This window comes from Pseudorca crassidens, chromosome 15 (genome assembly GCF_039906515.1).
Source record: "Pseudorca crassidens isolate mPseCra1 chromosome 15, mPseCra1.hap1, whole genome shotgun sequence".
Taxonomy (NCBI): domain Eukaryota; kingdom Metazoa; phylum Chordata; class Mammalia; order Artiodactyla; family Delphinidae; genus Pseudorca; species Pseudorca crassidens.
The window spans coordinates 79,494,145-79,638,323 of NC_090310.1; the positions used below are offsets into that span (position 1 = coordinate 79,494,145).

General features: G+C 42.7%; 1 protein-coding gene across 8 annotated transcripts; it reads right to left on the bottom strand.

Annotated features, from left to right (window-relative positions):
* Window positions 1–4,118: 4,118 nt before the first annotated feature.
* ZFP64 (ZFP64 zinc finger protein) lies at window positions 4,119–92,143 on the bottom strand. Of its 8 annotated transcripts, none has more exons than XM_067708522.1 (9): window positions 91,055–91,299; window positions 88,399–88,632; window positions 74,400–74,561; window positions 73,052–73,114; window positions 69,580–69,831; window positions 27,011–27,160; window positions 26,779–26,841; window positions 18,087–18,338; window positions 4,122–15,003 (listed from the first exon to the last, which is right to left on the bottom strand). In XM_067708522.1, exons 1-9 carry the CDS (start codon window positions 91,155–91,157, stop codon window positions 14,294–14,296), a joined length of 1,989 nt encoding a protein of 662 aa, XP_067564623.1. In that variant the 5' UTR covers window positions 91,158–91,299; the 3' UTR covers window positions 4,122–14,293. The 8 variants fall into 8 exon arrangements, with proteins under 8 accessions (XP_067564625.1, XP_067564623.1, XP_067564624.1 ...); XM_067708523.1 differs by lacking the exon at window positions 91,055–91,299 and adding an exon at window positions 91,513–92,143 and having other exon boundaries at window positions 4,123–15,003; window positions 88,399–88,638; XM_067708521.1 differs by lacking the exons at window positions 4,122–15,003; window positions 18,087–18,338; window positions 26,779–26,841; window positions 27,011–27,160; window positions 91,055–91,299 and adding exons at window positions 62,246–63,672; window positions 89,887–90,161; window positions 91,513–92,133.
* Between the last annotated feature and the right edge of the window lie 52,036 nt (window positions 92,144–144,179).

Here is a 144,179-nt window from a genome sequence, read left to right on the forward strand (position 1 = left end):
AAAATGAACCTGAGTGGGACAACTGGCAGATTTTGAATAAGGTCAGAGATCAGGCGGCAGTGTCGTAGCAAGGTTATTCTCCTCATTTCCACAGTTGTACTGTGCTCATGTAAGATGTTAACATTTGGGGAAGTTCAGTGAAGGGTATTTTTGGGAACCACTATTTCTGCAACTCTTGTCTAAATCTAAAATTATTTCAAAATAAAAACGTTTAAAGCTCCAGGGAAAAAAAAAGATCTGGTTTGGAGAAATGATGAACAGGATTGCTGATCAACAGGTGTGTTGGGAGGAAGAAAAGGGGAAAAAAAGTTACATTCTGCTTTGCATTGTTATCAAGATATAGATACAAGTAAAAATGCCCTAATACATAAGATGAACTGTATAATCATCCCTGAGCAATCTGTCTGTCTATACACCCATTTATTTGTACACAGTAAAATCTACTTTATATGTCCAGTAGGAGTTGTATTATTGGGCATCACTTCACTCCTGAATTTCCAGAAGGGAGCAGGGGAAATTCCAACAGGGGAGGCCACATTTATGAATGTATACCAATGTATACATCTTGAATGGCATACAAGATATGTAAATGTATATCTTGATTTCATTATTATCTAAAATGAGAATCTCTTGTGAATATTTGAGGCAAAACACTGGAATTAGCTAGTATTTATTTTGTGCCTGTCCCAGAGTCTATTGTCACAGGTATTACACAATTTATGGGGGATCCAATACAAAGTTCCAATTATAGCCGTCATTAAGTGAGTACCTACCATGTGTCAGGATCTGGGCCAGGGGCCAAATGCCTTATCTCACTTCATCCTCCCACTAACCCTGTGCCCATCATTTAGATGAGGATGTTGAGTTTCTGGGAAATTAACGAACCTGCTCAAGATCTTACAGTGTGAGGATGAATTGAAGGTATGTGGGGGTCACTGCCCCCAGGCTCTCAGCCAGTAAGTGGCAGAGCTGGCCTGAGATGTGGGTCTAGGCTTCTAACCACAGCTGCAGGGTTTCTGCTTTGTACTCTACTCTTTCCACAATTAGCAGACGGCAGGACCAGGCATGGAGGGCTTACAATTTTGTCCAAGTCAGTGTGCTTGCTCAAGGCAGCAACATACAAGTCGTTTATTACAAGGACTGGACCCTCAAGTCACATATTTTATATCTTAGCCACTCTTGCCAACACTTGGCATCACCAACTGTAAAGGTCTGCAGATCTTACAGTTGGAGACTAGCTCACCTGTCCTTTTCAAGTCCATTTTCTTGAGTCAGCCCCTTGCAAATGGTCTGACCACATGTTTGTCTTTGTCCTCTCTCACCATCTTTCTGTCCTTAGCCCTTTCCATATTCTCCTCTGTTGGATTGTCTTTTTCTTAGTGATTTGAAAGAGATCTTTGTGCATGCTGGATGTTAATAATTTATCTAAACTAGGTGGCAAGTATCCTGCTTGCCTTTAAATTTGCTATTTTGTGCCTTATTGCTATTACTATTATCGGTGTTTTAAATTTGGAGCTGTCGAATCTCTTTTCTTTGATGGTATTTGTGTCTTTTGAATAAACTAAAAATGTATTCCTCCGTATTTTCTTCCACAACTGTCAGTTTTGTTCAGGTTTTGTTAATCAAGGGGGATTTATTTTTGTAACTACAGCAGGGAATCTAACTTTATTTTTTCCAGCCACGTTTATTGGATTGTCCTCCGTCTTTCTTTTTAAATTACATGTAAGATTTAAATCTATTTCAGATGATCATGTGTTACTTTTATAATAGCAATAGCTGAAATACAATTACTTGAAAGGAATAAAATCATATACTGATGTCCTTCTCTTGTGTCTCCCCATGGCTCACACAATGCCAGGAACATAGTACGTGTTCAGTAAATATTTCTGAACCGAAGGTGTCAACTTTTCTGTTTTCTCCTGACAGTATTATGTATATAATCTGTGATATAATCTTCACGTTAGCTATGGCATCATTACAGGCATTTAGGGGTAAGATCATATTATTAAAGATTTTGTTCTTTTAGTGCCAGTTTTTCAGTTAGATTTTACAGAATCCCATTCTACAGATATAAAAACAGGAATGTGAGGTACCAGGATTTTCTGCTTTAAAAATGAAATCAACATAGCGAGTGGGAAGCAGCCACATAGCACAGGGAGATCAGCTCCGTGCTTTGTGACCACCTAGAGGGGTGGGAGGCAGACGCAAGAGGGAGGAGATATGGGGACATACGTATATGTATAGCTGATTCACTTTGTTATACAGCAGGAACTAACACACCATTGTAAAGCAATTATACTCCAATAAAGATGTTAAAAAAATGAAATCAACAAATGGTATATAATCTTCATGCCCTCTTAAGCCCTTAATCACTGAAGGATTATTCATATCACCCATTTTTGGCTATTCCTAAACTAAGCTACTTTGCAGCAATCCTGAATCTTTTCCCAAATAACTAAATGATATAGCAATGAGGGCACGAGGAGTAGCCCTTAGGAGACACTAGATAAGCATTTCTTTTTCCTTCCTTTTAAATATGTCCAATTTTAAGGAACTGCTTCCCTCCATCTCCCCACCCCATCCCAAGGCTCCCATTCATTTTCTGACATGGGCTTTTCAACTGCAGCATTTCCAATTTTTAGGTTGCCCTCAGTTACTGAAAATCCGGCAAAGCTCTGCATTTATTTTTTTGTGGTGCCCGCCCCATCCCCTTCCTTGATCACGGCTGTGTTCAGCTTTCAAGAGTTACATTTAAATACAGGAACAGAAACAGTCTGTGAGGCTATTAGCAGTGAAAGATAATTCATTGGAAATGGTTCCCTGCCTGGCAGTTTTCAAGCAGACTCATCACCCAAAACTAATTATGCTGGGAGCTTTGGTCATCATGAACGTCATCGTCCAATGAGAAGTTACAGCATTTGCTGAGTCCTACGATTTATATACAACTGGTATTTCATATTGATTACACTAATCAAGGCACATGGTATAAATTCCTAACATCCCTGGGCAAACAGTCCAGATTTTTAATAATTCTCCTTTTTGCTGGTTACTGCACTAATTATGTGCTAAATAATGACATTATTATATTATCATATATATTATATATATTATTATTAGTGGTGAAATTTCAAGCGATTTTATGCCTATACAATGCCTACTCTGATGTTGGATTAAGGGGTCGGTGGATTTTATACTTGCAAATTGATACCTGGTCATCAGGACACTTGTGATATTTTTTGCCATTTTAAAATTTAATACACATCACTTAACTAATGCAAAAATATGATCATGGATGGAGTTTTTAAAAGTCCTCCACTAATGCGATAATGATAATCAGCTTATCTAAATTAGCATTGTACTTAACAAAATAACACACAGTTTTGGAGAAGGAGAAAGTCAACTTGGCCTTTCAGCATTGCTGATGAGGGTAAACTGGTACAACCTTTGTGGAAAGCAATTTGGTAACATTTAGCAAGAGCCTTTAAACTGTTCATGACTTTTGACCTAGTAATTCAATTTCTGGGAATCTAGCTGAATAATGCTATATATGGAAAGAGCTTTATGCATTATGATAAAAGCAGCATTGTTTTTAAGAATAAAAAAATGAAAAGAAACCCAAATGTCCACCAAGGGAGTAATGGTAAGTAACATTTATACGTAGTTTTGACAACATGGAGAAATACCATATTAGGTTACAAAGAGGGGAAAATAAAAATTTCGAATTGTGCAGACATTAGCATGTATTACACAATGATGTAAAAACATACTAAGCAGAACAAAAGACTAAGAAAATAGAGTACAATGTTAGCAACTGTTGCCTATGGATTTGGGACTAGATTACAGGTAGTTTTCGGTATTATTTTGTATTTTCCAAATTTTCTATAAGCATGAATTTTTTTTTTTTTTTTTTTGGTACGCAGGCCTCTCACCATTGTGGCCTCTCCCGCTGCGGAGCAGAGGCTCCGGACACGCAGGCTCAGCAGCCATGGCTCACGGGCCCAGCCGCTCTGCGGCATGTGGGATCCTCCCAGACCGGGGCACGAACCCGTGTCCCCTGCATCGGCAGGCGGACCCTCAACCACTGTGCCACCAGGGAAGCCCCAAGCATGAATTTAATATGATAAAAATGATTGACTGTATTGCAATAGTTTTAAATTAAAACATTAAGATCAATATATTCTTTTGGAGTGAAATATCAGTAGTGCATTGTATTGCCCCCAGCACAATATTCCCTGTTCTCCAGAGGTGTGGTCACATTCTCTGAGAATATTTTGTTAAAGGAAAGCACAGGAGTGCAAGGTGAGTTACAGATGAAATCAGGGAATAGATCTACTCTGTGACTGAATTTTTTTGGCAGAAACAAGGTCAGCTGCTGAAATGACTACTGCTCTAATTGGGTAAATTCCTATTTTATCCTGAAGTTAGAATGCCAGAAAATAACAAAGAAACCCATGAAGGTGATCAATCCTTCCATGCTCACATTTTGAAAGACGTTCTGTGCAATTCATAAACTGCATTTAAAGAACTCTTTTCAGTATTTTCCAGAAAATGAGGTTAAAAAGTGTCCAAAGGTGGGTAGGAGGCTATAGGTGCGGAGGAAGAGTGTAGAAGAAGCAAAATACAAGAGATGAGATGTTCATAGAATGTTTAAATTCCAAAGGACTTTACACATTTAATGTATCATTTATATTTAGAACTGGGCATCAAAGTGAATAAACTGGTAAAGTGGATGAGAACCTCTAAGATAAATTTAAAAGTTATTTTTATTTGTAATACTTGCTTGTTGTAAAAAGCCTAACAGAATAGATTTTAGTAAAGCAATAAAAGCTCTCCACTCTTTCCCACGCCTGCTTCACTTACCAGAGACGGCCACCATTAAAGTTATTTCGTATCCTTTAAGACAATATTCATGTACATAACTTTTTTAAAAAAACACCAATGGAGATTAAACTGTACAGAGTACTCTGCAACTTAATTTTACTTAATAATTGACCTTCAACCACTTGTATCTCAACACACATGGGTCAACCACATTTTTTTTTTTTTTTTTTTTTAGTGATGCATGGTCTGGACTGCATGGCTGTTATCATTATTTGACCAGCCCTGTTCTCATGGACATCTGGTTGTATCCTGCTAACTGTTCTTGTGGACAACGCTGCTCTGAACATCCTTGAACATACTCAATTGCATACCTGAGTTAATTCCACAGGAGAAATTCCTATAAGAATAATTGCTGGGTCAAAGGGAACTCACATTTTAATATTTTGGTAGATATCACCAAATTGGTCCCCCTCAAAATCTCCCTCTAGCAAGGCATAAGAATACTCTTTCCCACTATCTGGCTGTAGAATTAAATTCTGTTTACAACGAATAGGCGATTTCTATTCCATTGTGTTCACTTAATATGTCCATTTATTTTCAAAGTACAGGCATTTTTTACTTGACCAAAGAGAAGAGGATAAACGGCAAGGTCTGTGTAGGTTTGTCCTGATTCAAGTAGGTGCATCAGAAATTACTAAGAAAGTAAATCCAATTCATAAAATATGTAATTAATTCCAAAGTCACACATACCAATTTGAGGATTAAGGAAACTCCTGGGTAACTGAGAATTGTTGGCAGTATTAACTACTCATGAAAAAATATAAATTATGATTAGCTAGTCCAATCTGGTGCTTAGCCTGTGCCAGGCACTGTTCTAGCTCTTTACATAGATTAACTTATTTAACCTTCATGACAACGCTATGAGGTAGGTACTACGATTATTTTATAGATTAAAAAAAATGAGGCACAGAGGGTCTTAATATGACCAAGGTCATGCAACTAACGAAATGACAGGCCAGAATTCCAGCCAGGTACTCCGAATGCAGCCTCTGGGCTCTTAACTACCATGCTACATTCAAAGCTCATCTTCAGGAAATAAGGATGCATTCAACAGTTCTCCACAAAGCTTTTCATCATAGCACTGACGATGGAAAACTTCCTTACCTGCCTTGGGTTGGAGGTGTCCCCAACGGCAAGATGCTGTGATGGCTAAAGTACAGGTTAATTTTTTTTTTAAATAAATTATTTATTTATTTATTTATGGCTGTGTTGGGTCTTCGTTGCTGTGTGCAGGCTTCCTCTAGTTGCAGAGAGCAGGGGCTACTCTTCATTTTCAGTGCGCCGGCTTCTCACTGCAGTGGCTTCTCTTGTTGCAGAGCATGGGCTCTAGGTGCATGGGCTTCAGTAGTTGTGGCACGCGGGCTCTAGAGCACAGGCTCAGTAGTTGTGGAGCACAAGCTTAGTTGCTCCATGGCATGTGGGATCTTTCCGGACCAAGGCTTGAACCCGTGTTCCCTGCATTGGCAGGTGGATTCTTAACCACTGCGCCACCAGGAAAGCCCCTACAGGTTAATTTTTATTTTGCTTTTCTACATTTCCTCCAGTGACCACATGTTGCTTTTGTAATAAGACAAAGTCACTTTACAATAGTGACAGTTCTTAAGAACTGAACGCTTTCAATACCGGAAGGTAGCTTATCTTTCCAATGCCTCATCCAACCTCCATACCAACAGCCACTCAGCATCAGGAGGGTTTTGTTTCATCAAACCACAAAACCATGCAAACACCATGACCCACTTGTGTCCGACGACTCTGCCCTTCAAGAGCTCAATCTGTAAAATGGGGCCAGCGTCACCTACGCTGGAGTTGCTGTGTGGAGTCAAGACGTTTGTGAGGTTCACGCACCCTTTGGCACTGGCAGCTACTATCATTATGATTTTGGGGAGCCAACCCCAAAAGACAGCCATGATGACCAATTTTAAACCAAAACGTTTATAGATATAGACACCGACCGCTAATGGTGACTGCCTGTGGAAAGGGAAAATGAGGGGCTGTGAAAGGAGAGAGACTTTTCACTGCACACCCCCTGGTATTGCTTGATTTTTTTAAAAAAATGTCAAGATTATTATTTTAAAAGAAAACATTTTAGGATTGAGGACTTCTTATAAATGACTTTCATATTTCAGAGAGAGGATATGCTGAGCTTTTTAGTTAAGTGAACATTTGACAAATGTAAATTTGCTTAGTATCACTTAGATACTTAAGCCACACTAGAATCTTTAATTACAACAGCTACATGGCTAAGGCTTTTGTATTTGAACTGTAATATAAAACCAATATTTGGAGACAGCACACGTCAGAAAAAAATCCTATTCAAACATTCCATTCACGTCAAAAACAATCAAGAAATAGGAGAGCAGTTTAAAATTATGTATCATATTTTAATAAGCTGTTCTGACTGGCAGGGGTAGTAAACTACAGCCTGGGGGCTAAATCTAGCCAACTACCTGTTAGTTTATTTTTCTAAGTGAAATTTTTACTGAGATAATTGCAGATCCACATGTAGTTATAAAAGTAACAGAGATTCCTCGTATACTTTGCCTTGTGTTTCTCATTTAACCTATCACCTGTTTTTGTATAATCCACGAGCTAAGGATTTTTAAATGGTTGAGAAAATTAAGAATATTTTGTGATGTGAAATTACATGAGATTCCAATTTCGGTGTCCGTAAAGATTTGCGGGAACACACGCACATTCCTTTACGTACCACTTCCAGCTGCTTTTGTGCTGTGAGGCCAGAGCTGAGCAGTTGCAAGTGACCGTACGACCTGCAAAGCCTAAAATATTTCCTACCAGCTTTACAGAAAAGTTTGCTGGCCTTTGGGCTGGAGACTGGGCTAGGGTCAGGAGAGAAATGAGTATCTGGAATGAAGATTTTTCTTCTAAAGACAATTTCTAAACGATGTCTGTACCATTGATTCCCTCAGATATCGATGTTAGAAATTTGTTGCAATGAGGGACAAATGGACAATTAAATAAGAGGCAAATATGTCCAGTTTTTTTCTCAAAATCTAGAGATGTCTATGTGTTTTGAAAGAATTACACACAGGACGTGAATTTCTCTTAAATATAAAGGGATCATTTATCAAAACTAAAAGTAATGAAGGTAGATTGTTTCAAGTCCACAAGTAACCACCAATACAATTGAAATAACCATTTCCCTCCCAGGATGCTTAAAATGAACAAGTGCAGATAACCCTGCACTGAATACTAGAATTATCTGCTGTTATTCATGTGTTACTACTCTCTCAGCCTTGGGTAAAAACCCTACCCTTAGCTTTAGGCTGAAGCCAGTCCGTTGTGACCTTTCCAGAAATAGGTGGTGCAGTGTGAGAGCACGTGAGTATGTGTAATGCCTCGAGAATTTCAGAATTGTTTGACAAACATACACTGTCTATTTTCTATAGGCCAAAGTCCCTCAAACTAACAGGTGAGAATTGAGCCATCTTAAGACAGTTTATCAGAAAAGGGCTGTACGTAGGCATTACAAAGAGCCTTGTTCGGTGAATTCCTCCTAATGCAAGGTCTTTTGGGGGGTGGGTGAGGGGAGGCAGGGGTAAATATTTAAGTCCTGGTGCTACTAGATCTAGTTATGATGGAAAGAACTGCAAGTTCAAATTTTACCAAGAAAACCAGACCCCAGAAATTCCATTAGCATCAGAGGTCTTAACCTAGCAGCAAAGGGACCATGGATAGAATTTAGAGGGTCCAGGGATTTGGATGGGAAAGAAGATGAATCTTACTTCCCTCGCCTCTAACTGAAATTGAGCATTTGTCAGTTTGGGATGCAGGTACCAAACCACAGAAGCATTAACAGGACCAGTGATTCAGTCAGCAAAAGAAATCAGTTATTTTCATATAACATTCTGGTTGCTGTAGCTATCTTGAAATAACATTTATGCGCATCTCTCCTTCAAAATTAAGAGTATGGCTGACCCTTGAACAACACAGGTTTGAACTGCACTGGTCCACTTACACGCAGGTATTTTTTTTTTTTCAGAAGTAAATACTACAGTACTATATGTCGTGGCTGGTTGAATCCACAAACATGGAGGAACTGCGGACATGGAAGGCCAAAGGCCGACTATAAATTAGGTAAGATTAAGCCCTGCATTGTTCAAGGGTCAACTATGGTTACTAACTAGGTCTGCTGCTACAGCCTTCATTTAATATAATGCTAATAAAAATGCCCATAATCCAGGAAATATTCTGATAACTATTTCAATATAACAGTTTTCCTTGGCAAACCTATACATTTTGTTTTATTCTTTTAAACATCACTCAGAGAAGGGATTCAGAGATTCCACTGGACTGACAAAGGGGTCCATGACTCAAAAAGCAATGAAGAAAACTGGCCTTAAGGCAGGTCTCCCAAGCAGGTGGTGCTGGGTATTAGAAGGAGCTCCACTTGGAGGACGCAGACACTGGTTCTAATCCTGACCAACTGCTGGACTTGGGTTCTTTACCTTCATTTCCTTCTCTATTAAAACAGAAACGTCTCAAGGTGGGGCATGAACGAGATCCTATCCACGCGGCCCCTGAGCACAGGCTCAGCTGGCCACTCATACTCTTGGGAGTTCAAGTGCGGTTATCACCAACGATCAGTATCGAAGCAAAATTTGCTCAACCATTTTGTAACCTGCCTGTTGGGGGAATGTAACATGGGTCATTCCAGCAATACTTGCCCCCAGCATGTGGGCAGACAGCCTAGGGACACTTTCCGATCATCCAACAACACCCATATTCAAAATTTTTTCCAATCCAACATCGACCTCACCATTCGTGCAAAAGATCTTGTCATTTTCCTGCCTCGACACTTAGAACTCAAATCGCTCCGTCCCCAATTCCCCTACTTCTGCCAGTGGAAGTCACCCTAGTCTAAGTGGAGAGTCAGGCTGCAAATTACACACAGGCACGGGAGTCCAGCACACGTGGGTCTGACTTTCCTGTGTTAGCTGCACCGAGCAGGTTAACTTTTCTGAAGATTAGCTTTCTCTTGTAACAGCAAATACCAATGTCATTCATTGTAAGGTCTGAGTGGAATCCGGCAGGGAAATGCTTGAACGTCATGGTTCAGGGCGCTTCCTCCTCCCACCCAGAGCCCTGGCTGGCCAGCCCCAGCCAGGAGTCTTGTTTTCAAAAGTTGAGACCTTTTCTGTACCAGTGATGCACACAGGCTCCCTCCTTAGGCATGTTTTTCTTTCCTCACAGGACTGGCTGCGTAATTTGCAGGGCTTGATGCAAAATGCAAATGCAGGACCCCTTGTTCAAAAATTAAGAATTCCAAGACAGCAAAAGCAGAGCACGCACCCGAGTGTGAGGCCCTTCGTGACTGCACAGACGGCAAGCACCCATGAAGACAGCCCTCCTTCACTGGAGCAGCTCTTCCCACCTGGCTGCACATTAGAATCACCTGCAGAATTTTAGAAAGTACTGATGCCCAGGCCCTTCCCCACAGAGACGGATTCCAAATACCTCAGAGCTTTCCAGGTACTGCAGCCCAGAGCCACAGTTGAGACCCACCGGACTAGAGGAACAGAAAGCCTTGGAAGAATGCCATGGGCCAGTATGCACAAAGAACAGACAGAGGGTGCCCCAACAAGCCCTGATAAAACAGAAACGCTCATGTACAGAATACCCTGGGTGTTCAGGACCCGTGCCAGGTGTTTCATAGCAAAGTCATCTCCAGCCTTCAAGAGCCTGCATTATTGCTCAGGGGCAGAGAATACTCATGACTCAGCATCTCCTTGTGGGGTTTTAACTCGGCAAGGCTACTCCAGAGCCACGATTTCCCAGCACCCTTTGCCACAGCCACGGCGTATGACCAGCCATGTAGCCAGGAGAGGTGAGCATAAGTTTATGTGCAACCTTCTAGCAGTGCCAAGAAGAGGGAGGATGGCCTCCCCCTCCCATCCTGGCTCGAGCTTAAGTTGCCACCACCTTGGACCATGTGTTGAAGATGCGGGGCGGGGCTGAGAAGTAAGATAGAAACCACGATGCCCAGTGTCATAAGGTCACAGTACTAGTCCTTGGTTGTCCCCATCCCCTGGCCCCAAACAAAATAAACGAGAAAAAGACACACACGTGAGCCAATTTCTGTTTTGGTGTTTTAAACCAGTCGACTTTATCATTAAGCCAAATGCCTGAAATGGCCCATTTTACAGACGAGCAAACTGAGAATCTGAGGGAAAATCTCTAGCCGGACGTCAGCCAGACAGTAGTGCCAGAGGCAGGGTTGTTCTTACTTCCTTCCTCCTCAACCCTGTTACCTTTTAACAAAAGAAGGCTCCTTTTGGATGGTTGTGTCATCATCTTACTCAGATCAACTTATTACTCTAACAAAATAACAGAAGTTTCTTCACCTTCGTATCTGAACAAGAGGCAGAGACCAGGGTGAGGTGGTTGAGGCGATCCCCTCTGGTGCAGATAGAAAGTGGCACCCAACATCTCACTGATCAAGGTGACTATTTTAACGCAATTTTCCTAAAAACCAAACGGAACGCAGAAGAATCCACAACGAACAAAAACACCACACTCTTAAAGCCAGGTCCAAGTCTGCCCCTGCATGGTCCTGCCTTCATTCCCAGGCCAACTTCTAATAAAACTTCATTTACAAAAACAAAGCAGCTGACCTGTGGGCCACAGTTTGCCAATTAAAAAAATATTGCTTTAAAACGAGTGATTACTGAGTTCTGAGTGCCCCAGGCACACGCCTCCCTTGTCTCACCCTAGTTCCAGCTCTGGATGGTACCCGGGAGAAGGAGATGAGTTAACACGGGTCACGTTCTCAGCACAGTGTCTGGCTCAGAGTAAGGACTCACAACAACACAGCAAGAGGAATTGAGGCGCATACTTTTTAAGAAATTAAACCCAGGGACAAACAAAAAAATTCATGTTCTACAATGTTTAGAAGGCAGCAAGAAACCTTAGTCAGAGGAGAGCATGAGGGTAACATCTTGATTTCTGTACTCTTCACTGGAGATAGCTACACTGACTAACGATCAAAAAGACGCAGCTCTTCCCAGTGCCTAAGCGGGAACTTGCCGATCTCTTGCATGAAGCTGTAGCTCGCTTAAAGGGATCCCAGGAAACTTGGCATTCTCAGTATTTCTCCTGTGTTTTCACCCATCATCAATTACCCCGTTGCTTGCACTCAATAGCCCAGCTCGGGGGTCAGCCAAAGATGGCCCTCCAAATCATGGCCTGCTTTTCGTAAATAAAGTTTTATTGGCACACAGCCATACCCATTCACTTACCTGTTATCTACGGCTGCTTCGGTGACAACGGCAGAGTTGAGTGATTGTGCCACAGAGGTGAACAGAGCTGAGGAGTTTCAACAGAGACTAAGGCCAGCAAAGCCCCCCAAATTTACTATCTGGCCTTTTACTGAAAAAGTTCGCCAACCCCTGGTCCAGGTGATGTCAAACTGCAAACATATTCATTAATCAATTTCCCCTTTCAGATCCATATGGACCTTGCGAAACAGAGCTGGGTGCAGAAACCATGTCAGCGGCCTCTTACCTACTACGGCTGCTTCCCAGCTTTATTTGGTGATTAGCTGTATATTTTAAGTCTCATCCTCATTTTATAAAGTTTTGTTGGAACACAGACATGTTCTTTTTCTTATCGTCTGGCTGCTTTTGTGCAGAGAGTTTAGTCACAAAGGAGACCTAATGGCTCCATAATGCCTCACATATTTACTATTTATATTAAATATTATCTGATCCCAAACTTTTTGCTGACCTCCGCTCTACTGGGCAAGCAAATTTGCCAGGTGATACCAGCGTGGATCCAAGACCCTTGATGCCCATACAGCGGTGAAAAAATGTCTTCTAAAGAGGCTGATATTTTTCCTGTTTATCTGAAGAGCTATAACACCAGAAGTACAAGCAACGTCTATACGATTTCGATCTATCGGTTCCCACTTGAAAGGTCAACAGCCCTTCTGATACTGGAACAGAAACACAGATAAGACTCTTTGACAAACGGCAGAAAGGTGACTAAAGAATCTGTACAATGCACCAGCATTCAGTAACAAAACACTTCTGAACAACCAAAAATAGCTCTAGAGCAAAGAAATGATTAATTCTCTCTGCTATCATTTCCATCTTTTCTTCTCACAAAAAGATCCAACAGTGCGTTCTAACTCGCCCGAAGTCAGACTTAAACGGAATCAGATTTGTTCAAACAAAATTTCTAAAATAAGTTCTGTACCTCTATTTCATAAGTGACATAGTCCCCTGCATACAATCTATAAAAAAATGTTTTCACATCCTTGTTTCTAGTGTATCAAAAACAATGGATCTATTCAATGTTTTAAAAGCACAGATGTTTAGCTTGATGAGAGCACACAAGAATTTGTATTAAACAAAGACTGTATTTGAAGAAAAGAACAAAGCAACTTTGGATAAATTATATATCCACTGGCATTCCATGGCCTCCTAAGTTTCCGTCAAGTGAAATGTCCATTTACAAGAGGTTTGGGGTTTCTTGTTTGTTGGTTCAGCAAACACCAAGGGCTTACCGTGATGAAGACACTAGTCTCAGGCTTTCCCACGCATCGTATGTCCCAGAACCAAGCCCAGGACCCACTGGGCCCCTCATCTCTTTTTATGAACCCAAGTAGGCCAAGGTTGAATTTCACAACACACACAATTACAGGCTGAGCTAGCGTCAGCTTGATCTTTGGCGCCACCTACAGATCAAACTGCATTTCGCTTCACTAGAGCACTAACACAGATCTCCTACGTGCATTTACAGAGAAATTACTATGGGGCCGGGGCAGCACCGCAGAACCCCACACCATAACCTGTCTGTGGAAGACCATAAAAATGGAGTGCCCCTCTTACACCATTCTACAGATGAGCTTGCCTTTTTATTATAAGACAACAGATAAAAGGAACCACACAAAAAACGCAGAAGGCGAATACTCATAAACCACCACCCAGGTTAAGAAATAGAACTTTTCCGGCCGCCCCAGACCCTCCAGGTACCCCGCCATCACCTTCACCTTTCCCGCTCTACAGATGAGCGTAGTATTAGTTTTTCCATGCGGTCTAATTAGTTTCATAATGCCATCGGAGATGGACTGGTTTTAGAACTGGAATCCATCGCGAAGCAACCATCCCTATTGGAGGGAGCAGTGCTCGATGGTCGCCCCCCACCTTGGAACCGAGACAACCTGCTTAGACGATTCTTGGAGGGAAGACAGGGACACGGATGGGGGAGGGTCTCCACAGCGTTGCCTTGGCGCCTGCCTGCCCTCAGGCCACGGTGACTGGGGCCATGGCCTCGCTGGAGCAGGTGTCCCCTCAGCTGGTGACTCAAGTCTGGCTCGAAGGCCTGAGTGCAGAGGGCCGGGCAGGGGCGCGTGTCTGGCGTTCCGGACGGCTGCCCACCCTCTCCGGCGGAACTAGAGGCACTGGCTGGGCTCCAGGGACGTCTCGAGCTGCCCCACGGAGACCAGGGTGCCCAGCTGCCCCGAGGCACCGCTCTCGGGCGGGAAGGTGACCAAGCCCGAGCTCTTGTTCTCACTGTGGTCACTGTGCTGCTTCTTGTGGCACCGCAGAGAGTCGCCCCTGACAAAGGAGGCGCCGCAGGTCTCGCAGCGGAAGGCCCGCTGGGTCACTATCTGGGCCACGTGCTGCCCACCGCTCTCTCGGGGCCCCTCCCTGCCCGGCGGGGCCCGGTTCTCTGTTTTGGCCTCGTCCCTGTGCACCTTGTCGATGTGCTTGGCCAGGCTGCTGGGCCGCTTGGTGTCGAAGCTGCAGAAGTCGCACTTGAAGGGGCGGTCCTTGCAGTGGACCCGGCTGTGCACGCGCAGGGCGGCGGCGCTGGAACAGGAGTAGCTGCACTCGGGGCACTTCTCGGGGTGGTCGGCCTGGTGGAGCCGGCTATGCTCCAGGAGGTCGGCCCGGTCCCGGCCCTGGAAGGCGCAGTGCAGGCACTTGAAGGTGTGCTTGATGCGGATGTGCGACTTGAGGTTCGCCTTCATGGTGCAGCGGACGTCACAGAACTCGCACTTGAAAGGCTTCTCCCCCGAGTGCACGATCATGTGCCTTTTCAAGTCCGAGCTGATTTTGAACTTGGCGCTACAGAGCCAGCACTGGAAGGGGGTGTCCCCTAGCAACGGAAGGTGTGTTTCCATTAGAGCAGGCAGGCAACACAGAACTCCCCCCAAACACACCTCAGAACACCTGGCCGCAGAGAGGTAGCTGGGTCTTTGAACTCCAATGACTTGTCACCTCGTAACACCACCACTTACCACGTATATTAACTCGCTTAATCCTCACGACAATCCTACGTGTGGGTACTACTACCCCCATTTTAATAGATGGGGTAACGGAGGCTCAGAGAGGTCAAGTTATTCAACCATGGCCAAACAGCAGGGATCTGAATCCAGGCATCATGGCATCCAAGTCCACACTCTTCAGGACACTTCCGTTTCAGATCTAAACTCACTTAACTTGACATCCCAAATTTGGACATGGAAGGAAGAGGTGTGGTTTACGTTACACACAACTGTTCCAAATCAAGTTAAGACTTACAAATGTGCTCACTTCAGTGTTTAACCTGTATTTTTACACCAGTTAACTGGCTTGTGTTATTAAAGTTTCGTAGTTTCACGATGGCAGAATGAATTTTATTTATAAAATTAACTCATGAATATGGCAGCAGGAGAAGACAAATCATGAAACGCCATAGCCTCCTCGGTACTCCCTGGAGGCACTGCTAAGGGTTTAGTTCTTTTGGAGGTTGTTACTTTAAATATCATTGGCAGTTGACTGTATGAAAAGATGAGATTCTTACTTATCCTACATAACCATCCTTTCCCCAAACTTCTCCTGCATTGTTGGTTGTGATTTTGACTCTTCTAGCCTTACTTTCTAAAATGAGTAATAGCTTCAACTTTTAGTCCATCAGCTTGAGAGGTTTAAGGATTCCTTTCTCTTTGTCACACTACGTTCTCCCTGCTTGAGAAATAACTTTATTTTTACATTTAAGTTTGGTTTGCATTCTGACTTAATTCCCATGCTTTAACTAGTTGCTTTAAACTTTAGACACAAACCACAGGTAATGTATATTATGACTGGGTATGTGACGTTCATCTGAGCCAAATTCTGCACTGGGATTACGTCCACTTCCTTATAGTGGATAAACGTCCACTTCCACCTGGGCCAGTTGATCGTGTGGCCAGTATCAAGTTCACCTCGATTCCCTTTTTACATTGAAGTATTTTGATTTATAATATTATCTTAGGTTCAAGTATACAGCATAGTGATTCAATATTTTTATAGATTATACTCCATTTAAAGTTATTACAAAATAATGGCTATATTTCCTCATGCTGGACAGTACATCCTGTTGCTTATTTTATACATAGTAGTCTGTATCTCTTAATCCCATACCCCTATCTTGCCCTTCCCTTGATTCTCTTTTCTTACATGTTCACTTGGGGGTCACATTTTATCCTGCTTCTTGGCTTGTGCATTGAGGGAAAAAAGAATCTCACCATCATCTCAAAAGCCATCCAGTCTCTTAATTATGTAACATTTTACATGGAATTTCTTATGGATTTTGAGTTTCTGATTTGCTGAATTTCCTCTTAACTTTCCATATAAGTATCATCCTGATATTTCCCTTTATTACAACCCCAGTCAGCTTCATTCAGATCTTCACATATCAAATATCTCATGCCAAATTTTGTTTCCTCCCTTGTTTTGCTAGAGTTTATCTTCCAGTAACTTCCACTAGCCTGGTGGCTGTGAGTGAAGTCTCAAGTCCTTGTGCATTGTTGTCTAGTCTACGTTCACACTTGAGATAGTTTGGCTGGGTATAGAAGTCTACATACCAAATCATTTCTTAATTTTGTGGGCACTGTTCCACTATCTCCGAGAAGCCAATATTACTGAAAAGTCTTTCTAGGTATGGATCTCTCCAGCCATTCCCTTTGTCCTGTGTGGCTTCTTGTAAGCCCTTTCATCTCTCATGGCCCCCGAGAATTGAAAAATTTTTCTCATTTGATTTTCTCACTTCTCTTTTCTTCCTAGACCTAGTCAGAAACCAGACTTCTATCTTCTTATCATTAGTTCTCCAACTTTTTTCCTGGTCTCTGGGAAGTTTAACTTTATAGCCAGCAACCCTAATTTCAATTCATACCTCTTTTTTCTGACTACCTTTGCTCATAAAACTCTTCTTGGATGCAACATTTCTGCCGGTGGGTAGATACCAAAGAAAACCGAAAAATTCTTGTAAGTTACCCAAGTGCTCTGTTATCTCCAGAATTTGTTATTTGTTAGATTTGACGCATTTCATACCACTCATTTTCTGCAGATGATGAGATAATCCACAGTTGACATTTTACAGTTAGGAAGAGTAGGCTGGTCTAAGGATTAGACATAGGTGTCATGGTTTTTACCTGTTACTGGATAGTTTAGACCATTTTGCTAATAGGCTTCAGCTTCTCCTCTGAACTCTGACCTTTGCAGCCTACACACCAGTTCCAAGTCCAGAACGCTCAACGCAGACAGAAATTGGCTGGAAAGACTGGCTCCCAACACTATAGCTACCTCCCACTTGTCTGCTGGGACACAGTGTTCTTTACTCAATTTTAGATGTCAGTATATGCCTGTCTGCTTGCCATTTTCCATGAATTCACTGGAAATTCTCATTTTACGACTCTCCTTATGAGCCTCCCCATGCCCATTTTTCTGGGCCATGTGGGGTTGGTTGGTTCTATCTTGTTATTTCAACAGGGTCTCACGAAGAAGGGAAGGAAAAGCTTTTCTGCAAAGTCTAACTTCTAGATCTAGAAGTCTGTGACTTGCAGTTACATTCAGGTGATTTTGCTGCACGTTTCTGAATTAAGCCACGCAATCAGAGTTTCAGTTAAATGACAGAAACACCTAGTTTATACATCAGACTTTTATTGAGATACATCCTTTGCTTCCTGACTGCTGAACTGGATTATCATCCCCAGTGGTATTCTATGTAGTCAAGTTAGAGAACCCAGCTGTCAGACTTTCATGTTTTACTGAAAGCTGCTGCCCCGGTAGAAGAAACCACAAACTTCACCATCAACAGAGAAGCTCCAAACTTCTTTACTTACACCCTGAAGTCATTTAAGTTGCTTGTGCTTTAACTAAATGAACGCTAAGGAATTAGAGAACAAGGGAGGCACCGAGGTTTCGAGGTGTGGGACGTACCTGTGTGGGACCGGAGGTGTACGGTGAGCTGGCTGGAGTTGCGGCTGGCGTAGGGGCAGAGCTGGCACTTGTACGGCCGCTCGTCGGAATGTATCCGCAGGTGCTTCTTGAGGCTGCTGCTGTCCACGGCAGCGTAGTCACACAGGTGACACTTGTGGGGCTTCACGCTGGTGTGGCACCGCATGTGCATAGTCAGGTTGTCCTTCCGGCTGAAGCACTTGTCACAGAACTCACACTTGTGGGGTTTGTCTCCTTCAAACACATAAGAAGAGTCAGGGTTTTAAGGGTTTTCTCTACCAAGATGACTGCAAAGAGATGTGACCAAGGTGGTAGCCTGAGCATAGGGGTCTGCTTCTTCCTTCTCACCAAATGCCCAGAGATAGGAAGACGCTGAGGTCTAGATTAGCACATTGGAACGGAGATAATATCAGACTGAGAGAAAATCATAGGCCAAACCTTGTTTGGGAAAACGAGAGTGGTCATAGAAGTACTCAAGATCAGAGGGGGCAGGTGGAAGGGCATTAGAACAGCTTTCTGGCTCACTAGTTGATAAAACACACGGAGAATGGTCAGGTTGACCCTTCCCTTACTTGTACTAAACCACAAGCAGCAATGGTCTCTACCTCCTCCCAGGCTGTTAGGAAGTGAGCGTGCTTAGGCTGGAGAAACAATGTTAAAGGCCCCAAGTACCTAGAGGTACCCTGGAGAGCAGAGAACCCCAAGCCCAGAACACTGCCACCACATAACCACTCCAGACTGATCATATCCAAATAAAAGTCTACCCAATAACCAAATGCTTGGGGAAAGCCAGAACAGAAAGACATGCCTAATTCAAGAACCTGAAGTTAGAGAAAATAATTATTTCAACACTAAAAACAGACATGGATTTTTTTTTTTAATTAAAAAAATTTTTTTGGCCACACCACCCAGCTTGCGGGATCTTAGCTCCCCAACCAGGGATCGAACCCGGGCCCTCAGCAGTAAAAGTGTCACATCCTAACCACTGTACCTCCAGGGAATTCCCCAGACATGTGTCTTAAGACGGCTTACCTAGAGCCATGGTGGTACAGTGTCAGAAGCCTAGGAATGACGAGATCTTAAAGCTTTCAGAAAAAAAAAAAAAAAAAAAAATGCCCAGATGAGCACACAACTCCTCAGACAACACTGGATGGTAGCAAGATGGGAACAGTATCTGCAAAGTTCCACAGAAATGATATCCTGTACTTGAACTAGCATTCCATGGGAAGAAAAAATAAAGCCAGTTGACAGATGACGCAGGCTATCACACTTGAACCGTGTACGTCAGAACAACAAAAAGGTAAGTGGATAAGATGTGGGCTTTAAGTAATGAAATGGAAAGTACTGCTTCCAAACCACGGAAGACAGCCAATCATAAAAAAAAAAGGGATACAGGGCTTCCCTGGTGGCACAGTGGTTGAGAGTCTGCCTGCCGATGCAGGGGACATGGGTTCGTGCCCCGGTCCGGGAAGATCCCACATGCCGCGGAGCGGCTGGGCCCGTGAGCCATGGCCGCTGAGCCTGCGCGTCTGGAGCCCGTGCTCCGCAATGGGAGAGGCCACAACAGTGAGAGGCCCGCGTACTGAGAAAAAAAAAAAAAAAAGGGATACAACAGAACACAAAATGAGGTAAAAATCAAACTAAACATCACTTAGTACAAGAAACAAATGGATTAAATTTCCTATTAAAAATGTCAATTACATTAAAAAAAATCAGCTTAATGCTCTTAAGATACCCAAATAAAAATGGCAGAGAAGTAGAAAATGATAGAAAAATACTCTAGGAAAATGCTAAAAGACATCAGAAATATCAATATTAGGCAAAACAAATCATGGTGAAAGCCACTAAACATTTTATACTGAGGAGACAGAACTCACTAAGTAGATGTGAATCAGACTTATGAATCTAACACGGTTTCACAAAAGGTTTTTCAAAGAAAAGCTGGCAAATTGTAGGATATGTTTTAAAACAACTTTTGCTCAAGAATCAAAATCCAATTACAAACTCCCAAGAGATGAACAGGGGGAGCTCCATGTATCAAAGCCCATAGCCTAGTCACTTTCCAGAAGAATGTCTGTGAACTTCAGGTCATTTTAAATAAAAGGCTGAAAGCAAGCGAACCATTTGCAACTCAAGAAACTATAAGAAATGAACAGCACCTGATCAATAAAAACAAAAAATGGCTGTTAAAAGGGGAAGGTTTGCTCAAAGAAAAGGTACCAATAGGCCAGGGTTTTCAATCCCGCCACTACAACCATTTGGGGCCAGGTGATTCTTTGCTGTGCCCTGTCCCGTGCACTTAAGATGTTTAGCAGCATTCTCTGACCCTTTCCACTAGATGCCAGTAGCACCTTCCTCCCCAGTTCTGAGAGTCAAAAATGTCTTCAGATATTACCAACTGTCCTGGGGGGAGGGGGACAAAATTGTACCTGGCTGAGAACCATTTTAATAGACATTGGAAAGGAGAAGTGGACAAGAAATAGACAAACTCAATCATGATTATTAAGCAGGCCTTTACCCCAATCAGTTCAGAAGACTCAATAAAATGGTGATCGTCCAGGAAGATATAAAATTACAGTCTGAATCAAGAAAGAAAATGGAGCAATAACATTTAGAAAAACTGCTATGTCAGAGATGTACCCCAAGGTAAATTGTTTATTGTTCAAATAGTCACTGTCGTTCCCAGGAGAATTATGCTGCATGGTCCCACCACTGCAGGCTTGGACATGTGACTGGCTCTGCCCAATGGAAGAGGAGCAAAACTGATGAGTCACTGTTAGGCAAATGCTTTTAAGAGCCAGTGCCTTGGGAATTCCCTGGTGGTCTAATGGTTAGGACTCCCGCTCGATCCCTGGTACAGGAACTAAGATCCTGCAAGCCACTCGGTGTGGCCAAAACAAAACAAAACAAAAACAAACAACAAAAAACAGCCAGTGTCTGGTTGGCTACACTCGCTTCTCTTGCCCAAGATGACCTGTAACATTCCAGATCAGGTTTTTTTTTTTTTTTTAAGTATAGTTGATGTACAATATTATATATTTCAGGTGTACAACAGTGATTCACAATTTTAAAGGTTATATTCCACTTATAGTTATTATAAAATATTGGCTTGCTTTATTCCCTGTGAAGAGCAGGGTTTCTTTTTTTTTTTTTTTAAATGAATTTACTTTATTTATTTATTTTTGGCTCTGTTGGGTCTTCGTTGCTGCGTGCGGGCTTTCTCTAGTTGCGGCGAGCGAGGGCTACTCTTCATTGCAGTGTGCGGGCTTCTCAGTGCAGTGGCTTCTCTCGTTGTGGAGCATGGGCTCTAGGTGTGTGGGCTTCAGTAGCTGCAGCAATGTGGGCTCAGGAGTTGTGGCTCACAGGCTCTAGAGCACAGGCTCAGTAGTTGTGGCATATGGGCTTAGTTGCTCCACGGCATGTGGGATCTTCCTGGAGCAGGGATCGAACCTGTGTTCCCTCCATTGGCAGGCGGATTCTCAACCAGAGCAGGGGTTCTTATTTTGGGTCTCATGGATACAATTTAGGGGATCCAAGACCTTGCATGAGAAAGGATTAAATTTTTATCTCCATTACCTCTAACTGGAATTTAGCATTTCCTCCAATTATGGATGTAGTCAATAAACCATAACAATGGTACCCGAGACCTCCACTAATAGACACGAGCCATGTTCAGACCACATTCTACTTGCTGTAGTTCTCAGTATCCTTTATGCTCATCACTACTTCACAATTAAGATAGTACACCAGCCACTGGATCTGAAAGTTAACTGCAGAGCTTCAGTGCTCCTGTGCCAACGAATCATCTGGGGGGTGAGGAGGTCTCATTAAAATGCAGATTTTTTCACAGCTTTGAGATATAATTGATATATGAAATTGTGTAGGTTTAAGGTATATGATGTGATGGTTTCATACATGTATATCATGAGAAATGATTACCACAATAAGGTTACTAACACCTCCATCACCTCAGTTACCATTTTGTGGTAAGAACATTTCAGATCTATTCGTAGCAACTTGCAAGTATATCATACAGAATTGTTGACTACAGTCACTACGCTGTACATCTGATCCCTAGGACTCATTCCTCTAATAACTACAAGTCTGTACCCTTTGACCAACATCTCCCCATTTCTCAAGCTGAGCTCATAGAAACAAAGTAAAAGGCAGTTTCAGATTCAGTGGGCCTGGGTGGGGACTAAGATTCTGTGTTTCTAACGAGCTCCCAGGTGGTGGTGGCCTTTCTGGTCTGTACCACACTTCAGAAAAGCGAGGATTTAGTGTATTAAAATACCACACGATGAACAGTTGGACAGCAACTGTACTGAAATACAGTTTAACGTGCTTTTATTATGTTTAAATACATATACACATGTTCCCATATCTCTTCCCTCTCACGGTCTTAATTTAGAACTTTCCAGCTAGCCGACTGAGGAAAATACAGCACCCGTTTCTTTTGGACTTTACTCCTTGTGGGCTTTTCATGTGAATATTGGCACTTCTACGTCTTAAGTGACTGCTTGTTCAAATCCTTTTCCGTTGGAGTGATCTTTGATTTGTAGGCATCCTGTGTGTTCTGAAGATGAACTCTGCCCCACGTTGCACATTTCTTGTAGGACACTTAACTCCTTAATCGTATCTTATTGTAAGCTTTAACTTTAGTCATATTTAATCTGCCTTCTTTGTGGTCTTTGCTAATTGTTTTTGCCCGTCTATCTCCCCCCATAAATTTGTCCTCCTATATTTGCCAGTAAGTCATATACTTTAATATTTAACTTATTTAGTACATTTGAAATCTGAATGGTAAATTTCCCTATTAAAAATGTCAATTATATTTTTAAAAAAGTCTGCTGTAAACCAAACTATGCTAGTTGGCTTCAGAACAAGCGCTTATGGGACGACTGCACTGAAAACTGGGTGCTTTTCTTATGCTGCACCATTTTGACTTGAAAGAACTGAAAAACCATGATTATTTTCAGATTTGGTATTTGGCAGATGTTTTCTAAAATATGAACTAACTGAGACTGTCGTGTCAAGGAACGTTACTGATGATACTGTGAGGTTAACTTTTGGATTCTAAAAGAAAAGTTCGGATTTCAGAACATATATCCCCATTACCCTGGGCCCGCAGCATCCTAGTTCTTAGATACTTCTGATGAGATTGGTAATATTAAATGTGATTTTCTCCTATGTTACAATGAAATGGGTCAACATTTGGAACAATTATAAAAGTTAGTAAAACCTACATTTTCCCAGACGTCCAGTGTATGACTGTCAAATCAAGCCTGGGTAGGAGCCATTCAAAGTGGAAAACAAACTAATGAATGGATTTTAACTTAACAGTTTGAAAAATTTATGGATATGACTGCAAATTCTATACAGCAACTAGTCTTTAACGAACTATCATTTGTTGTATTTTGGTGTAGTATTATCTGAAAAGGTTATCAAAATACTCCTCCAGGGCTTCCCTGGTGGCGCAGTGGTTGAGAGTCCGCCTGCCGATGCAGGGGACATGGGTTTGATGCAGGGGACACGGGTTCGTGCCCCGGTCCGGGAAGATCCCACATGCCGCGGAGCGGCTGGGCCTGTGAGCCACGGCCGCTGAGCCTGCGCGTCCAGAGCCTGTGCTCCGCAACGGGAGAGGCCACAACAGTGAGAGGCCCGCGTACCGCAAAACAAAACAAAACAAAACAAAAAAAACCTCCTCCATTTCCAATTACATTATATGAGAGGCCAGATTTTCTTCATATCCTCCAAAGGAACACATGGCAATAGACTGTATACTCAAATAGAGGGATGAGAATCCAGCTATTAAGACAGGTGTGCAAATGTGTATACAGTGTTACTTATCACAGTTTTGGAAAATAGTTACTTTTCATAGAAGTGTTTATATATAATGAGCTTACTGTTTTTTTAAAAAAATTTACTTTTTTTTTGGCCACGTGGTACAGCATGTGGGATCTTAGTTCCCTGACCAGGGATTGAACCCGCACTCCCTGCACTGGAAGCGTGGAGTCTTAACCACTGGACCATCAGGGAAGTCGTCTACTGTTATTTTTAAATGAATAATGTTTTAAAGTTTTCGTTCTAACTTTTAATGCAGTAACTGTCGATAAAAAAAAACTCTTTGGGGATCTTCAGTTTTGAAGCGTAAAAGATCTCAAGCAGTGGCTGGGAAATCAATGTTCTACCCATTTGGCCAAGGTCCCTAAGTGATCAGCCACACATACACTGCCATCCTTGCCTCCCACTAACAGCTGGGTCAGAGATGGCATTGGGTCTATATAAGTTCTTTTTCTTGGTAATAGAACCTTCTCTTTGTAGCTGGGCACTTGCCACACAGATTGAAGATTTCAAGCTCCCGGCCCTCAGTTCCACAGCTAAGAGTGGCCATGTGACTAAGTTCTGGCCAAATGGGCGTCAATTCAAATGATGTGTGTAACTTGTAGGATGTGCCTTTAAGGTGCAGTAAGCCATCTCAGACCACACCAATGAGAGCTACATCACTGGGATATCAAAGCAACAAAAGAAGAGACCGAGTCCCTGAAGCCATGGGGCCCGGCCACCATGCCTGGACTGTCACAGGACTGAAATACTTTGCTTTTATGCAACCTTTAGTTGCTTACTCACTATTCCATGAGTCACAAGGGATACTACTTCTGGGTCATGCCCAGAGGGAAAGATGCTGTGAGCCCCCCAGGCCCCACTCCTATCTTCCACTGGGTAAGAGATTCAGAGAAGTAGAGCAATTGCCTTGGATCCAGAGAAGCAGCTCAAGTGTATACCTACCAGAGAAGCACGGGTCTGCCCTACATATGCATCCCTGACTCAGTGAACCCCACCAAGGACAGGGCCTTGCCTTATACTTTCTGTATCCCCATCATGCTCTGTATCACCTCGATAAAACATCAATCCAGCCCCTGCCTAGCTCTCTAGGTCCACCTGGTGCTGTTGACATTGGGGCCTGACAGTTCTTTGTAGGGCCTGTCCTGTGCATTGCAGGATTTCGGCAGCACCTCTGGCCCCCACCCACTAGATGGCAGTAGCACCGCCCCAATGGAGGATTGCTCAGTTATCCTCAGGGCAGAGTCACCCACTTTGAAGTTGCCTAGCCAGGCCACCCTGCTGGGGAGGAAGGGGGGGTCATCTTTGTTCAAATGGCTCCCACAGTCTGCATGCTCTCACCGGCATCATCCTGGCAGCCTTGCCTTTCAAGGCTTCACTAGGAGGCCTTTCACGATCCACCCTTCCCAGGCAAAGCTGACCCTTTGTTCTCTAGTTTCCATAGCACGATGCCCATTTCCAGTATAGACTGGTTGTCCAGAAAGCTGTCTTCTTAATGATGGAGCTTCAGGGTTTTAGCTGGGCGTATGGCTGCCCTTCTTGAAGCCCTTTTCCAGCCCCCCTTCGTGCCTGATGTGGCCACGACTGAGTCTGCTCATTATACCGCTAAGTCACAGGGGATGCTGCTTCTGGGGCGTGACCTGAGGGGAGGCATGCTGTGAGCCCTTCCTCCTGCTTCTTTTTTCCACTGGTTGAGAGACTGAGTTCTAGAGCAGCTGCCTTGGACCAGGAGACGAAGCTGTATGTTTAGGCTGCCAGCTATTCCACCAGCTGTGGACTATTTACTTCTTAAATTGTACTTGAGAGAAATAAATCTGATTGTGTTTCAGTCACTTAGTTTGGTTTCTCTGAGAGCAAAGACATCAGTATCCCAACTCATACAGGCTACTGTAGAGTCTACACTAGAGACCAGAGGTTGGCAAAGTTTATGGGAAGAACCAGAGAGTCTAATACATCTTAGGCTTTGTGCAACATGCAATCCCCAGCAACTACTCAATAACCCCACTGTAGGGCCAGAAAAGTTATTTTTCATAAAATTGTTAATATGTAATGGGCTTACTGTTACATTATCGGTAACAAAGCAGCCACAGATAACAGTTAGACAAATGGACACGATAACAGGCCGTACGCAGTGTGCAGAACCTGGTTCGTGATCACGCGTTCCTTTGCTCCAGCACGTATGGTTTCTCTGTATTCTTAGCAGCTGGTTGCTCTGAAGGCACCTTCGAGAAGCAACTTCACTGCTCTTATCTAAGGTTCCTATGGCCACAGGGCCTCTGTGTCCCCCTCCCCTGCCTCTACCCGCCTCCCCAACTTCACCTCACACCCATCCTGCTTCTGTTCCCTCCAAGCCTTTGCACCGCGGTTCCCTCTGCCTGGAACCCTTCCTTCTCCTCATCTGGTTACTCAGCCATCTTTGTTTTTCTCTTTTTTCTTTTCACCATGCAGCACGCAGGATCTAATTCCTGGACCAGGGATCGAACCTGCACCCCCTGCAGTGGAAGCACAGAGTCTTAACCACTGGACCGCCTGGCAAGTCCCTTAGCCATCTCTCATAGTTTAACTTGAGAGTCTCTTCCTCCAAAAAGCCTGTCATGACCAGCCTGGATCAAATCCCCTACTACAGTCCTGGTACTTTTCCCCTTGCCTGTTAGTTACCATTATTGCCTTCGTGACTTTTTAGGTTCCAGACCCTCCCACTAGACTAAGTTTCATGAGGCAGAGAGACTGTTTCTGTCCTGCTTGCCACTATACGCCCAGCACTTCATTCATATCCACATCCTTGGGTTTTTTTAACACTCAAGTTTTGAACAAATGAATGGATACCTACCAGTGTGGATTCTTAGATGGCGGTCCAAATCTTTCATGCCATGAACAGTTTTGAAGTGGCAACCTAGAAAAGAAAAACAGGTTCCCTTAATATAAATAACCTCAAAGAGGAAAGCTACCAGGAATCTGAAATTCTGGCAAGTCACGTGCTGAGTCAGTGAGCGAACGGATGCTAAGCTCCTGTGACCGAGCCCCGTACAGAGAAGGGTTCAGCGCCTCGAGTTTACTCTTACCTGGATAGCAGCAGTTGAAGGTCCTCTCCCCAAGGGTTGCTGTTTGTTCCTTTGACTCAGAGGGAAGAGCTGTGACAGGGGCTTTCTGGGTATCACTGCTATCAGCGGAGGGACAAGTTGGTTTTGGAACATCATTATCTAGTTCTGAAGCTGAAATTGAGACAATAAGAAGTGTTACTTAATTTCTCAAATATGAGCACCACGGTAAGTGTTATAGCAGGTTTGGGCTTATTTCACCTACCACCCCCCGCACCCCACAAAAAAAACAGAAACAAAACCCCAAACATCACAAGTTAGAAGCCATGCACACTCTGGTCTTAACAATCCTCTTCCTCTTTACCAATTTCCAGGAAGTACCGGGGACAAAGGAACACGGTATCGTGACAGGGACCCAACTGCCAAGATCCAGACTGCAAAACTTTGCAGCAGTGCTTCTCGAACAACGTGGAGAAGACCTGGTACATAGAATAATTTCCAATCCGTCAGACCAGTATTTTTTGTTGTTGTTGCTGTACACGGGCCCCTCACTGCTGTGGCCTCTCCCGTTGCGGAGCACAGGCTCCGGACGCGCAGGCTCAGCGGCCATGGCTCACGGGCCCAGCCGCCCCGCGGCACGTGGGATCTTCCCGGACCGGGGCATGAACCCGTGTCCCCTGCATCGGCAGGCGGACTCTCAACCACTGCGCCACCAGGGAAGCCCAGACCAGTATTTTTTATAAAATAAAGACAAATTATGAGAAAAGTGGAATAAGACAAAAGCCCAAACATTATTAGATATGACAGAAAGGTGGATGTCGAGCTGTCTTTAAGTGCTTACTCTCCACTTCCGAATTTATTTTGACCTAACTCAGTAACAGGTCACAGACCACACTTCAAGTGCCACTGCTTTCCAGGACAAAATGCCACTGTTTCAACTTGAAAGATGGAGGAGGAGAAAGAAAAATCAGAGACTAAAAGATTTGAGATGGTCTGTAGTATCAGGACCTTTTTGGATCCCGATTTAAACATATTGTAAAAGCCATTTAAGACCATGGGAAGTGCAAACACTAACTGAAAGTTTGATAAGGGAATTTTTTTTTAATAAAGGTGGGAAGATGAAATTAAAGTTTTAAAAAGCATTCTAATAGTTTACAAATGGCTGTTTATAAATTGTATATGTCTGATGTGCTTCAAAATAATCCAGGGAGGGGAATGGCTGCACAGAAGAAACAAGATTGGCCACTGTAACTAGTTGTTGAAACTGAGCATCTAGTCCACGAAGTTCACTGTATCATTCTCTCTGTTAGTAAGGCTAAGCTAGGTGAAACTGCTGTTTCTGTGGGCCAAAATGATCGGATAATTTCATAGGGTTCAATCTAATATGCAGGTTTAAAAATTTCTATAACAAAGCCTAAGTACTCCTAGAAGATTGTAAAGTGATTTCTCTCCAAGTAGATTTAAGACCAAAGTAAAAAGAGGTGCTGTCAATATCTTAAGGTTTTTTTTTTTGTTTTTTTTTTTGCGGTACACAGGCCTCTCACTGTTGTGGCCTCTCCCGTTGCGGAGCACAATCTTAAGTCTTAAAGAATATATTAACTAGTTTATGAATTACAGGCCAAGGTCAGGGACTTTTGGCCCCAGTTATAGAAGGTGGATTCCATCTTTCTTGCTAGGTTTGTTAAGGTAAACCTTCTTACCATGAGAAGCTGTAGAACACACTGATAAGGGCTTCAGTTCCAAGCATAGGGTTTGCTTAGCCACGTGCTAGCTGTGTGACTATGGGCAACTTAAGTAAACTGAGGCTCAGAAAGGTTATCTGTAAAAAGGTATCACTGACCTGCCTCAGAGTTAAGAGATGAACAATGTAAATTCTTGGTACAGCGCCCGGCCTCCACTGAGTCAATGCTATTACAGGGCTTCAGGTAAAGGACTGCAGCTATCACATCCAAGTAGCTGTGGTGCTTGAAGCCCCTTAACAGGGTCTGAACAACTGACCTAGTCCCATAGCTTTCAACTGGGGGCCATTTTGCAATACCTGGGGACGTTTTTGATTGTCATGATCATGTGCACACGTTTGCGATAGTGGCATCTAGTGGGCAGAGGCCAGGGACGTTGCTAAACATCCTATGATGCACAGGACGGCCTCCACACCCACATCAGAATCACCTGAATTGCGGCTTAAATGTAGTTTCCAAAGCCTCATCCAGACTTAACTGGGGGTGGGCCCAGGAACCTGCATTTTTAAAGCACTCCAAGTGATATCCTCATACTGCTCTTTAAGCCTTTGCTACTCAAACGGTGGTCCTCAGAGCACTAACATCAGCGTGACCTGAGAGCTTGTTAGAAATGCAGAACCTCAGGTCCCAGGCCTACAGAATCTGCACTTTAACGAGATCCCCAGGTGACGCCTATGCTCATTAAAGTGGCAGAAGTGTAACTCCAAGCCAGCACTACTCAAAAAACCTGTGCATCACAATCACCTGGAGGGCTTGTTAAGGTACAGGTGGCTTGGGCTCCGCCTCTGCAGTTCCTGACTCAGTAGGTCTGGAGTGGGGCTGGCAATGCTTCATTTCTAACAAGCTCCCAGCTGATGCTGTTGGTCTGGGGACCACATTTTGAGAATTTCTGCTCTTCCAGAAGAGATACCGGCTCGGAAGAGATGCTGCTCAAGGCCGCAGGGCTAGATGGTTTCAGCCAATTAGAACCCACACTCGCCAGATGTGAAGTCCATCGCTCTGCCCCTCAGAGGAAGACACAAAACCTAGCATTGTTCAGCAATTCACATGTTAAAGAAAGCCATTAAACTATTGAGGGTTTTTAATCCCACAGAAACCAAGGAAGACTGAAAAGCTGAAATCCAAGTGAGAGGCTGTAAAGCACAATGATTTAGCAAACTGACTGGGAAGCCAGGTGATAAGTTCCAAATTTCAATTCTATCCTTTACTGGCTGTGTGACCGAGTAAGTTACTCAACTTCCCTGTTCCTCAGTTTCCACATCTGTAAAGTGAGGATTATGGCCCCCATCTCACAGGTTTAGATGAAGGTTAAGTTCTTTAATGTATATACGTAAAAGAACCTTATACATAAGTCAGCACTATATAAACGTAACTGGTTTTATTCACTGATGTGTACACACACGAGCCACCGGATTCTCAGGGAGTGGAAAACACACTGAGCAATGCAAGTTTGAGGGCTTGAAGGTAGAAGGGAGATGGATGGGTTAAAGCTATCAGAAAACTGTGCCCAAGGCTATAAAGGGTCACTATGGCAGAGGCATGCAGAGCTTCTAAAGGTGCCTTCCTCCTTCAATTTTAAGCATCCAGGAAAGCAAGGAAGGTCAGAAGCCTACTCTCCTGAGAAAGGGCAGAGGCCCTTCTAGTCTGAAAGATGGGGTTGGGGCCACATCTGACAGAACTCAGTTTAGCACAGCGGCCATTTTAACCCTTTGTTGATGTTCCTTTGGTAAGGCTGTTATCCTGCCCCTCTTATGATTGAAGTCTACCAACTGACCTGCTCTGTTCTGTCTCCTCCAAAAGCTAGGTGAGTTGCAAAGCCATCTGCAAATTAAGAGTGGCCCAACCCTAAAAAAAAAAAAAAAGGCGGGCTTCTAACTCAGCATCATAACAGACCTAAAACGCATGGAGGGGGAACATCAGTTGCAAGGCTGCTTTTCCCCCCAGCGGCAGCTGGTGTTGGGGTGCCCTGACACCCACAGTGCTGCACAACACACAGCACCCTCCCCAACCCCTCCAAACACAGGGCAAGGCTCCAGGAGGTGCCCTCCAAGCGCTGTCTGCAGGAAGAAAAAGCAGCCCATGGCACTCACTTTGAACAGCCCGGGTTTACTCAGGAATTGTCTTTTATAATCGCTTCCCCCAAAGACTCAACATCCCCAATACCTCCCCAATTCTTTTACAGAGGATCAGGAGAAGCCTTGCTCCCACCGCAGGAACCCCACCCTAGGGTTAGGGTGGAACCCCACTCCGGTTCCACCCACCTATCGCCACTCTAGACCTTGCGCACAAAGACAGGATATTTTGGTTATAGGAGTTCCATCCAGCCAAGCTTTAGGTTTTTTTTTTTCTTTAAAGAAACTTTGTTTATTGGAATAGGTAATAGAGCCTTAATAGGTATAATCCAAAAGTTACTGTGAAAGTCTCCAACCCCACTCCCCAGCTACCCAGTTCCCTCCAAAGGCAATGTTAAGAGTTTCTTGAAACATTTTGTTTAATTAGCTATTTATCTAAAGGGTTGGTCTTCTTTGGTTTTATTTTTAGGACTGTATTTAAAACTAAAGCGTGATGCCGAACTATTAGCTTAGGAGTGACTTTAAGCTTCTGCTTTCCTCCACCACCTCCTCGGGAGCGTAGCAAAGCCCACCAGACAGACCTGCTGCTGGAAGTCTGATCCTTCTGGCAGAAGAGACTAGATCCCCCTCTCCCTTTCCGAGCCAGGAAAATGCTCGGAAGGGAGAGAAGAGAAGAAAGTTCTGCTAAAACTCCTCTCACTACCCCCTTGCTAAGCAAAAGGCAGCAGCGACCCCCGGGCGGGAGGGAAGGTGGCGGGTAGAGGGACCGTCAAGTAAGAACCTACATTGTCTTACCTGAGTGCAAGATAATCAGAAGGGGAAGCGCCTTAAAAATGCAGAGTCCCCGACTCCACCCCACCCCTGAGATTACAGCAGCGCAGGGGGTGGTGGGAGCCTGAGAATTCGGCGAGTTCTCGAAGCTCCCTACTTGCAGGCTCTTCAGAAGCAGAGTCTCCAAGGCCCACCGGGTGAGAAATACTGACCCGGGGGCCTAGGGTAGGCCGGGGTCCCTAGGCTTCTCCCGGACCCCCTCTAGCCCGGTGGCAGCCGGGGTGAGCCTGTTAGATCCCACCGCGGCACCCTGCTCGCTCCCCGCCCCCAACGTGGCTCCACTTCGCTCACAGTAGAAGTCAAAGTCCTTATCGGAGCCCGGGGCTCCCGTCACTTCTCAAAACCTCAATCGGACGCGCCTCCAAGCTCCAGCCTCGCTGACGCCCGAGGCCTCTGCACGTGCTGTTCCCTCTGCCTGAGTGCTCTTCCCTCGGCCATCTCCACCGCTCGCTCCCTCACAACCTCCAGAGTGTTACTCGAGGCTGCCCTCCACAGAGAGGCCTTCCCGGGACAACCCCCTCCCAGCTTGAGGTTTTCCCCGGCGCTCCGCGCTCACACACCTCACGCTCCGCCGCTTTATCTCACGTGCCATCTTTCTCGCCTCCACTGGGCCATAAGCTCCAGGAGGGTCGGAATTCTATCCTCCTTGTTCGTTGCTGTGTCTCTCCAGCACCTAGCCCCAGGTCCCGGCAGAAGCTCAGACATTTTACAGACATCTCCCCCCATCCCTCAAGAAAACGCCTGGGGCGCGGGTCTCGGAGCGCCCAGCTTCCAGGCGCTCAGCTCCAGCCCAGCGCCAAGGAGGTCGGGCACCCGGGTGCCGGCGCACCCCGAAGACAGCCTCCAAAGGGGTCTCAGAGCATCCTTCCAACGTGTTCGGGAGATGAACCGTCATTTCACAGCGCTTGGGGGGAGGGGGAGTGGATGCAGAAATCCCCTCGGGGAGCGACGTAATTTACCCGAGGAGAGTGAATTTACGAGGTGTGTGTGTGTGTGTGTGGGGGGGGGGGGTGTAACTTACCAAGGTGGGGTCAGCAAGGCCCGAGACCCAGAACTCGGGTTGGAAGCTTCACCCACCCTTCCACGCCCGGTAGCCGGGACCTCGCACCCGCGCGGCTCTGGGGAACGTCCGAGAAACTGCCTCCAGCCCCCCGGGCCGGACGTCCGCAGCACTACTCACCCGGCTCCCCCAGCACCTCCGGGGCCGCCTCGGCGAACTCCTGGCGCTCAGGCTGCGGCTCCTCGGAGCCGAGATGCTGGGGCCTGGCCTGCTTGCGCCGCGACATGGCGTGAGGACCAGGGCTCTGGCGAGTCCCTACGAGCGGCCAGCCTCACACAACCAATTCCCGGAGTTCGGAAATTACCCCCTCCCTCGGCCGGAGCGCGCATGTCCCGGCAATTCTGCTCCTCAGCCGAACAGGGCGATTTATCAAGAGCCCTGACGGCTGATTGGCCCGGAGCCAAGACCTCGGGACTCCAGGGGAAGCGCGGTCCACACCCGGGAAGCCCGCACCACCTGGGAAGCTCGTTAGAAATGCAGACTCTCGGGCTCCACCCCAGATTCGCTGAATCAGAATCTGCATTTTAACAAGCTCCCCAGGTGATTCGCATGCACATTTAAGTTTGAGAAACCGTATCTGCATTTTAACGAGATCCCCAGGTGATTCGTTTGCCCATTAAAATTTTATAAGCACGGCTCCCCTCCAATTTAATGTGCGCGCGAATCACTGGGGATCTCGTTAAAATGCAGATTCTGACTCAGTGGGTCTGGGGTGGGGCCTGAGCGTCTGTATTTCTAACGAGCTCCCAGGTGATGCCTTTGCGGCTGCTGCCGCAGAGGCCGCGCTTTTCGATTCTGGCTTAATTGGTCTGGACTGAAACCTGGGCATTGGTGTATATATATTTTAAAAAGCTTCCCCAGGTTATTCTGAAGGGCAGCCAAGGTTGAGAAGCACGACCTCCACTCGTGGCTGCATATTCGAATTTAAAATTTAAATGAGGCTAGTGCGTCTCCAACGGCAGGGTGAACTTACTGGTCCTGGAAGAGTTGGTTAAAAATGCAGATTCCGGAAGTTTTGGCTTCAGGCGGCGGAGCCCAGGCATCTCTGTTTCCATGCAGCATCTCTCCCCCGGCCCCCGGACTCTGGCGCCCGGAGTCTGAGACCACACGGAGGAAAGAGGCCTGGGGCCGACAGGGGCGCGGGCCCCGCCCAGCAGGCGACTGAGGCGTGGTCCTCGGGGGGTTGAGCTAATTGGCGTTCGTGCTCAGACTGGCTGGGCCCTTGATGAGACCCAAGGGGACCCCTCCTTGCACCAGGTAAACGACATCCAACAGGGAGCAAGAAAGCCACCTACAAGCCCCAGATGTTTACTTTCTTCCATTGGGGAGTTACTTAAGGCGGGGCTGTGCCCCAAGCTTGCCCGAACCTGAGAGTCACGTGGGGGCCTTGGTTAAAAAAGACCCGTGTTCAGCTCTGAATCCGTGGGGCGGGGACTGGGAGTCCGTATTTCTAACATCGCCGCGGTGAGCTTTTCTGCCGTGGCTTGCTCCGGCCCTGTGGGGTTTCGCAGCGTCCTGTAATTCACCTTCTGTGAGGTTACCCTTGACAAACCCGAGGGGACTGTCTGCAAGAAGAGCATTTTTATATTTCTTTAAAAAGGAGCTGTTTTCCTCAAACTTCCCGTTGATTTTCAAGTTGTGAATTGATTGCAGGGGGTGTTTGTGTAAAGCCAGGTGAAGTTACTCAAGGTTAAATTTTCGAGATAAATTTTTAAAAAGCAACTTTTGAAGTTTTCTTTGGTCTGTGTGTATATGTGTCTAGGTACACGTATATGTAAAGCCATTTCAAAACATACGTGTGTGCTTCTGTTTATCGTGTGACCTTTTGGAATGTCTCAGAAGGATCTCTAGGAGCCAATGGTTGCCTCTGGGGAAGTTGATGAAGGAAAAGCACCCAGCCGGGAGGTTGGGAGGCATCTGATACCCGCTTTTTACTACTTGAGGTGTGTACCTGTGTTTGTATTTGCTATGGATAGAAATAATTTCTTCAGCTCAGGTGCACACAACTGGATTAACCAATCTTTGGTACAAGACCCGTTGTCATCCCTGATCTGTTTCTGACCTGTATTTGTCTGGTTGGTTGGTTGTTGCTTGGCTTATTAAGATATAATTAATACCAGGGAACTCACTGACCCAAGCTAGGACCTTAACCATAACCTGCATTTCTCATCTATCCCCCTTCATCCCCTCCTCGAATTTAATAGCCATCCACCTAAACCCTTCATTCTTCATTCCTTTGTTTTTTTTTTCTTAGCAAGTCTTTTTTGCACCTACATGTATTCCTTAAATTTTAATTTTTAAAGAACTTCATGAAAAGGGTATGTAATCTTCCAGTAATTACTCCTCCCCCGCATTTATTATATTGCTAAGATCATCCAAATTATCACTGTTGTTCAACCAGTTTGACTGATGTGTAATATTCCATGGTGTGAAAATATCACAGTTGGTTCATCTGCCATCCTGTTGATGGGCACTTGGGTTGTTTCCCTGTCTTTGCCACGTGAATAGTGCAGCTATGATCTTTCTAAAAAGTGTCAGTTTCTTAAATGAATGTATACATTGGTTGGATTGTAAGTGACTATGTAAGACATGATGCCACAGTGGAGGCACCAGTCTACACTTCCCCCAGCAAGGTAAGAGGTACCGTGGAGTCAGATCCTTTACCACACTCCGTATTGTCAGATGTCTTAATTTTTGCCAATCAAATTGACATACAATGATATTTCACTACGGTTTTGATTGCATTTTCCTTGAATATATTTCAACAAAAGGCAAAGTAAATTATCAATATTTTCTACAAATATAATGACAGCAACAGATTAAAACTTGCTTCCTTTTTTGAAGGCACTGTTTTAGTATTTTACAATACATCCATTCAATGTTATGGTCCTAAATTAAGTTTATTACCATGTTTGGTTTTAATGACTTGATTTCAAGGGTTATCACTGAAAAACTGAAGAGAAAAAAAAAACCTCACAGGATATATAGAAAAAAACAAAGTATCATTGGCTATGCTTAAATCATGATTCTCCCTTTTTAATCCCATTCGCCAGTTACACAAATTGACTATTTTCTTTGAAAATTGACTATTTTCTTTGAAAATCCAGCTGGTAGATTTTCATTTCCCCTGATAATCAACCTGGGGCTTCTACAAATTAACCTGAAGAGGTTAAACTATATCTTTTTTTTTTTTTTTTCTTCGTGGTACGCGGGCCTCTCACTGTTGTGGTCTCTCCTGTTGCAGAGCACAGGCTCTGGACGCGCAGGCTCAGCGGCCATGGCTCACGGGCCCAGCCGCTCCGCGGCATACGGGATCTTCCCGGACCGGGGCACGAACCCGTGTCCCCTGCATTGGCAGGCGGACTCTCAACCACTGTGCCACCAGGGAAGCCCTAGGGAAACCCTAAACTATATCTTTAACAACTGGATTTCAAACCCACTGAAGCTCTTTATTTGGAAGATGTTTAAACAGATTAGGAAATTCTGTTGCCAAATTTAAACACGCAGATAGAGGTCTTTACAGGTGACAACTTTTCATTATTTTCAGCAACAAAATCACCTAACAAGGGAATCATGGCCAAACATGCATTTCAAATACTCACTCCATGGCATGTTTCTCTTGGAAAGCATTTTCTCATTCTTTATATGTATATCACCTGTATCCTGATTTTTTTTTTAATGGTTGTTAGGTAGTTCCCTTTCTTCAAAAAGAAAGTCAATAAGTTTTCAACGCTTGTCCCTTTGTAAAAGAAAAACGGAGTATATTTGTAACTTTCATAACTTAAGTATTTTGCCAAGAGGTGAAGTGTACCTCTGAATTATACAGAAGATTCTCCCAGTCATTCGACATCTTACAAAGCATTACAAAGATTCCAGAGGCAGTATCATGTCATTACGAAGCACATGGACTGGGGCCAGCCTGGGTGAGAATCCTGGCTCTTTTACCATGTGACCTTGAGAAAGCTGCCTTGTGCCCCAGTTTTCTCTTCAATAAAATGGCGATGCTAATACAGCCAGGGTGGTTGTGAGGATGAATGAATACATATATAGAAAGTACATGGAACAATGTCTACTACAGAGGCAGCACTCTGTAAATGTTATGTATAAGAGTAGGGTAAGAGTTACAGTTATCTGTAAAAATAGCTGATGCTCATCTAGAATTGGTGGTTCCGGGAATTCCCTGGTGGTCCAGTGGTTAGGATTTGGCGCTTTCACTGCTGAGGGCCCAGGTTCGATCCCTGGTTGGGGAACTAAGATCCCACAAGCTGTGCGGCAGAGCCAAAAAAAAAAAACACAGAAGAATTGGTGGTTCCAATGAACTTGGGACAGATATTCTGTTTTATGTGGGAATAAATTGGAAGCACACAAGCCTGTACTGGCATTACCCAACCCTTCTGAGTTGCAGACTTCCATGCCTTTATACCAGTTTCTCTATATATACTAAATGAGCACTATAATATTATTTAATATTGGTCAAGTAATTGCTTTCTTTTTTAAGAGAAATAGATAAAAACATAATTGTCTCTCTGATTGTCCTGGGCTTCCCGTGGGGCTGAGCACCTTGCTTGGGTCGTGTTCTCCTAAAGCTACCTCACTCGACTTCTGTTGTTACCACCTAGTATTTTCCGCTGTGGATACAGGAATGAATCAAGAAATGTTTATCCAGGTAAAAGTGATGCCCCAGTGGGGCGTAAAGCTAGACAGGAGCAAATCTCATTTCTTCATCTGCCGAGAGTTCATTTATTTGTTCATCTGACGATAATTTGAGTCTAGACTGTTGCCTGGCTCTGTTCCAGGTGCTGGGTATGGAGAGATAGGCAAGACACACAAGATCCAGCAGGGCAGTCAGAGAAGGAAGGAAAGAACGAGTGTGCAGGTCATTTCAGATAGGGGTGGGGGCCACGGTCAAGGTGAAACGGGGTGGCGAGATGAAGAGTGGTAGTAGGGGCGGTACCTGAGTTTCGCTAGAAGTGACCTTTGAGCTAAAACCTGAATATTATAGGCAGCCCTGGGAAGAACCAGGGAGAGAACGTTCCAAGGGAGAGAAAACCATAACAGCAAAAGCCCCCAGGAGATCAGCTTTCGTGTGTTTGAAGCAAAGTAAGAAGATTCAGTGACTACCTGGTTTCCAGAGAAGAAAAATATGCCTGTAAGAATTTGAAAAAAAAAGTCCAAGCTCACTTATGATTAAAGAAGTGCAAGTTAAAAATACATCGAAGCACTGTTTTATATCCTGTCTGAATAGAAAAGATAAACACAACCCCACACATATTAGTAAAAGTGAGCATATGCTATGATCCAGCTACTCCTCCCCCACTGCACTCCTCACACTGTGCATGGGCGTCACTGGGGACCTTGTTAAGATTCTGACTCCAGTGCTTCTCAAACTTTAATGTGCAGAAGAATGACCTGGGGATCGTGTTAAATGCAGATTCTGGGCAACAAACTTATAAGAGGCGTTCAGCATCACTAACTATAAGGGAATGAATATTCACCATAAAGTCCTCCTTTCTTTCGCCTATCAGCTCAATAAAAATTAAGACTGCTGATAACATCTACTTTTACTAAGAGTGAAGGGAGATTAGTCTTCTAATGCATTGCTAGTGGGAGTGTGAACGGTTATAGCCACTTTGGAGGGCAATCTGGCAATCAATCTTTAGATATGCCCTCCTAATGGTTTATCAGTTCAGCTTTCCATCTCCTATAGAGAAATGCTTGCACATGTGCACAAGGGGACAAGTCCAGGGATGTTTGTTGCAACACTACTGTCATCGCAAACAACTTGAGAAACAACCTAAGTGTACAACAATAGGGGAATGGTTAGATTCAACTGTGGTTTAGCCATACCAGGCAGCAAATAAAAGTAATCAGCCAGTTTTATGTTTATAGGGATGGCTAGAGCTCCAGCTATACTGCATTGAAGAGGAAAAGTAAGTTCTACATAGACATAAACACATATTCAAGTCCACATATGTTTTCAGTGGTGAAAATGAAAATCCAGAGGACAAAAGTCCTGGCAGGATGCACACTGGCTATGAGTTAAGCAAGGTGGCGGCAGGGAGTAGATTCAGAGGGGAAGGATTGGAGAACCTAAAATTTCCACAGGTATGCGTAAGAGAACATTATCCTTAGTAACATTTTTTAAAAATAGGGAGTGTGTTCACATACTACTTTATGGTTAAAAATTAATCATTAAAATTACTAAATTATGGTTCTATCATAAAATAGAATAAATTCTTTATGACTATAAAAAGAAAAATGTATTTCTCTGTGCACTGATGGAATATTTTCAGGATGTATTAGGTGAAATATTCAAAGGACAGAAAACACAAGTAATGCTGTTGTGTGTATGTGTATATATGTATGTAAACACATATATGTAACAGTATCTCTCTATATCAAATTTAACATATATACATCTACACACATACACACACAAACTTGTGAATGCAGAGGAGACCAGGTTGCTGGTAACATGAGTTAGCTCTGGGGACAGGACAGCAGTATTTGTGATGCAGTTGTCTGAGTGACGGACATCTTGCTATATACCTTTTTACAGTCTTTTAAGTTTGAAAATTTGGCACACATACAAGAATGTATAAAACATAAACGTGCAATTTAAGGAACAACACCTGAGTAACCATCAGCACCGTAAGATACAGAACATTCTTAGTACTAAAGAAGCCCTTCACATATTCCTATCCATCAGCTTCTCCTTCTTTCTGCCACCTTCTTCCAGGATTGCTAATTTTGTGTAATAATTATTTAAAAATAGTTTTGTCACCTAACTATGTTGCTTAGTGTTGCCACCTGTTGAACAGTATGACTAATTTTCCTTCACTTGCTCCTTTAAGCCTGTGAGAGTCAACACGTTGCTGCAGGCAGCTGTGGTTCATTCATCGTTACCCTGTGACTATATCACACTTCATCTACACCTTCATTGCCAGTGGGTGGTCTCCAATTTGTAATTATGAGCAACGTAGCTATGAACATTCTTGCATAGCTTTCCTGATTCACATGTGTAAGTTTCTCTAAGCCTAGGATCTGCATTTTAACAAGATCCCTTAGTGATTCTCACGCATGGTAAGTTTGAGAAATGCAGTGTGGGAGGAATGCCTGGATCGGAGCATATGCTTACGTTCAAATTAACTAGGAAATGCCAAACTCTATCCCAATGTGGCCATATTAATTTATATTCCCATCAGCATATTAACTTTTAAAATTAAAAAAAAAAAGCTAGTTAAAAACTCACTAGGGCACAGTCTTAATTGAAAATGGAAATAACCACGATACAGACCCTCAGTTCTTCCTCTTCTTTCCCTTCTCCTCCCCCACTGCAGCCCCTTCCCTTCATAGATTAGAATTTGAAATGATGAGATGAATTACTGGAAGAGGATACTGTACAAGCAACAATGTGGATCAGGACCTTTATAGTGAAAACAGCCTCCAATTCACCTGCTAACACTTACAGATTTGGAAGTTCCTGAACTGTAGAGGAATGTTATCCGAGAATAGGAATTCTAAGCTTCTAGATGTGCGGCTGGGTGTGGCAGGCCTGAGCTGGTCAGTTGTCTTACCTACTCCTGAGAAAAATGAGTTTCCAATCCTTTTCTGGTGACACTGAAATCTCCCAGACCAACTGGCATTTTCAGGTTCTTTTCGTGTTCCATATCTACGGCATACAGTCTCCCTGACTGACATATTCTACCAGGGCTTGTTCCAGAACCATTCACTTGTTTACAAACATTAACTGGGTTCTATCTGGGTGTGAGGTATGATACTAACCTCTAGGAATGCAACAGTAAGCCTTCAAGGAAGTCACAGAGTAATCAAGAGGAAAAATAAGTAAACAGTTACAATACAGTGTGATAAAGACACACACATGCTGTATTAAAAAAGGAAAGAAAAGAAAAGAAAGACTCACACAGTGATCAGGGAAAGCTTCCTGCAAGAGGCAGATTCATAACCCCAGAGGTGTAGGAAGAGCAGGTCTGGGGCAGACAGAGAAATGAGGTGAGAAGGGTCCCAGGCAGAGGGAATAGCTTGTGCAAAGACCAGCTGTGGCACTTTTGAGGAACCTCGGTCTGGCTGGAGGTGGGCAGAGTGCTGGAGACAGGACATGGGTAGGGAGTAGATGCAAAGGCTTTGTATAGCAAGAAGGGTATAATTAAACCATTTCCTATTTCTCCTTTCCCCTCTCTCCCTTTTAAACTTGGACACATCCAGAGGCAGATCCTAGGCCTGGCTTGGGAAGGTTACTCAACCTCTCCTAACCTGAGACGCAGCAACAGTGGTGGTAGTGATGACTATGACGATGACAATGAGAAGAGTGAGTATTCACAGAGGCTCACCGTGTGCTGAGTAGCATTTTAGAACATATTCTACATGTATTATCTCACCAGAGTCCAGCTCTTTAGAGATGTGTGATTTTGAACAAGTCTCTTAACCTCCTCGAGCCTCAGTTTCCTCATCTGTAAGATGAGGATAATAATTCTACCTACCCCAAATGGTTTTTCTGAGTATTAAAATGGAAATATATGTAAAGGGATTGACAAATAGTAAAGAATCAAGTTTATTAGTTATTATTATTGGCTGCCATCTACCTACTACCCTTATACTATAATAACTTTAAAAACTAATTAAAATGTAATAACCATTATTCTATATTTTATTGAATACGTACATTGTGCCTGACTGGTTTGGGTGATAGATATACCCATCCTTTGGACCAGGATTTGGCAAACTATGGCCTGTGGACCAAATCTGGCCCACTTGCCTATTTCTGTAAATAAGGCTTTATTGGAACAGAGCATCATGCATTTATATGTTATCCATGGCTACTTTTGTGCTAGAACTACAGAACTGAGTAGCTACGACAGAGATGATAAATATTTACTATCAATTATTTCTCTTGAAACCAGCAACTCTTTCTGTTGCTTTATAGAATAAACTTGCTAACCCTTGCTTTTGGACTTATAACTTTGACCAAGGTCACAGGGTACTGTGATTGGCCAAGCATGGGATACGTGCCCTCCCCTCATGAAAGGGGTGTGTTAGCCCCATTTGAAGCATATAGGCTGAAAGAGGGGGTGGAGTGGATCCCCCAAGGAAAGTCTGGAAAATGCGCAGAGAAGGAGGTAGTTAGCAGAGGGGTCCGAGGCTCAGGGCCTTGGCAATGAATATTCATGGTTTTGTGTAACCATGCTACCCTCCTTCCTTTGGGGAACTAGTTCTGGTAGGGGTGCCACTTATGGAAAGCCACTGATGGCCAGATGAGTGGGCCACTGACCAGGATGGGCTCAGCCTAACCCACTGTGTCTGCCTGACCACAGATGTGCTCTGGCGCTGGGCACACCATTCCTGGCGTGTTTATGTCCAAAAGCAGAGACAGAAGGACTACCCTCTGGATTTGCTGCATTGGGCTGATGTTAAGTTGGGGTTGCCAACTGTGCCCATAACTTTCTAGCAAGTTTACAAAACCCACCTTAGGAGGAAAGAATAAGAACAAGCAAAGGCCAGTAGTGAAGAGCACGATCATGAAAAAAGACGCTACACACAACCATCTCCCTGGTTTAGGTCTCAAGGTCCGGGGAGCAGCCCTGAACCCTGTGTTTCTTTCTTCGATTTTGGAAACTACCTAGTATCTGTCCAGGAAGTCTTCTTACTTCTGCTAGTTTTAGTGTGTTTTCTGTTCCTTGTAACCAACAGAGTGCTGGAAATATGTGGGCGAGCCATAGAGAAAGGCCAGAGAGGACCTCCCCTCACCTAAAGTCAGGAGGAAGCGAAAACCCTACGGAAGTAGAAACCATGAGGTGTGTAAAAGATACAGAATAGAGGGCAAGGGGCCGAGCAAAAGGAAGAAACCAACCAACCAACCAAATGTGGAATAGCTGAGTTTCATTTATAGCAGAGAAAATACCCAAGAATTCCCAGAACTAATACATTTTAGTTCCAACTTCTGATCTCCTGCACACCTGGTGGTCAAACGTTTACTGTTACATCATAATTTTTTTTTTTTTTTTTTTTGGCCTTGCCATGCAGCATGCGGGATCTTAATTCCCTGACCAGGGATCGAACCCATGCCCCCTGCAGTAGAAGCACAGAGTCCTAACCACTGGACCTCCAGGGATTCCAAATGTTTATTGTTTTGTGTTGCAGATACCTTCGTACATTTCTGTTGTCACCTGGGTCTTATAGGCATTTAAACCCTGGTTTAAAAGTCCCTTTAAGAATAAACTAGTTTTGGACTTTCCTGGTGGCGCAGTGGTTAAGAGTCCACCTGCCAATGCAAGGGATATGGGTTCAAGCCCTGGTCTGGGAAGACCCCACATGCCGCGGAGCAACTAAGCCTGTGTACCACAACTACTGAGCCTGCACTCTAGAGCCCGTGAGCCACAACTACTGAAGCCTGCGCACCTAGAGCCCGTGCTCTGCAGCAAAAGAAGCCACCGCAATGAGAAGCCTGTGCACCACAAGGAAGAGTAGCCCCCGGCTCACCACAACTAGAGAAAGTCCGCGTGCAGCAACGAAGACCCAACACAGCCAAAATTAAATAAATAAATTTATTAAGAAAAAAAAAAGAACTCGTTTCGGACTTCCTTGGTGGTGCAGCACGGTGGTTAAGAATCCGCCTGCCAATGCAGGGGACACAGGTTCGAGCTCTGGTCTGGGAAGATCCCACATGCCATGAAGCAACTAAGCCCGTGCACCACAACTACTGAGCCTGAGCTCTACAGCCCACGAGCCACAACTACTGAGCCTGTGTGCCACAACTACTGAAGTCCATGCACATAGAGCCTGTGCTCCATAACGAGAGAAGCCGCTGCAGTGAGAAGCCTGCATACGGCAACGAAGTGTAGCCCCTGCTAGAGCCCCTGCCACAACTAGAGAAAGCCCTTGCGCAGCAACGAAGACCCAATGCAGCCAAAAAAAAAAAAAAAAGAATGAACTAGTTTCACATGAGGTGACATGGGATGATTTCTGAATTTTTGGCCCTGAGGGAGGAGAGCAGAACTACTCCACCCATTCAGGGTGCCTGGTTTATGGAAAAAGTGTCTGGTACAGCAGAGTAGGTGCTTAATAAGCTTTTATGAATGGATCCTGAATGAAAGATATATTGTTAAATGAAAGAAAAAAGAAAGGCAAACGACAAGATGGTAAGTTGAGTAAGGGGCCGTTAAAAGGAAATCAGGAAAAAGAAGAAACAAAAACTATACATATAAGCATATGTAAACACGTGATTGCTTTTGGGAAGTTAGTTGGGGATCTGATGTGGAAAGGAGAATAATTTTTCATCATATACCATGTTGGAATGTTTGAATTTTTCCACTCTGCATGTATTAGCTTTTCAATTAAAAATATCGTAATGAGATATATGATAAAGCCAAAAGAGTAACATGTTAATGACAGAATCTTTGTGGAAAGAATGTGGGTGATCACCAAACATTTTTTTTCAACTTTGCTGTATGTTTGTAATGTTTTATGGAAAAAAAAATTGTTGGACATTTTTCCTTTAAGAAGTTCCCGTTCTATAATGAAGTCAAAGGCCAGCCCTGAAGCATTGGTACCCATTAGGCTCTCAGAAGGAAGGAGAATTCCCATGGTGGTGGTAGGGGCATCTTTCTGCTTAAAGGTGCCAAGCGTTGCACTATTAGACTGAAACCATTTGAGCTGGCTTTTTTTAAAAAAAATAATTTTATTATTTTATTTTTGCGGTATGCAGGCCTCTCACTGTTGTGGCCTCTCCCATTGCGGAGCACAGGCTCTGGACGCGCAAGCTCAGCGGCCATGGCTCACGGGCCCAGCCGCTCCGTAGCATGTGGGATCCTCCCGGACCGGGGCACGAACCCGTGTCCCCTGCATTGGCAGGCGGACTCTCAACCACTGCGCCACCAGGGAAGCCCCTGAGCTGGCTTTTTAGCTAAGTGCAAAGGCTGAGTCTAAAGCAATGACTTCTACGCTGATATGGCTCCCAATTCTGCCAAACTGGAGTCCTCACTATGGGTCAATGACAATAGAGCCCATCAGAGCTTCCCTCTTTGGGAGTGTATCAATTAGAGTTCATTGATTACAAGCAACAGAAACTGCTGGCCAGTTGAACCAGAACAGGAATTGATTGACTGGAGCATGTGAGGGACCTGAGAGCCCAGCTCAGGTGATGGGCAGAAAGTGAGGCAGGCCAGAACGAGGTGCCCTGCAAGGACGTCTGTTTGGGATGCTGCAGGGGAACATCTCTGATGCTGATGCTGGAAACCCCGAAGCTGGGCCCCACTGCTCCCAGAAACCGCCGCTGCTGTCATCACACTGTTTAAACCTCTGCTGAAACGCTGCTATTGTGGATGAATTTTAATACCTCCCTGTGGTTTGTGCTGCTTGCTTGGTCTCAGGCAGGAATACCTGACTGGCCAAGCCCAGGGCTTGTGCGTGTCCTCAAGCTGCAAGGAAGTGGTGGGAGTAGCTGATGCTCACCAGCTTGTACAGTGGTGGGTAGGGCACTGCCTTCCACCTGGATGAGCACAGTGACAGATGTCGTCTACACAGGAAGCCGGTGGATCCTGAGCAGCCCTAATGATGACAAAGGTGAGCTATTGACGGCTTAACCAAAGATACAGAAAAACTGAGAAAGCAGGTCATTAGCGCTGCTACCTATATGGCTATGTTAATTGACTGCCTACTATGTGCTATGTACTTAACCTGTATTATTATTTTTGTTTTTCTTTTTAAATTGAAGGATGGTTGATTTACAATATTGTGTTAGTTTCAGGTATACAGTATAGTGATCCAGTGTTTTTGCAGATATATTCCATTATAGGTTATTACAATATAATGGGTACAGTTCCCTGTGCTATACAGAATATCTGTGTTGCTTCTCTATTTTATTTTGTATCTGTTAATCCTACACCCCTAATTTGTCCCTCCTCCCTTTCTTTTCCCCTTTGGTATCACAAGTTTGTTTTCTGTATCTTAACATGCATTATTTTATTTAACATGTGTTATTTAATCCTTCTTTACAACACTATAAGGTAGGAACTGTTATTATCCCCATTATATACCTGCTTCTCCCAGAAGAAGAAATGAGGTTCAGAGAGGTTGGGTCACTTGTCTGGGTCATATCTCTGGGAAAATATGGAGCTGGGATTTGAACCCACCTTCTTCTGACTCCAGAGCCCTTGTTCTTAACCACTACCATCCACTGTTCCACTTCTCCATGGGCCTGCTGTACAACCCAGGCTTGCAAGGTCTTTGAATGACAATACTTACTCACCTGCTTACAGGTAATCTGGGTGTATCTATGCTGTCTACACTGGATTAGGTGGAAAGAAGCTCTGTAAAGATGACTGCCGATTTGCTAACTTGCTTCTTGCATTAAGAACTTTAATGCTGAAAAAAAATTTAAGTTCTCATTGAGCCTTCAGCATACCAGTCTTACAAATTAATCTGAACTCTGCGAATCTTTCTAAAGACACACGGTAACTTAGAGTTAGCTCAAAGTGAATGGAATCCTATTTAAGAAAAGGTGTAAAGTCTCTTAAAAGCTGAGGCATCTCCAGCACTTTATTCCTCCCATGTATGTTCTCTTGGAAGACACTGAGTCTCAGAGCCAGTGAGGAAAATGTTGCCTCTAACAAAAGATGCCCTTATGGAGACTAACAGGTCTTGGGTAGATTGGGTGGGGAGTCCTCTGGGCAGGTTTTCTTTCTCTCTCCTATGAAAGGGAACTGACCAAAAATTAAAAAAAAAAAAAAGGAAGAAAAAGGATGCAAGACAAGATGGGAAGAAGAGACCTGCTGGATTTGCATCCAGATTTTACAAGGACAAATACTTTTTTCATCATACTTGTGTTGAAAGTGATTTTAAAGTGGTACTGCAGGGAAAACATTATTTCACGCATTCAAGTAAATGCTAAACACTGGAAATGGCAATTCAGTAGACAATGGTAAGTTGAGTACGTTTACTAATAGTCTCCTGTATTAGTCAGTTTTTGCTGCGTGACAAACAACTTCAAAATCTCAGTGGCTTTCGACAACAAATATTTATGTTATTTTTTATGTGTCTGTGAGTCATTGTGGCTCTACTGGATTGGGTTGAGGTCAACTCCATGTGTTTGCTTGTGTCTCCTTGGGTGTTTTGCTACACACAGCATGTTCTTCTCATGACAGGTCACGTGAGAGCAAGAGGATGAGCCAAACTGTATAGACACAGTTAAAACCCCTCTTCCCATTGGGTCTACTGTATTCCACTGGGCAAAGCAAATCACACAGCTTCACCCAAAGTCAATGGGGCCAGGAAGCCACTCTACCCACCATGATACCAATGTGCAAGGGTTGATAAGTATGATTCTGTACCAGGGAGGGAGTGTTGGGCTGGAAACAGAAATCTAATCTACCACAGCCACTAACACTGAAAACAGGAATACAATCACACAGCGAAGAATAAACAGATGGATAAAGACTTGATACATTTATAGTAATAAATTTATCTCTAAAGCATTAGGTCAAAACCCAAACTCTGATCAGCTCTGTGGCATGTGACTCGTTATTTTTCTTGGAAAACTGACTCATGGGATAGGAAACTCTGATCTTTGACTTGTGTTGTGTTGCTGCATTCCACCACTAGGGAGAAGCATTAGGCATTATTTTACAGCTTCTGGGCTGGGCCTTCCATCGGTGAGGGTGGTAAGGGCATACTGGAGGCTACTTATACCTGCTCTCCCAGCATAATTACCCATAGTGCTTGCCACCCCACTCTCAAAGGTGTCCCAGTCTGATGTCCCAGTCTGGATGATGGACTATATGATCACTTTATATAAATGGTATAAATGTGGTGCTGCTTCTCTAGAAATAAACAACCTTCCCAGGAGCTAACATTCTCCAAGGAGCACCTTTTTTTTTTTTTGCCTTTTCCTTTCTAGAAAAATGCTCCGATTACAAATGACCTCTCTCCTCCAGGGCTTCATGTGTTCCAGCCCACCTTAGAATGCTCACCCCCCATTTCTCTGTTCCCAATTTCAATGATCATTTTGACTTTCCATAGCAGCCTCCCCTGGGCCCTTCAAACCTGGGTTATATGGGTTCCCTGTCGTCCTGCTATGTCCCCCTGATAGAGCATTCATATACTGTGACAAATGTTTATTTGCCCATCTGCCTTACTAGTCTGTGAGATCCCAGAGGGCAAGGACCCTGCCTGCCTTGTGTCCCTACCATCATATGCAATTAGTATTTGCTGAATGAATGCAACTGTTGTTATTGTTTTAGTTATTTTAAAATATGGCAGAATACAAAAAACAGAATCATACTGTTCCCAACCCCACTTTCTACCAGTTTCTCTTTCTGTTGCTCATTTTCCTCTGGTCACGTTAACCTCAAACATCCCAGGCACATTTCTGTTTTAGGGTTTTTGCATTGGCTGTTCCCTCTGCCTGGAACTCTCTCCCTCTTGATATCCACATGGCTCCCTCTCTCCCTCATTCCAGTCTTAACTTCTCAGGGAGGCCTTCCCTGACCATCCTATATACAACTGCAACCCCTCTCCCCTATCAAACCCTGCCCCCCATGCCACAGCACTTATCCTTCTAAGACACTGTAAAATGTACAGATGTGTTTTGTTCTCTATGTACTGTCTCTTTCCCCACACTAGAAGGTAGACTACAAGGGCAAAGATCACTCTTTGTTTGCTCTTGATACCTCCCAAGTTTATAGAACCACACCTGGCACAGAGTAGGTGCTCGAGAAACACTGAATGAGTGAATGAGTTCAGTGAACATTTGCTGAACACTTCCTTCCAGGGGTTAGCACGGTTAGAACCAGTCGGAGCCCTCAAGATCCACAGTTTTGGTAGAGGCAACGACAAGACAAGAAACAGTGGCATCTAGACATAAGCTGCTTCAAGGCAGTGGCTCAGTCATAGCATCTAGTGTCCTCATAGGTCCGTGGGCCCTGTTGAACGTTCTCTACACCTACCTGGAGTGAACCTACCAATCAACTCACACAACCAAAGCAGCTGATGGCATTCAGAACATTCGCCCTATTGTTTCCCTTTCCCTAATAACTAAATATCACCCAATTCCACCCTCAAAATTCAGCGAAGTAATGCTCAGGGAAAGATAATGCCAGAAGAATATAGCCCAAGATAAGTGACTCTCATCACTGCTTAAGAACCACAAAATCAGCATTAAAAACTGAACAACTGGGCTTCCCTGGTGGCGCAGTGGTTGAGAATCTGCCTGCTAATGCAGGGGACACGGGTTCGAGCCCTGGTCTGGGAAGATCCCACATGCTGCGGAGCAACTAGGCCCGTGAGCCACAACTACTGAGCCTGCGCGCCTGGAGCCTGTGCTCCGCAACAAGAGAGGCCGAGACAGTGAGAGGCCCGCGCACTGTGATGAAGAGTGGCCCCTGCAACTAGAGAAAGCCCGCGCACAGAAACGAAGACCCAACACAGCAAAAATAAATAAATAATAATAATAAAAAAAACAAAAAAAAACTGAACAACTAACTACAGGAATTCTTTTACAATTTTATAGCTAGCACTTTTGGAAAAAAATAAAGAGATTGGTTCAAGGAAGAATATTCAAAAGTACTATTTTACTTATAATTTGCAAAACATTTTGACTATCCTAAGAAATCGTGTTTTAAAAATACAAGTACATATCTATATATATGTGTTAAAAAAAAAGGTAAATGTGATATATGTATGGATGGATGTGTTTCCTGAGAACTAAGGGATGCCAATACTGGGTCAGAAGAAATTTCGGAGTTCTCCTCTGGTCCACTCTTGGTTTCTTGAGAGCTGGTTATAGGAGGCACAGCAGTTAAATGCTTAGCAAATACCTGGTGTGTAGTAAGTGCTCAATAAACGTTAGTTTGCTAAGAGAACAGAGTAGCTCCTTGGCCAGGCTCCATCTTTGCTACTTATCTGAGAGGAGAGTGTGTCATTTCCCTGCCGTGCCTGACTATTTTCATACTGATCCCTGGGCTAGAATCAACCTTTTTGTCTTTGTCTTCGTGCAAAGATGGATGAATGTGCCCCGCCCATTACTAGATTGCAGTATGGGATTCTGGTAGGATCAGAATCTGGAACAGGATCTTAATCACTGGGTGAGTCCAACCAAATCAACTAGACTAGCTGTGTGACCCAGGGCCAGCTGCTCACCCATTCTGTTGCTCAGCCTAACCAACCCTAAAATGATGACGCTAATAAGAGGTCCTGAACAGCGCTGATGGGGATGTTCAAAGAGTTAATGTGAGTGACACAAAGTAACTGTTCAGTAGGTAGTGGGTATCATGACAAAAATTCACAAATAATTCCAAAAACCTGAATACACGAGTATCTTTAAAACTAGGACAAACAATGGCACCAACCCAAATTTCCATCAATCGATGAATCGATAAATGAAATGTGGTCTATCCACACAATGGAATATTATTTGGCCATAAAAAGGAATGCAGTAGTGATACACGTTACAACCTGGACGTACCTGGATAACATTATGCTAAGTAAAAGAAGTCAGATACAAAAGATCCCATATGGTATGATTCCAATTATGTATTGATAAAATGCCCAGAATAGGCAAACTCACGGAGTCAGAAAGTAGATTAGTGGTTGCCAGGGGCTGGGAAGAGCAGGGATGGAAAGTGACTGCTAACGGGTACAGGGTTTCCTTCTGGAGTGATAAGAATGTTCTGCAATTAGATGCTGGTAATGGGGCTTCCCTGGTGGCGCAGTGGTTGGGAGTTCGCCTGCCGATGCAGGGTATACGGGTTCGTGCCCCGGTCTGGGAGGGTCCCACATGCCGCGGAGCAGCTGGGCCCGTGAGCCATGGCCGCTGAGCCTGCGCGTCCGGAGCCTGTGCTCCGCAACGGGAGAGGCCACAGCGGTGAGAGGCCCGTGTACCGCCAAAAAAAAAATAGATGCTGGTAATGGTTGCACAACTTTATGAATATACTAAAAATTACTAAATTATATTCTTTAGAAGAATATAAGTCTTTTTATGGCATTTGAATTATATCTCAGTATAATTCAATATAAAGCTGTTATAAAAAAACAAACTAGGCAAAACCAAGATAAGTAATTAACTTTCGCCCAACCTGTCTCTTCTCCGTGTAGAATGAAAACTTCTCTTAACATTCCTCATGTCTTGGTTATAATCTCCCCATCCCCAGGGGCTGACATCTCCAATTAGGGGCCCATGGAAGAGCTTTAATTTGTTTTAAAATCAGAAGAAAAAAATTTTAATATAATCCAGTTTAGATTATATTAATCCTTGTGCCCACACAGTTGTAAAATGTAAGTTTCTCTCTCTCTCTCTCTCTCTCTCTCTATATATATATATATATATATAATTTTCTTCTGTGTGTGTGTGTGTTTAGGAATGGGCAAAAATGCCCCTAGTCCAGGACAGTGGCAGTGGGACCCTGCTGGCTCCCCACAATTCAATACTAAACCACAGCCTTTTCTCAGAGTTTGTTCTCTGGCTTGGGGACTCGTGGGCACCCTCTGTTGCTCTCATGATGCCAGGATGAAGTCGGAAGCACCAAGCTAAATGAGAAAACTAAACCAAAGGAAATGGAATGGGTACTCTTGCCTCTGTTCATTACCCACTAGCCGGACACTCAGCGCTGGGGGAAGGAGGGGTGAGGGAAGGAAGGAGGTAGGGACCTGGGCTCAAAAGTAAAGACCAGTGACCAGCAGAGTGAGCTTGGGCAAGTCACGTGACCTGTTTCTTGCTCTGTTTCCCCATGTCACTGAAAGTGCGAAAGAGCATTTGAAAGCGCGAAGGGTTGGTTTAAGCAAGACTTCACCGTCTCTGCAGGCTGTAGTCATGGGCCTTGCAGTTCCTGCCTGAGATTAGGCAGTCTCGCTGTGGACAGTCTCCTGGGTCAAATCTAGTTCCTCACACAGCCTCTTAAAGACAGGACAGTGTCACAGCAGTAAAGGAAACAGAAGGGCAGGGGAGAGAAGCTATCATCGTTTTTATTCCAGATCGTCAGCTGAAATCTTTCCAGAAGATCCAATTCTGGCTGATGAACCGAAGATCAATTTCAGTTGTAAGCATTCAGTTTTTATTGCTCAGAGAATCCTTCTGAAGCCAAGAAAACAAACAAACAAGACCCACCCAAGAAGTATCAATATAGAAACCCTGTTCCAGGACACAACCCTTGAACTCTTGGTTTCCCCAAGAAAACCCATGTAAAACTAGATGCTAGCAGGCTTATGTTTTGACCTCTTAGATCAAGCACTGCAGAATAATGTGGGACACAAAACTGAAATATTTTGGTGTGTATAAGAAGCTCAGAGCAGGGCTTCCCTGGTGGTGCAGTGGTTGAGTGTCCGCCTGCCGACGCAGGGGACACGGGTTCGTGCCCTGGTCCGGGAAGATCCCACATGCTGCGGAGCGGCTGGGCCCGTGAGCCATGGCCGCTGAGCCTGCGCGTCCAGAGCCTGTGCTCCGCAACGGGAGAGGCCACAACAGTGAGAGGCCCGCGTACCGCAAAAAAAAAAAAAAAAAAAAAAAAAAGCTCAGAGCACAGACAGTAACTCTGAACTCCCCAAATTACAGTGGTAAACTGACGTGCAACAAAACAGGCCTGTAACTCACATCTGGGGGTGGGCGTGGCAGGCACCCCAGCAAGGCCTGCCCAGTCCCACTTAACATTCCAGGGAGATCCAGGGGTGGGTGGGAGTAGAGGGGAAAAGAATTCCGGCAAAGAAGCCCAGATTTAGCAAGTTGGGTGAAGGTCATGACTAGAGAAAGCATGCTGATTAGAACGAGGGCAGGTGATTTGAGTGTTGGCTCTTGGTTTAAATATCACCTAATTGCTGTGTGATCCTGGGTGGATCTCTTACCTCTTCTGAGCCTCTGGTTTTTTACTGTGGTATTTCCCTTATTGTCTGGATCAGAAAAATAGCCAGAGTCCTAGATTTAAATACAGATTCTCAGGTGTCCCACCCAGATGTGCTGTACTGGGATCTCCAAAGCTGGGCTGTAGCTGTGGGCATTTTTAACAAGTTTTTCAGGTGATTCTTAAACCAGGAAAGTTGGGAAATATCTTTCCTGCACAATGTGGGTAATAATAGTAATCCTCCCTCATGGGATGTTGGGAGGATTACATTATTAGGTAGAGCATTTAGCATTGTGTTGGCATATCCTGAGTCAATAAATGTTAGCTTTTTATCACTGAAAATCATTAGTACCATTTATTTAATAAATATTTGTTATGTACCTATTATGTGCAGGGTCCAGGGCAAGGGTTGGCAAACTACGGTCCAACGCACTTGTTCTTATGTGGTCTGCGAGCCAAGAATGGTTTTCACGTTTTTTTTTTAAATGGTTGGAAAAAAACAAAAGAAAAATAATAGTTTGTGCCACTTGGAAATTTTGTGAAGTTCAGATGTCAATATCCATAAATAAAGTTTTATCAGAACACAGCTACACCCACTCCTTTACTATTGTCTCTGGCTACTTTCATGCTGTAATAGCAGAGGTGAAGAGCTGCAATAAAGACCATGTGGCCCACAGAGCTGAAAAATATTGAATATTTTCTACCTGGTCCTTTTTTAAAAAGTAAATAAATAAATAAAATTATTTATTTATTTATTTTTTCTTTATTTTTGGCTGTGTTGGGTCTTCATTGCTGTGCACGGGCCTTCTCTAGTTGCGGCGGGTGGAGGCTACTCTTTGTTGCGGTGCGTGGGCTTCTCATTGCAGTGGCTTCTTTTGTGGTGGAGCACAGGCTCTAGGTGCATGGGCTTCAGTAGTTGTGGCACGTGGGCTCAGTAATTGTGGCACGTGGGCTCTAGAGCACAGGCTCAGTAGTTGTGGCACACGGGCTTAGTTGCTGCGCGGCACCTCCCTGGTCCTTTACCGAAGAAGTTTGCTGAACCCTGCTCCAGGGCAAGGGCCTTCAATTGGGGTTCTTATATTTGGGGAATATACAAAGATTTCTCAAGAGGTGTATGGGCATGATTGAGGAAATCAATTCTCGGATCCTCAACTTTGTGTGTACTTTTCCCTAAAACTGATCATCTAAGAGTACACCCAGAAGGTGACTCATGGTGCCGAGGTTGAGAAAGTAATTGGTCCATGACTGGGAAAGAAATCCCAGGTGGTTTTCATTTCTTTGCTTTTAACGAAATTGACCCAAATAATTATGATTGATCATTGTATGATTTTCTGGCATTTAACTCAGAAGGAATTAAAATAATTGAGAAGCATTGCTGTAACAATACACTTTCTATGTCTCTATCCTTATTTATGCGAATGAGACTTCTCAGCATTTACCTCAATAAAAAAAGAAAATTGGGACTATAACTGAAAGAGATCTGTATCTCATTCTAGCAGTTGGTAAAAATATTTTTTTTAAGTAATATCATCACAGATATATAAACTGATTAAAAACTAGGCCTATCAAACTCATTAAGATATATTCTTGCTTATTTTAATTATTTATCAAAAATGTGTAATATATTTATGTAGTTTACAACATAACAACAACAAAAAGTTGTTTTGAATGATAATTTGATGTAAAAGAAATGTTTAAAGCTTGGAGCCCTACGGTCAAAGGGAATAAAAAATGTGTTTCAATTTGTAGAACTATAATTTTGTTGCTGAGGAGTGGGATGAAATGAACAACAAAAATGTTTCAAGATTAGTAATGTTTCCCGTTTTCAGTCCCCTCCCTCTGTTCTGGAAATTTCAGAGATTGGTTCTCTCAACCTGACTTGGCTGAGGTGAGAGACCTCCCAACTTTTTTTCCTGGCAACACTACCATTTTGTCTCAACTTTGCTGGTCGCTGGATCTAGGGCATTCAAGAAATGGATCAGATCAGTATCAAACTTCTCATCTCCATGAGAACAGAATTTAAAGATTACTGAAGAGAAAAGAATCCGCTGTGCAAAGGTATCATCCATCTGCTGGGGCAAAAGAAATACCAGCTTATGTGCCTTTTCTAAGGAATATACTCAAGAAATTAATGGAATAAGGATAAACTCAGAGTAAAGATGTGAAATACGGGAAGAAGAGTTTAAGAAATTATGGTGAACAACGAATGTTGTAATCTTTGGTTAAATCTCAGTTGATGTGGTCATTTGGGAATTGGAACATAAGAGACATACTGTAGGGCAAGACTTAACAAAAGCCTGGAAGTAAACTCACAAGCTACCTCAGCAACACCCAGGATTTGGAGAGAGGGGTTGTAGAAAGAGATGTGGCCCAACGGCCTCCTCTTGTGAGGAGGAGACTTCTTAATGAAAGGTTTGGGCCTAGTTGATATTTAAATCTGATATAGCAAGAGAGGAATCGATTTAAAAATAATCGCTAGAGTTTAGAAAGTAACTATTAGTAGAATGGAAACATATAAGAACTTTCAAGAACATAGTGAAAAGTTAGAAAAGAAAAAGGAGAAACTTACAAAGTTTAATAAATAAATAAGACAGAAATGAATAATACCAAGTATACGTTACTACGAGAAATGCAAACAGTTTGACTTCTCCAACCAAAGACAAAGACATGCTATTAAAGGAAGATATTAAACCACTGAGTGGGAAAGATAAACCAAGCAAATGTAATAAAATATAAAATAAGACTTGGAATACTGTTATTAAATAAAGTGTAATTTAAGGCCCAAAGCTATTAAATAGAAAGATCAGGCATGTACTAAAGGGTAAAATGTAAAATTGACAAAGAACACACACATAATAGCCACAAACTCACATGCATCAAACAACACATGACAAAGTATAATAAAATGAAACACAGTAATACAAGAAAAGCACGATAAAAAAACACAGCCACAGTAAGAGGCTTAAAAATACTTCTTTCAAAGTTTATCAAGCAGACGAAAACTGAGAGAATCTGAATAACAAAGTCAACAAACTTGATTCATAGATCTCCTCAAACGTTTACAAAACTTGGTCATGTACATGGCTATAAAGAAAACTAATAAATTACAAAAAGCGCGTATTTTACAGGTCATATTCTCAGATCAAAACTCATTAATATCAGAAACCAAAAATGAAAATACAGTTTCACAAACTGTAACTACTTGAAAAATAAGACATAAACCTTTATATAACTCTTGGGTTTTATCCCCCTGACTTCCGGAACAAACCAACCAACCCTAAAACTGAAATAACGAAGTATCTAGAAATTTACGAAAGAAGGACACTTCATATAAAAATCTATAGGGATCTGGATGTCATGAAAATTTCTGAAAGACTTGGAAATAGGCAAAAAAGATTACTGGTTGTCCCGTCATATCCCAGCTCTGGGTTATCTAATCCTATAGCGGTCAATGCCTTTTAGCGTTTTTGAGCTATTTTACAACTTTGTGAGTTACAGAAACATATAATAATGCAAAAAACATATAAGAATGTAAACACACCTTGTGGGTGGAATGCAACTGATGGTTGCCCTGTAGACCCCAACCAGTTTTGCATCTGTCTGTAAGTTTCTTTCAGCATTCCTGATTGCCTGTGTAAGCATACATTGAATTCCCCTTCAAACCTGTTGTAACAACTTACTGATTTCCTCATTAATTAATGAATTAGATAAAATTGCTAACACATGCTCATTTTATATTTGTATGGCAGTCATGATTTAACTTTGAAAAAAATGATCTTTTAACATACGTGAAGTCATACTGGAAAATACAGCTTTAAATGCTTCCCCATTATTAAAGGCTGAAAATAAGTGAACTTAACACAGGAAATTAGACTAACAAAATAAACTGAAAGAAAAGCAGGGGAAAGAATTAATAAAGATAATGCTGAAATAAAGATACATGCTGAAATGAATAAAATGGAGGAGTAGAGAGAGAATAAATAAAAGCAAAAGCTTTACTTTTACATAAATGACAAAACAGATAAACTCCTGGCAAACTACCTAAGGAGAAGACTGAAAATACAAATAAAACACAACCCACCCCAAACTCCCCTAAAACCACCACCCCCCCAAAAAAGTAACAAGAGCACTGTTAGATCAAAAAAAAAAAAGCCAAAGAGTTTAAAATAATTTTAGGAGAATGTTAAGTGGAATTACAGAGCAAAATGAATGATTTTTTCTTTTGCAAAGTATGTATTACCAAAATTTATCAGGTTGAGACATAAAGTCCAAATAGACCATTAATTACAGAAAAAAATGGAAAGTTTGTTAAGAATGTACAATGAAAAAGGGTATCAGCCCAGAAAATAAACAGATAATTCCTGAAATAACAAACTATTGCTGCTCACTGAAAAAGGAGGAAAGAGCCTCAATTTATTTTCAGAGAAACATAACCTAAAACAAACAAACAAGCAAAGTCAGAGAACAAAGAAGAAAACCAGCATTCAACTGTACTTACACATACGGTTATAAAAATTTCAAGGAAAATATTAGTAAATGAAATCTAGGAATGTATTAGAAGAATAATCCAACATGACCTAGACGGTTTGTTTCAGGAATGCAAAAGGCTTCAGTACCAGGCTGTGTCCTACACTAATTCACATATCAACATATGTAAGTACAAAACCCAAATATTTATGTCAAGAGATAGTTAAGAGATATTTGACAATAATCAGCAACCCACCTTGATAAAAACTCTGAAAATGGGAGAAGAAAATGACTAAGTACTATAAAAACTGCCACCCAAGGAATAGCATATATTATATTAAATTGGGAAATTCTAAAGCCATTCAAGTTAAAATCAGAGATGCAACAGGGATGCCAGCTGTTTCAACATTGTTCGGAGGTTCTGACTAATACAATAGGACAAGACTGCAAAATAAGTAGTATAAGTATTGCAAGGGACGAGAAAAAAACACCTGGGAATGAGGTGACTATACCACAACCATCATGTCATATTTATCAGCGACCAAGAGTTTCTAATAAATACCGTCAATGAATAAAAATTTTTTTCTAAGGTAGTACAATATAGACAAATATACCAAATATAGCTATTCCCTATGCTTGCAACAAATAATTATTTTAACATAAAAAAATCCTATTTACAGTTACAATAGAATTCAAAACAACAAGAAAATACAGGCCCTATTTAATAAGAATAGACTGTATATGAAGAAAACTATATATTACAACAGGCTTTAAATAAAAGTTTTTGGGTGGAAGATTTAACATTTATTTTTTTGGCTGCGCTGTGTGGCACGTGGGATCTTAGTTCCCCAGCCAGGGATCAACCCCGTGCCCGCTGCAGTGGAAGTGTGCAGTCTTAACCACTGGACTGCCAGGGAAGTCCCAGATTTAACAGTTTTTAAAGTCATTCTTTTCATGAGTTCATGTAACCATACAGATATGATTCTAATACAAATCCTCAAAAGGTTTACTTTTTATGGGGGGAGGGTAATGGACAAAATGAAGTTCGTTTAGAAATATGAATATTTAAGAATTGCTAAGAAAATTTTGGAAAATAATAGCTACGGGGAGGCTTTGCAAGTCTAAAAGATACCAAGGATTACCTTGATGCTAATATAGTCAAATGTGTAATGTTGGCAACCCAGAGAATTATAAGGATCAGTGAGACAAAACAGAGATTCTAGAGATAGAGCCAAGTATATTTGGGAACTTCATCTAAAGGTGAAATTAAGATTTCAGTTCCAAGGAAAATAATATTTTGTTTAACACATGGTCCTGGTTGTAATTGGGCAGCTAAACTCCTATATCATACACACATAAATATGAATTCTGGCTGCAGAAACTGAAAACAAATAATGAAAATATTAAAGAAAAAAACCTCAAGGGAAGGGAGGACTTTCTTAGAAACTACAGGAGCCACAAATAAAGCACTAGAAGAATCTGACTGCATACAAAGTGATTATTTTTACATGGAAATAGCACCATGAGGAAAGTCAAAAGACAAAGGATAGGAGGGGAGAAAACTCAGCACCATTTGACAGACATGGGGTTCACATCCCCAGGTGCCCAGCAACCCAAGGAGAAAAATAAGAGTATGAGTTTAAAGTTCATAGATAAGAAAAATGCAAATAATCAACAAGTCTATGCAGAGGTGTCACAGAGATGCAGATCAAAACACCAGCTCAGGAAACGCACAAAGACCAGATTACCATTTTCACACATCAGACCTACAAAACTTCAAAAGATGGATAGCAAGATTCGTGATAGCTGGAGCCCGCACCACCAGCACCACCAACGAGACTATCGTTTTGAAAAACTCATCTGAATCTATGCAAGTACAAACTACAGAAACTCATTGAAACGCACTCTGGGGACTCTAACCTACAGAAAGAAAAGAAAGCACAACTGAATAAGAGGAACTACGTAGGATGTTTACTGTGGCAGTTTGTAATGGCAAACAAACCCCCAAACAACCGAAATACCCATGAAGATGGAGATGGGTGAATAAAGCATGGTGCTTATAACATGGTAAGTCATAGTCTACCGTTTGCTTAAAGGAAAAGGCATAGCTGTACTGACACACAGTACTGTTAATAAATGGAATAATAAGGGCAAGGTAGAGAGAAATGTACATAGTGTGATACAATTACTATAAAGATAAGGGAAAGCCTTTTCTAGGTTATCTTTTAAGTTGGTATGAACACAGAGACCTTACTTACCCTTGGGTGGAATGAGAATAGGCTGAAGATTATTGGCTTGGTTTTTGTACAATTCTCTATATAGTTTATCACAAGGAACAAGTTTTGCTGTTGTAGTTTGTTAAAAAAATCCAAATACGCATGTGTGTGTATATGCATTATACGTATCTATGGAGGGCAGCAGTTCCGTGGAGATATAATGATATAAAGAGAAATATAGTATATAAAAAGAAAATAGTATGCTCAATTCAACCCCAACTCTGTAACTGGAGTAGAAAACATACATATGGGACTCCCCTGGTGGTCCAGTGGTAAAGAATCCACCTTCCAATGCAGGGGACGCGGGTTCAATCCCTGGTGGGAGAACTAAGATCCCACACGCCGTGGGGCAGCTGAGCCTGTGTGCCACGACTACTGAGCTCGCACGCCTCAATGAGAGAGCCCGTGTGCCACAACCAGAGAGAGAAAACCTGCACGCCACAACTAGAGAGAAGCCTGCATGTCACAACTAGAAGGAAGCCCACGTGCCACAACAAAGAGCCCGCAGCACAATGAAAGATCCCACATGCCGCAACTAAGACCTGATGCAGCCATAAATAAATAAGTAAATAAAATAAATTTAAAAAATAGAAAACATACACAAGCATAGAAAAAAAAGATTAGAAGGAAGTCCATTAAAATGGTCACAATTTTTACACCTGGATAGTAAAATTATTAGTGACTTTTAAATTTTTCTTAATATACATACAGATGGTCCCCAACTTACGATGGCTCAACTTAACAATTTTTTGACTTTACGATGGTACAAAAGCAATACACATTCAATAGAATCATACTTCGAATTCTGATCTTTTCCTGGGCTAGCGCTATGTGGTCTGATTCTTTCTCCCGATGCTGGGCAGTGGCAGTGAGTCGGCCATGGGATCACGAAGGTGAACAACTGATACACTTACAATCATTCTGTACCCCTCCAATCTGTGTTTTTCACTTTCTGTATTCATTAAATTACATGACCTATTCAATATTCTCTTCTGAAATAGGCAGATTTTGCCCAACTGTTGGCTAATGTAAATGTTCTGAGCACATTTAAGGTAGGTGAGGCTAAGCTATGGTGCTTGGTAGGTTAGCTGTATTAAATGCATTTTCAACTTAATGACATTTTCAGCTTACAATGGGTTTATCAGGACATAACCCGTTCGTACGTCGAGGAAGATCCATAACGTGTTTCCCATATTTTTTATCTTGAATACACATTACATTTATAATCAGGAAAAAAATCATTTAAAAGTTGAAACTAGGGGCACACTGGGAAAAAAGATGTAGAACACAGGTTCATGACAACAGAAGTTTCCCAGGTAAAATCCAATGGCTGAATAGTTTCCTAAGGCACTGCAAGCAGTAATTCTAAAGCGATAAAATACTAACAGAGTAAGCTGCAAGCTTGTTTGATTTCTTACCAAACCATAGTTATGACGCATTATCATCACTGCTGATACAAAAATCATTTCTGGCGAAGAAGGATCAAAAATAAAAAGAAAGAAGACAAAGCCCAGCTTGAGGATATATATATATGTATGTGTTTTCTTTTTTTTCTTGGCCACGCTGTGCAGCACGTGGGATCTTAGTTCCCCGACCACGGATGGAACCCGCGTCCCCTGCACTGGAAGCGCCGCGTCTTAACCACTGGATCACTGGGGAAGTCCCTGTATGTGTGTCCTAAGGGATGCTGACTTTCTATTTCCAACAGGCGATTCTCAAGGTTTTCAGCATCACCATTTTCCATATTTCCTTAGTTTGTTATTACAAAAAAAAGGGGGGGAGGGAATAATATCTTTATGTAAAAGTGAATTGATATGCATGAGAATTTTAATAAGTTTGTGTGTTAGGGCATAAAATTGAAATGTTGGTTACTCTGGTAAAAATGTATCTAAAGTGTTCTCACATTTTAAATATGCTTCTCTCACAAGAGTAACCTCCCCTCCTCACCAATCCTTGCTCATGCTCTGTGACAGCATGTTTCATTTATACAGTGTTTATTAAGAGCCCACCCTGAGTTGAAGATAATGCTAGAAGCTGGAAATCAGAGATGAAGACCCAAATTCAGGTCTTTGGATCCAAGCACGTGTAATTTGAGATCGCTCTCTGGCGCCATCTACTGATTACACAGCATTTCAATTCAAAACAGACAAATTTGAAATTTCCCTCTCGTCAGTACAGCCCATGCTTTGGACCTAGGTGCTTTTCCAATCCCTCTCATCTGATCCCTGGGACTGCACGTATCTTACTATCTAAAACAATGCCATCCTAGAAAGCTGTCCTAAAGGTTAATATTATAATTAACCTAAACTAAAGGTTAATTATTTCGGCATCTAAACAGAAACGTCAGGTTTGTCACTGAAGTTTCAAAATAAAAATGATCGTTGGGTCACTTTAGGCACCACACATATTTGACTGTGAAGAAGGCAAGGCATTTATATACTATTTATGAGAGAGGACTAAGAAGCTTTGCTTCTTCAAGTTCTCTTTAATTATATAATTCAAACCCCAATAACCCAAATCATACTGTGACTCTGAAGAATCACTAACATTTGTTATGTTTTAATGATGTATCAATTTATTAGGAAACCATTCCTTTTTTCCCCTCATTTACGCTAAACTTTTTTCTTTTTGATCAAAAATCCATGTAACATTATGTAGAAAATGGTCCTTCACGCCGATAGATTTGTATCCATGTATTAAAACACTATTCCCCCAAACATTGGGGGTATTTCAGAATGGGGTCTTAAGAGAGGCTTAGAAGCACCATCTACTACACAAATGTAATGAGGTGGAAAAAACCTTTATTAGAGTTTGCAAATCAAGTTGGAAGCAAACAAATGTATTCACTACTCAATTCATTTCATTCCAACCCCTAATCGGGATCATCTTGGTAGTATTTCAGATTCTACAGCACTGAGAACACCGCGATCCAGAGGTCTCACAACTATCGCAGCATAAAAAAATTTCAGTAAGCAGTATAAAATTACCATTTATTATGGGGGTGGGGTGTTTTCACAACAATCCTTAAAAACATTAAGGGCAAACCTCTCACAGAATTCCATTTCTGACTTCTTTTTTGGTCACTCCTTTTTCCCCCTTTCTTTTGTTTTATAAGCACTAGTCTGGTATGGAATCCGCCGGACAGAGCAAAGCTGGGTGGGCGCCTCCTTGGATGATGGAGTAAGTCTGCTTGGGTAGTTCTTGCTGAGAGGTGGTGGAGAATATGGGCGGAGCCGTGGTGGCCACGGCGATGTTCTGGCCTCCGTCGCTGACCACAGTCACTTCAGCGGTCCCCTCCTGAATCAGAGCGTTCAGGCCTTCGAAGTCAGTGCAAGTAATGCCCGAACTGGTGATGAAAGTCTGGTTGCCAGAGCCTTCCTGGGGGCCGCCCGGGGCCGTGGGGATGAGGGTCTGGTGCAAAGTGCCTCCGTCCGTCTGGTCGTGAGTGGTCAGCAGGACAGCCGGCTGGGGCATCGCCGCCGCCTCGCTCGGACACCCCGAGGAATGAGGAGGGGCGATCAGATTGACCTGGCGTAAGATCTGCAGCCGGCTGTTCCCGGGCAGTTCCTCTGGGTTCTGCGCCACCAAGGCGGGCTGTACGATGTTCACTGCGGCCGCCGCAGCCTGGACGATGGTGTTTGCCTGGGGCACCTGATGGCCAACGATGATTTTGACTCTGCCCTCGCTGAACGGGGGCACTTGGCTGGGCTGGAGGGGCACCTGGAGGTGCCCCACAGTGAGGGGCGCGGCGGGCTGCTTGCTGGGGTCGATCTGAAACTGCAGGACGGTCACATCCGAGCTCTTATTCTCATTGTACTCACTGTGCTGCCGCTTGTGGCTGCGGAGCGAGTCCTCGCGCATGAAGGAGGCATCGCACCGATCACAGTGGAAAGTCTTCTTGGCGTCCAGCTTGGCCACCTGGCGGCTGCTCTGCCGGCCCGTGTCTTTCCTCTCCGAGGCCTCGGTCTTGACAACGTCGCCGTGGAACTTCTTCACGTGCTTGCTCAGGTTGCTGGGCTGCTTGGTGTCGAAGCTGCAGTAGCTGCACTTGAAGGGGCGGTCGGTGCAGTGGATGCGCTCGTGGATGCGCAGGGCGGCCTTGCTGGAACAGGAGTAGCTGCACTCGGAACATTTCTCGGGGTGCTCGGACTGGTGCACCCGGCTGTGCTTGCGGAGTGTGGCCTTGCTGTCCCCCAGGAAGTCGCAATGCGGACACTTGAAGTTGTTCCCGCTGTGCTTGATGCGGATGTGCGACTTGAGGTTCCCCTTCATGGTGCAGCGGACATTGCAGAACTCGCACTTGAAAGGCTTCTCCCCCGAGTGCACGCGCATGTGCCTTTTCAAGTCCGAGCTGATTTTGAACTTGGCGCTACAGAGCCAGCACTGGAAGGGGGCGTCCCCTGTCAACACAAGGTGAGTTTCGATAAGAACAGGCAGGCAACAACCATAGCGGATCCCCCCGAAGCACACACCAGAAAATCGCTTATACCAAGGCAGGCGGGTGGAGACCTTCTAACTGCAGCTCCTAGCAGCCCCTGGGAGAAAAAAAAAGAGGGGTCGGGGGCTTCTCTCCTTTTCCCAAACTTAAACCACCACCACCAATTATAACACCCAGAAGAAAAACGGAGATTGAAAATCAAGCTATTTAACTGTCCCCAGTAAAAAAAAATAAGATTTGCGAATACACTTAGTATATCCTTGAAAACAATCAAGCTATCGTTCCTACGGTTATTGTGTTCACTCTGCTAGGGAACCATTCACAGTTGCATAATTTTGCATAATCCGTTGATTTTGGTTGAGTTACATGTTGTAACAGATTCAAGGGCACATTTTCAAATCAGTCAGCTCCATGCTCACTCATCAGAATATTCTTTTTACAATGATTGAAACGCCCAGCTTACACTTCATGCAGATTTTTATTAATAAAGACGTGTTTATTGCGCACAATTTATTTATCCCACATTGCCAGCTGCGTTCTTTACTTGTGAAGTTACAAAATCCAGCTGCTTGATTTTTTTTTTTTTAATTCATGTTCGGTGAAAGATGAACAGGAAAAGCGAAATTGCAACATCTGAAAGGACATGATATTCCAAGTTTATTTCCTCAGTGAACGCTAAGTCCCAATCATCTGATAATTCAAGCAAATTGGTGACCCCGCCCATTGCAATATTGTTTAAGCAAGCGAAACAACAGCAGCTAAGGTTCTTCGGTGGCTTCCCGGACGGCAGGCGCCCTGCTGAGCATTCCACAAGAATGGTCTCACTTGATGATCCCGACATTCCCATGAGGTGGGTACTATTATCAATATTATTCCCAACACTACTGTACAAATGAGGAGGCTGAGGCCTGGAGCGACTCTATCACTTGTTTCCAGTCACTCGGTAGTACATGGCAGAGCTTGGATTCCAACCCAGGCTGATTCCAAAGCGGGTATTCTTTTTTTTTTTTTCTTTGTAATTAAAAGACTTTACTTTTTTAGAGCAGTTTTAGGTTTGGGGAGATTATACAGAAAGTAAAGAGTTCCCATATGCTCGCTCCTTCTCTCCCCTGCACGTCGTTTCCCTATTATTAACATTTTGCATTAATGCAGTACATTTGTTACAACTGATGAACCAATATTAATAGATTATTATTAACTAAACTCCAGTTGACATGTGGATTTACTCTGTTTTGTATATTTCTATGGGTTTCAACAAATGTATACTATTACATATCTACCATTACAGCAGCATACAGGATAGTGTCACTTCTCTAAAGATGCCCTGTGCTACACCTATTCACCCCTAACCCCGCTCCCGGAACCCCTGAAATCTCTGATATTTTTAATTGTCTCCATAGTGCTACCGTTTCCAGAATGTCACATATTGGTTAACATCTTAGAGTATGTAGCCAAAGCTGGTATTCTTGGATGCTAGGTGATTATCTGTACATATGACCAATGTTTGCTTTCTTACCATAAGCTCAAAAGAGTGGGATTGTGTTCTGGCTTTTTGGTATAAGACCTATAACATCACAATGAGCTGTTTAATAAATGCAATTAATGATGGAGCAAATTAAACAAGCTTCGAGAAAAGGAAGAAGCCCCAAACTAAACAACGCTTTGCATGACTAAATGCCACTGAGATCATTCACGTGAAACCTTAGAACAAGGAATGGTAAGCTATACACAGTGAGCCAAATCTAGCCCACAGCCTGTTTTTGTAAATAAAGTTTTATTGTAACACAGCCATGTCCATTTGTTGTGTGTTGTTTCTGGTTGCTTTCATGCTACAACTGGCAGAGGTGAGTAAACTGTGATAGACACTGTATGGCCCGCTAAGCCTAAAGTATATTTACTATCTGGCTCTTTAGAGAAAAAGTTGGCTGACTTCTGTCTTAGAATGTTGCTCTCAACCTTTTTTATGCCACGGACCCCTTTCTGGCGGTTTAGTGAAACCCATGCACGCTTTCTCGGGGTAATGTTTAAATGCACAAAGTAAACTAAAATAAAAATCAAAAGGAATACAAAACACACTAATTATACTGAAAATTATTAAATAATTAAATTGTGATTGGGCAATGCGTGTGCATTAAGTAACGAGCTCTAGCGGTGGGTCTAGTGACAACACCAATTTCTAAACAGAGAAGAGTGTAAACGATGTTTTGATCTATCAAAAACACATTATAAAAAGATCTGTGATTTCTACTGGTGACAAGTTCACATGCACTGTAATCAGACTGGATGCCTATTTTCATAACTGAAGGACACATCACATTTCAGTAAGATGAGTGAAAATGGAGATGTAATTTTTTTCCTCATCCAAGTTCAGGGCCCTCCTAAATTCTACTCATGGATCCCTGGGTGCAGGTGTCTGTGGACTCAGAGGAAGAATCACTGCTCTAGAATGTTCTGCTAGGTCTTCAGTTACATCACTGCCCAAATTAGTGACGATCTGTTTGCCTTTTTTTTTTTTTTTTAAAAGCAATTTAGCAGAGGTCAAACCCAGAAAAACCAGATAACCAGATCTCACAGCTGAGTCGCAGAGCTTAACAACACTTTTTGACGTGAAGGCAAAGGGTTTAAATCTTTTCATCATCATTATCTTCTTCTTTTTCCTTTTCACCATAGATTTATTTCTTAAATGAGGCAGACTGGTCAGTACCAGTGCCACCGGACCATAAGCTCCCCAAAGCTAATGACTACGTTCATTCCTGCCCACTACCTGACCCTCGCAGTGTCTGGTACCTGGTGAGGACTTAATGAATGTTGCTCTGTGAACAAGCAACTGATATATTTAAGCTGACAGATCTCTTGAGTTTAGGTTGCCACCGAGACAATATAGTCGATCAAAGCGATGGAAGGGTAAAGACAAAATCCTATTAATTTTACAATTTGTAAAATTTTACAAGTGCCACAGATTCATAAAAGGGAAATGAACATTCCATGGAGATACTGCATAAATGGCATACATTTAAATTTTTAGAAAATATACTTTTTCTAGACCAACTTAAAGATGCTATTATAAATGAAATGGTTAAGTTTACCCTCCTAAGTTAAGATGATTCTGAACAACTTCCCTAACTGAATCCTTCAGTGCCTCTAACTGAGGCTGAGGAGATTTCTGAAGAAAATCAGATGGGCGCCAGTTATGCCAATGTCTCAACTTGCTGTAGCAGATTAATGTCCCCAGACCTCCCCACCTCCCTGTAGCCATGGCCTCTGCCATGTATGTGATTATGCATGCTCTCCCGACAGGGACAGGATGACTTGCCACGACCCCTCATAAAATAGGCTCTATCACGTCATTGGATTTGCCTGATGGTATGTTAACTAGACTTGATACAAGTAATGGCTTGAATGGGTTTGTGAATCGGGGTTTGCTCGCTTGTACCTCTGTCATCCATCGCCAGGAGAAGGTCAATCCTGTCCTACCCGCTGATCCCAGGAGGAGGACGACAGACGTGGAGCACAGCTGGATTGTTGCAGCCAAGGCCAGTGGACAGCCAGCCCACAGCCAGCAGATTCTGAGATTTGTAAGTGAGCCCAGCAAAGACCAGCAGAGTTGCCCAGATGACACCCAGCTGATCCCCAAACATGAACAGAGAAGGCATGTTGTTGTATCCACTGAGGTTCTGTGGGGTTTTTTGTTATACTGCATTATTGTGACAACAGATAACTGATATACATATTGGCATCGAGAAACAGAGCGCTGCCGTAACAGAAAACTAAAATACGTAGCTTTGGGTTTGGGGGGCAGGTAAAGGCTGGAAAAGCGGCAGTGCACACATTTCACGGCAAGCATTTGGGAAAACTGTCACCTGTCGCAACTTAGAAGATAGAAAAATGTACCCACTGAATTCTGAACTTCAGCAAAGAGATTCATTAGTTCTAAGCAGAACAGTGAAAGTGTCTTACAAGCTGCATATGATAAGGTCCCACAAGAAAGAGACAAATTCCAAAAAGAACTGGCCATTTTCAAAATGGAATTTAGCGAGAATACAGAAAATCAAAGATGTGCTGGGTTAGATGAAGTTTCCCATCTTCAACCAGCAAAAGATTTTCAAAGTACGACAAAAGCCTGGGAACAAAGATCATATCCAGGGAACTGATCGCAGAGGGAAGAACGAATGAGAAATGAAAGGTGTAAGCACAAGGTTCTTTGTCAAAATCTCCAAAAGAATAAAGTTGGTGCCAAGTAAGTCCTCTCAGCTGGACACGGATTCCTAAAAGTCGCACCGGCTTCAACCTACAGAACATTATTTGCCGAAAGTGCCTATAATTGAGTTTAGAGGAAAGGCAAGTCTCCAGAAGAATTATGGGTGTGGCTTTTGGCACACAGATACACAGGAAACTCACAACGTTTTTAAGATAGCTCTATCAGCAAAGCTGTCGGTCTAGACTAAAATAAAACCTAAAAAGATCCCAACTTTCAGTAGGCAGGAGGCAGGCTGAGAAAGGTTCTCAAAGGCACATTTTCCACTCCTTTTCAGAAGTGGTTAAGGGAGGTGATGAAAGGCTGCTCCAGGGAGCAGAGTCAAAAAGCACACGGTCGAGTCAACGCCTAATCAAGAAACATTCCCTGTTCCCAGAGTGGGGGGACCTGGAAACACCTGCCCAGAGGGATTTCAGAAATCTGTGCACCAGTGACTGCCAAGCGCCTCCTGTTCTTCCCCTTTGGAACAGGAGGAATATCATAAGTATCCTGGCTGCGTTTCACCGCTGCATGCTGGGAGCGTGGGGACAGACAGCTTTGTCTTTTTATTGCAGAAGGCTCTAGGTCAAGAGAAGCCATATCTATACCTGATGGAGACTGCAAGTTCCTGATCCTATGATTGGCTAGACTTGTGTGGGTTTTGGGAGGCCATGAATGCATCTGCATGTCAGAGAGATGTGAATGATGGTGGGGTGAACTGGTGAATGATGGTTGGTGCAAAAATGGCCTTTGCCATGTAACCCTGGGATGACCTTCCACTGTGGGTGAGTTCAGCCCCACCCGTTGACACCAGGCCCAACCATTTAACTTACTTTAGCCAATGGGATGCAAGCAGAGGCTTGAAATGAGCTTACACATTGGGGCATACTTGTTTTGCCTTCCATGCAGAGGTCTGCCCTTGACACGAGAAGGACAAGCCTGGAGTAGCCCACTGGTCCCAGAGGGAGGCTATGAGACATGTGGGCAGAGCCAGACTGCCCCAGCCAAGGCAAGGAGACAGCCAGCAGATCCCCAGCCAGGGTCAGTGGACACCCAGCCTTTCCCACACATGTGATTAAGCCCAGCCAAGATCAATGGAATGTCTAGCCAACTCCCTGCTGACCTGAAGTACGTGAGCAACAAATGCTTTTATAATATGCTGCTGAGATTTTGTGGTGGTTACACAGTACCACTGTATCGAAAGCGAAGAGACACACTTGCTAAAAGGAAAACATACATCATTTGTTAAGTTACCTACTCAGCTGAGTTTTTTCATCAAGCTGTCCCATGCTGAACTTCAAAAGACGACTGAAATGCCTAACCATACGTTATGCAGACACTGATTAAAAATGCATTGCTTATATCTATACTTCATTTAGCGCACCTCCTCAAGTAAATACTAGTGAATAGGGTCTAAAGCTACATAAAGATGTGTATAAAGTTATAACCTTGATGTTTTTCCCTATTTTACAGAGAAAGCGACTTCTGAGCAGATGAAAAGCAAAACTGCAAACCACGGGATGAACTAACGTGCCCAGGTCCTTTACTTAGGTTGTGACTCAGTGCTTGAAGGTGCCGGTGATTTAGGCAACAGGCAGTTGGGAGCGCAGCGTAAGGACCACATGAAGGACGTACCTGTGTGGGACCGGAGGTGTACGGTGAGCTGGCTGGAGTTGCGGCTGGCGTAGGGGCAGATCTGGCATTTGAAGGGCCGCTCGTCGGAATGTATCCGCAGGTGCTTGTTGAGGCTGCTGCTGTCCGCAGCAGCGTAGTCACACGTCTTGCACTTATAGGGCTTCACGCCCGTGTGGCACCGCATGTGGGTCTTCAGCTTATCCTTCCGGCTGAAGCACTTGCTGCAGACTTCACACTTGTGGGGTTTGTCTCCTTCAAACGTGCACACACGGCATCAGGAAACAAGATGAAAAGGGAAAAAGGCTTATTTCCCACTGCCTTATGAAAAGCTTAAGACACAGTCACCCAAGGATATTTAGAACCCCCCCGCCCCAAAACTACACGGATGACGGGCAAAGAGCTAACGTCTTGGGAGAGGAGGAATTGCTTCTTCTATGTTGTTTATTAGTATTTTCTAATTTTTCCTACATTGAAGATGAATTCTTTATCAATTTAAAATAGAAGGCAACTCAAAAATTTTAAAGTACAGCTAAGTAAAATAAGAAAGATTGTCTCATACCCATTAGCTCTTTTTTCTTTTTCATAACAGACACACCCTAAAACTCAGAATCTCTAAGTTTTAGTACAGCTCACGTCTGACCAGCCAAAGAATACATTTCTCGGCCTCACTCGCAGCCAGGGGTGATTCTGCGATGAAGTCCTCATTAATCAAATGGCAAAGAAGGTAAATGTGTCCCTTTCGTAAAAGGAAATGGCTTGCCTTTTACTTTTTCTCTTTCCACCTGTCTTGCCAGCTGTTACCAAGACATGAGGGTGAACAAGCAGGTGAGGACAGCATACCTGCAGATGGTGGATACGTAACCTAACGTACTGTAATACAGAGAGAGAACTTAAGTCCCTGGATGATGGGGACAGAGCTGCCTACCTGCCTAGACCACCTGCTTACCTCTGGACAGCTACGTGAGACAGACATAAACCCCCACCTTGTGTGAGCTGGTGCTGGGCTGTTTTGCTACAGCAGCTTAAACTGTACTCACTAATGCACATTGTCAACTTGCCACCCGTGAACAACTGCTAATTTTTTGATATCTACTTTTCCAATTATCTTGTATGTGTGTGTGCACATTTTGGGGTACAAAAACCTTCTTGGCCAACATCAATTTAAACCCTTATTTTTTGGAAGTTACTGTGCCTCTGAATGATTTTACTTAATTCTCTCAACAACTGGGATTAGAACCCAGGACAGTCTTGCTTTCTTAGCCAAATGCAACACTGCCTCTCTCTCCACTGACTACTTTCTTGCACTTAAAATAATTTCAATCATTTTCACATCATTAAATTTCTACAACATGATTTTTAAGGCTGAGGTATTATATGTACAATACTGTAAATGTAATATAAATTATTGAACCAATTTCCTACTTGGCCATCGAAAAGAATGAAGTAGACACATGCATACGGACACGGAAAGACATCCAGCATTAAAGGAGAAACAGAAAGCTGCAGAGAGTGTATATATTAACTTAATAAGAGATGGAAAAAGTAAATTGTGCGTTTTTAAGCCTGGTATACACATGCCAAAATTTAAGAATGAGACACACTGGACTATTAAGACTGGTGACTTTTGGGCATGTGTCAGATAAGAAGGATGTGGGTTGTGAGTCAGGATTTTCACTCTTTACATATCAAACATGCATTTTGGCCAAATCCTAAATAGCTAAGTGCTAAAATCAATTGTCAGCCCAAGTTGGTCACTATCCTCATAGAACAAACATCTGAGATTTAAGAATACATCTAGAAGTATATTAAAGACTGTAATTTTTTTTTTTTTTTTGCGGTACGCGGGCCTCTCACTGTTGTGGCCTCTCCCGTTGCGGAGCACAGGCTCCGGACGCGCAGGCTCAGCGGCCATGGCTCACGGGCCCAGCCGCTCTGCGGCGTGTGGGATCTTCCCGGACTGGGGCACGAACCCTTGTCCCCCGCATCGGCAGGTGGACTCCCAACCACCGCGCCACCAGGGAAGCCCAAGATTGTAATTTTATTATTAAAAATGTTCACAGTCAAATTAAAAAATCCAGGAACAATAATTTCTCATTACTGACAGCTGCTAAACAGCTTCTGTGGGCACCATCCTGTGTATGTGCAACACCGAGCAGATGCCGGATGTCGGTGGAGCTGGATGGTTTACGGCCAGCTCTGCTGGTAAAGAGCCCCACTCTTGCTGTTCCTGGCCATGAGCTCTTCTCCGAAAGTAACTAAGGTTAAGTACACCTTGTCAACTCTCTGACTTGAAGATGTTGACGGAGATGCTGCAGTTATGCAGAAATCATCCTACAAACCCAAGCGTGGCTAACTGTGAGTAGAGGATGCTTCCTGAAGATTTGCAGCGATGGACTCCAGGGTGCTGTCCTCACTTACATTTTTATAATGCTTCCCCAATTATCATGCATAATGACAGCACTTTACTCTTACAATGATGAATATGCTACGTGTGACTGATGGAACTTCAACACAGGGCACCCACCAGGAGAGATTCATTGCTTGTTACATTGAGAATGCCTACCAATACCTAAAACTTAATAACTTCAGACTGTGATAACTAGAAGAAATCCAAATGACATGACGCCGTGAGGCTGATTAGATATGATGGTGATCCCAGTGCAACAAGGCAATCGTTGGCCGTGGCCAAGGAGTATCAGAGATAACTGCTAGATATTTTATCTTCCAGATATTTTATCTGAGGCTAAGTAGCAGAATTTGGGCAATTAGGGATGCCCACGCCAAATTTCAGTGTCCCTCCCTTATACACGTTGACACTCACTGAATTTATATATGACTGTATCATCTGAATTATGAGCATCTAATACTTCAGGAAAAATAGTCTAAAAGCAATTCCTTCTCCATGCAGAAGGTCTGGGAGACATAAAAATAATACATTAGAGAAAATTAAAATCACCAGAAATAATCATACTTTTCTTTTTCCATGCAATCCTTTTTTTCTCTCCTTTAAAAAAAGTATTTATTAAATTCCCCTTTCAAAATTGCAAAACACACTCAGGTATCCAATGATGCAGTGTAAAGATACATAAATGAAAAGTCACTATTCTCCCCCTCCTTCTTCTGTTTACCAGTCATTACACACACCACAAACACACACACACTTACTTACAGGATCATCTCCTCCAAATGAGAAGAATATGTGCATTTAAATTAATTCTGGCAGATCAATTTCCAAAGTGTCTGTACCAGTTCACATTTCCACTTCTAAGTTTTCTCATATCTGTTCCAGCACTGGATTTTATTGCTCTAAACATTTTCTGCCAAAATCACGTGTAGAAACAGCATCTCGTTTTTATTTCATTTGTGTTTGTATTCCCATGATGACCAGTGAGGTTCTGCATCATATCATGTGTCTGACTTGTCCGGATCCCCAGCTCCCAGCACAGAGAAGGGATGTGTGTGAACCACTTACCTGTGTGGATTTTTAAATGACGCTCCATGTCCTTCATGCCATAGGCAGTCTTGAACTGGCAACCTTAAGAAAAGGCAAGGAAAAATCAATGACAGAGGGAAACACAGTCACTTTAGAATGGAGAAGCCTGGCAGAAACTTCCTTAACCAAGTGATGAAAGTTAATCCCACAGTAATGGGACCAACAGGTATCAGTATGCTCCTGATACCAGGTACCAAGTACATAATATCTCGTCTGTACTTCCTGCTCAAATTGCTTCACCTACATCTGATCATGAGGAAACATCAGACAAACCCAAAGTGACGAACATTTTATTCAATATGAAATAACTGGCCTGTGCTTTGCAAAACTGTCAAAGGTCACGAAAGACAAAAGCTTAGGATTAAAGGAAACTAAAGACACATGAAAACTGAATGCAATGTGTATTATGAACTGGATCCGGGACCAGTTTTCCTTTTGATACAGAGGACATTAGTGAGACAACTGGTAAAATCTTAATAAGGTCAGCAGTTTGATAATAGTATGTATAAATGTTAATTTCCTGATATTGATGATTGTACTGTGGTTATATAAAAGAATATTCTTGTTTCTAGGAAATGTACATTGAGGTACTTAGGGGTAAAGGGATATCATGTCTGCAACTTTGGGGGAAATATATGTATATATAGAAAGAATAACAAAGCAAACATAGTATGTTAATATTTGGGAAATCCAGACGAAAGGTACACAGAAATTTTCTGTGCTATTTTTGCAACTTTTCCTTAAGTCTGAAATTTTCCTTGCCTTCCCTAAAGGTTTTTTTTTTTTTTTTGCGGTACGCGGGCCTCTCACTGCTGTGGCCTCTCCCATTGCGGAGCACAGGCTCCGGACGCGCAGGCTCAGCGGCCATGGCTCACGGGCCCAGCCGCTCCGCGGCATGCGGGATCCTCCCGGACCGGGGCATGAACCCATGTCCCCTGCATTGGCAGGCGGACTCTGAACCACTGCGCCACCAGGGAAGCCCCCTAAAGGTTTCTTTTTTCTTTTTTTTAAAGTAAGGAAGGAATAATTTTTCTGGATGTCTTCCTAAGTTACAGCACAGAAAGAAAAATTCACAGTAATCTTAAATCTTCACTAGTCCCATTCAAAGAAAGGCCCATGGCTATAAAAGTCTTAGAGCCCAGTGCATGGTGACCAGAGACAGTGAGAGACAGGTCATATGTGATGATGCAAATGCTGTGGGTTGATTTTTTTAAGCCAAGCAGTTTGGAGCACATCTACGTCCAGTTGTCAGGAATTCACGAGTTCGAGTCCTGGACCTGTTAAATGTCACATTCTCTACAAAAGTAGGACAATATGCTGCCTTTACCTGGATAGCAACAGTTAAGCCTCTTCTGAGCAGTTGGGGCTGTGGGCTTTTTGGCTCGTGACTTGGCAGGGAGAGAGATGACAGTGGCTGTCTGGTTTTCGTTGCTTTCTGTGGGCAGATATGTTTGATAGCCATGTTCAAAAACAAATTCTGGAGCTGAAACTAAAAGATATGATGATTATTAATTTTCATAATATGAATACCCAATAGATATTCCCTTTGCCCACCTTCCTTTGTAGAGAATGAACATGCTAATATTGCTTTCCCAGTCTCCCTTGCTGCTTAGGAGTGATCATGTGACCCCGTTCTAGCCCATGAGACTCTAGAGAACATCTGCTGCAGGGCTTTTGGAAAAGATTTTCTCCCTGACTTGAAGAAAAGGTGGGGGCAGAAAGAGAGGTAGTTGAGGAAAGCTCATTCTTGCTGCCCTGGTTGCCCCACTTTCTGTCTTTGGACATGCTGGAGTGAGGACGTGATGTCTGGATCTGTGGCAGTCATTCTGTAACCATAAAGGGAGAGCAAGAAAACCAGATGTTGAGCCAGAGCCCTGAAAACCATTCAAATCTAGACTTACTAAATAAAAAAGAAATGTCCCTACCATTTACCAGGTAGGTTTTCTGTTAACTTCAGCCAAAAGCATTACTTTCATAAGCTTTATCACAAAATCCTAACAAACAACTGGAAAGGAACTGATTGAAGGAATTCTGGGCAAAACTACAAATACTCTCTAAACATAAATACTTTTTAACACAAGTACTCCTAAAACAAACAAACAAACCTTGTATTCTTACTGAAATTTTGAGGAAAAAACAATAAAAAGGAGATCAAACATCTTTATCATCTTTGTCTTTAACCTTGTCATTATAACAGGTAAAACAGGCAGTCTCAAATTTCTTTTTTCTTTTTTTCAATCATAGTTCTTTTGACTATTTTGTTAATTAAATTTATGGTTTGGGAATATGTATTTTCTTTCTTCCTTTATTACATGTAATCGTCACATGGAGATGTGGCTTCAAATAGGAGTAAATACAACCACGGGGCCTGTTCATTAGATGAACTTGTCAGGCTGAGAGGCCCTAATGATGGCTTTGAGAGCCAACGTCATCTTCTGTTTCCAAACCTCAGTCACTGAGGCACCACCTTTGACATTTCTGCCATTGTACTTACAGAGTACACTTCTTTAAATCAACCTGGGCCTGACACTACTCCCTATTTTGGCTTTGCCTGAAGCAGTAATACTCCCTCCACAGGTTTGAGGTGTTAATTACAGTTTCTCTTAAAACAAACATCATCTTTCTTTGAATCTAAGATGTTATAGACTGTAAGATGCAGCATTATTTTACACACAATAAATTTTTAAAAGTTGTCTATTCAACACATTATAATGCAATGTTTTCATATTCCTTAGGTATTTATATATGTATAGATATTCCTTAGACATTTTATAGTATTCGTTGAATGAATTCTTTTAGATTTCTTCGGATACTTGATAGGAAACTCAGGTTCCTGACCTGTACTCCTTGGGCACCTTTGGCAATGACAACTTCATTCCAATGCATGTCAAAGAATAGCTGGGTTCTATCAGTATTTGGTATTTGAGCAAAATCATGGTTTCCATTTTCCTCAATTGAAATATGTCGGGGGAAGTGGCTTTTGATTAAAGCTGGCCGAAAGAGTCTGACAAACTCATGTTCCATCTTCACACCAAGTCTCTTTGATGCATTAACCAAGCACACCTGCCTCTTGTTGAGATGTTTCATCTACTCTGCGGGATTAGCTATTGCTCCTGCTTCCTCTGCTCTGCTTGGTTCTCAAAGCATGGTCCCCAGCCAGCAGCGCTGGACTTACCTAGGAACTTGCTACAAAGGCAATTCTCGGGCCCCACCCCCACCTACTGAATGAGAAACTCTCAGGTGGACCCAGCAATCTAACAAGCTGCCCACGTGATTCTGATACAGGCTCAAGTTTGAGAACCACTGGTGTAAGGGATCCTTTTCCAGGCATCTCAGCAGCAAACCTTAACCCAGCTTTGTCTAATTGAGGGACTCCATCTTTCTTGGTTGTTGCTTTGCAAAAACTACAGTTGTTCCTCCAGCAACAAATATTTGCTTCATTAATATCAAACTGACCCGCTGCTACTGTTTCCAGATCTTTCTGGGCACAGTTACTTTTCATCTTCTATCTGAATCATCCTGCAATATCGCAGAAGACATTTCAAACAGCAATGAAACCCAACAAATGTAGCATCAAAAAATGCACACAACTCTGCCAAAGTGACAAAAAAAGTGATCAATGACAATGCAATCAAGGTTTCCCAGCGCGCGAAGACAATTTTCTGGTGACTGCCTCTTGGCTGGCAGCTATCTCCTTGATTCCAAGGTGCACCCCCATTTCAGATGTTACAATGTACCTTTGAACTGATAAAAGTCTAGGTTCAGCTACTTCCTAGGTGTGGGACCTCAGGCCAGTCACGTGACTTCTCTGAGCCTCCGTTTTCTTGCCTGTAAGTGGGGATAATCACTGTGCCCACTTCATAAGGTTATTGCAAAGTTTCATGAGAGCATCAGTAGCACAGGATATGTCCACAGCTGAGTCTTAATAAATGTGAGTTACTACCCTTGAGCAGAACTGGGCATCAAACTTTCAACAGGAATATGATCAAGACTCAGGGAGACCAACTGCCTTCGTTTGCCTGGGACTGAGGGTTCCCCGGGATACAGGACCTTCAGTGCTAAAACGAGGATGGCTGTTCACGCTACCATGACTTCCCAGCTTTCTGCTCTACCACTTTTTGAACAAAAAAGGCTGGAAGACGCTGGGGTGGGGAGGGGTTGTGACAGTGGCCAGGCCCTCCCTACGGCTCAGCTCAGCTGTGGAGTCCGTAACCCTCCTGGGGAGGTAAGTGCTGGGTCCTGAATGATCCTGAGCCTGGGATTCCCGCCCTCCAGGGAGATCGATGGGGCTTCGTCCCCTAACTGTCCACCTGCCCCTCCACCGTAAGCCTCAGCATCCCTTTCGTGGTGAGTCACGGCAAAGTGGAAACACGACAGTATTCTGGATAGTAACCCCTTCTCAGATATATGGCTTGCAAATATTTTCTCCCATCCAGTAGGCTGCCTTTACGTTCTGCTGGTTGTTTCCTTAGATGCACAGAAGTTCGATGCAGTCCCACGTGCCCATTTTTGCCTTTGTTGCCTGTGCTTTTGGTGTCTTGAGGGAGGCGGCAGGAAGCATAGGGAGTCAGGCACCCAAATGCAGGGATCAATTGGTGTGTGGGGGGGGTCCCTTGTCTGTCTTCAGATTTGGCATAAATAGTGGCAGTGGCCTTGGGGAATCTGAGTGTCCAGCAGAAGTGAAGGCAGCAGGGTCAACCCCAAACACCCAGATCTGCTGAGGGGGGAACTGCTTCCAGCAGAGGCATGACCTATCCCCAGGGGAGAATGTTCTCAATGGCTCTTATAATCAAGTCCAGTGCTTAGTGAGATCAGCTCCCCCAGCCCTCCCCCAACAACCCCCAGCAGCTCACAGCCTCACACCGGCCTTTGGTTTTGTTTTTGCCCCCGGGGCTCTCCCTGGCTTGCCCGTGTGCCCAGGTGCGTATCTGAAACACGCGGTTTGTTCTATGCAGTCCTGGTCTGTAGCAGGAGCACCTTGGGTGTTCAGTTATTCACTCATGTTGTTGCTTAAAAAGTAAGAATGTCACATGAATTTCACAGGGAACCAAAATCTCTCTCTGTGGTTGGGACCCACTGGTGTCCTAGACCCGCTGGGCTCACATGGGCCAACTGTAGCTCCTCCCACAAAACTGTTCTTCAAATAGCTGAAGATTCCACGTCTCCCAAGCCACTTTGCTTCTCGCTTCTCTTCTTTGACTTAAAAACTCCATTTTTAAAAACCTTTTCTCTTTTTTAAAATTAAAAATGTATTATTTTTTCAAAACAAAAGTAAACACCAATGGTAGAAAATCTAGGGAGTACAGAAAAGTGTAGAGAAGAAAACCTGCCCAGGGCTGTCCCCATATGGCAGTATACCCCCTTGCATGATATGCTCATTAAATACTGTACTTTTCCCCCAAAGTACTTATCTCTACTGTAATTAGTTATTTGGGAAAGTATTTAATGACCATCCTCTCCTCCTTTGGTTGGATGAGCCAGGTGAGGACAACACCTGTTTCTCTCCATCACTGTTTCCCAGAACCTCACACAGACACTGGCAGTGCAGGGGCTCAGAGAACATTGGTTGAATTAATGATGGACCAAATGGCTAACGTAGCCTTTGTATATAGATTTTAAAAGTATAAAACTGGAGTCATGGCTTAAATTGTTTTGTATTCTTTTCTTTTTTATTAAACAATTAAGCAATTTTATTAAACAATTTTGCTATGTGAAAGCATTCTGCCACGTTATCATCCACCCAAAACACAATTTCTTATGGCTACATAATACGCCATCATGTTGGTTGTCACAGTTAAATTGACCATTCCCCCGTTTTGGACAATGAGTTGGTTTTTAGGTGTTTACCTTTATAAATAATACCTATCCAAAAATTTTAACTTATCTCTAGTTTCTCTCGATACCTTCCTTGTAAGCTGAAGAACCAGGTCAAAATGGAATGGTCATTTTATTGCTTGGTGATTCATAATTATGAGATCCTTCCAGAAAATCTACATCAATGTACATTCTCCCCTTCACCTTGGCTATCACACAGACTATTTGACAGGACAAAATGAGATCATTTTAGTTTAATTTGCGTTTCATTAATAATTGGTGAAGATGAATCTCTTTTCCACCATATTTTATTCATTCATATACCTTCTTTATGAACTGCCTATTCATGCTATTAGCTCTTTTTTTTTCTATTGAATTTTTACGTTTTTCTCATTGACTTGTAAATGATCTTTACAGATTTATTTATTTATGGCTGCGTTGGGTCTTCACTGTTGCGCGCGGGCTTCCTCTAGTTGCGGTGAGTGGGGGCTACTCTTCGTTGCGGTGCATGGGCTTCTTATTTTGGTGGCTTCTCTTGTTGCAGAGCACGGGCTCTAGGTATGCAGGCTTCAGTAGTTGTAGCTCGTGGGCTCAGTAGTTGCAATACGTGGGCTCTGGAGGGCAGGCTCAGTAGTTGTGGTGTGCAGACTCAGTAGTTGTGGCTTGCGGGCTCTAGAGCACAGGCTCAGTAGTTGTGGCACCCGGGCTTAGTCGCTCCGCGGCACGTGGGATCTTCCTGGACCAGGGATCAAACCCGTGTCCCCTGCATTGGCAGGTCGATTCTTATCCACTAAGTCACCGGGGAAGACCCGATCTTTACAGATTAAGGAAATTGCTTCATTGTCATATCGTCAAATCTATTGTTTGTTTGTTCCTGTTTCTTCCAGTATAGGCCATGCTTATTAGGACTCACACTTAGGGGTCTTGATTCAAATGCAAACTCAGAATTCACCTGCTGGGAGAAAAATCCACCTCTCTCTGTAAGGAAAAGTCTTCTCATGTTCTTCCAAAGGGTTTTCCTGAATGTGGTCCACACCTGCCCCAGCACATCAGCCCATCTGTCCCCCGTCCCAAGGGTGACCCTCACCCCCTCTCTCTGCCACAGCTGATTGGTTAGGAAGTAGACACCTGCACAAACGCTGGACCAATCAGACCCCCTTGCCCTGGAATTAGGAATTGGGGCGAAGATACGCGGCTTGACATGGACTTTCATTCTGAAAAAAGAAGCACCTACGTGCCTGACACTGCCACTGAAAGATTTCCATCCTTTCTTGTCTTTCTCCTACTGGTCCAGTGGTTCTCAAAATTGATCATGTACCAAAGATTCTGATGCCGAGATCTAGGTATAGTCTGGGTATATTTATAGCTGATTTTTAACAAGTTTTCCATGTAATTCTTCTGCATACCAGCTTTGAGAACTCCTGCTCTAGACTATTCTAACAGAGTAGTGGCAGGAGTGTGGCTGTCCAGAGGGGCCTCGGGATTGGATTCCACTGCTAAGCCCTTCCTCCTTGTCCCTTGCTGGCCTGGCTTCTTCCAAGACAGTGGAACGGGGCATCTTAGCCAATGGGATCTAGAATTTCTGGAGAAGCATTTCCTCTCAGGTAAAGCGAAGCCGCCCCTTTCCCCATCCATGCGCAGGGCTGAGTGAAGACTTGAGGCTGAAAGCAGCAGCAGCAGTCCCCTTGTGGCCATGAGGAGGACTACTGCCGAGGACAGCAAGAAGATGCAAAGACCCCGGGTCTGCCCTGCCGTTCGTGTCCTGAGGTAAAGAATGTTTTACAATCCAGCCCTCTTGTAGTTTAGTGCTGTTAAGAGCAACCGAAAGCACCTGAACTGACCCAAGCCCTCACTGGCTGGTCCAGATTCCCAGGACACTGCTCAGATCCACCCAGATGGTACACTTAAGGGAGGGGGCTGGGTGTCTGCATTTTTCACCAAAGCTCCATGTGGTTCTTTTGAGAAACACTGCAATGAGGACTTTCCTAAGGGGTGATGTGGTGCAGTCAAATGCAGATTCCTCGGCCAGGTAGCCTGGCTTTCAGGCCCCGTTCTGCCCCTTTCTGGCTCTGTCACCTTGGTCAAGGTATTTAATTCCTCTGTGCTTTAGTTCATTATGGGTAAAATGGGGATAATAATTCTTAGTACGTAATTTATGTTGTGAAAAGTTAATTTTTAAAATGAAATGTAAAATTTAAATTCATAACAATTTAAGTCGTGAAAAACTACTTCATATATAGAGTATTTAAAAAGTACATGGCGGGCTTCCCTGGTGGTGCAGTGGTTAAGAATCCGCCTGCCAATGCAGGGGACACGGGTTCAAGCCCTGGTCCGGGAAGTTCCCACATGCTGCAAAGCAACGAAGCCCATGCACCACAACTATTGAGCCTGTGCTCTAGAGCCTGCGAGCCACAACTACTGAGCCCCCGTGCCACAACTACTAAAGCCCACGTGCCTAGAGCCCGTGCTCAGCAACAAGAGAAGCCACCACGATGAGAAGCCCGTGCACCACAACGAAGAGTACCCCCGTTCGTTGCAACTAGAAAAAGCCCACGTGCAGCAATGAAGACCCAACGCGGCTAAGTATTAAAAAAAAAAAAGTACACGGCACATAATGAGCAGTACATGAGAATTAGCTATTATTATTATTGCCAGATTCTCCAGGCAAATCATTACATCGTTTGCCTTACTAATTACTCACACGCTCGGCAACCTTCAACGGCTCCCCAGCTTCTTCACAATAAAGGCCAGATCAAAGCAGGGCTGCTACCCCATACTCCCCGTGTCATCTCCTGCCACTGTTATCAGATCTCGCCTTCAGAAGCAATATCAGCTTCTCCACCTCCAGACCACCAGGAGGAAGTGCCCCCCCATCTTCCTCCCCAAGGCAGGTGAGGTTTTCAAGGCCTATTATACATTCGATCTCACTCATCATTTCTTCCCTTGGCTTTCCCCATTGGGACCAATCTACTCCATGAACTCTCTGCACAAGGCTGTACTTGTCACAGATGGCTGGGTTTGTATGTCTTACAACTAAATTCTCCTCCCCTCCCTGATGAGCTTGGAATTCTCCACGGGAAGCATCTCCATTAGCTCGGCTCCAGCATCTGGCACACGACAGTCCCAGAGCTGCCCTCACGGGGCCCTGATGCTGGGGCAGGTGCCACGCCATGAACTTCATGCACATTTAATGAAGTTAATCCTTACAGCTGCCCTTTCCTGCATTCATTTGGTAACTGTTTTACTGAGTGCCTAGGATGTGCCAGGCCTGGTGCTGGGTGGCAGGAAAACAAGACTGATTAGTTCCTGCTCCAAGGAGATTTACAGTCTAGTAAACTAGATATTAAACTACTAGTTGGGGGCCCACAGGCCAAACTGAGCCCTCAGAATTTTTTTTTAAGGCTTTCAAAATCAACTAGGTGGGTTTCCCTAGGTCAATGACCTCTGGCCAAAGACCACCAGGGACACACCTGTAGTTGGATAGGTTGATTAGTCATTATAACGAAGGTAACTTCATACCACGCGAGCCGTGGAGGGTCTCAGTAAGAGGGTGTTAGAAAGGACCTAAAGAGTATTAGAGGTTTGGGGCTCATGTTAGATGATTTTGGGGGGACAGTTCACGGAAGCCTGCATTGGAGGCTGTCAGGAGGTGGGGACAAGTCTATGATTTGGTATCTTAGCGACTATTACTGAGAAGCACAGAAGGTAAAGCCGTAGTAGGTAAAGCAGCAGTGTCACTCAGCTCAGTGGGGGAGGAGGGGATGTCTGGTATCCCGTGGCTCAGGTGTGATGACAGAGGGGTCTGTCTTCATTCTGTCCCACCACAGTCAGAGTGGCCCTGTCTCCTGCAGACATTCTGTGAACCTGTTTGCGTTCACCAGGAGAACAGCACGACCCACCAGCGAGAGTCAGCCCAGCTCCCAGCAACACCAAGGCCCAGCTGATGCTGCCTCCTGGCTCTCAGGGGCTGCTTTCCTCCTCCTCTGCTTATTGTCCAAAGGCCTGCCCACTCTCCATCACAGTGCATCCGCTGTTGCATTTGCTGCCACTGCCTGATCCCTAGGAGCACCTGAATTTACTTTTCTGGCTAAAGACCGCTTGTTACGAAATAACAAATTAATTGCAACTGTGATATGTGTTAGGTGAGGAAGCAGTGATGAACCTAACCTTAGGGGTGGGGGGCCGTGGAGGGGAGGGAGAAATCATAGGTAGCTTCTAGGTGGAGGTGACTTTTAACCTGGGACCTAAAAAAGTGGGAATTAAGCAAGAGAATTAGGGAAGGGAATTAAGAAGAACCTAACCTTAGGGGTGGGGGGCGGTGGGGGGGAGGGAGAAATCATAGGTAGCTTCTAGGTGGAGGTGACTTTTAACCTGGGACCTAAAAAAGTGGGAATTAAGCAAGAGACTTAGGGAAGGGAATTAAGAAGAGGTGGGAAAGATCATTCTAGGTCCAGTGATAATTCAACTCATATTGGCTGGGGGCTTGCCATGAGCCAGGCCCTGTGCAAAATTTTCCGTGTGCTGTTTCATTTAATTGTCACAGCCCCTGATTGGGTAAGTAATGAGAGCTAACCCTGACAGCTCTAAGTGTCTTCCATGTAGGTGCCCACGGCAGCCCGGCTGGGACCCTCTGAGGTTGAGAACCACCATCACTTCCATTTTACAGCTGGGGAAACGAAGACACTGAAACCCTAAGTCACCTGCCCAAGGTTACCTGGTTAGCAAGTGATGCAGCTGGGATTTGAACCCAGGCAGTCTGGCTCAGGACCTTAGACTCTTCACTACCAAATTCTGTAGCCTTTCTATTTATTCTTGTCCCCACTTTAAAAACGAGACACCAGGAGCTATTATAATTTGCATCGGTCACACAGCTCCTAAGGCCCTGTGCAGTCAAGACCAAACTTGGGGACCTGACTCCAAAGCCCCAGGATTTTAAGCCGTGAACTTAGAAAATGCACATAGAATGCTAATTTTTTTTTTTTTTTTGCCAGCATCAATATCTAATTTTACTGCTTTTATAGAAAAGTTCTTAAATTAACTGCCAAACTGTAGGCAGCTTTCAAAGCTAGCAGAGAATAAACTTTACTTTACATCCAACTATTACTGGGCTGAGACAAGACATAGGAGCTGAGTGAGGGAGGGTTTCGTTCAATCAAGGACTGAAGAGGGACAAACTGCCCAGGACAATAACTGGGTGTGGGTATCTGGAGGAATCTGCCAGGGTGAGGGGTCAGACTGTGACTTAGGGCAGTGAGCAACCCTCCAACTGGGTCGAGGCCCAGAATCCCCCAGGTGCTTGTTAAAAATGCAGATGCGTAAGCCTCAGCGATTCGGGTTCAGAGGTGCAGCCCAGGCACCAGTATCTTTAACAAGCTCCCCTGGGATCCTGGTCCATAGGTAGGTCTGGAAACTGCGGCTATGCAACGTTGAAGCCCAAACCTGGGGGAAGTTGGGCCCAGAAAACCAAACTAGTGTTAAAGAAAGGGAAAAAAAGCAAGATTCTGCTTGTTTTGTGGCAGAAATGCAGGCGCAGTCAGGGAGAGCAGCTGGATCCGGCAGAGACTCGGTATCCTGCAAATCTCACCCCACGCGTTAATCTCTGCATGAGTAAAAGCGGTCGTTTATTGAGATACTGTCCCAGGTCCTTTACGTGGATTACTGCAGCGTCCTCACAATAACCCAATGATATTAGGTATGAATTAGGAACCTAATTCTACTACCTAATAGTATTAAGAACCATTATAACCCCTTTCTACAGATGAGGAAAATTAAGCAGAGTAAGCGACTTGTTCACAGGCCAGGATGGCAGACTGCGATAAATGTCCAGCAGTCCGTCTCTGGAGCTTGGAGCTCCTGTCAACTCTGTGCAGTAGGTACCACCATGAGCTGGGCACAAAGAGGGCTCCAGGCCTGGCCTGAGCGTACAGGGCAGTTGGCAAAACTGAGGCATGGCCAGAGTGAATGGCGGCAGGGTAGTGGAAATGCTAAGAGGAGGGTGAACATCTCTGAGCAAAGAACTAGGACAAAAGAAGGGGCAGTTATTTGGTGTGGGGTCAGCTTCACTGATAGATGTGAGATTTGGGCAACTGTGCATTCACTCCACAAAGAATATGGTGCCGGGGATCCACGGTGAACACGAGGGGTGCAGCTCCTGACTTCATGGTGCTTAAGGTTCAGCGATGGGACAGACCTTGAAGTTTGTTCTGCAAATAATCATTTAAGTACTGGGACTTGACCTGGTCTGGGAGAACCGTGAGCATGCATGTGTGTTGTCAAAGAGGGGCTCTTTGAGGAAATGCCTTTAAGCCCAGCTCTGACACACGCATAAGAATTGAGTCAGTTCCAGGCAGAGGGAACAACACATACAAAGGCTCCCAGGCTTGAGGAAATGTGGCACATTTGGAAAACAGAAAGGACATCATCAAGGCTATTGCAATTCAGAGGGGAGGGGAATGTCCTGAGATGAGCCAGATCCTCTGTGTGCAGTCTGTCATGAACCTTAAAGTTTTGAGGTTGAGCTGGTGTCAGGCAGGCAGGAAAGGTATTTTAGGCAGAGGGAACAGCATAAGCAAAGGCTCGGAACCCAGAAGGATGCAATGGCCACCAATAAAGTGTAGGCCTTGAGGTCTCCTCACGCTGGGGCCTTGTGTCCCAGGCTTCACACCTAGTGTGTGGGGTTACTGGGAGTTTGTGTTTGAGGATAGGGAACCCAACACGGATTCTTCAGGGAGAAGACCACGAGGGTAAGGGCCAAAGCACTTAAGTCCCAGGACCGTCTTGAACCTGTGGTGGGACCCTGGCCACGCCTCATACCCACTTGCAGCATTACTTTGTCCAGCTGTAAAATGAGAAGGTTGTACCAGGCTCAACTCTAAGGTGGTTTTCAGTTTTAACATTTTCTTGGTGACTTCCTTTAAAATGAGAATTAAAATAAATTCGGGAGAAAGTGGGAAGACCTCAAGGTAATCCTACTAAAGTTTGTGACGTGATCAATTATATTTCAATGCTTAAGGAATTCAGCAGAAACATTATTTTGGAGGCATTAAGGAAACAACCACAAAATTTTGCTTGCTGCTGAAAAATTCAGACAACACACCAATGTACAACCGATAGGGCGAAAGTTGGTACCCCCACTTCAGATGTTCTCCACACCTCGGCTCCAGATTAACTGCTTGCAAAACATTGAGAACAAGTCAGAAGCTGTTGGTGTGCTCAATCAGGCTCACAGATGTATCCTGTTTGGCCAACAAAGTTTTAAAATTTTGGAAGTTTTACATTTTTCAGTTTCTCAGAAAAACCCAAATATGACTGGATCCAAAGAGCAGCTTTCTCTACTTTACCACAGTCCTCACCATTCCCTAATGCCTTATGCACAGCTTACTTCTCTCGTTAACATTACTCGCTTCATTCCTGTTCTAGCAGCTTTCCGTGAATATAATACTATGTATGTATGCATATATATGCTTTTTTACACTTACCTTGAGAATCTATGTCTGTACAGAGATCTAGCTTCTCTTTTCAATGCTAAGTCACATTCCACTGTCTGAATTTATTCATCTAATAAATTACTAGATTACTATTCACTATTCATCTCTGGTATTTATTCACCTAATTTCCTCTTGACATATACATACAAAGGTTCCATTTTCTTTACAGTATGTAAGTTAAGCAAATACCCATGTACATTTGTTTATCAAGTTTTATAGGATAAATACCTAGAAGTGCGCTTACTGGGTAAACATGTTTCTGTACATTTTAAAATTTAGAAGATTTTAAATGTAAGATTTAAAGATTGAAAGATATCACAAAATTGCCCAGTTTATATGAATTTACATCTCCAGAAAGTAAAGGAAAGCAGTATTTGATTTGCATTTCTTTAACTACTAAGGCAATGGAGCATCCTTTTATGTTTAGTGGCTCTTGAACATCATCTGTTGCCCTTTGCTGACTTTTCTGCTTGGTTCTTTTATTGAATTTTAGGAGTTCTTTATATATGAGGGACATTAGGCCTTAGTCACACACACGCTGCTATTTTGTCCCCAGTTGTCTTTAGACATTTTTATACATTGTTTTTCCTTTGGAAAAATGGTAGCTTTATTTACAACCTCATCACATGATTCTTTTTCTTTTGGGGGAGGGATCCCACAACCTGTCTTCCTTGGCAGGCACAGTATTAATAAATATAATTTTTTTTTTTTTTTTGCGGTACACGGGCCTCTCACTGCTGTGGCCTCTCCCGCTGCGGAGCACAGGCTCCGGACGCGCAAGCTCAGCGGCCACGGCTCACGGGCCCAGCCGCTCCGCGGCATATGGGATCCTCCCGGACCAGGGCACGAACCCGCGTCCCCTGCATCGGCAGGCGGACTCTCAACCCCTGCGCCACCAGGGAAGCCCATAAATATAATTTTTAACTTAAAAATTGGAATGCCTTTAGCTAACAAATACGTTTTCCATTTCCCCACTGGATCCAGCAGTGTGTCTACCAACTATCTCAAAAATGGCTTACTTCCTATTTTTAAAGTAATCTGTCTGGTCCCATAAGGCAGATTATATAGGTATAAGTATAGGGGTGTGTGTGTGTGTGTGTGTGTGTGTGTGTGTGTGTGTGTGTGTGTGTGTGTGTGTGTGTGTGTGTGTGTTTGGGTCTCTGTGTGTGTGTGTGTGGGGGGGGTCTCTGTGTGTGTGTGTGTGTGTGTGTGTGGGTCTCTGTGTGTGTGTGTGTGTGTCTCTGTGTGTGTGTGTGTTTGGGTCTCTGTGTGTGTGTGTGTGTGTGTGTGTGTCTCTGTGTGTGTGTGTGTGTGTGTGTGTGTCTCTGTGTGTGTGTGTGTGTGTGTGTTTGGGTCTGTGTGTGTGTGTGTGTGTGTCTGTGTGTGTGTGTGGGGGGGGGTCTCTGTGTGTGTGTGTGTGTGTGTGTGTGTGTGTGGGTCTCTGTGTGTGTATAATTTTTACTCTAGAACTTCTGCAGTTTCATGCTGCACATTTAAATTTTACATTCATTTGCAATTTATTTTGGACACAACCAAGAACTAGGATGAACTTTTCTGTTTTCCTGGTTGGTAGCACAAGGGAGGGGAGGCATCAATGCCTGTTTATAGATTTAAAAACTAAAAAAAAAAAATTTAAACATTTTTTTTGTCCCTTTAGACAAATAATGCAAATTCAGGAATCATACACATACTCCCACCACCCCAAATTACCACCTTTTCCTTTTTACCATTTCCTGCGAGTATTTTTTTCGTAGTATATAGGTTTTTGTTTTAGAAACCTGTTTTTTGTCTGTTTGTTTTGTTTACCACATGAGAACAATTTATAACTGCTACCACTTAATGTTTTAACCTAGCGGTTCCCAAACCTGGCTGGGCAGCTGGCTTCCCAGTGGAGCTTGTTAAAAATAATGAATCAGCAACCCTAGGGGGTTGGCCCTGAGTATCTATATTTTTAACAAGTTCTGTGGAGGCGTTCGGGACATAGCCAGGCCAACTCTAAGTGACTCCCCCATCCCCCAGCCATACCTGTGATCGTCTGGGTCTCAGAGGTGATGGTTCGTGTGGTGGTCTGAGTCTGGGTGGCAGGCACCGTTTCCTCTGATACAAACTGTACCGTGCTGGGCGCCGCCCCAGATGTGCCGGTCAGCTGGCAGCCACTCTGCTTGTGAGCTACAAAGGCGTCCAGGTTGTTAAACTGCTGCTTGCAGATGCCGCAGATGTGGATGTCGGGAGTCAGCTCAACCAGCACTGTTGTGCCACCTGGAACTCCATGGGACATAGGGGAAGTCACAGATTAATTCCAAACAGCTTGAAATTACAACACAAACCAGATTCATGGTAAAAAAAAAAAAAAAGGGCATGGCGGCAGACATAGCTAGTTGCTGGCCCAATATCTATTCCATTCCCCTCTTCTTGCAAACAGAATCCCAGTTCTGCCCTAGCAGCAACGTACCCAGACCCAAGTGATGCTCCTGGTCATTGCCTACAGGGGCACTAGTGGTATTTTATGTGAGAAGGTTCTCCAATGGGCAGGGCTACCCTACACGTCAAAGGACCAGCAGCCATCTCCTACCCCAACTAAAAGGTAGTCGTACTTCCCAGTCATTATGAAAACTAATGCCCCCACTATTCCAGCCCCCTATCCCATTATGAGAACCACTAGTCTAAATAATCTTGGCCCACTACATACTTGGGAACCCCTCCAGCACAATGCTGGAGGAGCTTCTGGGAAAAGTGTGGCTTTCATGATAAAAAGGGATCTGACATGGTTAACACTGTCCACCTCTTCTTCTGGCCTTGAATGCAGATGTGATGCCAGGGGCTTCTGCAGCCACACTATAACCATGAGATAAATGCTAAGATCTCTACAAGAGCTTACTTCACGGATCCCCTGAATCAACCTTGGAATCAACCAATTCTAGACTTCTCATTAGGCCAGTATAGTTCAGTTTTGTTACTTGTAACCAAAATTCATTCCTAACTGACAGAGGCGTTATTTCACAATAGTAATAATACAAAGAGTTAATACTGTATTAACATTTGCAAAGCACTTACCACAGTCCTGGCACTATATTAGAAAGTGCTATATAAATGTTTGTTAAATAAAGAAATACAATTAATAAGTCTCTAACCAATATGACTACCTTTTTATTTTAAAAAATTTCTTTGCCTTATTACAAGGAAACTCAGGTTTATAACAGAAAATTTGGAAGAGAAGAAGCAAGGAGGGCTATCACTCACAATCTTTCCACCCACGCATACCATGAACATTACAAAATATTTTCTTCCATTCATTTTCAGTTAAAAATTATTTAAGATCCTAGTGCATTGTAAATTAATCTTTTTCCCACATGCTATCACACAAGCATTGTGCTATATCACTAAAATCTCTATAAAATAATTATTTAATGACAACACATTATTCCATGTTTTCCAAGCCTCATAATTTCTCAGTAGCTATAAGATTTGTATATTATTCCCAATTTTCCCCAGTCTAAACAGTACGAGAACTACCTTTGTACACATATGGTTGGCATCCATGCATCATAATCTTTTTTGGAAAATTTATAAAATATTTGCTTTACATCCAATTTCCCCCTTCCAACCAAGACAAGACATCTCTGTGCAGAAATACAATTTGGTTGACTTGCTATGAAGAGATCCTCTGGGCTGAGCATGGTAATGTTTTATAAGCCATCTTGCAAACACCGAAATCAATGGATGGAAGGAATGGACACTTTTCTTCTCCTCTGGAACACTGCCTTCCTGTAGCTACTAAGGTGCCCAAGCTAAGAGGAAGACAAGGAATCAAGAGATGTAGTGATTGCATCGCTGAGGATTCCTTAATGATCAAATAGGACTGATACCCAGGAAGAAATGGGGAGAAGTTTCTGCTTCATATGATGGTTATGAGGATTAAATGAGATGGTGCTTGTAAAAGGCCAGCACAGGGATCCCCTCCCCCAGCATGTCACCTGGTTAGGTTATTACTGAGGTGCCCTATTTGAATTTGAAAGTATCCCCTCCGAAAATCTGTATTAATTGAGACCCAGTAACAAACAACGGGCACAATTTGTGCGTATCACCAACAAAAAGAATTCCTTTATCTTTGCAAAGTTCTCCAAACCTGTCTCCACATCAGAATAAGGGGGCGGGCCGGGGGTGGGGGGTTGTTTAAATATGGCCACGTCTGAGCCCCACTTCGGAGATACTGAGTCATAATGGTGGTGGGCTGAATGCCGGCTGAGGTTTCGGGAAATCTGCGCTTTTCACAAGTTATGCATGGAATACACAGCCAAGTTTGGAAACCAATGTCTCCAAACTTGTAAACAGTAACAGCAAACAAGCTAAACGCTTACTAGGTGCCAGGGGTTCTCAAACTTTACGTGCATCAGAATCGCCCAGGATAAGGCCGCCCTCCTCCCCTCAAGCCCACCCCGCCACCTGATGGGTGGGGCGCAAAGAGCTTTTCTTTTCTTTTTTTTTTTTGTCCTTTTTTCTTTTTTTAAGTAATCGCTCGAGCTCCCAGGTGGCTGGTTTGCGCTCAGTCCCTGGTCCACACTTTGGGAAACAATGCTCCGGGCGAAACCATGGACTTGAAAAAGGCTGTCTTCAACAAGAAAATTAAAATGAACCCCAAACTCAAAACGACCACGGCCCCGTTCCCCATTCAGATCTCCACCTTTAATGTGGAAAAGGCTTCGCAGTAAGCCGGCAGACCTTGTGAAAGTCCCCGAGCCCCAGACTTCCAGAATTTGGGGCCGCCGAGACAGAAGTTTTCCCATCAGCGTTGCCGCGGTTACCCCGAATCTACCTCCAAACTCCGCCGGGGGGCGGGGAATGCCCCAAGGGGGTGACGACTGTCTGAACGGCACGCCCTCCCCCACGATTCCCTTCCAAGAGATCTCCGGAGGCTGGAGAACGCCCCCGCCCCCGCGCCGGCTTGGGGCCCCCCCCGCCAGCCCTCTCCGGCGCCTCCCGCACGGCGCGCCCGCCGCGGTCCCCGAGACGCCGGTTCCAGGCCGTCACCCTGATTTCGGGGCCCCGGGCCTGCTAGCTGCGTCGCAGACGTGCTTGGGCCCGGGCCCCGGAGCGCGCACTGGGCCCCGGAGCGCGCGCTGCGCCCGGAAAAGCACTTACTTTGCACCGAGCCCGGGAAGCTCTCGCCCTCGCTGCTCGCGTTCATGGCCGCAGACTGGGAGGTCCCCGGCCGGCCGGGGTGCCAGGGTAGGGGGGCGCGGGTCTACATGGTGCAAGGACTTTTCCTTTTATTTTTCCACACCCCCCAGCCTTCCTTCTCCCAACTCTGCGAGGCGGGGAGGACGGATGTAAAGCAAGCTCCACTTCCGCTGCCTAGAGGGCGCTGGCCGGGCTCGGCCGCCCCAACCTGCCTTTGCATCAGCGGCTCCCGGGGGAAGCAGCGGTCCAATCCCGATGCCCGGGCCGCTAGGCCCTGCACCCGCGGAATCCCCCGGGAGCCGGATGGCGCACACGCGTCTCCGCGGGTTGGGCGACCACGGGCGGCGAGGGATGCGCACCCCGGGCTGCGGCAGCCGGCGCCCAGCTCACACCCCTGCGGTCTGGGCCGGCGCGTTTGGCCTCCCCGGCTCTGGCGCCTTTGCACCTGCAGCCCTGGGCGTCTGGTCCCCACTGTGGCCGGGCAGCCGTGTCGCCCCCGGGTCGCCCTGGTGGTTTGCAGAGAAGACCGAATCGGGCTGCAGTTGGGTGGGTGCGCGGGGCGCCGCGGGCTTGGGGTGAACCCCGGCTGAGCGTCAGCGCCCGGCAAATCAGCAGAGCGCTGGGCGGGTCCCCTGCCCAGCTAATGAAATAAAGAGGACCGTGATCACGTGCCTGAGTAACAACTGGGATCAATCGCTGTAAGCTCCCTGCTCGGGGGTCTGCCAACTTTTTTATGCATCACAGTCACCTGGAGAGCTTGTTAGGACGGAGACTGCTGGGCCCACCCCAGAGTTTCTGACTCAGTGCGTCTAGGGTGAGGGCCGAGGATGAGCATTTCTAAGTTATAAGGTGAAGCTCCTGCTATTGGTGGACGCTGCTTTCCCTGATCTGACCGGTTGCCTGACTTCCTCTCTTTACTACTCTCTCCTTCCCTCAGGCGGCAGCCCCAGGCACTCTCCAGCCTCAAGGCTTCTGTGCTTACTGTTCCCTCTATCCACCTGCCACCTTCCATAACCCCTTCAGGTCCTGATTTCAAATTCCCATCCTTAGAGAGACCCTCTTTGGCTAGCCCATTCTAATCCTGCAGTCCCTCCTCCACCACCCAATGGCTCCCTGTTTCCTTCCGGTCTGCTTCATCTTCTTAGAACTTATCACACCTAACATTGTATATCTGGAATATCTCTATCTGTATCTATCTATCAATCCATCAGTCTATCTGTATATCTGTCTATAGAGATAGATGACAATTTACTTGTTTATTACCTGTTTTCCCTTGCCCCTTACATTCAATAAATCCTAATGAACGTGGGATTAAAAATAACAATCTCTTTGCCTCAGTGGGCACTCCAATCTGGACTTGGAATATCACATGGTAGCGCTTGGCTAGGTCTGAGAAGCCGCTCCTTTGGATGAAGCCTGACTTCTCCAGTTTACCCCAGTCTCCACTCCTCCTTAATACTTCTTGATATCAAGACTGAGTATCAGTTCTCCTAGATCATTGCCCTTGTGCTGCATGTATTTGAATTTTTACATTCAAATAAAATGTATTTATACAAAATTTCCAACATGTTTCTGATAGAAAAAGGGATTTACCCCCCCCCCCATGGTTTAAATATTCCTTTTGACTAAAAATCTCTACCAAGGAATTACCTGTATTACCTGTGCTATGTCATGTAATCCTCAGAACAACACAGAGATAGACACTATCATACTAGTTCATAGATGCAGAAACAGCCTCTTAAAGGTTAAACAAATTTCCTCCAGTCAAAAGGCCAATAAAGGACCAGCTCAGTTAAGAATCCTTGAGGGCAAGTATCAGAAACTGTAGAAGAATAGAGATTTGCATAGGCTTCAAAGTCAGTCAGTTAGAATTATATCCTTCATTAAATGATTCCTGGCAGGAGATTTCCAGATACTTTCTTCAATTATTAAGAAAATACACAATATTTTAAAAATTCTGGTAATATCATAACAAGAATAATGAGGCCATAGTCACTGGGTTAATTGTCATTGGTTTTGTGAGCAAAGATATCCTTCTCTTAACAAAATCATTTATAATTTCAAGTGATCAAAATGTTTTTGACAGTAGACATTTTAACAAGTTTAGTTTCCTATGGCAACCATGCACAATTGACTAAAATTTAAGTTCTCGAGGCAGAAACTTTTATTTTCTTCCTTGGACACCAGCGTCTATAACAGCGCCTGGTATCTAAAAAGGGATGGAGGGATGGGTGATTAGTAGCACGGTTACTTTGGAAGATAACTATTAAAGCAAACCTCTGACTATTACAGAAAAGCATTTTTCCCTTTTCAGTAAACATACAGACAAAAGTGTGGTACAATGACAGAATCTAGAAAAATTATAGATTCCATTTAAGTCGTGTGGTAACTGGTATGCAAATACCTTTTTAGTCTCCTTTATTTTCCTAGACAAAGGCGAACAAGAATGGCTAGCTTTGCACTTTTCAGAAGTACTTGTGTCAGCAGCCTCTCCACTCAGTTTCCTCAAAAGTACTACAGAAAATTCTGGCCTAAAGTTTCACCTATACATTGAACCGAGGCTGGTGAGCTGACCCTGAGTCTGTTGCCCTTTGATCCGTTCCTTGCCACCCTGCTCAGCTCTGCATGTCAGGGGAGCTGACCCCTGTCTGTAATTTCCAGGCTCCTGGGGCTTCTAGCTTCCTGTTGGGTTTGCCTAATGGATGGAAGGGAGAAACCAGAGTATTTCTCCGCCACTCCTCTCCCTATCTGGGTGGCAGTGGCTGTGTCTCTGCTATGGCCCCGGATCCCAGAAGGGCCCACTGTGGCCTCAGCTTCTGGCAGGTGACTGGTTCCTGGTGTCTGAAAATATGTCCTCCTCCTTTGGTCCCCAGCCTTCTCCCTGGGGAGCAGGGGTAGTGACTTCCAGCCGTTACTAATCTCTGGTTGCCTAACCATTCCCATTTAGCCTTTCAGCTCTTTCATCACCTGTGAATCAACTCCTGACATCAACTTTACTTAAATCCTCAGAGTTGCTTTCTCTTTCTGGTTGGGCTCTGGTTTAAGGTTTGGATTAAGGTTTGTGGGGCTTATAATTTTCTTCTTGCTTTTCTGGACGTGGCAGGTGATTCTTAACTGGAGAGTGCCAGGTGCTCAGGCACCACCCAGATGCATTGGAATAGAATCTTGGGGCGTGGGCTCCAGGCACGTAGCATGGAGGCACGTCGTGGATGACACTAGCAAGCCCCTCCTGACCTTTTCACTGAAACCTGATCTGAAATCTTGGAGCAGACCAGGGGAAAATTTTTTATATTCCAAAATGGATTCACTAACAATATTTAACAACTGCGTGCAGTCCTCACATAAACATGAAGGTCAATAAAGAAACACTTGAAAGTTAAATAAGTGCTAAAACCTACTGTAATAGGATATAATCAAGACTAACCTGTCGGGCATTAAGTGGTGATTACACAACCAATTATTTTGATGACAGCTGGCTTTGAGTCTTGTCTGGCATCTAACGGAGGGTGGCACACCTGTGTTTTAATAGTATATTCACTTAATTTCATACGAGCAAGCATGCACATGCTTGATTTTTTCACTCTTTTATATAGTTAATATCTTAACATGAAAACACTCAAACAGTATAAAAAGGTATACAGTGAGAAGTGGGCGCCCCTTCAACCTCTCACAGCCCCCCCACCCCAGTTTCCTTTCAGGAAATAGTCACTATTACCAGATGCTGGGGTGTTCTTCAGAAAGGTATATGTATATCCAGCCATTTCTTTTTCTTCCAGATAATACCATAATGCAAACAACACTCTACGGCCTGATTTTTTTTGCATAACAATGTATTTTGGAAAATATTGCTCACAAGTGGATCTAGATTTGCCTCATTGCTTTAGGAAGATTTCAGGTTTCCATTGTGTATCTACATATACTAAAATTTACTTGAACATTCCCTGTTAATGAACATTTAATTTGTTTTTTGGTTACCACAGACAAAGCTGCAATGAATATATATCTGTATCTATGCCTGTACAGAAGAGAGTATATCTGTAGGATACATCCCTAAAATAGAATTGCTAGGTCAATGGGTATATGCATTTAAAGTTTTGATGCTTTCCAATGGCACTTAGAACTCCCATCAATAACTTGTTAGGACACCTCTTTCCTACATCCTAACTCACACAGTGTTATCAAGTTTCTGATCTTTGTCAATCTGGTGGGTAAAAAAAAAAAAAAGCTATGTTGTAAATTTAACTTGCATTTCTCTAATTACGATACAGTTCTGAATTTAAGCAACAAAACAAAACAAACTCCTAACACCTATCTATCTCCAACAAAACAGAACAATGTAGTTACACAATGTGTAATTATTGATTCAGAAGAGGTTCAAATATAATGCACAGATGGCAGAGAAGACACTTTGCTCCAAAGTCTGAATGTCAAAGAGCTAATGTGACAGTTCATGTGAACCTGTGGGGGTCCCCAATGTGTTAAAAGTCAGCATGTAATGCTTTGGCCTGTGTGTTTTCAAATAGTTTTAATATGTTAAAGACAAAATTCAAATCAGGTATTTGCTGAGCTTTTGAAACACCCTCAGTGACCCTATGGTTTGAAAACCACTGCTGTAATTCTCATTTTACAGAATGGGAAACTGAGGTCCTTCCCTTGTGGGAATCCAAAGCTACTGGTGGAAATTTGAAAATATTTATTTTTTTTTTACCTTTTTGAATACTTTTTCGTATCTTTTTATTTTGGAATAGTTTAAGACTCACAAGAAGTTGCAAAAACAGTACAGAGTTCTCACACTACCTTCCCCCCCACAGTGATAACATCATATTCTTTTTGTGTTGCCAAAAACTCTTGAAATGTTCGTTACTTTTAAATGCTTTTGACCCATCCAAGATCACAGCCAATTCAGAAGGATAGTCATGTCACAATTGTATTGATAATCCAGATTTTCATTACAGTGTCCCAGTAAGTATTTTAGTTAGACCACACTTGCTAAAAAAAATCAATAGTCCCCAAAATACAAAGGCTCAAAGTCACAGAAACTAATTTCTCATTCTCCATTCTAAGATGGGTGCTGCTGTCAGTGGAAGGAGGTCTCCTTGAAGGAGATGTGGACCTTCTAGAGTGGGAGTGGGGCAAGTTTTGACGGATGGATAGCTGTGGCACAGAAAAGGTTCTCTACTTTTTCTCAGATGATGTATCACCCAGGAGGTCTGTAGACCTAGGTTTTAATTCAGTGTATTATTATTTAGCTAACTCTATTGGACTTTTTTGTTTGGTCTTCCTACTATCCCTCTCTTACTTCTGATAACAGGATTGCTTCTTTCCATGACTTCCTTTGAGAAAGGTTCCCCTTACTCCACATAATGTTAATCGCAGCCCCCCAGCCCAAAGGTCACAGAGGTGGTCATGGGACACAGACCAAGCCAGCAACTCCTACCATGCTGAATTATCTGAAGCTCACCCAAGTTTCTGTACCATATACGTTCTATTCTGTTTCCCAACTGAAATTCTGTTTCTCACTTTATCTACCAGGATCGTATCTCCTTATTTAATCTGAGCTCAAGGTCCCCTTCTACGGAACCTCTTTCAGGATCTCCTAGGTGGATTGAGGAGCCTCTCCCTAGATCCTTCTGTGTGGCCATATTCTAGAACTTGCCACAGTGTTTTGTAACCACTGGTTGACTTGTTGGCCTGTTTCAGTTAGGATGCCTTTGGCTGTCAACATCTTACATAGAGTTTTTCTCAGTTATGCCTCAAGGCATAGATAACGTCAATCCTCTCAGTAGATGGACAGCAGTGGGTTTACTGGAGCTGCTGGACTGGTTACATTGGTCAGGACTAGCTTTTGTCTCGGGCTGTGTCCAGCCTCCTTCTAAGCTATACATGAAAATACTCATTTCCTTTCACTAGTGATTAGTCTACCAGTGGACATGTATGATGTTGTGATTTATAATGAGAAATATGTGTTTGGTTTTCCACCTTTCTTGGCATGGAGTTCCTAAAACCCCTTGGAATTTCCTAAGAGACGAGAGTGGATGAAAGTGCCTTTTTTTAAATTTTTATTTATTTATTTATTTTTGGCTGCGTTGGGTCTTCGTTGCTGCACACGGGCTTTCTCTAGTTGCGGTGAGCGGGGGCTCCTCTTCCATGCGGTGCGCGGGCTTCTCGTTGTGGCTTCTCTTGTTGTGGAGCACGGGCTCTAGGTGTGCGGGCTTCATTAGTTGTGGCACGTGGGCTCAGTAGTTGTGGCTCATGGGCTCTAGAGTGCAGGCTTAGTAGTTGTGGTGCACGGGCTTAGTTGCTCTGTGGCACGTGGGATCTTCCTGGACCAGGGATCTAACCCGTGTCCCCTGCATTGTCAGGTGGATTCTTAACCACTGCGCCACCAGAGAAGTCCAAAAGTGTCTTCTGTTATGTTAATGAGGTGACTTTTGGAAAGTCTCTAAGTAACCTAAGTATGGGGGCTGGTTGCCAGGGGAACCAACCCTGTGATTAGAGGGTTGGAACTTTCAGTCTCACCTCCCCCTTTAATCACCAGTGGCCAATGATTTAATCAACACTGCCTGTGTAACAGAGCCTCCATGAAAACCCCAAAGAACAGGCTTCAGATAGCGTCCAGGTTGGTGAACACTTGGCCATTCAGGGAGAGCAAGGAAGCTTTGGGCCACTTCCCACATACTTGCCCTATGCCTTTCTTCCATCTGGCTGTCCCTGAGTTGTGTCCTTTTGTAATAAACTGGTAACAAGTAAGTAAAATGTTTCTTTGAGTTCTGTGAGTCACTCTAGCAAATTAATTGACCTCAAGGAGGGGGTTCTTGGGAACCTCTGATCTATAGCTATTGTCAGAAGCACAGGTGACAACGTGGACTTGTGACTGGCTTCTGAAGTAGAGTGGGAGGCCATCTTGCAGGACTGAGCCCTGAGCCTGTGGGATCTGACACTATGTAGCTGTAGAATTGAGTAGGACACCCAGCTAGTGTTGGAGAATTACTTGGTGTCGAAACACACACACACACACACCCGCCCACACACACGTTGGAACATGTGACCAAGTTCTGCTCAATAAGATGGAGGGGAAATCTCCTGGAACCTTCTGAGAAAAAATTTTCCTCCTGAAAAGAAAGAGGCCTGTGAGAAGAAAGCCCTTTCCTCCCTCATTCCCAACTTGATCCTCTTTGCTCTGGGGATTGTCACGAGTGGACCTGGGTTTTAGAGCTGCAGCAGCCGTCTTGTGGACACCAGGTGGCAGGCTTGGGGGTGGAAGCCGGGATGCTGAGTCAGGTGGAGAGCAAAACTGAAAAGAACCTGGGTTCTTGCTGATATTACTGAGCCATCGAACCTACTCTGAGACTGCCTAGCTCCTGACTTTTCATTAATTGTAATAATAATAGATGTCCTTATGATTTCAGCCAGTTCTCTCCAAGATTTTTTTTCACATTAATCATGATTTAATCATGATTAAAATGCTAATAATTTAATTATTATCACACTGGGGTAAAATGGCAGGACTTTTGAGGCATTGATGTGGAGGCTGGAAAAGAAAATTAATCATATTTCTTTATGTTATTTCCTTAAAATATAAAAACTCAAACAGAAAAGTTTAGAAAGTAATTAAATATTACAATTTTACAAAACTTCTTGTTATAACATATCAGATTTTTACATGAGAAACTTGAATTTGCATCCATAAAGTTTGTGTATCATGTTTTATGCTTAAAGTGGCTCCATGCAATTCCTGTTTGGGTCTTTTTAATGACGATCATGTTACATATATGATAGGTACCATCAGTGCAAAGCTTTGTTAGCACAAGGAAGCTATATAAAAACATACACTATGGTTTTATTGTTTTCTTAAATAAATTTATTTATTTATTTTTGGCTGCGTTGGATCTTTGTTGCTGTGTGCGGGCTTTCTCTAGTTGCAGTGAGAGGGGGCTACTCTTCGTTGCGGTGAACAGGCTCCTCATTGCGGTGGCTTCTCTTGTTGTCAAGCATGGGCTCTAGGCACGTGGGCTTCAGTACTTGTGACACATGGGCTCAGTAGTTGTGGCTTGCGGGCTCTAGAGCACAGGCTCAGTAGTTGTGGTGCACGGGCTTAGTTGCTCCGCCACATGTGGTATCTACCCGGACCAGGGCTCAGACCCGTAACCCCTACATTGGTAGGCGGATTCTTAGCTATTGCGCCACCAGCGAAGCCCAAAACATACGCTATTTTTACAACAAACTTTCAGAAATTTCCAATACTAACGTTTTATTTAAAGGCTCTAACAGCAAGCATATCCTTTCCTGTCACTGGTAAATGTTGGAATTTCTTGTGATAGTGCAAATGGCTTTCAAGTCCAATCAGACTTAAAGGTGAAATACTGTATATTTTACAATAATGATGAACTACCACCAGCAAAGCACAGAGGTGTGGTTCAAGCAATCACTTGCTGGTAGCCTGCATCCAGTAAACAGGCACAACTGAGGACACAGTGAAGTAACCAACTTATATAAAGGCAGAGATTGGGACCACTACGTACCTGGAAATGGACCAGCTAGGAGACCTGGCCAGACGCCCAACCAACCCCATGCTGGTCGGCTTGGGCACCATGTTCCTTGGGCATCTGGAACACAAGCTCCTCCAGCAGCCCAGGACGCCTTGGCCACTGTTCGTAGCAGCGAGCTCTGCAGCTGATGTGGACGTCCAGCTGGTGGAGCATCTTCTGGACCACATTCAGCACATCCTGCACCGTCCCAGCTGCTCAATGGAGGACCACAATGAAGACCTGGTGCTTCCTGGTGTGGAGGGTGCATAGCTTTAGTACTTGTCAGTTTTCTTTTGTTAATGAAATCCAAATTTGAACTGGCTTTAGACAAAGAAGGGAATTAATGACTTCCCCTTCAAGGATGGTATTACCAGGAATGGCTTTCTCTCTCTCTCTCTCTCTCAGACCTTACATAGAAAAAGAATATATTTCATCAAGTTAAATTTTTAAGTTTAGTTTTAATTTTTATCTATGTTATAAAGGCACGTATTTTAAAGAGTTAAATAATTCTGCAAGGCTTGTTATGAACGAGAGTGATCTCCCCACCCCTATTTCCCAGGCCCCAAAGGAATTACAGTGTAATTATGTTTAGACAAATATTCAGTAGTCATAGTTGCACCATAGGGTATTCTGATTCCTTTTCCTGTTCTGCACACCTTTTTGTTTTCATTAGAGTTAATAATTTTACTTTTCTCCTTGTCTGCTTACTTTTTTGTGTATTAATTCATCTGAATTAGTCACCACCAGTTGTGTAAATCTCTTCTCAATGTATTCAAACACTTTACAACTTCTATCGATTTCATCTTCTGAAGAAGTTTCTTCAATGTGGATTGGAGCAGCTGAAGAGCAATTGTCTTAAGACGTTGTCTTCACCATCATCCTGGGGATTTCTTATGTTTCTTCCTTATGGCAGATCCCCTTATGTCTTCACCTCTTGGTTTATTCCCTAACTTCTCCTTTGTGTGTGTGTGTGTGTGTGTGTAGTAGATTCCTGTGACAAAGTATAAGGAAGGTACAGTTTAAGATCTGTGTATCTTCACACTTTATGGATTTGAGTTTAAAATTCTAGGCTATGTAGACTATTACTCAGCAGTGAAAAGGAGCAAATGGTAGCTACTTGTAAAACCTTGGTTGAATCCCAAAACATTAGGTTGAATGAGGGAAGCCAGTCTCAAAAGGTTCCTTACTGTAGGATTTCACTTATATGACACTCTGTAAAAGACAAAATGATAGAGTGATGGAGAACAGGTCAATCATTGCCAGGGTTTAAGGGTGAGGGGAAGCTCTGAGTACAAATGGGCCACACCAGGGAAATTTTGGGGGTGATGGAAATATTCAGCATCCCGATCGTGGTGGTGGTCCCCCAAATCTATACACGTGTTAAAATTCATAGAACTGTACACTGACAGAAAAATGTCATTACCTGTATTATAAAACAAAAACGAAAGAAACATCCTAGGTTATAATTCTAATTGATTCTTGGTGTTTGAGTTAGTTGTGTCCTGCAGTCACCATGACTACCAAATCAGCAAAAACCGAACCACTGCTTCTAGAGGAGATACAGAGTTGGGTTGCTTTGAGTCCCTGGTCATGACATTTTCATCAACACATCAATACATAACTTTATTTTATGTGTGTTTCTGTTGAAAGACAGCTTATTTAATATATATTGTTCATTCATTAGCGTTGAACTCTCTGCCAACAGAGCTCACGGTCATGCCTGAGCAAAGCTTACCTACCACGCCGATGTTCTCCACAAGGCTCATGGCAGGCTTCTTGTACTTAGAGCACTAGATAGCAGTTCAGCACTAGGCTTGGGGGCTGTTTTAAACAGTCTGAAATCACTAACAAAAAGCACACACACAAAATGTGGCCCTAAATAGACTGTGAAGAGGCCACTTGCTTAGGTATGAGATCTGAAACAAGAAGGTAGAGCATTGCCTTGGTTGGCCTCAGCTGGAAATGCACGCTTCATGTGATTCAATTTTTTTTGCTGCTCTGCACGTCTTTGAATGACCCCAAAAGCTTCTCGAGTATTGATTTTGGTGATAAAAATAAACTGTAACGAGTTGATAAATTCCAAATACTGAATCCGCTAATAATGAGGATCAACTATATAATTGTCCCTCGGAAATCTGAAGGCCTTGCTCCACTGTCCTTGAGTTTACCGTGTTGTTGATGATATGTCTCATGCCATTCTGATTGTTGTACTTTTAGATGCAAACTTCGTATTTTTTTCCACTAGCTTCTACCTTTCCTTGTCCCCTTGTAATCTGAATTTTAATGATGATATTTATTGGTTGGGTCTATTTCCACCCATTGCATGGATCCCTGCTGTCTAATAACTCATGTCCTCTGGTTCTGGGAATCTTATTGGATTTTTTTTTTTTTTCATTCCCTCTGTTTCCTCTGTTCTCTTCCTAGAACTCCCAGTGTTCGGCATTGGAACTCCTGCACTGGTCCTCTCCTTTTCTTAATTATCATTTCTCTCCAAGTTCCACGTCTTGTTATTTATTTATTCTTTTTGCTCTACTTTCTGGAATATTTCTTCAACTGTGTCATCCAAGCTTTCAACTTAGTTTTTCATTTCTGTGCTCATATTTTTAATTTCCCAGAACTCTTCCTTGTTACCTGAATTTAAAAAAAAAGAACTCTGATTCTTATTTTGTGGCTGCAGTATTTTCTCTTATCGACGATGTTAATGTTTTAGGGAGAGAGAGTTTTGGTTTCCTCCGTGCGGGCTGCCTTCAGCGGTTTGGTTCTTTTAGCCTGTGTCTTTCAGTTTTCCTCAAAGGTCTCGTACTCCTTGGGTGTCCAATTGTCTTCTAGAAAGAGGCAGCCTGAGCAGCGCTGTGGAGTGACCTGGCTGGGCTGTGTCATTGCCGATCACCCACCTCCCTACACTCACATATCAGTATCTTTAGGTTTTCTTCTTTATGGGCAAAATTTCCAGAGAATTCTTGTCCACTCACCTGCCTGGAGGAGTTCAGCCTTCTTGCCTGGTCTTGGAAAGGGTGGGGAGGAAGGCCGGGGTCTCAGCAATCAGAATGTCACCTTTCCCCCGTCCCCTCTATCTTCAGTTTAGTCCCCGTCCACAGACCTTCTTTCTCTTTCATCCTCTCAAAAGCACAAAGCCCAGTCATTTAACCAGGTTTGAAGGGCGTCGGGTGCCCAGCATGTGGCATGGGGGAGGGGAGAATGGGGATTTGACTCTTTCTTAGATTTTCGCGCACTCTTACTATTTTGGGTCACACTTCCACCTCCAGCTTGCAGAGGTATCTGGTGCCGCTAATTCCCGAGCATCTCCAGGGCTCCTTTCTGGCCTCTCCCACTGCCGGCTCAGGATTTGGCTCGCCTGGATCTGCTGATTCAGTTACCACTTGTTCGCTGCATTCTCAGTGTTGCAAGAGAATTCTCAGAAAAGCTAAAATCATGACTCTCATACTGGTAGAAAAGTGAACACACTTTAAAGATTTTAAGATTTTAAAGGGTGGGGGGAAAGTGTGACTACCAAGCGGCAGCATGAGGGTCTTTTCTGGACAGTGATGGAACTGTTCTGTATCCTGATTGTGGTGGTGCTTACACAAATCTATACATGGGTTAAAATATATAGATCTGTACATTGAAAGGAAAAAGATCAAGTTATCTGTATTGTAAGCTAAAACAAATTTTAAATGTATTAATTAATGAAAAATTTAAGGAAAGGCTTTACCCTTGGAAAGGTATATAATCTGAACCCCTAGAACTGGGCTCTGTGGAGGTGAGACTTGAGGTTCAGAGAGGGAGTGTGTGTGTTGATGGAGTTCTACACGCCCCTCCTTTTCTGACACCGTATTAGGGGCAAGTTGGTTTCAAATTTCCTGTCTCTCCTCCTGTGTAGTCAGTGTAATGCTCTCTCCTTCCCGAGATGTTCAAGTCCTTATTCCTGAAAACCATGGACTGGTTACCTTACTTGGCAAAAAGGACTTTGCAGACATGATTCAATGAAGGATCTTGAGTTGGGGAGATGACCCTGGATTGTCTGGGTGGGTCCCGTGTAACCACAGGGGTCTGTATAAAAAGGAGGCAGGAGGAGATGTGGTAATAGAAGAAGAGGTCAGAGAAAGAGAGAGATTTGGAGATGCTACACTGCTGGATTTGAAGATGGAGACAGGCGCCATGAGCCCAGGAAAGCAGGCAGCCTCTAGAAGCCGGAAAAGACCAGGAAACGGATTCTCCCATTGAGCCTTCAGAAGGAATGCAGCCCTGCCGACACCTTGGTTCTAGGACTTCTGGCTTCCAGAACTGTAAGCTAATAAGCCACTTAGTGTTTTAAGGTCACTAATTGTGGTGATGTGTTACAGCAGCATTAGGAAACCAATACACCTCTTTTCACACATTCATTCAATATCCCTGGTCTGTGAATGTGTTTGTTCTTTGGATCCTCCTTTGAACTGGTTCTAACACCTCCACAAGGAACCAGACCTGCTAACACCTTGAATTTAGCCCAGGGAGACTGAGTTTGGACTTCTGACCTCCATGACTGTAAGAGAGTACATTTGTGTTGGTTCAAGCCACTAAGTTTGTGGTAATTTGGTACAGCAGCAAGAGGAAACCTCTCTGCTTTGGGACACAAAGGGAATTTTAGTGCCTGTGCCTCAGATGAAAAGGTTGGTGTGGAGAAGTGCTTGAAAAACTCACTAACATAATAACTCAAAATGAAGCCTGCAGCCTGAATTAAAGTAAGCTTTTATTATATCAGGATCACTTATGTGGTTTTCAAAATGCATTCAAATCCCCAAGTTCCTATTAATGTATCAGAAATTCAACTAAAAGTATGAGAAACAAAGATAGTGTTGGGTCAGCATTTCTGTTTGACCATAGTACATAAAAGGTTCTTGAGACCTCCTGTAGTTGTAGGAAATAAAGCTGGTGTTAATGAGGCCATGTCCAAGAGGTGTCAGAGACAGAAGAAAATTATACAGTGATGGTTACCGACTTTAATCTCTTTTACCACATTGCAAAGAGGACTCAGTGGTTGAAACATCACAACTGACTTCCTTTTTGATTTTTACCAGAGATTTCATTGTCTGCTTTGTTTTTTTGTTGGCAGGGATGTGACATTTTTTTCCAAAAAACTTATTCAGCACTTCAAGGTGTCATTACTCTTTAGTCTTGTGTCCTAGCATATTTGGCTCAAGTTAAAAAAAGAAAAGGATGACTTTGGTGTGTACACTTGGCTGACCAGGCCTAGACTAAAAATGAGAAAGAAAAGTGAGCAGAATTGATCAAGAAGATTTCAATAAGGTCTCATAACAGCTCATTTCTGGCACAAATTGCACTTTTTTTTTTTTTCCTTCAAGGCTTCCCATCTGGGAAATGCTTAAAGAGACACACAAATAACTTAGTTTAGGGCCCAGCTTCTGTTGTGGGTTGAATTGTGTACCCTCCAAATTTATGTCGGTTGAATCCCCCAGGGAGCTCTGGGGGCAGTGTTGCACATACTCAGCTGTTGTCTTGGTCAGCTTGGGCTGCTATGACAAAAATGCCATAGACTGGGGGGCTTCAGCAACATAAATTTGTCTCCTACACTTTTAGAGTTTGGGAAGTTCAAGATCAAGATGCCAGCCAATTCAGTTTCTGGTGGGAGCTCTCTTCCTGGTTTGCAAATAGCTGCCTTCTTACTGTATTCTCACATGGCAGAGAGAGAGGCAGAGAAAGAGAGAGGAACGGGAAGACACAAACATTCAGTCCATAGCACCTGTCTAGATCTGTTCTGTTCAATATGGCAGACCCCTAGCCACATGCGGCCGCTGAGCCCTAGAAGTACGGCTAGTCCAAATTGAAATGTACTGTAAGTGTGAAATACACACTAGATTTTGAACACTCAGTACCAAAAAAAGAATGTGAAATACCTTATTAGTAATTTTTAATATTGATTACATGTTGAAATGATATATTTTTACTGTAATGGGTTAAATGAAATGCTTAATTAAAATTATTTCTACCTCGGGGCTTCCCTGGTGGCGCAGTGGTTAAGAATCCGCCTGCCAATGCAGGGGACACGAGTTCGAGCCCTGGCCCGGGAAGATCCCACATGCAGCGGAGCAATTCAGCTCTTGTGCCACAGCTACTGAGCCTGTGCTCTAGAGTCCGCGAGCCACAACTACTGAAACCTGCGTGCCTAGAGCCCGTGCTCCACAACAAGAGAAGCCACCGCAATGAGAAGCCCGCACACCGCAACAAAGAGTAGCCCCCGCTCGCCGCAACTAGAGAAAGACCGCGCGCGGCAACAAAGACCCAAGGGAGCCAAAAACAAACAAACAAACCAATAAGTAGATAAAAATTATTTCTACCTGTTTATTTGTGCTTTTGTGAAAAGTAGCTTCTAGAAAATTTTGAATGACACAGGTGGATGGCATTATGTATTGGATAAAGCTGGTTTATACCCTTGCACCTATTGGTCATTAGTTAAAGGCTTGGTTAAGGCATTTCTAGCTCTGCCTGATCCCAGGCAGAACTGCCTTTGGCAGCTTGAAGTGGACAAAAAACCCAAGTGCAGGGCTATGGGAAGCAGGTACAAGTTGAGAGTCCGTGTGCAGGAAAGTGGGAAAGGGGTGCTCAGAGACATTATATACTCACATCAACTGTTCTAGTCTGTGGAGTACTTATACAATGACTTAGTTTTATTTTCATTTATAAGAACTTTTTTTTAATAAGAACTTCTTTTAAAACAAAAGTTCATCATAAGCAATACTGTGGCGTCTCAGGCTTGACACACTAGTCATATTTCTAAGATAAATTAAAGTAAACACAGAACAATTAAAATAGAATCATATTTATCTCCTGTCCCACTGATGGTGCAAATTTTGGAACATTCTGGCAAAAACCAAGTTTTTTAATCTTCAGCAAAGGAATTCTGTAGAAAGAATAGTCAATCATTCTCTGATATGTGTAATTATGACTTTCCTACTTTTCGATTTTATGAAGCCATTTGAATTCCTCCAATGTGTTACTTTGACTCTTAATGCAATGTTTATGCAACTATCATAAAAGTTAATTGTCTTCCTTCTCAAAACTATTTGAAATCCTCATCCTTGGTCTGCCTTATTGACATGTGCACATTAAAGTATGATTATGTGACAACAATAATTTTACAACAATGAATAAATGTCAAATTAATTATGTTAAAACAGTAATTTGTCTGCTTCCTTCCTAATATGTATAATTATTAATTTGGAGGAAGTGTGCGGAAAATATTAAGGATATTGTCAGAGCTGAGGTTCAACCTCTGAAGTGATGTTTACTTTGTCTTCTGAAATGTATTATTTGGAAGTTTCCTTTTTGTCCATATCTGTTACTTGGTGGTCAATAAGTTTTAGGGAAATTCCAGACTATGTCTTAGATTGCAAACCAGTGGCTAGGAGGTGTCAATGGCCACATCACCAGAACTTTCTGTTCATGAAAACTTATTTTTTTGGTGGGAGAGGGGGCAGGGTTTTTGTCTCTCACAATAAGGATTGTACCATCTTCTAATTTTGTTTGTTTGCCAGGATATCTATGCAGCTAAAAATGGAAAGCACATGTGCTTCTTTTCATTCTTTAAATATTACCTTAAATGTATATCCTCAAAGAATCCTTCCTAATTTAGGCTTCACAATTTTGGTAGTGTTCTTTGCCATCATCTAAGATGATACAAAGAGATGAACTGAATCTCTTTCTCTTTTTGTAATTATACTTAGTTTATAATTTTTCATGTGTGCATTTACAGAGTACTCCTTAACTGGAGATGGAGTTGGTGAAAAGCATCGTGGATGTAAATGGGGGCTCTGGCAGACTGAGGTTTAGCTGCCGCCCTCCTCTCCACTGTGATACGGTATCAATAGTACTGCAAAATTTCTTACTAGAAATTACCAGAGCCCAGAGACCTCAGCCTGTTCTCAGGGCGCCTCCCTAATCCTTGGATGATTTGAAGCCTGCCTCCCTTTTTGGGGGGCCGGCTCACCTCCAATCTTCTGGGTGTGTTGTGGGCAAGCCCCTCCTCTCTCTCCCACACCAGGACCTGCCTCTGAGTGCTGAGCCCTTTCTCTTTTCCTCACTGTCTCCATCCTCCTTTTCCCCCTCCTCCACTCCATTCCCCTTTCTAACAGCCGGGGCTGGGACTAGGGTCAGTGAGTCTTGCAAGTGGAGGGATACATTCTCTCCGTATTTAATTTTTAAATATTTGTTCATCATGGATTTTTTGGATTAATTTAAAAACATATTGCATTAAAATGTTATTTATCCTGATTACTGAGCTTTTTGGGGCCTCCTTAAATTTTTTACCTGAGGTGAGTGCCTCACTTGCTTCACTCTAAACTTGGCCCTGCTCCTGAGCTCTTCCCTGATAAACTGAAGTAAAGGCAGCACAGTCTTAACAATTCTTGATAATCCTTGAATCTGGATAATGAGTATATGGGGCGTCATACTGCTGTGTATGTTTGAATTTTTTCAATACAAAATACAACTTTACGAATATAATACAAATAGATGTGTAACAGAGAGAGCTTTGTTGTATTGCTTTACATGTATATTATATATATAAATATAAGTATTAATTATAATTAAAAATTCTACACTTGTATTGTAAAAATTTGGAAAATATTTTGCAAGTATAATGAAAAAGATTAAATCCCACATCTCAGAGAACCACTGATAATGTTTTTATGTATTGCTCTCCTATCTTTTGCCTTTGTGTGTGTGTGTGTGTGTGTGTGCGCCTGTATGCATGCGTGGGTGTGTGTGTTTGTGTATATGTATAAGATATCAACCAGAGGCAGATGAAGACATCAATTAGAAAGGCCCATTGGCATGGGGATTTGGGGCTTCAACATTTGGGATCATATTTTATAATATATGCAATTGGCACTCTCTATTTTTGCTTAGTATGTCATTAAACATCCATAAAATGATTAAAAATAACTTCTTTTATGTCTAATTCTGATCATAAAAGGGATACATGTTAATTTTAGAAAACTCTACGTTTGTATGTGAATGTGCACTTCCAAAGTATCATCAGACTATACACATTGTTGAATTATATATATATATATATTTTTTTTTTTGCGGTACGCTGGCCTCTGTTGTGGCCTCTCCCGTTGCGGAGCACAGGCTCTGGACGCGCAGGCTCAGCGGCCATGGCTCACGCGCCCAGCCGCTCCGCAGCATGTGGGATTTTCCCGGACCGGGACACGAACTCGTGTCCCCTGCATCGGCAGGCGGACTCTCAACCACCGTGCCACCAGGGAAGTCCGAATTATATCTTTTTATGGAACAAGAAATCATGAATATTTTTCCAGGTCAGTAATATTCCATGATATTTAATGGCTACCTTGTATTCCATCAGATGAATATAGATGAATGTGTTGGTTAAGAACACAGGTTTTGGCATCTTGTCCATCTGTTCTGATCCCTCCTCTACTCCTCACTAGATGCGGATCTTGGGCAAGTTATGGAACAGCTCATGTCTCTGTTTTTTTTCCCTATAATAGTAGAAAGAAACAGTGTATATCTCATATGATTGTTACAAGAGTACATGGCAGAAGGTCCATTAAACCCTTGGAACAATGCCTAGCATATTTCAATGCCTAGTATATTATAATCAATAAAGGTAAGATAATAACAACAACGATAACAATAATAATAATAAAATCATCTAATCCTCTCTGACCAGATATATAGGTTGTTTCCTGCTCTTTGCTTTTTAAAGTAGTGCTGTTAGCATCAACCCTTTTCTTAGGCTAAATTTTTAGATGTTAAAACATTGGATTCAAGAGCATAAATGTTTGTGAAGTTCATGCTATATAATGCTGAGGTGCCTTCTATAAATTTGTGCCAACTTCTGTTTCTACCGTCCACTGAAATACTTTAAATACCCTTTTTGCCAAGTTAGATATTATTATTATATTAGTTTACATTTCTTTCATTAGATATTCATGCTTTTTCCTTCCCTAGTCCCTATTACTCACACTTATTTTAATATTATCCCCTTATACCTCACATAAATGACATTGTTTTCATTCTTTGCTGAACCAGGGTATAGACAAAATTAGTATTGTTTAAAGCAATGTGGGGTCTTTTGTTTAAAAAGAGTAACACGGACACACGTAAAGAGTGAATGTGTTTCCCTCACATCCTGCTCACTACAATAACTCTTAACAGGTTTTTTGGTATCCTCTGGACCCTTTAAATAATCATTTGAAAAATAATAGTGAGCAAATAATATATTTTTGTCATAATAATGCAAGCAATGTTCAAATATATCTATGAATGCTTATTTTAGAATGACATCTTACTATTCTTACTGAATGCAGAATGCTTTGTGTCTTCAACTCTGTGTCATGGATAAACTTCCACACTCGTATAAGCAGATCTGCTCAATTTTTCAAAGCGTCTGCAAAGCATTCTATATCTCGATTATATGACTCTAATTAAAATGTATTAGTCATTCCCTATTGATGGACAGTTGTCTCCAATTTGTTAATATTATATTTTGGTGAGCTGTGACAGGGCGAGAGAGAGGCATGGACATATATACACTAACAAACGTAAGGTAGATAGCTAGTGGGAAGCAGCTGCATGGCACAGGGATATCGGCTCGGTGCTTTATGACCGCCTGGAGGGGTGGGATAGGGAGGGTGGGAGGGAGGGAGACACAAGAGGGAAGAGATATGGGAACATATGTATATGTATAACTGATTCACTTTGTTATAAAGCAGAAACTAACACACCATTGTAAAGCAATTATACCCCAATAAAGATGTTAAAAAAATTATCTTTTGGTTCATTCAACATCTTTGTACCTATATTTTTGCTTATTTGATTACGGATAAATATCTAATGTTCAATTGTTGCAGTGATTTTTTAAAAATGCTAATGCAGTCAGCAAGCAAAGATAGATAAGCTAAGATCTGAGAAAATACAGTTGTAATCCCTTTTTCCCCCGCCAGCGGTTGTCTGAGGTATTCCAACATAAATAATACATGTGCTTAATTAAAACAAAACAAAACAAAACAAGTCATTTCCACCCAAATTTGTTTTAAATTCTTATTTACAAACATTAATTTTGTCTTGTTTTTCCCAGCCTTTGCTGTGAAGTTTAATTTTTAACTGTAACCTAAACCATCTTTCAAACAAATCATTTATTCCAAAGGTTTGCAATGTCATAATTGCCTGGTTATTTGGATGATGGACGTGTCATATCTGAAAACAAACTAGTTATCGTGTGAAATTTATTTCAACATGCGTTATCTAAACCACCAACGATGAGAACACTGCATGGATAAATATGATAAAAAATATGATGGATTCAGAAGCACAATGGTCAGGTTTAGTATTTAGTCATTTTTACTATATTGTTGGGTAAAAAATATAAAAGAAGACCAGCAGAGGGACTGTTAATGCATCTTAGAATTTTTGCCCGTTCTCTTGCCTGGGAAGGAGGTAATTCTAGCCTATAAACTCTTGAATGCTTTACAAGTAATAGAAACCAAGTGGGAAAAGCATGTTCTATGTTTTAGTGCTGACATCCTCAAAGGAAAAAAAAATTAAAGATTCAGAACACTTGGCTGTGATTCAGTACCTAAACACTTCCTGGTGTTTTTCAGAATTCCCTGGAGACCCATAAATGCTTCTGTACTGGAGGTACCCACTACCGCTGCACACTTAGGCCAGTTTATCAAACTAACGAGCTCAAGAGTGATGCTATTTCCAGGTTCAACTCCATGAGGGAGGGACAGAGAGAAAACAAACCCAAAATTCAGACAGAGGAGTAACCCTAAGGGCCAGACTGACAGGAAATGTATTACCTCATACACACCAAAATCTTACCCAGTGTAATATTCTTGGTGGAGATTTTACTCTACAAATCTGATGCTAGTTCCTCCAGTCCAAGCATTATAGATAAAGCACTGTGGTTTTTACACTGGGTGATGTTTATTGATACAGACTTGGAAAACAGCACTCTACAGCTTTTTCCACTAGCATAATATTTTCAAATAACTGTGAAATGTATAGAATGTATTTTTCTCGTTAGGTGCCTAATGCCTTGAAAAAAAATTAACAGAAGGGGAAGGAGGTCCTAAAATTCATTTAGAGGAACTTTTTCTTTGACTTGGAATTTGAATGATGGGTAAAATTGGGGGAAAATAGTGAGTTTCTGTGTAATTTGTGTCATCGGAACAACCGCTGTATTAGAACATGAGATACAGTATCAATAAATAATAGAAAATGGAACTTATACGAATGTGTACTTTTTTTTTAACAACTTTATTGGAGTATAATTGCTTTACATTGTTGTGTTAGTTTCTGCTGTATAACAAAGTGAATCAGCTCTACGTATACATACTACCAAATATAAAATAGATAGCTAGTGGGAAGCAGCTGCATAGCACAGGGAGATCAGCTCAGTTCTTTGTGACCACCTAGAGGGGTGGGATAGGGAGGGTGGGAGGGAGACGCAAGAGGGAGGGGATATGGGGATATATGTATAGGAATATGTACTTCTTAAAAGCTTTTGTTATCTATTATTTTCTAGCTGTGTAGGCAAAATTTAGACACGTGTTGGATATACTTCTGTTGACAGTAACATATCATATAATTTAAAATAGTAAGTCCCTCTTACAGTTTTGCCTCACACAATGCTGAATCATTTTGAAATTCAACTGGCGTTTGTTTAAATGGATTATTCAAATACCGTCAATCAAACATTAAAAAAAATTCTCAGAGGTAACTTACTTCAGTTTGGCTCTAATATTTACAGTGTAACCGAATATGAATTTTTGAGTTGTAAAGGTGTTCTTTTAGCATTACAACTTCGGGTTCTTTTTATTCTTTTTCATTTTCTTTCTTCTTTTCCCCCACCACTCTTCTTCCTTCTTCAACAAATTCACAGAAGTAGGAGGCCTTCTGTATTAACTTTATTGTTTATTTGAAAAATTTTCTTTCGGGCATATTTCGACATATCATTTGGATGAAGCATGACAAAATTTTTAATTGTTCTACATTTTTTCTTGTTTTATGGTAGAAAAACAAAACTAGTAATATATATGATCTGCTAATATTTCTTAACCTTTATATATGTGCCCAAGAGAAGATATTTTTTCCTGGAATGGCATTTTAAAAAAAAAGAAAGTCAAGTATTATGTATGTAAGTCTTGCATTCTTGGTAACATTTTAAACTTTAAAACATTATTATTTACATTAATGCCTGAAGTACTTCCCCTTGAGGAACTACCTGTATTTTTTGCATAATGGCCTAGGTTTCAATAGTAATATTTTGTAAACGATGATGGTAAAATTTATGTTCTTGGTCTTTCAGGCCACGATTCATTCTCTTTTGAACCTAAAGAAGAACATTTCTTTCCCAACTGAATGGTCATGCCTCACATTTATTCTAGCCACATGATCTACTACTTTTGCCTTAAAAATGCATGATCATATGATCATGTTTTTATCATCAGGAATTTCATACATGAGTCATGAAGCCCATGGATTTCCTCATGCTTAACATGCTCTTATTTACTTATCTTTTTGCTATTTACGGTTGATACTTTTGGGAGAAGAATTTGTATTTGTATAAATCAAAACTTAGAGCCTATGTTTGCAATTAAGTGTATAAATTTTTGCAATAATGCTGGAAACAAAAAGAGTGTGAAGAAGTCCTTTAGGGGAGCAAACACTGCCCCTCCCCAGTGCCCCTCTACCCCAAATGTGTAGGGCAGGGCTTCCAGGTAAGGATAGGAAAACGGTAATATTACCACTACTTTGCGTTTCTGTGACCGTTTATCTTACAGTCAACCCCAGGATTCTCCCTCTCTTCCAACCGTATCCTGTTTTCATTTTCAGATATTATCTTTCCCTCATGAGCATGGTTAATCAAAGGGTTCTCACTTCCCACTGTGGAGGCCAAAGAGGTCTCTTTCAGAAACTTCTAATTATTCCAGTGCAGCCAAGGGTGGACAAGTGACCTAAGGTCAGTAAATCAGATTCTCTTAACCCAGGACTTTGAACTGTGAGTGAAGTGACTCAGAGATGGAAAGATAGTCCAAGAGTAATGACCCCTGACTCCTGTTCTGCACTAGCTCCTGCCTTTGTTCCTGACCTTTGTTCACGCCCCATTCTGCAGCCTTCCCATAAGTTCTGGAGGCTCCCAAACCTCCTTCCAGTGAATGCCCTTTTTGCTTTTGCTGGCCAAATAACAGTGGTCAAACAGTTTCTGTTGCTCGCCACCCAATAATTCTAACGGAAAGAGCATCTACATTTCTCATTAACCACACTGGAGTGGGGAGCAGGCATCCCACCCCCATTTATGGATTGGGAACTGTGGGTGCAGAGAGGCTAAATGACTGTCACTAAACCTCACAGTGAGAGCCTGACAGAGCTGCAATTTGTTCCCCCAGTTCTGATCTCTACTTCAGAGGTATGTCTTCAAAGGCAATTTTGATTTCCTTCTGTGGCAAAGCATGGCTTAGATACCAAACAGCTTTGTGTTTGCATCTTGGTCAGTGGCTGAAACTAAGCTTCATTCCCTCAACCATAAATGAGAATAACAATATAAACTCCAAAGGACTACTGTGAGGACCATATAAGATAATGATCTTGGAAAGTACTTATCACAGTGCTTGGCATGCAGTTTGTGCTCAGTTAATACGATTCCAAAATGAGGAGTTGACAACGTAAGATTCAGGACCTCTAGATGTTATATGGGCAGGTCTAATACAATTAAAGCTCCTTAGCAGTAGAAGAGTTGGTGAGATGGAGAAGCACCCTCAGAACAACAGGCCTAACTGGGTTTAACCAGATTGCGTGATCAGGTGGCGGGGCTACTCCTACACCAGCTGCCTGTCCTCCGAGCTCTTCAGGAGTCATCAGGTATATGCATCTCCCCGTCCTGGACTATGGGGATCACGGGAAAACTGGCACAGATTTTTTCTGTTGAGGACTGATCAACCAAGACTTCGTTGGGTCGTGCCCTTAGCAAGGAGATTGAATGCAATGAAAAGAATATAAAAGGCAATGCAATGGAGTGGACAGAGCTGAGATCTCAGAGTTTGAATTCTGACTCCACCTCTCACTGGTTTTGTGACCTTAGGCAAATAGCTTACACTTCTGAGCAACAATTTCTTACCTATAAAATGGGCATAACTCAGCTGTCATCTGTGGGCTTCATTATCCCACATCTGGAGAAACTTTCACCTCTGTTCCTCAGGTTCCAGTGTTTGCGGATGTCCAGCTTTACCTTCAATACTTTGCTGAATCCCTGAGAGACTTTGATCCAGACACCATCTGCTGGAAGATGAGAGAGGAGAAACCTTGAAAAACAAAGTTTACTCAAGAACTTCCTTTAAATGGGAAGAGATTGTCTTAAAACTAAAAGAGGCTAAGATACAGTGATGGGCAAGTTTGTTTGCTTTTCCCTCTTGTGCGCGCCAGACCTGGGTTGTTTAATACAGACCGTGATAATGGACACGGTCTGTATCTTCATGTCCAATTTTAGTAGCCACAAGCTACATGGGCTATTGAGAGCTTCAAATGTGGCTGGTGTGGCTGAGAAACTGAATTTGTAATTTTATTTAAATTTAATTAAGTACAATTTAAATTGAAATAGTCACATGTGGCTCATGGCTACTATATTGGAAAGCTAAGCTCTAGAGGAAGAACAGGCCAGTTATAGAAAACAACGATGCTCTATTTACATTGAGTGGTAGAGTTTAAATTAGTGACCTTGTGACGTAAGCGGCGTGGCCTTACTTCTGAGATTCTGGGGGGAGTGCAAACATTCAGACCATGGACCATGAGGCTGGGATGGAAATGGTGGGTAGAGAAGGGTGAAGGGTGGCCCTCTGTAGCAAGAAAGAAGAGCCATAGAAAATGATCATTAGAGTCTGCTATGGGTCAAATTCATATACTGAAACCCTAATCCCCAGTGTGATGAAGTTTGGAGATGGTGTCTTTGGGAGGTCATTAGGTCATGAAGATGGACTCCTCATGGAGGGATTAATGCCCTTATAAGAAGAGACATGAGGAAGCTTGTCTTCCTCTCTCTTAGCCATGTGAGGGCACATGGAAAAGGCAGCAAGCCAGGAGGCAGGATCTCAGACAGCAGATATGCCAGCACCTTGATCTTGAATTTCTAGCCTCCAGAACCATGAGCAATAAATGCTGGTTGTTAAAGCCACTCAACCTATGGTTTGTTATAGCAGCCTGAATAGACTAAGACAGGGTCCCTTCTTGGGTTATTACTTTTTTTAGAGTACTATACTTTTTTGCATAGAGGAAAGTTGATCTTACAGAGCAGGTGGGGAAGAAACCCAGAAAAATGCAACATTTAGCCAAAAGTGAGAGAAGGTTACTTGAAAGATACTATTTTGAACTCAAAGAGGCTGCATTTAAACCAGAAGAGACAGAGATAACTTAATGAGCAAGCTTTAATTTTTATTTCTGCATGTCCCTCTCATCTGGCCACCCCACTGCCCCCCAGGGCCTGTTATAGAAAATGAAGATACATTTTCCCTTGTGTATCTGAACACAGCTTGCTGAATGTTATTTTTTTTACCTCAGTTACAATAATTGCATATTTATCTGTGTAACGAGTATTCAATTAATGTCTATCTTGCCTTCTTGACTGTTAACTCCCCAAGGGCAGGGCTTGTGTTTGCTTCCCTCCCTATTGCATAAAGGACCATAAAGCGTGTGTGCTCCGTATGTATTTTCTGATTGTCCAATGACTGGCACCTAGCAGTTACTCAGTAATTGAAACTCACTTAGTAATTGAATCTTTCTGTCCGCATATAGTAAGGGTCCCCCAAATAGGGTAGTTGAAATGTGCTTTTTGATATATGCTGCCTGATAGAGATTGTTGGATTCATTTGTCTGTGATTCTGACAAATAGGGATCCTTTTTCTTTTCTTTTCTTTTTTAGGAATCCTTATTTTTAATAGATTAAGAGGAATCGTTACTTAAGGACAATTGATTAGTTACTTAACAGATTAAAATACTGAATTTAATTTACCTAAAAAATTATAAATATATGATTTCTAGAATTATCTAGATAGCTCAGTTTCCCCAAACTTGTACAACACTTTTTGCCATGGGTACATAAAATGTGTACTATCATTTATTTTTACTTAATGAACCCACTTAAGAAAGTAAATAACTGAGCATCTTCTTTGACATGAATGTCTATAAAATCACAGATTTACTGTGCTAAATTTTCCCTAATACTTTTCTAATACACAGGAAAATAAACGCATACCTAGTAGAGTATAGAATCGTCAATGATGCCACTTGAATATGTAGCATAACTTGGGGAACTCCAGATGCTTCATTACTGAAGTCATGTTTTATGGATTGTAACTATTTGTTACACATAGAAGGCTGGGGTCTCTAAATTCAGAACTGTAGCCCCCGCCACACAAAGGTGGTAGCTGACGAGGGTGACCAATGGGTCCTGGTTTGCCTAGGACTTTTCACTGCAAGTTCCATCTCCTGGGAACCCCCTGAGCCCTGGGCACCTTATAACTGGCACACTCATGACTGAAAGCCACCATCTTTTTAGATTTGGCTCAGTTAGTCCAAAGACCTTGGGGCAAGGAAGCAATGGCAAGGAGGAGACAAATAAAGACCATCCTAGATGTGGAGGTAGGAAAACTGGGCTTAAGAAACGGACTCTATTGCTCATTTACTACGTAATTGTCTTAATTTGGGTTTCCTAAGTAGCAGACCCTGAGATACAGATCCGAGTGCTAGTAGATTGAGAGGTGACCCCAGGAAACACACATAAAGAAATGGGGCAGTGAGACTAGAATTGAGAACAGCCAATAAAAGATGCGCTATCACGCAAGTTAGTTCCGTGAGTAAATGGGGCCACATCCCTTGTGGGAACCCCAGGAGCTAGAGTGGACGGCATGCCTCCCTGACAGGATGGAGAGGGAGCTAGGGTATTTATACACCCGTTCCTGTTGGTCATTTGTTAAGAACTGCTCTTGGGGATGTTAATTCTCCAGGACTTCTGGCCTGCGCTGAGTGCCTATGCAGAGTGGGCTCCCTCCACTGGAAGGAGCCCCTAGGCAAAGAGATGGGATGCTGGCAGTGGGAAGCTGCTCTAGAGAACACAGCAATGGAAATGCCTGAGGGGCTGTGGGCAGACACCAGCCAGGTCCCTCCAACAGCCTTGGGCAAGGCAGTTTCCTTCTTGAGTTTATTTTCGCCAATCATGTGAGAAGCTAGAGTTTGAGGAAAGCTTCCTAAAACTGTGGACATGGACCACTGCCAGAATGAGAGATGATTTTAGTGCTACATGGACATAGCTTCAAATAGCGCTGAATCCTGATTCGTTCAGTCCTTCTAGAAATATGGATGAGAAAGTCTACCTTGGGTGCTATTTTGTCCCAAACACTTCTTTTCTCTTGCAACCTCCTCTTTTTCGTAAAAAAGAGCAAGCCCCAATGCAAAACCCAGTTTCTAGAATATAATACTACTGTTTTCTTTTAATTTATTTTTATGGTTAGTTTCTATTTATGGTATGTGATCTTGGTCTTTAAATGAAAGTCAAACTGGTTAAAGACAAATATTAAGCTAATAACTGTACAGATGGGATGTTAATATGGTAAAAATCACAAGGGTGAGATACTGAGTAAAATAAACTCTAAATGCTCTCCTGATTCAAAAGTTCAGTGTTTCTGTGTTCTTTGAGAACCTTGTTGTTTTGGTGAAACTCTTATTGTTGGTCTTTTGGATCATATGTTAAACGTTCTCAGTGTTTAAGCGTTTAATATCTTTTCCCCGTTACTTGTGTGATGAGTTCTTTGGTGTACCGAATAGGGAAAAACTACGATTAACGGTTGTATAAAGATGGCCAGTCTTGGTTACTTTTCTGAAATATGCTGTGGTAGGCTTCCTCTGCACCTTTCATTTCTGCCTAAAGAGGGATTTTAATTTGGTCGTTATCACTGTCTGCATCAGGCCACAAGTCAGCATCAGCAGATTTGTACTGAAGGCCAAAGAAGAGTTTTTAAGAGGGGCAACTGTGTCCTCATCTTATATTCATCTGAAGTCATGTTTGCAAGATTCAAGGATTTCTGAACAAAGAAGGTATTTTAATAAGAAAAAGTGATTGTTTCCAATCTTGATGTGCTTTGAGAAAAAGAAAGATATTTTAGACTAACCAATTGCATTTAATAGTTGAAGAGAAAAAGCATTGTGAAATGTAATGATTTTAACAAAGAATACTGTGATTTGAAGCAATATATTCTAAGCATAGTCTGTTTTATCCATAGCAAATCTGAGTTGCAACATTTTCTGGAAAATAGGTCAAATTCTGAGTATTTTGTATAAACATTATCTCCCACTAGAGGGCGCTCTTTAGTTGCATATTTAACATTCTCTTCCTTTTTGTAAAAATAATAAAAAAAAATGACTACAGTGCTATGAATTCTGATACAATTCTCCTTGAGCATGTTATGAAATTTTCTCCCAGACATTGTTTTATTTTCAGCTTATATGTGTGAAATTCCACTTTAAGACGTATAACATGATCCTGAGTCTTTCAATATGTATAAAAATCCCCATGGTATTATGGTACGATAGAAGCAAAGACATAAGTCTAAATTACTGTAATCCCATAGGTCTTTTGACTATTGTTTCTCTATATATGTTACTGCACAAAGAAAATTTATTGTAAATATTAATACCGTCCGCTTAGATCCTTTGTGAAAAGACAAAGAGAGGCAGTGTGGTCTAGGTGGGTGATTCTGCCGGTTTTTCCAGAGTGATTTTTGTTATCTAAGCCAATTTCCAGGACATTCTTTTAATTTGTTTTTCAGGATTTCAGTCTGTTTAGCTTGTATTGTCTTAGCTGTCTGATAATCATGGCTTACTTTTCTATTCTTCTAAATTCTTTCCCTTTCTCTTTAGATTTGGGCTTCTCAAACTATGCTGTATGAGATGCTAGTATTCTTGAAACCACACTGAGGTATGCTGCCTTTAAAAATAAATTATGGGGCTTCCCTGGTGGCTCAGTGGTTGAGAGTCCGCCTGCCGATGCAGGGGACACGGGCTCGTGCCCCGGTCCGGGAAGATCCCACATGCCACGGAGCGGCTAGGCCCATGAGCCCATGGCCGCTGAGCCTGCGCGTCCGGAGCCCATGCTCCGCGACGGGAGAGGCCACAACAGTGAGAGGCTCGCATACCACCAAAATAAAAAAAAAAAAAAATTATGACTTTCCCTCCTGATTTTCAGAAAAGTAAATTAATCAATAGGAGTTTCTCAATTTAAGTTGTTTCAGTGCTTTACATTTTTCTTAAACTGCTACAGTTTAAGGCTATAGTTTAATATGATATTGACATAATGCAGACATGCAAAATTTAGTTATTTAAAGTTTTATAAATTGATTTCCATGGTGTTCTACAAAAGACTTCATCTGCATATGCTTGAGAATTCTAACTTTGTCCTGAAATTACAATTCTTTTTAAATTTTTGTAATTACACATATAATGTAGGAACATATGTTTTCATAAAAATTCAAACAATAATCATTTCATGACATAATTTTTAACATAGAGGTAAACATTATAGTCCCTCTTTATCCCTTCCTGAAAATCCTCATCCTTCCTCAGAAGTAATCACCGTTCACATGTACATGTACAGACTGCAGACATTTCCTATGTGTATCTGTACTTTAAAAATAAACTGTTGGAATGAATAAAGAAGATGCAGCACATATATACAATGGAATATTACTCAGCCATAAAAAGAAACGAAATTAAGTTATTTGTAGTGAGGGAGATGGATTTACAATTTGTCATACAGAGTGAAGTAAGTCAGAAAGAGAAAAAGAAATACTGTATGCTAACACATATATATGGAATCTAAAAAAAAAGGGTTCTGAAGAACCTAGGGGCAGGACAGTTTTAAAGATGCAGATGTAGAGAATGGACTTGAGGACACGGAGAGGGGGAAGGGTAAGCTGGGAGGAAGTGAGAGAGTGGCATGGACATATATACATTACCAAATGTAAAATAGCTAGTGGGAAGCAGCCGCATAGCACAGGGAGATTAGCCTGGTGCTTTGTGTCCACCTAGAGGGGTGGGATAGGGAGGGTGGGAGGGAGACGTAAGAGAGAGGGGATATGGGGACATATGCATATGTATAGCTGATTCACTTTGTTATAAAGCAGAAACACACCATTGTAAAGCTACTGTACTCCAATAAAGATGTTAAAAAATAATAAACTGTTAGTTTTTATTACTTCTACCTTATGTAATTATAGCCTATGTATTGATATATTGCTTTTTCTAGTTAACAGTGTGTCTTGGTGACCTTTTTATTTTACTATGTGTAGACCTAACATAGTCTTTACAACCATTGGAGAATATTCCATGGTCTCTGTGGATGTTCTTCCATTTATATTCAAAGATTAAGGTTGAATCCAATTTTTAAAATATTTCACACAACCCTGCAGGGGACACCTTTGTTTATATATCTTTGGTGCCCATGTTGATGGGTCTGTTGAATGGATCTCTGGTGGGGGGGCGGTCCTCCAGGATCACCTGAAGCTTGTGAGAACTTGGGAAATCCCTAAGCCTCCATGTGTGGATTTTGTGAAAAATCTCAGCCTCTGGTTCCTCAAGGATATGACTGCGCCCAAGCTGATTCAGTTTCTCAGAAAGAAGTGGCATTTGAGACCATTAATCTGATGAGGTAAACCTTCATTAAAGAAAAAATGAGAATTCAACTCTGAGTACTTGTTGAGTACCTGATCTGTGTAAGCTGCTGTGCCAGTCATGGCTTTAAATTAAAAAAAAAATAAGTTAAATAGAGTCTGTGCTCACAGAGGGCAGCTAGCAGGCAGGGTAAATTGAGAATCCAGCTAAATCTAATCCCAGCCAGAAGAGTGGGAGACAGTGGGGCAGGCCAGAGAGAGAGAGAGAGAGAGAGAGAGAGAGAGAGAGACAGAGAGGGAATCACCCAGCTGTGGAGGCTCCTGAAGGAGGTGGCATCCCTGATGGGTCTTGAGAGATGGGCAGACCTTTCACCCGTGATGATGAAGGGCAGGGTGGGGAGTAGTTGGAGTGGATGAACTATTGTTTGAAAATGACATGCATTCATCTAGTAGAAAATTTAGAAAACAGAAAACACTTTAAGAAATCCTATTCATTTGCCCTCCCAAAGGCAAACACTGCTATAATTTTGACATAGTTCTTTTGGGTATTTTTTTCCAATGCATATTTTGTAATGGGGGGGGGCACTCATCGCAGCTGTCAGGGTCCTTAGTGAGACTGACTCAGCTGACAAGAGCGGATGCAGAGGCCCCCCCGGCCCCCGCCCCCCGCTACCCTGAGAGCATCTGGGAAGGGCCTGATTGATTGCCTGTTAAAAGGAGCTCCAATTGTGAACCTATGAAACTAGATACTCCTTCCTCAGGCTCAGCCTCTGGGATATACAAGTGGCTGATCACCATTCTAGAAGGCACCATCCATTGTAGTGAAGAGAAAGTCAAAAAGTGGAATGTACCCATCAAAACATGTTACATCCTTCTACACTTGTCGAGACGTCAATCCACACTGTTAGGGGATTCTTCTCCACAGGGCTCCATCACTCTTGTGCAGGAATGGTGGTAAGGGATAGCTGGGAGGATTCCAGGCTTTCCAGGTTAAGGAAGAAGTTTCTGTTTGCTCATTAAGCAAACTTAAAAAAGATAACATAAGCATCAGGAGGATAGGTACCTCTCTTTATGGTGTTTGTCTTCCATCCTGGAGAAAGTTATCCTCCCCAGAAGAACGGGCCAAATGTCTTCCTCTAAATGTAGCAAGAAAGAAGCAGAAGACAAGTTGATTTTTTTTCTCATGAGACAGTTTGAAACTTCAGATCCTGCAATACATTTTAAGTGTGATTTTTAATGGAGTGTAGCCTGGACCAGCAGGGTTTTGACAGGCAGAAGAAAGAGACAGCATCCCAGGGAGAGGTATCAGCATGTATAAAAATGGGATAATAGGTGTAATGGGGGATGGGAGGGACTCTGAATTGCCTGATTTAGATGGAACAGATGGAAACTTCTGAAGTTCCAAAGGTACCGTTACATGTGGATCAGGTCCTCAAGAACTGTGGCAGACACTCTCCATTTTTCTGGCAGCTCAAACCCTTTTTGCATCCTTCCTAGGCACGGGAGATTCTCCACGTTGTAAGAACTGTCACCTACCGTAGAAGGCTCCCCTTCCCAGCCTCCCTGGCACCTCTTGTACAGCCACAGTCAGACAGCCACTGCAGATCCTGAGGTCCTGCCAGGGAGACAAAGCAGGCACCATGTGGAATGCATTCTGGTGATTGGAGTGGGAGCCCCATCCAGGCTCTGGAGGCAGCAGCTGCAGGGACCTTAGGACTGCTGTCCAGAGCATACAGGGTGATGCAGGTGGTGCAAGCTGCAGGGTCTGAGTCTGCAAGGGGACATCAGTGTCCCCCTGGAGCAGTTCTGCAGTGGCATTGTGGGCATTCTTCCTGGCTAAGCTGCCTCCAAGCCTGGTTCTCAGTCTCTCATGAAGATTCTCTGACCACAAAATACCATTTCCCACTCAAAACAGCCAGAGATGGTTCCTACTGCAACTCTGAATGCTGACTTTAGGATGAGTGCGTTTGAGAGTGCTGGGAGACGAGGCTTCGTGAGGTATTTGTGACGTAATTTGACACTGAACAAATGTCTATTAGGACTTGGCTATATAATAATAAAATTTAATTTCTCAGACAATTCAGAAAAGAATGTATTAAGCACATGAAAAATTATGCAGCCTCAGTAATAACAAAATTGCAAATAAAATCCAACATTATTTTTATTTCAGAGAGCTGGAAAAGATTTTTTAAACGCTCGCTGCTGATAAAGATGTGGAAAAATAGACATTTGCGGTTCCGTCAATATAAACGTTTTGGAAAGAAACCTGCAATAACTAGCTAAGTAATTCACTAACTTTATATGGCCATGTGCCTTGATCCAGCAGTTTCACTTCTAGAAATTTACCTAGGGAAATAATTAGATGGGTACAGAGGAAATTCAGATAGATGGGGATAAAAACGTCAGCTTTATTTCTGATAAAAATTTTTTTGGAGGATGTTTTTAGGAGTGCGTCCACCTGGGCACAGCCCACCCAGGGAAAAGCTATGTTTGTCAAAGATTGTTGCCTCAAAGATTGCATGGTTGTGGGACAGAGAGGAAAGGGAGCAAGTTGCAATTAGCCTTTTAATATGTTAGCCCATCCACCTGAGCAATGCGGACCAATGGCTATCACCCATCTATCAAGTAACTCACTCCTCTGTGGGGTGGGAGCAGGAGTGTCACTGTGATTGTGGTCCCTCTTTAGGGAAATGTGAGACACAGAAAATAAATGTTCCCTGCCCAGCATCATCGTGTGATTCCATTTTTGCTTTGAAAATGTGTGTATGTTTGTGGAAATAGATACACAAATAAGCCTGAGATGGATGTTTGATCAGTAGTTCTCCCTGTGGGTTGGGACTATGAGGAGGATCTTTAGTTTTTCTTTATTATTTGACTTTCAAAAATACACAATAATTATTTTTCATGAGAAAAAGCTGAAATGTTTCTATTAGAAAATGAAGTTTCTGTTCATATTGAGTGTAATTCTTACTTTATGTAAATGACATCTAGTCATACAGCAACCGTCTTTTATAGTTAGCTAAACAGTGACAATCAAGCGGTACAAGTTCCACGATGAGAGAAACGGCTGGGATTCTTCATGTGTTCTCTGCTGTCCTTTCAATGTTTGGATGTAACCCAAGTCCCTCCTCTGCTATCCCTCAGACGCCCTCTTCAAACCCTCTTTATTAAAACCCATTTCTCATGTTTCCATTGTACCTTGAGTGAGAAGTCATTCTCAGTACGTTAATTTACTGTGGGAACACACGAGTCACAGGGAGGTATCAGGATTGAAAAATAAAGTGTTTACAAATAATGATTCTTTGGGGGGACCTGAAGGCAGTAAATCTGGAATCTGCTAAACCTGTGTCCCAGATTTTGTTAGGGTCGCTGTTTCAGATGCAGTTCATTAAAATGAAAACTAAAAAAAGACAAGAGAAGACAAGAAAAAAGGCAAGTGATTGGTGTAAGAGGATTATTGGTCTCTTTCACTTACCTTTTCATTTTCCCCCATTCAATCAGCTTGTATTTAAGACTAAAAATAAACCTATTTAAACTCACACCTGAAAAATCAGTGAGATTTAGGAGGTAATGACAAGGAGGACTGTATCTTTTGTTTTCAGAATTTCAATACCACACCTGCTCCTTCTACCTCCACTGGCCTCTGTTGAAGTCCTACTTTGTTGCAGGCACATGGAAGACAATGCTAGTTGTCTATCTAGTATCTGTTCTCTTTTCCTCCTTGTTAGCAGAACCCCAACTTTGTTTAAGCACGCAATGTGTCCAGATAAAAAAAGTGCTCTTCCACCGTCTCCCTGGCAACCAGGGGTAGCCATCTACCACAGTTCTAGTCAGGAAGACTGAGCTGGTCTTTCTGTCAAACTTCAGTTTCCTGATACATGTGCAGTCCCTTCCTACCTTCCCCCTGTTGTCCTTTTGCCTTTATTATTCTTCCCATCTGGAATACAGATGTGATGGCTGGAAGAGAAGCAGCCATCTTGTGACCATGGGGATAAATGCCTTATGCTGAGGGTGATGGAGCAGAAAGAAGGAAAGGTCTGAGGGCTTCACTGACCAGCCCTCGCCTATAAACCTTCAGACTTCCTGTTGTATAAGACAAATAAATCTCTACTTTTTAGGCCAGTGGCTCAGGGTTTTCTCTTATTTGCAGCCAAAAGTATTCTTTTAAAAAACTGAGGGATTTACATAACATAAAATTAACCATTTTAAAGTGAATTCAATTCAGTGACATTTAGCACATTCACAGTGTTGTGCAACTACCACCTCTATCTAGTTCCAAAACATTTTTATCACCCCCGAACCAAAAGAATTCTTAATTGACACAGGTGTTAGACCAATATTGTCTTATTGAATGCTCAACAGTCCTAATAAAGTGGATATTGGTACCAGACATTTTCTATCCAGCATGCCTTCTTCCATGTCCTGGTAACAGCACACAATTTCCCTCTGGGGAAACAATGTCTTCCCCACAGTCTGTCCATGTCATTTGAGTACTGTTGACACCATTATGGCTCCATCATGGGCATGTGGATAACCAGAGCATTGCTGATTTAGGGATAGGCTTAGGGATGGGCACATGACACAATTTGGGCCAACGGTCAAATGGCTGGAGAGGGGTGTTCTATTTTTCATTAGAAAAATATGTAAGCCAGGAGCACCTGGCTGCCATCCTGCTCCCATATGGAGCTGGTCAGCCTGAGTGTGAAGCTGAGATAGGGGAAAACGGAGACAAGAAACAGAGTCACCAGGTCTTGATGAGATTTTTGAGCTTCCAAACGTGGCTGGGTTAGAAGCCAGCTCTAGCTTCAATATTTTCAAATACTGAAGTGAGTTAATCTCCTTTTTCTTTCTTAAACCCATTTGAATGGAATTTCCCATTACACTCAAAAGAGTACTACCACTCACTCAAGAGTATACCGTCCCCGTTTTACAGATGTGAAGCCTGAGCTTCAGGATGGTATAATTTGTCCAAGACCACCCAGCTTTGAACTCAGGTCAGTATCCCTCCAAGGCTGGTCAGTTTACCAGTAAGAAATCACTTACCTACTTCTGTTCCATGCTGGCTGTGTCCAAAGCTGGGAGTTAAGGTCCACCATCTTGTTAGTGAACGCAAATCTGTGATTCTCTTGGGTCCCGGGCCGAAAACACTTGCTGGACACAGGCAAGAAGAAAAGTAACATTTCCTTGAACAGATTAATGGACTTAGTATTTACAGTTAGCTATTTCTGAGTTAGTGACAGCAACCTCTGTGGGTTATTTATTGGATTACATACGACTCTGAAGCAAAACAGCTTTGATATGGTTTCACAGTGACCAGATGAACTGTATTATTAGGCAGTTGATAGAGGGCTTCCTAATTACAAGAAATAAAAAGAAAAATCTGAGGGCTTCCTTGGTGGCGCAGTGATTAAGAATCTGCCTGCCAGTGTAGGGGACATGAGTTCGATCCCTGGTCCGGGAAGATCTCACATGCCACGGTGCAACTAAGCCCCTGTGCCACAACTACTGAGCCCGCGTGCCACAACTACTGAAGCCCGCGCCTAGAGCCCATGCTCCACAACAAGAGAACCCACCGCAACGAGAAGCCATGCACTGCAACGAAGAGTAGCCCCCGGTCACTGCAACTAAAGAAAGCCCGTGCGCAGCAACGAAGACCCAACACAGCCAAAACTAAAAATAAATAAATGAATTTATTAAAAAAAAAAAAAAAAGAAAAATCTGAGTACTCCTTCCCCTCCAACATTCTTTGCAAAACATGCTTTGCTAGGCCCTGGACTAGTTCACTAAAATGTGTCACTAGCAAAATATCGAAGAGGCAGAAGAGCCTGAAGGAAACAGTTTTATTGAGTGCCTCTGTGACAAAAATATCTTCAAAGGGAGTTCTATCAATTTTATTAAGCTACATTGTGCACTTTTACATGACAAGCATATCAAGCACAATAGCATTTGAATTAGCAATCAGGTTTTAATAGTATTTGACACTTCCCCACCTTGTACTGGCAGAAGCTGTCTCTCTGAGGAGAGATGCCAGAGAGGAAAAGTCAGCCTCCCGTGGAGAGATGGGTGGCGTCCGAAAGTTCATTTGTGAATTTGTTGGTTGTTGCTCAGAACACGTTTTTCCCACAGTAAGAATGGTGTTTAGGGTCCTGTGCTGACACTTAAGAGCCAAGTGAGCCCCTTTTATCGATTACAGGGTTTTGGTTGCAAATAATAGAAACTAACTCTGGTTAATTTAAGCCAAATTACTGGAAGGCTAGCGGGAGCCCTGAATCAGTGGGAAGGTTGAGGGACCAGACTTTCCGAGAGGGAGCCCCAGAGAGCTACGCAGCAGACCCACAGTAATGACGGCCATCACAACGTCTGACATCACCCCGTCTACCAAAAACCTGATCCTTCTCGTGGTCCTCCACCTCAGTAAATGGCTCCTCAGGCCAGCGTGTTGGAATTGTACTTGACTCTCCTATTTCTCTCACGCTTCACATCCAGTCTTTCGGTAAACCTGGTTAGCTCTACTTTCTAAATATATATGGAATGTGATTACTTCCTATTCACCCCACAGTTACAACCCTGGTTCTAGGCAGTATCATTTCTCACCTGAAGTACTACCATCACCTCCTCGCTGGTCTCCCTGTCTTCTCCCTCAGTCTACATTCCACTCAGCAGCCAGAAGGATTAAGTTAAAATGGTTGCCTCATGTCTTTGTAAGTGTCTTGATCTGACTTGATCCAGTTCCTGACACCTCTCCTGCCTTCTCATCCACCATATTTCCATTCCATCCCTCTGCTCCAGCCACATTGACTTCCTCCTTTCTGTTCCTCAAACATACCAAGCAGGCTCCTGCCTCAGGGCCTTTGCACTTGCTCTGCCTTCTGCCTGGAACACTTTTGCAGAGCTTCTCTGTTCAAATATAGTTTCCTCTGATTGCCCTCTAAAATAGAAGCCATGTTTTCCCCATCTCTCTCACAATCTATCCCCTTCAGCCTACTTTATTTTTCTTCATAGCCTCATCACCACGTGATGTTATATAAGACACAGATGTGTTTATAGTCTAACTCCCTCTTAGGATATAAGCTACTTGAATTTGTCTGTTTTCTTCAATTCCATGTCCTCACACTGCACATATTAGGTGTTCAATAAATTTTTTTCAGAGTGCATGGATGAATGCATGCATGGGTAAATACAGGAACAGCCCTGTGGTGGAAACAGACTCATTAGTCATTGTGCTCCCACTGGAAAGAATGAACTCCAATAATTTTCCATTTCAAAAATCACATTTCAGGGAGGGGTTTCTGATGAGTGTATGTTGACTAACAGGCTCATATCTTACCAAAAGGAGAACAGGATGGAAGTCCCATGAGCTTCCCCAAAGGGAAGAGACACTCCCAAAAGGAAACTACTCCTTATTTTCAACAAATGGTAATGGTTCTTGGGACATAAGTGAGGAAGTTCTGCCCACCAACATGTGAAATTACGCATAGAAATGAAATAACTTTCTGTTCCAGTTTGGGATAGTTGATGCTTCCAGTAACCAAAACCCAAGTTAACAGTAGCTTAGACATACAAGGGCTTATTTTTGGGGCATAACAAATCAGTGAGAAGGCAGTTGCTGGTACTGGTTCAGTAGCAACACATCAGAATCTGGGCTGGCATTTCTGTGATCTTCTTGGTCTTTCCCTCATGGTCACAATATGGCAGCCACTGTCCAAGCTTCCTGCCTTCACACATCCTTCGAAGGAAGAAAGGGGTGGAGGACAAATGACACAGTGTTTTCTTCTGGTACATCTCTCTCTAATCACAGAAGGAAATATCCTTACTAGGAGTTGTCTGAGACTTCCTATTTTCTCTTTTTGGTAAAACTGGAGGACTTGGGACAATGCCTATTTAGCCTTTCCAGTCTCTATGGTAAGAGTTGGGCGTTGAGAAGGGTGTTAGAAAAAAAAAAAAAAAAGCAAACAACTCGATTTTTAGGGACTTCCCTGGCAGTCCAGTGGTTAAGATTCCGTGCTTCCACTGCAGGGGGCCCAGGTTCGATCCCTGGTTGGGGAACTAGGATTCCGCATGCTGAGAAGGGTGTTGGGAATGCTTTTAGGTGGTTGACCAAAGCTGTCTGCCCAAGATCAAACAGCTAGAGGGTTAGGACTTGATTTAATCTGAGTTTTGTCTGGTGCCAAAGTCTATCTCTTGGGCTCCAGGTTAAATTGCCTCTTGGGAGGAAGGTTTTGTTTTCCCTTTCATTTTGCTTTGTTTTGTTTTTAGATGCTGTCTAGGTAGCCAGACACAAGTGGCCATATATTATATGATTCTGTTGATATGAAATGTCCAGAATAGGCAAATCTGCAGAGACAGAAAGTGGATTATCGGTTGCCAGGGTCTGGGGAGTAGCAGTGAATGAGGGAGGGTGACTACTAATGGGTATGAAGTTTCTTTCTGGGGTGATGAAGATATTTTGAAATTTGATGGTGGTGGTGATTGCACAATTTTATGAATATACTAAAAATCACTGGATTGTACACTGAAATATAGAATTTTATGGTGTGTGAATTATAATAAAGCTGATATTTAAAGAAAGGTAAATGCTGAACATATAGTTTTTGTAACCCCCTACATTTAAAAATACACCAGGATCTTCAAAACACCAAAATGCCCTATGCCTCTCCTGCCCTCTCAGGGGTCTTGGGCATATTCACCCCTGCTGAGCTCCCTGGGGTCCAACCTGTCTATTAACTTCCCCTGCCCTCCTTTCACAGATCAGCACTCATTTCTCTCATTCCTTTTAGGTTTCCTTTCTAGGTATTTTTCCATATGTACTCACACATGAAAAACAATTTATTTCCCTCGCACTCTCATGACCTCATTAAATTGCAAATTCCATGAGACGGTACTTGACATTATAGCTAATATTGTTTCTACGTAGTAGTTGCTCATGTGTTGCTAAGTGGAGGGTCCGATTATAAAAATATTTGAGCAGGACTTTAAGAAGCTCCATAGCAATATTAGACTAGCTGCTTTAGGATGGACATTCTCAACCCAGGCTGTGCTTTAGAACCCCTGGGTAGCTTTTCCAGTGCTGGCGCCTGGGGTCCATGCCCAAAGCTTCTGATTCCATTGGGATGGCGTCAAGGGTAAACCTAATATTCAGCAAGAACTGGAACAGTGGTTTTCAAATGAGAGTGATTTTGCTCCCTGCCCAGGGCACATTTGGCAATGGCGGGAGGTGTTTTTGGTTGTCACAGCTTGGGGAGAGGTATGCGCTGTTGGCATCTTGTGGACCAAGAGAGGCCAGGGATGCTGCTAAACATCCTGCAACGCCCAGGGCAGTCCCCACGACAAGTAATTATCTGGCCCCAAACGTCAGGAATTCCGAGGTGGAGAAACCCTGGGTTAGAGGAGTCAGAGAAGCCTGGCTAGCTGCATCATACGAGTTTAACTCTGGGGCAGATGGTAGCAAGTAGAAACGCATGAATACTGTACCCAGGTAGCCAAGTGGGTAACCATGGGGGTTCAACACAGCTTTGAGTTTGGTCTCCTCATGTGTTCCATGGATCCAGACCACCTTTGTTGATAAGCTCATCTGAAAGCAAGCCAGAAGTTAGGTTGTTAAAATTCTTGTTATTTTTACATGCATTCTACAGCTAAAAGCCATCAACTGTCAACCACGATGAGCAATTCACGTTCAAAATGAAGAACTTCTGACAATTACCATGTGTCTTTATGCCTTCGGCATGCTTTCAGAATTATTGCTTTCATTATGGAGCAAAACTTGGGCCACAGCAACACACTCCAGACAACAGTACGCCAGCGTCTGTGATAAGGGGAACAGTAGATAAGAACAAACATCCACAGGCTCAGGAGAGAAGCCTCTGTGGGCCAGGGTGAATGCCCAAATCAGACGCGGATCACTCCAAAGCCATCGAAGCAACAAGCATCCTATACACCTTGGGACAAATGTTGACTCTGCGGATTTGTTTGTTTGTTTAAAACCAATCACTTGATATGATCTCATAAGCTATTCGAGAGATTGCTATCATGGATAATGAAAACAAAATGACAGGCAGATAAATTTAGTTGCTGTTTAAGAAATCTTGTAAGGTATTCTCAGTAGTATAAAGATAAGGAAATCTCATAATTGAAAGAGCTGAAAACAGCATTAGCACTAGAGCATATAAGGAGAGTAAGGAAATCAATTGTGGAATGTAGGAAAGAAGTTCAGATAAGGCCGAGCTCCCTTCAGTGAATAAAACTGCCCACTATGAAAGCTAGGCGACCTAGCCTAGTGCTTTTCAACCTAGGCTGACCAATAGAACCTCCTGGACAGCTTTAAAAGCTCTGATGCCCAGGCTGTACTCCAGACCAATACAGTCTGAACCTGTGGGGTGGGACCCGGTTACAGCATTTTGTAAAGCTCCCCAGATGGTTCCACTGGGCAGCCACATTTGAGACCCACTGGCAAGTACTCCCTCTCTCTCCCCACTGTGGTACAGGGCTGGCATCTTGGCTTGGCTCACATCATACCCCGTTGCACTTAAGCCTTGAGGGACGTAGAGGTACTTTACTTAGTATTTGTAGCAAAGGCGTTGGGACAGTGTTGTGAGCTCAATGGCAGAAATATCCAGTAGCAGCAGTGGCCATGCTACTTGGGTAACTGGGTATTAACAAGAGTTAAGGTCCCTCTGGAGTGACCTTGAAGTGGTTCCTCTGACACAACTTCCCTTGCTTGGCTCCTGCTCATTTTTCCAGCCTTCTTCTCTTTTGGGGGACTTCCTGATTTCCTGCCAACAAATTAATTTCTGCTAAGTTAACCAGATTTGGTCTGTTACTTGTCGCCAAGAACCCTGATGGGTATATTTATTGAACATTTTCTTGAAATTGACAAATTAAAAAAAAAAAACAACCTGTTTCAGCTTCATCCTAAGTAATGGTATCCATGGAATCACTTTAGATGTGTTAGTTTTATTTTTCTGAATATACATAAAATAAATACACAATGTTAGAAGTAGACATCTCTATGCTACTTAAAACTGTCCTGTACCCCAGCTGTTCATGAACTACCTTTTGGGAAAGGTTGCGTTAAGATTCTTTTAAGTGCAGTTAATAGAAAGCAGGTCTGAGTAACTTAAGCTGAAATAAGGAATTTATTGGGCTTTCTCATAAAATCAAGGAAGCAGCCATGGGCAGGGCAGCCACAGGGCAGCTTGGGACTTAGTGAAGGCTGTGGCTCTTTTCTCTCAAGTGCTCCCAATAATGTGGTTTAACTCGAAGACATCTCCCGCTGAAACCTGCAAATACAGGGGAGGAAGAGGTTCAGTTGTGGCCAGAAGAGGCAGGCCATGGTGTGTAGACTGCTGCTGGGGGCCCTGGTCCATGTCTAGGGGCAGTTCCCAGTGCAAGGTCATTGACTGGAGCAAGGTAACCGCCTGAAGAGGTGCCTTCCACATTACAGGAGAATTCACACGACCTGGTGGGATAGACTATACGTCAGGCAGGATATGTTCAATGGCAAGTGACAAAAAAAAAAAACACCCAAACCCCCCAAAGGAAAAAAGGGGCTTTACTGACTCAGAAGACTGGAATGTGTAGGAACGAAAACCGGCTGAGTCATTGCTGGATCCAGGTCTCAAATGGTTATGTCAGGACTTAGTTTCACCTCCCTCGCTCTCCCCGGCCTCCAACCCCGACCCCACGTTGGCTTCATTCTCGGACAGGTTTTCCCTTCCTGGCAGCCCAGAAGTTCGGGGATTATTTGTCCTCTGTAGAGATGCCCATCTCAGTGCCTGGAGCACCTCTCTTGAGTAGTCTGAGCAACATCTCAGGAGAGATTCTCATCGGTCAGGCAAAAATAACGTGTCCCTCTGTGAACCAATCACTGTGGCCCTGGGAGGCTTGGCCCACACTGAGTGGCCAGGCTTTGGCCAAGTATCCACCTTGAGTGGGCTGTGGGTGGGGTCAACTCCCGTCAAACCACATGGGCTGAAATCTGGTAAATATTTAGTAACTGGCTCTGGGGATGGGCAGGGGACATTTCTATGTGCAAATACTCCCACCATGCCTGATTTCAGACTACCTGCACAGTCTCAAATGGCTTAGAAGGTTGCTAAAAATTTAACAGTCAGCTTTCATGAGCTGGTAAGACAAGGGAGAGGTGGCAGAGGCCAAGAGATAGTTTACTAAAAAAAAAAAAAAAAAAAAATCATCATTCTAGCACCAGCACCAGGATGATGGGGAATACGGTGGGCCAGACAAAGCCAACAAAAGCACCCTACAGAGAGTAAAGAAACTTCCATTTATTTTACTATATATCTATTGAGGTGTATTTCCACAAAAGTGCTAGGAAGTGGGTTCTAGAGGAGAATTCATTGATCCGTCACTAAATATTTATTATCTACCAAGGACAGAGCCTGTCTCAATTTTGGGGCACAGAAATGAACTCATCACCTAGTGTGGGAAGCCAACATGTCACAAGAGGTAAAAGATATGGTAAGTGCTCTAATAGAGGACAGGTGTTAGTGGAGGGAGCAGGCAATCTAAACAGGGAGGGAAGGACTAGGGGACATTCCAGAGAGCAGGACTTATCTGTGCTGCTTCTCGCAGGATGTGTGAGAACTTGTCAGGGGTGGACATGCCAGGCTGAGGGTACAGGGTTTGCAAAGTCATAAGGGTATGAAGTAGCTCTAAGTGGTTTCAGATGACTCACGTGGGAGGGGGAGGCGGATAGTTGGGGGCTAGATCTTGCATGATGTGTTAAGGATGCTGGATTTTATTCTGCTGCCATTGAGAGCAATTAAGGTGTTTCAAACAGGAAGAAGGGTCATGATCCAATTGGCATTTTAGAATGGCTGGGCAGCTGTGTGGAGGACTGATTCTAGAGGAGGGAAATTGAAAGCAAGGAGATCAGTAGGAATTTAGGTGAAAGAAGGTGGGAGGAGCAAGGAGGTGAAGTGGAATCAACTTGGTGGCCCATTGGGTGTGAGGGGGAGGTGGAACCAGGAACTCACCATTTCAGTCTAAGAGTAGCTTTAACCCATTTGGAAAGACAGGCTTATATGTAGGAGAGAAACATAATACCTACATGCTAAGGAAGTAATGCCTTAGAAATAAAGTGTCTTACTGGTTTAATATCATAAGCTAAAATGATTCATGATCAGGAAGAAGAGAGATCCATATTGGTTGGCACAATTCAGAAAAACTCATGGATGAGGTAGAAAGGGATGGGCTCTAACTAGCAGGGATAGCATTAGTCAGAATGAACCAAAAACTGCGGTGCAGGTGACACACCCACACTCCTCATCACTTTTGGGTTCAGGGCTCAAATGATGATGGTGAGATTCCATCTTCCCTCCCCACTGCCCTTTCTCTTTTCCTCTGGGTTGCCTTCATTCTCAGACAGACGTACCCCCTTTATCTGGAGAAAAAGAAAAAAAGTCCCCCTTTTTCTAAAGAAAGGGGATCTGAGATTTCAATTTTTGAGAGATTGCAAGTTTGAAAATATTTTTATTCTTGAGTAACAATTTGGCTGGTTACGGAATTCTTGGTAAGAAATACTTTTGCATTAGCATTTTGAAGAAATGTATTGTCTTCCAGTTTTCAGCATGGCTGTTGTGATGTGTGATGATGCTTTTCTAATCTCTGTCTGTCTGGGAAGTTTTCAGGATTTGAAATTTTATGATGATATAACTTGGTGTGGACTTGTCTCACTTACTGAGCTGGGTAACTAATGGGTTCCAAACTTTCTTGTTATTTCCCCCTTTTCACTCCTAATTTTTAGTATTGTTGTTTTATATTATTTGGATATTGTATCTTTAATTTTCTTCTTAATATTTTCTCTCTATTGTCTACCTCTTTTTCCTTAGTTCTACTTTCTGGGAGAATTCTCACCATCGTCTTCCAAACTATCGTTTGAATTTTTAAATGTTACACTCTTTTAATTTCCAAAAGCTATTTATCGTTGTATGCATTTTATTTATGAATGCTTTAACACTCTGAAGATATTTCAGTATTTCTGACATTTTTTTCTTGCACATTACACAGTCTCTATTTCCTTAGCGTTCCTCCTTTTCCCCATGTCTTCATCTCTGAATTTTATCTTAGAGGTTTTTCTCAAATACATGTGATGCTTGGATGTCCATCTGTATTTTGAAGTGAGGCACTAAAAGCACACTCAACGCTTTACGTCTGGGATGACTGCTGACAGGTGGGCCTCTGAGTGGGAGCAATGGGCTGTGACTTGCCTGTTTCATGGAAATCCCCCAGGATGTCAGTATCTGTAGTTTTCCTTTCTCTTAGGTGAGTTTTTTTCAGAGAGGAAACAGTGAGCCTCTCACTTGGGAGGGAGGTGAGTGCTGACCTGGTAGCCCAGACTGGGAGCTGAGCAGAGACAGGATGGTGAGGGTCTTTGTCAGTATGCCTGCTTGTATCATAAAGGGCTGTCACTCTCAGCCTCCTTTGTGCTGGGTGTTCTTCCCTCCAGAGTCTTTAAACTCATGCCCTTAGTAACTTTCATTTCTGTAGGAGGAAGGTGGGGGAGGAAATCCTTAAGAGTTTTCCTGATTTCACTCCAAGCCTGTACTTCTGCCTTCAGAAGTAACTGGTGCCTCCCAGTCTCAAAGTTCTCCAGGTGCTGGAGCTGAACTGGCTTCACGATGCCTTCCCACCATCCAGTCCTGGGCTAATGGGAAAGTACTGGGACCTAGTCACTTACCACTTGTTCATTCATTTTCCATCTTTAAAAATTTGGCTGACATTTCTCTCCTGTCATTGTCTGTTCTCCCACTCTCTTTGTCCTTGTGGAGTTTATAACTCTTTAATCCCTTTACCATCATTTTAGCATGGTTTTGAGAAGAAGAGAAGATAAACTGGTGAATTCAACCCACCATTTTAAACCCGAGGTCCTTTAATATACTTTCTATTAATTTTTAACATGTCCATCCATCCCCCTCTCTCTTCACTGCTGCTCCAGACAGTCGGACACCTTGATTGAGCTGTCCTTGATGGCTTTGTTCAAGTCTTTTCCTGTTGAGTATTTCACAAGGTCAGCATCCACAGAGCTGAGGTCAGTCCCCCAAATGTGCAATCACAGGAACTTTAGAAGAGCATCTTATTCCTTGTAAATGCTGCCCATCATGTCCTCACCCACCCTCTTTTCTAACTGGAAGGGGGAAATGGGGCATGACGGAAGAGACTGTGATCTTTGTGACAGATCCTACAGTCATACAAAAATGCAAATGGGAGCCACAACATGGCTTTCCATTTTTTGGTTTTATTCTATTTTGAAAGCCTTTTAATTTTCTTTTTCTGATAAAGCCTTTTGAAAAACACTCAATTCTAAAAATACTCCAACAGTGTAGAGAATCAACACAACCTTCCCTAGCTTGTCTCCTTTAATCCTGTGCCTTATCTTTTATACATTTGGTTTGTATCCTTCCATATCTTTAATGCAGACCTTTATGCTTGTACTAGCATATGAGAGTTCATTTATTCATTTAACAAGCAATTATTGAGTCTCTATTTTGTGCCAGGCACTGATACAGCGATGTAAGCAATATGTTGGTGAACAAGACAGGCCAAATCCCTTCCGTTCTGGGGATGTACGTTCTAGTGAATGTGTAAAGCTTTAAATATCCAACACACCTTACATCCACAAATACACACACTCACTGGCCATATTATGCATAGCTTGTTTTTTACTTATCACCCAGTGCATCTTTCCGTATTAGTACCATAGATCTTCTTTGTTATTTTTAATGGTTGTGTGGCGTCTCATCATATGAACCCATCATTTGTCTGCTCTCCTAATAATAATCATTTAGATGACTTCCAGTATTCTTCTGTTACAAACAATGGATCAAGCATGATTTGTGCAAATATTCCCCTATTGATCAACCTTGAAGTGTTTCCAGTTTTCTATTTAAAAATCTTTAATTTTACAAACAACTTTGCAAAATTGATTTTGTACATTTAACTTTGTACTCCTGTGCAAGAATATCTATAGTGCGTGTTCCTATCAGAAGAACATTGGGGTCAAATGGAACAGCATTATACATTTTGAAAGCTATTGCCAAACTGCCCTAAAAAAGTTTGAATTTATTTAAACTCCCACTAGCTATGAAGGAGTGTGCCTGGTTCTGAAAAAGGTGTTTTTGATATGCATGGTGATGTTTTTCATTTTGCCACATTGCATTTCCCTAGTTAATTTAAATTTGACGGTGGCAGGACTGTATGCTTCCAGACACTGCTTCATTTACACCATGTGAGACTTCTTAACAGACTCTCTCAAAGCAATGTGGACATTGAAAACTTATCATTTTCCTTCCACTAGATCTTGAACAAACAAGCTAAAGAAACCTGGTCTCAGACTCATCTTTGAAAAAGTCATTTAATGAAAAAAAAATCTAAGAAAACCTCCCAACTATACATCTATATATAATCTTCAATCACTTTTAATCCATAACAAAATGTTATCCTTCAGTTCATATTTAGAAAAGCAAAGCAAATTTTATGTGTAAGGTCATCTCTATCTACTCTCTCAATAAGCAATCTCAAAGATCTCTATGCAGGTTGTGGCATGATTTGGTTGTAAATGAATGTGCATTACTAGACGTGAAAACCAGAGTCATCCAAACGTGGTGACTAGGATGGGCAACGTTAGACATCACAATATGAACAACGGTCACTCACAGCAACTTCAAGTTATCTCCAATCACCTACCTTCCTTTCACAGAAGAGCTTTTCTGTAGGGTTGCTCAAATCAGACCCTTGCTCCTTTAATTTCTTTCTCTCTAAGCGAATGCAAATTGTGCTTGACTTAACCAAGCAGCTCTGCTTTAATTTGCTGGCAAGATGTGATGCGTAACCAAAATGGATTTTTAGGCCCATCAAATGTCTATACTATATGGTTCAAAAGCAGAGTGACCTTTACGACTTGCATTGTGCACTGCATATCTAAAATCAGAGACCAAGATTGGAAATTCTCACACTATTTTCCTTCATTAGAGGAGAAAACAGAATTCAGTTGGACACATGCACTAAAATTAGATTCTTAAATAAACAGCCAAGGTCTTAATAATTCATGCAAAGACACAGGGAAAAAATGAGGAAAATAATTGAGCAATGGCGGGCAAATACCATGTCGTTTTGTACTGCCTCACACTAATCATTGGTACTGTATATCTCTGATATACAGGTTTATTAATGAAACGAAAAGGCATCTACTATGGATAAATAATACATCCTATGGCATTCACATATGCTATGTGTAACAGAGATCAGTGACACCTATCAATTCATTTTAAATCAGGTCATGCGTACTTCGCTCAGTCTGCAGTTTGTCAATCTCTACTTTCTGCTTAATAGACGTCGTGGTTTGCTGTGCTTAAAAAAAAAAGGCACTGTAGTGAGGAACCAGGTGAGATATAAAAATAATTTAAAAAATCAGCAAGACTCACTCTGCCTCCGTAAAGGCAGCCTAAACAGTGATATATTTGTACATTTATCATCACTAACATGGACTCAGCCTAGAGATTTAGTGAAAGAATTCAGCAGTGCCATTAAGAAATGAAGACATTTTGCAAACTTTTTTTTTTCAATTCTACAAACCCATTAGGATATTTATGACTCTGGATGAAGAAGAATTAGTATCATTAACATGAAGGGGTTGTCAGGGAGGTTACAGGAAGCCAGGGGTCATGGAACGGGGGGCAGGAAAGAAAGGCATAATCCAAACTGAGAAAGTAGATTAAATAGAGATTTCTAAAAAAACAGAAAATAATTAGTGATATAACATAAATAGACATCATTAGCTGTAGTAATGTCTATGACAAATAAATAACATTTGAAAACAATAAAATTCGTGGTAATGTACTGTGTTGTAATATTGCTGGCAACATGTGGGAAGCCTCTGACAGATGTTAAACAGATGTGGCAATTAGCAAACCTTATGGTCATGCCGGTAAGATTATTATGCAACACATTCTCCAGCAAAATTAGATGATTTCCTTCTTTGTGTGGCTTTATCCACGTGGAGAGTGAGCTAGTCTAATGTTCCATTTAAGCAAAGTCGTTAGCTGATATCTCCTCAGCCACATACATATGCAAGTGTGTGTGTGTGTGTGTGTGTGCGCGCGCATACATATACATATATATTTTTTGATGTCTTCTGAAAGATTTAGAGTAATTCAGAATTTAAACAAGAACAATATCAATTCAGCTGTGTAGCAGATACTTCAATTATAATCGCTAATGGACAAATTGAGAGATAAAAAGACTTTTCTATCATGTTGAAATTCAATGAACAGTTTTCAATTAGGCTCAGGATATAAAAGGAAAAAAGAAAGCGACTTTTCCTTGATGTTTAACATTGCTGAGAAAGATGAGAGGAACTTTGCTTTTTCATTATACTGAAGAGATGCATATAATGCGGCATATTTAAATTATAAATCAGGTTGCTATCTGCCAACTGAAAGCAATATCAATTAGGACTTAGGTGGATTAAGCTTTAAAATGCCTTATATTTAATGACAAAAGTATGACTGTTAATCTCCACAGCCATCAAAGGGATAATTTAAGGCAGCAAGAAATCAAAGAATGATGCCACAAAAATAGGCCCTTGCAGCTTTTTGGATAGTATTATCGTAATTAATGTACTTCGGATGACTTTTTTGTGGGTTATGGGCTTTCACAAAAGCATTTATTGCAGGCATAAAATATAAAACTCTAAAGAGTGGGTTTGACTAAGGTTGACTGGAGGGTCCTTACCCTTTCTGCTCAGTAATTCCTGTAAAATAATAGTTTCATTTACAGGCGCAATTTATAATGTTGAATTTATGCCAGTTCATCTGATATAAATCATGGTAATAGCATGATCTATTGTATGTCACTTGAGCGAATGCAAATTAAATATTGTTAAATTAAAGAAAAACTGTTAAAATAACATTAGGTTGTAACTAGAGCTGCTGGAATAAAGGAAATGTGGGGTTAAGGATGAAATTTCACTATTGTAGGTCTCAATCTGATACTGGAATGTGTTGCCCAAAACAAATGTACATACGCAAATAAAAAAAATGGGAATGTGGAATTATGGACAAAGTTATAAATCCACTCCAGAGCATCCTTTCATTTTGATTTCTAACCACAACTCTAAAAATTAAATAGCTGTTTTTGTACTGGGTTTTGCTTCCTACAATTCTTTAATGTCTTATTCAGCAACTGGAAATGAAGTTTCTTTTGTAATTGCTTGGTGGTTTTTTTTTTCTTTTGAGTCATAGGCTTTTTTTTTTCTTCCAGGAGCACTTTCAACAAAGCTATTGTTTATTTACTTCTCCAGACCCCAGCATCTCTCTGTTAACAGGCCCAGAGAAGAGAGCACAGGGGGTTAGTCGGTTAGGCAGCTGCTGCTGATTCTTTTCATTGCTTCTACAGTGATACGTTGTGAGGCCAAATCAGCAGAGCCGATTACAGCTTCAATTCTTGAATGTGTTTCTGGAAAGCCTGGGTCATTAATAAGCAGAAGTCATTAAAATGCATCTATCAGACGAATTTACTTCCTCCTACAAATAAGAATTCTCTTTATTCCACTTCAGAAGTTGATTACAACTCGTGTTCAAAACGAACCAGAACCATTGTGCTAAGATAAATTTGGCGTGGGAGGGTGGAAGGAAGAGGGAAAGAAAGAGGCGGTGGGAGGGCACAGAGAGGGAGGAGGTGAGAGGCAGGCTAAGATGAAACAGGGAGTACAGGCAATATTATTTCCCTTTTACTTAAAAAAATATACATTACAAACCATATCATCAATGGATCACACTTGGCAAGGAATAAGTTGGGGATTTTGGGGTGTGTGTGTGTTCTGTTTCACGTGTAACCTAGCACATTGTCAGAACTCACTAAATGTTGATGGATGACAGGGTGACATACCCATTATAACATCAATTAATTTGCTGTCAAGAAAAAGTGGGTCCTTCAAATTATCCAGCCATAATTGCCTTGGCTTTGCTAACTTTTCCCCCCTCCATAACAGGTTATGTGAGTAGTTATCAACACATATGCTTCAGAAATATTCAATAAAAGGCTGCATTTTTTTCCCACATGCCATGATAGAAAAAAAAGATATAATGATGTGAATATGTGGTTATCCTGATAGACCAAGGAAGCAGCATGGGGGCTGTAAAAAGGAACACTGATAGTAGTGCTGCATAAACCGGGTTTGAAGATGAGCTGTAATATTTATTAAGCACTTATTTGCCAGGTATATACTAACCAGGGCCAGGACTAGGGTAAGGAAAGTGAGGCACTCACTGTGGGTACAAAATTTAGGGGGGAGGGCACATCAGAAAATTCAGTTATCAAGATAACTCATATTTTGTGCAGTATTTTAAAAAATCAAAATTAACATAAAATCCAAAATGAACAAAATATCAAAAATTTAAATAAAGACAGTGCTGTAAATAAATAAAGACAGTGGAGCCATACTGAAACCTAAGGCAAAAAAGGAAAATTTGCATTTCCCATATGATGCTCATATGTATTTTTTTGTTAGTTTTTTTTCCAGAACATTAAAGAAGTTGGAAAAAAATACTGAAAAACTGACAAGCAGTTGTATTAAAATGCATAACATTAAGTTTAAATATTTTATTTGTACCCCAAACAGAATTGATGATAGTTTCACTTTTCTCCTTGAATGGAAGTAAAACCATCATCAACATTTTTAAAATCTAATTCAGAAAAAAATTAACCACTAAAAATATATAAAAGCATGTTTATGGTAATGTATATTTTTTTGTTTTGACTAAGAATCCAGTATGCATTCACACAGAGTTGTTACTGACCCTACTTTTGCGTAACATTTTGATATTTTGTTCATCATGGATTTTTTCCGATAACTTTGTTTTTTTAAAAAAATGTTGCATCAAAATATGATTGATCTTTTTTTTTAAAAAAAAATAAAGTTAACACTCTTTTGGTTTTGTTTTGGTTTTTTGGCCGCGCCGTGTGGCACGCAGGATCTTAGTTCTCTGACCAGGGATCGAACCTGCGCCCCCAGAAGTCGAAGCACGGAGTCTTAACCACTGGACCTCCAGGGAAGTCCCAAAATATGATTGATCTTGATTACTGAGTTTTTTGGCATCCCCTTAAGTTCTATGCCTGAGGCAAGTGCTTCATCCACCTTTCCTAGTCTCAGACTTAAAGCACTTTATATATTATTCATTTAATCTTTCAATACACCCACAAGGTAGGCCTTATTATTATGCCTACTTGCAGATGAGGAAGCTGAGTGGCAGGGGACCTTTCAGTGCCGCCCGCCCCCCCACCGCCCCATTCCCTAGGCATTCTGTGGCTCTGCCCCAGGGCCTTCTCTGGTCCCCAGTGAATGGTCTTATCTACATGGGTGTAGAGGTACTGCCCTGTCATTACCCCTGAGAGCAGCCCTCCACCACTGCTGGCAGAGGATGAATATCCCCCATCCCCCTTCCTTGCTAGGCGGGGCAGTACTGAGGCTTGTCTCCTGGAGGGCCTGGCAGGATTGTGTCCAGCTGTCCCCAGCAGTAACCTGCTCCTTGATGAGCAGTAACTTTCCATATTGGGCTCCCTCCCTTCCCTGTCTTGCTTCCTACATCCCCACCAGTGCTTCTGGGGAATCACCTCCCAAATAAACTACTTGTCCTCAAAACCTGTCTCAGGGTCTGTTTTGGGGGAACCCAACCTGAGATACTGTTGTACAGAGATATTGGTTAAGTAACTCATTAAGTTTCTATATTTAAGATGATGTGGGAGAGTAGGAATTCACACCAAGGGAGCCAGCCTCTAGAGTCTGTGTTCCTTCCCACACTCTGCCAACAGCTTGGTGAACTCTGGCCTGTGGGCCAAATCTGGCTCACTGCCTTTTTCTGTCTGGCCATGGGCTATGATTATTTTTACCTTTTATAATAGTCAAAAAATAATAATGAAAAATTACATTTTTTGACATGTGAAAATATGAAGTTGAAATGTCACTGTCTATAAATAAAGTTTTATTGGCACACAGCCGTGCTCATTCATTTACATATCACCTGCGTATGCTTTCCAGCTACAGGGGCAGAGTTGAGTAGTTGTGACAGAGACTGAATAGCTTGCAAAGCTAAAAATATTTACAAACCTTTATGCAACAAGTTTGCTCAGCCCTGCTCTATGGCCTTTCTATTCTAGCTTTGTAGCTTATTAGTTGGGTGGCCTTAGGTAAGTTCCTTTACTTCTCTGAGTCTCATCTCAGATTTTGTAAATATAAAATGGGATAAATAATTGCTCCCTTATAGTACTTGTGAAGATTTAACATTTGAGGTAATATTTGCAAAGCTCCTTGCACACAGTTCACTTCCTGTAAACATAATTTCCATTTCTACCAAAGTAAACTTTATGAAAATATTGTTATTTAAGTTGTCCCTTAGCCTATGAAAAC

Bases quoted from the DNA above. Each gene is read 5' to 3' on its own strand.
- ZFP64 (XM_067708517.1), bottom strand. From the start codon at position 91,157: ATGGGAAAACTTCTGTCTCGGCGGCCCCAAATTCTGGAAGTCTGGGGC. The intron at 74,562-88,398 runs GTATGGCTGGGG...CATATCTTTTAG, and splicing joins TGAGACCCAGACGATCACAG to TTTCAGCTCCAGAATTTGTT. The intron at 69,832-73,051 runs GTAAGTGGTTCA...GCACGTTTGAAG, and splicing joins TCATTTAAAAATCCACACAG to GAGACAAACCCCACAAGTGT.